This window comes from Hyposmocoma kahamanoa, unplaced genomic scaffold (assembly GCF_003589595.1).
Source record: "Hyposmocoma kahamanoa isolate Upper Pololo Valley unplaced genomic scaffold, ASM358959v1 99702, whole genome shotgun sequence".
NCBI classification, from domain to species: Eukaryota; Metazoa; Arthropoda; class Insecta; order Lepidoptera; family Cosmopterigidae; genus Hyposmocoma; species Hyposmocoma kahamanoa.
The window spans coordinates 1967110-2111288 of NW_020656001.1; the positions used below are offsets into that span (position 1 = coordinate 1967110).

Below are 144179 nucleotides of genomic sequence, written 5' to 3' on the forward strand. Positions count from 1 at the left end.
CCCTCGCTCTATCAATAAACGCCTTCATCACAGAAATAATAAAACTCGCAATCGGACGACCGCGGCCTGATTTCTTCTACCGCTGTTTCCCAGATGGTAAAATGACCGAGAAATTGACCTGTGCTAAAGTGACTAAAGATGTTATCGACGGCAGGAAGTCGTTTCCTAGCGGACATAGTAGTTTTTCGTTTTGTTCGATGGGGTTCCTAAGTTTGTGGCTATACGGGCGGCTGGGAGCACTGAAAAGTGGGCATGAGCGGGTGCTGGCGGTGCTGGCGTGTAGCGTGCCCCTGATGTTGGCGGCGATGGTGTCCATCAGCAGGTGCTTCGACAATCACCACCATTGGGAAGACGTTGCTGCTGGCTCCCTGATTGGTTTCGTCTCCTCCTATACGTGTTACGCTCTATATTACTACCCTCTGCGTTCGGACTTATCTGGATACCCCTGCATTGTCCATGAGGAGGACATTACCCAAGAAACTCGCAATTCGTCGACTAGACAAGACTCTGTGGAATATGAAAACGGAAGAATCCAAATCAAAGAAATAAAAGCATAAACTTTATACTAGCGACATTTTTTGTTTATTAAAATATTTATTACGAAAGATGTTCCTGTGATATTTTTTTCTTTGCAAGTGACGCCTGGTATTAAGCAACGCGCCTGTTCATAACAGTTGCAGTTCCACTCAAGAGCTTTAAATCGCGAAGATTTGAGATTTGACAAGTCCCACGTGCCTGTAATTTCACCAACACCCTTACCCTTTAAAACTGGAATGCAGTAGCGGTCACGTTACCGCTTGGCGGTAGAAATAGGTAAGGTTGCCACCTACTACTACCCTGGATGAACTGTTTCACAAGGAGCTCTATTGCTAGTAAATGTTTTCGATATGCTACGATACTGACGAACACATTTGCTTTTAAGGTATAATTAAAGGGTATCTTGCGGTCTTCTTCGTTTCCGCTTGTGATGTCACCGGCGTGTCGCTTTTGATCGGTCTTCTATCAACCGTGCGGCACCCTGTTTTTTCCTTTTGGACTTTTTACATATTTGTAGGTCAATGACAGTGTTTTCCGTTGGCTAGATTGATGGTAGGACTAGTCTGGCAAATTGGATTTTTTCCATTGTCCAGATCAGCTAGCGATTTATTAAAGTATTGTTGATGATATCACAAAAAAAAATTATAAAAATTTTTCACAGATCTGACGAAATTTTTAAAAAGCCACCTAAAGCCACCTGTAACAAGCAAAAAGAAAAAGAAGAATTTTACACATTTTCTTAAGACTCATTTAATTTTTTTTATTATTTTATTTTACAATTTTAGGGAAACTAACAGCTAGGTATATAACTAGTTACAGATATAAATATACATGACCAATTATAAGTTTCCACAGATAAGTGAACAGTTCAATTTTACGTTAAAACTGTACACAAACACTGAGAACAAGAAAGAAGGAAAAGAATCCCTTACAACAGGGCTTCCATATTTGAGAGGCGTATTCTAAATGACATAGGCACAGTAAAGCATTTTAAAGATTTTTATACAGTTGCATTCCTGTGACATACGTATTATAAAACCGAGCGCTTTAGATGCTCTATTAACCATTTCATTACTATGTACGTGAAAAAGTAATTTATTATACCGAGGTCTCGTATGATACTTACTCTAGTGATGTTAATAAAACATGAAGGGGCCCAGCAACGAGCCTTGAGGAATGCCGGAAGGTATTGGCATAGAGGAGGAGATGTAGCCATTCAATACAACAGTCTGGCATCTCTCTTTCACAGGAGAAGAGAACCATCTAAACAGGTTTCCCTTTATACCAATATTTTGAAGTTTACGCAGACGTACAGTCTGATCAATACGATCAAAGCATTTGCTGTAATCGGTATAGTTTACATCCACTTGAGATGGTTCGGACATGTGTTTAGCCAGAAAGTCGCTATACAAAATAAGGTTAGATGTAGTTGATCTGCTCCTCACGAAACCATGCTGCTCTGGACACAGTGCATGCTTAATAGACGCGTAAACCTGATTGTACACCATCTTCTCCAAAATTTTAGCAAATAAACATAATTTTGAAATGGGTCTGTAATTATCTACTACGTCCTTTGGACCTTTCTTATGTATGGGCATAATGTACGCGGATTTCCAGATTTTGGGTACAATACCTTCAGTTAGTGATCGACTAAATAGTCTACAAAGAGGGATGGAAAGAGATTTAGAGCATCTAGAAATAAATATGGCGGGGATGTTATCTGGGCCGGCAGACTTGTTCAAGTCAAGAGACTTCAACAGCCTATATACTTCTAATGCGTTTGACTTCTATGTAGCCTATTTCACACAAGAAGTTTACAGTGTCACTAGGTGCGCAGTTAGTTTGAGCGCTATGCGAGAAAGTTGAATGAAAGTAATCACTGAACATATTACCTACGACTTCTCCGTTACCAGATGTGCGCTGCGCATGTTGAAGTATATGTATTATTATTAATTTTTTAATTTCACATAGGACCAGAACGCTTCGGGATTAGTAGTGTTATTTTCCTCAACATTCGCGATGTAGTTTTCAGCCATTGCTTTTTCTAGAATCTTTGCACAAAGGATTGAAAGTCATGCCGGTTACCGTATTTATTATACTTCGAATGATATTTATCTTTTCTTTTAACTTTTATAAGAGGTCTCCCAAACCATGGGGGACAGTTAGACGACGAAGTAACTAATTTAGAAGGTACACATTTAGTACCTTCTAAATTAGTTACAGGTCATTAGGCACAGGTCTTTCAGCACACCATAGAAATAAGAGACAGCATCATTCAGTGATCCGCGATTCTATTCGATATTCCAGTGAAACGCATTGAGTTTAGAATTGATAGAATCATAATCCCCGGACTTGTAAAAATATTTTGTATAGGGCCGCGACTTATGAGGATGGAGTTGTACAAAGTTCGTGGAAACACATAAAGCAGAATGATATGGATCCTCTGGGACTAAAGGATTTGAACAACGAATTACTGAGACTTCACTATTAGAAAATACCAAATCTAAAATTTTACTTTTACTATTAGACGTATAAAATTGTATTGCGATAAATTACTTAAATTGATCAAATTAAAGAAATGTATCTGAACAGAACCCCTAATACCCCGTCTCGTCAGACACCCACGACAAGTTGGGCATATTAAAGTCTCCAATAATTACAAACTTATCGCAAGGATTATTTAGAACAACATCAGAAATACGTGTACTAGGTTTTGTTTCCCTATTCCACATTGGACACAAGTCACACCTTTTTTATCGCTGGGAAATGCGTTACGCATACCGCTAGGCTCGGGGGAGCATGGATCGGTTATGTGGGGCTCCCGGGATTACCCGTACTATTGGGACGTCCCGGCGGATGGCTCGCATGGAGCGGGTGCTTTGGAGCATGCCCCGGGTACCCTTAGGCTTGGTGGAAGGGGTCCCCCGAACCCAGTCTACGGCGGTGGAAGAAGGTACTACCTCCTTGGTCTCCCCAGCCTACGTCTACGAAGCGGGTCAGAGACGGGAGTCGTCCTCTCTGAAGCGCTTAACTACCTCATGCGATGTTAACTAATGGTTAGTATACTTAAAATAGAAGCCCGTTGCTAATTATATTTTGCTTCTTTATTATTTTGGGTAATAAAGATCACGCAATCACCATAATGTAGGACAACAAAATATTTTCATCCATGCGTGTTAAACACGCATGTCACCTCGGATGCCCTCGACACAGAAAGAAACCGCTGTGGTTTTAGAGGTAGCTTTAATGTAACTTGGAACTAAAATAATTTAAATTGGTCACTTTTCATTCTCAAAGCGCATTTATTTAAAATAAAAAAACTCCAATATATGAAGTATTGCTATAATGATATTCAATTATTTTTATGTGTAATTACTCCACTAGTTTGTTATTATTGTTAATACAAATAACGAACACTGAGAAAAATTCATTTGATCGATTCAAACCAGCGTCTTCAGCATATCAGGCCGACGCTGTCCCAACTACGCTACAAAACGAACGAGCTGCGCAACGAATTTTTCTGTGCTTGTTGTGTGCCTTATTACAGCGTGACCATGGTCGAGTTTTTGATATTTGACTAGCCAGAAAAAGTCGCTATTTAATCAGTTCTAGTTGCAAAAAAAAGTTTTAATCGGTCGGCCTTTCAAAAGTTATAGGGTGTTTTTTTTTTTTTTTTTTTATACCTGACAGGCAAATGACTCCACTCCACCTGATGTTAAGTGGAAAGTGGTATCCAAACGCGAAGGAACCTAGTGCAGCGATGGAATCCTCACTGCACTAGCCGCCTCCACCCTGCCTGCCTACAATATGCCTCTTCACGCCTCGTTTGAAGGACCCCATATCATAAGAGGGAGGGAAGACATGTGCCGGAAGGGAGTTCCATTTGTCAACCGTGCGGCAGAGAAAGGAGCCACCGAACCTTTTAGTACGCGATGGAATGCGGCAGGTAGTGAAACGGTGACTACGAAGGCCAGCACGCGTGCTTCTGAGCAGGAACGGGGAAGGGGGGAAGAGGTTGAACAGCTCCTCAGAGAGTTTTACTGGCCACCCTGGAATAAGCTTATTCCAGCGGCATCATTTCTCAATCTCGAGAACCACAACACCTAGCTTAGATCTAATTACACCAAAAAAGTCGTGATTTAGTCGGTTCTAGTCGTAAAAAACTAGATTTAGTCTGTCCACCGTTCAAAAGTTGTAATGGTATTTTACTGTCCACGCTGAAATAAGCTTATTCCAGCAGATTTCCCAATCTCTAGATCCACAACACCTAGCTCAGATCTGATTACACTAAAAAAAGTTGTGATTTAGTCGGTTCTAGTCGTAAAAAACTATATTTAGTTGGTACACCGTTTTGAAGTTGTTAAGGTGTTTTACTGTACACGCTAGAATGAACTTATTCCGGCGGCACCATTTTTGAACCCTGAGAACCAGAGCTCCTGGCTTACATCTGATTGCACCCAGAAAAAGTCGTGAATTAGTCGCTCAATACCGAATTTTAGCTGTCAGTCAAATTTTAAAAACTCGACCATGGTTACGCTGGAATAAAGCCGGGTACTCACTAGCTAGCTGTAACTGTAACAGTTGCATGTTAAGTAACCAAAAACCATAGTGTTTACGTGGTTCGCGAGCTTGTCGCGAGCGGAACGTGTGCGGTTCGTAGTGAGCCGTCTGATTGAAGACTGCTTCAAGCGTACACACTAGAACCTCATTACTGTATCTGTCCCGTTACGTTAAAAAAATATACATACCCGGCTTAAGGCATGTGCATTTTTTCGCCTGTTCCGTTTTTATTTTGTTTTTTGTTTGTTTACTTTTCCACAAAATTGGTTTTTATTTCGAATTTTGTTTTTTATTTCACAAAATTCGGGGAGCATAATATTAGTAAATAAATATGGCTTGTTTACAAAAATTTTCTTGCTCTTAAAGTTCATGTTTGTGCTGGGTGTAAGGCTGCATAAAATAGGGTTTTATGCCCTAGTGCATAAAATAAAAAACCGTCACATTAAATATGTCTAATTGTTGTAATTTTACATTCAATTTTAATTAAATAATCGTTTATTTGTAATATTGCAGTTTAATTTCTTCGCAATCGAAGTGTAAAGCAGAGTGTATAAACTCATTCATAAAACCCATTTTACCCTCGACTTAAGTATCCACCCTCATCTCGGGTAAAGTGACGCGTTTTATGCACTTGTTGCACAATCTACTTTACAATAATCTCTATTTCTGATTATATACTCGAAGCACACAACTTAATAGTCTTCAACTTAAAAATACTATTTTGGACGAAAAATTACACACAATACCCAACTTACAATCCTGTGGACTCTCACTTACCATTAGGGATGAACATTACGATCCGATTTTCAATAGATTTATTTCGAGTATTTGTATAGATTTATTTCAATGAGATTTTCAAACGAATCAATTCAAAAGAAAGGCGAAATATGTGAGCAAAGCCATAAACATTTTGTGATAATAACATTTGAATTTGAACAAAATTCGATATACAAATATTTAGTTCTAAGTAATTTTTGCCCTCGATTTCGGGCGTTAAAGGGTTTTAACACGATTAAACCCGGGCGCTAGCCCGTCTAATCATATAAAATCAATATCTTTATTTCGTAGGTAAGCATTACTACACTTGAACTGCATTCAATATTTACAATATATATTTTTTTTGCTTTCAAACATCAGAGATCGTGATTACCTCGATGAGCTAAACGGGTTACTACCACGGATTTTTGTCATCCAAGTACGCAGAAGTTGTATAATAACCTTTAGTATAAAGTTTTTGTTTCACTATAGTTTTAAACCTCGTGAATGGCAAATTTTGTATATCAACCGGAATCTTGTTATAGAAGCGTATAATACATTAATGAATTTGTCACTTTGTGAAGGAGACTATCAAGAACAGCCAGTTTATTTATATTCCTCGTATTAATGTTATGTCCGTCACTATTTTTCATAACGAGATTGCAATTCCTCTTAACATAAATTACATTTTCATAGATATACTGTGAGGCTAGTGTAAGAATATTAATTTCCTTCAATTTGTCTCTCAAAGATACTCTGGGGCCCAGATTGTAAATTGCCCTAACTGCACGTTTCTGCAGGACAAAGATTCTATTGATATTGGCGGCATTACCCCAAAGCAAAATGCCATGTCATTAGACTGTGAAAGTAGCTGAAGTAAACCAATCTAGCGGTTTCGATGTCCGATAGTTTCCGTATTTTTTAATCGCGTACACTCCGCGCAATGACAGAGCGGAGTCGTTTTGAAAAATGTGGACCTCATTGCAATTTATCATCTAACGTTATACAACTGTATCCACAAGATTATGCAACGAGGCGTGAAGAGGCATATTGTAGGCAGGCAGGTGGCTAGTGCAGTGAGGGTTTCATCGCTGCACTAGGTTCCTTCGCGTTTGGATATTACTTTCCACTTAACATCAGGTGGAGTGGAGTCATTTGCCTGTCATGTATAATAAAAAATTAAAATTTTCCTTTCTAACTACAATATTTGTAACCGTCTCTCTAACATTGGGTAATGTAAATTTCACACAATTTGTTTTTTTTCTCATTAAGGAGAAAATATCTCCAATTGACCCGTACAAAACAGTATGAGGAAAGATGGCTGTTGAAATAACAAATGCATGACCAGAATCGTTTCCTTTATTTGTTGCATAATACATGTGTATAAGTTCTCTAGTAGTTGTGTATTAGGAGTTTTTTACAGTACACTTTTAATTGGATATGCACATATAAAGCGATCTCCCACAGACAGACCCGGCCCGCAGTGTTCGCCTTAAAACTATGTTCACAAGGTCGAATCTGCGACGTCTAATTAAATATATCCATTGTCAAATGTATGTTAATGGCAGGCTAGTAAAGACCATGAAGCAAAAATAAATCAAAGACCACTACAGCAGGCCACGACGGACTGTGAGGTTTGATTGAGCCTGTACTCTAGAACGACTAACATAGTTTCCCAAAGTTGTCCCTTCCTCCCCCCAGATGCTGTCCAGGGGCGCTACCGCATTTGAAAAAACCTGCATATCTACTTATACTACACTGTATTTAACTGGGTGATAAAACTTTCATAGACTTCTCATAGATGGCGCTACGACTAAAAAGTCGTTGAAAAAACCAAATGCAAAGATACGACAACAAACACATAGAATTCGTGAGGTCTGCAGATTCGTTCCGTGGCTCAGTTGACAAAGAGTCTGACACGGTTTGCTAGGAGGCGTCGGTTCGAATCCGACCGGAACGACGGTTTTTTTTCTGAGTGTTCGATCTTTGCATTAATAATCATAACAGACTAGTGGAGTAATTTCAGAAAAAAATAATTGAATATCAATTCAATAAAAATTTTAAAACTACAGTACATTTGTTTTTCTTGTGATTTTTGTGTTATTATAGAAATACATGTTTTCAATTATTTTTTGTGGTGGTGGGCGCTGAATTTTTTTTATCTTGCTTAAGCGGGAGGCGAGACAAAATCTTTGGGAATCTATGTTCTATAACGGCGAAAATTGAAGTCCTGTAGGGTTAGCACGGCTGAGCAAGATATGCGCTAGAGCAACATCAAGCGCGAGATCTTTATGAGAGAATAGCTTTATCTCTCTCGCGCAAGTCGCGCATTGTCATGCTAGCGCTCCTGATGGACTGATTGCCGATCAAGGGCATTAATAAACAGGGAAGGGTTTTTATAAATTTCATAGAACCCTGTCCTTCCAGAATACTAAAAGGACTATATATGACAATACACAAACCCCTCTCGAAAGAAACTACACGGCATATTGAAAACGTATGAATATAGAAAACATTATTTTTATAATATTAATAAATACATGGTAAAAATTCAAAATGTTCACTAAAAAAATTGCTATTTTATTATGCGTCGTATATAAGATTAAAAACTATAATTATAAAACCAATTCGTACGCATGAATGCATTCACATAGTAAAATAATTCATTGGTTGCTTTAAACCTGTGTAAACAAAATATACAATGATCTACAATAGGGTATTTGACTTAAAATTTTCTGCTACGGCCTGCAGTGCTTCGGCCCCTTGTAGCAAAATGATAATTCGTACGTAGCTTGTATGGCGTCATTAACGTTGTAAAGCAGTTAATTTCTAATAGCAGTATCTCGAGATTTATGTCGCTCTCGCGCAAGTCCGCGACCTGTCCTGCTAACATTAACAATCTCTTAAAGCATGTACGTTTACTATACGTTTTTTTTACTTTTAATTTAAGTCCATTAGTTTGTCTATTTTACAATATATTCAATAGCAATGGCATTATTTTTAGATAATAGTCAAACACCCTATTGTTTACAAGACAGTAAGTAAAACAAAAATAAGATCTTTTATTAATTGCAAAGATTATAATATACAAATTGTATAATTAATCGCTATACTATTGTATAATGACTCTTACGTAACTGTTTTCATACAAAATATACATATTTCCTTATCTACATCTTAACGTTGGCTCTTGGGTCGACTGTACATACATATAAAATGTGATTTCAGGTTCTTATGTGATTTTGCTGTTTAAACAATTCACGTTAGTAAATGTAGCTTGTACAATCTGCTCGAGCGCGTTCCTCAAGGGATGTTCTATCCGTCTCAATATGCATAAGTTTATACGCTAAGTAGAGATGGGATAAATATGTAACTACAGCTTATATTCACACAGCTTGAACGCAGCAATAAAAATACCTGTTTTCAGACACTATATACATTATGCAGGATATTTTATTTTTGTATTAAAAATGGCCTACATGAGTTATTCACAAAAAAAATGGCATATAAACAATGAATCGAGATATAGTGTAAGCTGCTAACAGATTGACTGCATGTATGTGACATGTGAGCTGCACGCAGTCTATCTCAACTTCATGCAGTTAATGCGCTAAGTCGCTCTCTGACAACTCGACTGCATAAAGTTGATAACGACTTTACGCATTAACTGAAACCGACTTCATGCAGTTAATGCGTAGTTGAGCATGGTAGTACTTCTCTGCAGTAAGAATCAAGTGCAAAATATCGTCATCTTCATAAAAGTCTGTCACCTAACTCCTTGTTTTGCTTTCGCTTAGCAGTTTATTATATTATATTATATTAATATTATACAAATTAACACTATTTGTTTTTGTAACTTATATGGTTAAATTAATATTTTTCAGGTCCTCACGAGGTCCAGGCTGCATGAAGTTGATTACGACTTCACGCATTAACTGCACACATGCAGCCAATCTGTTAGCAAATTAGTATGGGCTTTGTCGTCAATAAATGATAATGAAAAGGAACACCATTAGACAACTATGGTGCAGTGTACAGCCATATCGAGCTCCATACTTAATAATAAAAACAATTTTTAGCAAAAATCACAAACCGATTACATTTGCTAACACACCAGACACAATATAAATGACACCGTTGCTAATGATAAGGTGTCTTTGTCGTGACTACCGCACGTAGGTACTGCCAATTACGTTAATCTCGTGCGTTTTCGCTGCAAATCCGAGACTAAACTAATCTAGAAAACTTACTAACTTCGGATGTCGCTAGTGCACTTAGTCCGATACGAAATCGAGAAAATAAGTCGCTAGTACACCTAGAGATTAAACGTTTCTTGCGACATTTCGGACCGTCATTTCCCGGATTCGGAACGTAAACTCTGTAACAGTTCGCAAATGTTGATTCATACCTCTATCTCTTTCTCAATCGCATGTCTTTTAAAAAGAGAAGCGAAAGAGGTTAGCCCTAGGTCAGGTCTGTTAGCTGCTGCAAGGTTGTAGGCACTGCTCCAATTGCATATTGGCGTGATGGCGTGTTAACTCATTAGATCAGCCCATTATAACTCATAATTTAATAATATCATAAATATAAAACTACCGACGAGACGTATTAACTAAACTGATGGTTAGCTCACTAGCTCACGTATTTAATAGTCGATACTACTTTTGCTCGAATTCAATTTTTGTCCCGTACTGAATAGGTTCTATTACGCGAGTCGAGCGGGAGGGACACTGGCCGTATTTCAGACTTTATATCTTTACGTATGAAATTAAAACAATTAGAAAAATGTACATGGTATACTATATGTGTTCTACTTAATTCAGTTGATATGAAAAAATAATTGGTATATATATGTAAAGTAACGACTGACTACAGCGGTTTTCTTGTAAAATTTCGAGGTAAGTTTGTTTTTTTTTCTATCGTGAAAAGTTTTAGGAATAGTTCTATCACATCGTATACTAATCAATATATGGTCTGCTTAAAGGTAAAACCAAATAAGTGACTCCACAAAAAACCTCCAAATTATGCACCAGTTGTAAGAAATTCACCATCTTTCTGCAGATAAAACTCTTATTAAGCTTTTTTGTTGTTGAGCTTCGCGTGCCATTTAAATTAAAATGACTTCGTGGAAAATGCCACTTACGTGGTTTTATCTTTAAACAGGCGATATATCCTCAAATTTACTATATATTCTTTTCCTTTTTCCTCCTGTAAAATTTTCCAAGTATTTTTGTTCTATTTTGCTATTTACATAAACAATGAGATTAAAATGTATGGGAAGAAATGTTTCTGTATTCTGTATCTTTGAATACGCTTTTACACCAATTAGAGGTTTTAAATTTGCAATGACGATATGTCTGCTGAAATTGCATTTCAATTATTAGTTGTGTGTTATACCTTCAATATAATATAAAACACTTCACACATCTATACATCGTTCAGAATACGTCAGAAAAATAAAAGTATAAGCATTGACTTACAATTATATGGACGTCGGGTCTGCGCTAAAAAGTGTCCGAACTTATAGGGCGTTAAAATCGTATACAGAGCGTCATTCACGCTCTAGTCTTCGTTTGTTCCACTGACAGCGAAGCAAGCAAAATTAGACAGTACTGCGATGACATTACAATTTAAATTCAACGTTTTAGCTATTTCATATTTCTTGAAATGTCACTAAATAGGTTGACTTAGGACATTTTTTCGTGGTTTTTGTATTAGACCCGTCGTCCATTTATTTGTAAGTCAATGAGTATAAGAGAGAATATGTGCTTCAAAAATCAAATACTTTAAAAAATCGATCAATCCCTATGATCCCTATCACAAACGTCAAATGAAGTGTCACAGTGATCACACTAGTTTGTGTTTTGGAAAGTGGCATACTTATTACTGGATGCTCATTGATGAGGGGAAAATTCAAATTGGAAAAATTCGTAAGGTCCGTTGGTTCCTTCCGTGGTTTACTTGGAGCGTCTTGCACGGTTTGCTAGGAAACATTGATTCGAATCTAGCCGGATTGAAGTGACTTTTTTCTTAGTGTTCGATACTTGTTTAATAATTATAATAAAAAAGTTATTTCAAATTTAACGACACTTAAAATGCCGATCATTGGTACCATCACCTGCGCAAGTTTGCACACTACACTAACAGACGTCGCATTCCAAAGTCTCATCTTATCAAGTCTGAATCATGATTAAGGACCATATCGACCAAAAATACTGGATTGAAACATATTGAGCAAAAATAGCACTTAGATAAAGTTATCCATTAGTTTAGTTAATAATATCATAAATATTAGTAACCCGTTTGAACAGAGCTAAAACGACAAATTATGTTGTTTGATAGCTGCAACGCGGAAAGTCTTAATCAAAGTTAGTGTTACGTTGATTTCTGATAATAAAGACTACCTTTTTAGGGTTACTAGTAAAATACCAACAACCTCATAGGACGATATTACTAACATCATAAACAACATTGCATCAATTTTAATAATTCATCACACTTTACTTTCCAACAAATAACTCTGTGCAAAACAAAGGAACGCGGGTGGGGGTCATCGAGACGGACGTTTGCACGTTTGAACTTACAACCCAATACAGAAAAAATGTCAGACAGTACATATTACAACAAAAATTTGAAAGTTTATTTTTGGCACTTTTTACGTATTGTAAAAAGTCATGGTGCAAAATATTTATGGTGTTAGTAACGTAGTTCTGCAAAAATGTTAGTTTTTTACAAGTAACACTGTCTATTGATTTACTACAACACACATAGATGTATAATTGAAAAATAGCATTATTATCATTGACTTACAATTACATGGACGTCGGGTCCGCGCTCAAAAGTGTCCGAACTTATAGGGCGTTAAAATCGTATACAGAGCGTCATTCACGCTTTAGTCTTCGTTTGTTCGACTGACAGCGAAGTAAGCAAAATTAGACAGTACTGCGATGACATTACAATTTAAATTCAACGTTTTAGCTTTTACATGTTCCTTTACACGTTTAAATAGGTTGACTTAGGACATTTTTTTCGTGGTTTTTGTATTAGACCCGTCGTCCATTTATTTGTAAGTCAATGATTATTATCGACTTTTTCATTACGACACGTGACTTGCTCCAGGTCGATAACAGACAGGGAACCTTTTTTCCACAAAAATAACAGTACGATAGACCCGGAATTGCAACAGAAAACAATCAGAAATTTACAAGCGGATATAAGTGACATTTACGTCTATATGTGTTTAAATGTTATGAATTTCACTAAAGTATAATAAAGGTTCAGTTTAAATTACCTATTTATAATTATATAATATGTATGCTATGATTTTTAATTGAACAGTACTGAGTTTGGGTCTTCGTTATCCATTTGCTTCACATGTCGCAGGACATCTTTCTTCGTTATAACTCCAAGCAAGCGGCTGTAATGGAAAAAATACAAATAAACCGGCGGTCATAATGGTCAAGTCAAATTTTATTTTATTTTTTTGCTATTGCAACACGTTGGAAATAGAAAATTTTAAAAAGTGTTATAAAAAGTATGCCCTTGTAGCGATTAAATTCCATTTGGAAGTTTTGTGAAGATAATAAATTATACACACGTTGAAGTAGATATTCTTAGAAATTACTTTTTCAACAAAATTTATTTTCATGATACATACAACATCATAAAATAAATATAATGTTGATTCAGAACTAAAAAGAGCGCCTTTGTGATACGGTTTATAATTGTCAGAATTATTATCTGTGGTACTCGCTTCTTGACTTTGACTTAATTGAAAAATATTGTCTATAGTACTCGCTATTTGAGTTTGACTTACTGAAGAAATTTAAAAAAGAAATAACCTCGTATTTTTGCTAATTTAAAAAGTCCACTTAAACGCGTTACTGTGTTTCTGAACAGAATAACGTCACTGTATTTGTAAAACTATTAAAATTCAAATTATTTTATTAAATAATTTCTCAAAGGTTGGTGCAAAAAATTCATAATTTTAGCTCTAGTTTGCCTTTGAGTGACTTCACCACGTGTTTTAAAATACTGAGGATGCGTGTTGACAAATGCACAGATACCTATAATGTACAAACGATAGCACATCAAGCTACACGTTAACGAATCTTGTTCCGTTCACTGGAGGAGATATTTGAACAAAAATATATATATAGCTTAGCACTCTGCATACCCATGTATGTGCCATCAAAAGCAGTAGTAATTTTCAAGTTACTTTCCTCTACATAATTTCGGTGGCAATTTTTATTATTTAAGTAGTCGTGTACGTAATCCCTAAATATTAAATAATATTTCAGGAAACCACACTCGAATATTAAATAATACTTCATGATAATATTCTAGAATATTTAAATTAAAAAAATGCCAGCGAAACTAAGTGTAGAAAACTAACCTTAAAATTATTCATTTAGCGTTTTGAACGAGTTTGCAGTTATCATCGTACCACGCACCACAATTCGCCCCAACACACTCCCTTCTGAACCTTAAACGCTCTTTCTAAAAGTAGACTAACAGCAGTGTAATTACTTACCCATTATGCGTGACGAGGGTCTGCCTGAGTCCAAGTTTACGGAACATGTCCACGACGGTCTCCATGGGCGTCTGGTCTGTGACAGTAATGGGTGCCATGTCTAGGATGCGGTTCAGCGGTAGGTGGGTGGGCGGTCCAGGGGGAGGGCTAGAGGCGCCCGCGAAGTACACTATGGACTGACCGGTGATTCCGTCCATGGTGCGACGAGCATTTGCTGCAGAAAACGTTTTATACAATGGTTACTCTGGGATGTACAATATCGCTCACACAGTGCAACAAGTAAATAATTGTACTGTTTCGAAATAATCATGAATCGATAAAATAAAGTGTGTATAATTTTCCCCTTTCAATTTTGTTCAAATGCTACAAACATTATAACGACTCTATTATAATCGTTAAGGTCTTGAAAGTAATGTCTTCGTTTCCCTATGTATACTTTGGGATAATTATATGTCACAACTATCTTAGTTTTGTACGTATTATCGCATTTTACGTAATTGGGGGAGTTAATGTACTATGGACATATCCGTTTCGTTTTTATTATTGTTTATAAGCGGTCCAAAGTATAGGTTTTCTTTTGTTTATTTTTTAAATGGCTAAATTTTTTAAATACGTAAGTACTTATAGAAACACAACAACAATATAATTTTTGGGACATTTTGTCGCAAATGTACTTAAATTTCAATAAATAATACGCATATTCAAATATAATCAGTTCCGAAAAGTCCCGAGAAGTAAGGTTTTAGAAGGGAATGTCCACGTTATTGTTTAATTCAGATAAATTAATTATCTCCCTCAATTCCTTTCACTGATAATAACTTACGTAGTAAATATGATAAATATAATATATTTATAATCTAAATAGAATATTATTCTATTTGTAATAAAAAAAAGAATTATTAGTGTTTTTTGTACTTTTTTGTCTGCTTTCCAAGAACTTCGAATTAAGTCACTTTGTTATTAAGGGTGCAATATTATCCTTTGTTGCCCGTGGTACTACCAGCTGAACTACTAGTAGTAACACGGGCAATAATAATCTCCCGTGTACTACCGACAGGATCCCTTAACTCTGTATTTTGTTTTGTAATATCGTGACATTGATAATAATTATACAAAAAATACAAGTTTTGTCGCAAAATTTTCGCGACAAAACTTGTATTAATACGTGATAGATGAAAAATTAATTTAAAATCAAGTTTATAATGGTATCCTTTGAGTCTCAATAAAAATATAAATAAACAGGTCATTGATGACATACATGGTGCTGCTGAGCCCGTCGATTGGTGGCCAGAGAAAATTACTAAAAGTTTGTGAGAATTATGCACTTTTGCATACACAACAACAATGAAAAGAAAAGTGAATTTATGTTATTTAAAGGTAACAGTAAATATTCAGCACTCTATTTATAAATAAATAAATAAATAAAACAATTTAAATACCCTGGGCACATAGTCACAGAAAACTTGTATGACAACTTGGACATAGAAAGGGAATGCAGGGCTTTGTCAGTTCGGGATAATATGCTGGCTCATAGGTTTACTCATTGTACGGCTGAAGTCCAAATAACGTTTTTTAAAGCCTACTGCCAGACATTCTACACGAGCAGCCTATGGGTCGATTTCACTCAGAAGGCCTATAACTCCCTACATGCATTATGTATAATAATGTGTTCAGGGCACTGTTTGGGCTTCCTCGATGCTGCAGTGCGTCAGGCATGTTTGCCGACCCTAGTGTTCAGGATTTTTACGCACTAATGCGTAAAAAGGTGGCATCCTGTCTGCGCAGAGTGCGAGAGAGCTCAAACAGATTTCTTAAAATGATAGGATATATAGGTGGGACTCCGACTTGCTTGCTAGGTTCACCGAACTTCACGTCCTCGTCACGGAGCTCGGTGAACTTACTAAGTATCACACATCATGTAATCATTTCATTACGTAATCAATTCAGTTCATTTTATTCATTCATTCATTCATTTTATTTTATTTTTATTTTGTAATTTTTGTACGTTTTAGTGATGGTCAATTGTACTGCCAATTAGAAATCAATTAATTAATCGAATTATTCGATTTGTTTAAATGAATAAGTTAGAATAACAAGTTTTTTTGAAATTACAAACAAAAATATATTATGTGGATCGATACTGAGTGATGATATTTTAGATGGACACGATTAAAAAGTTATAATCTGTGGGTGTTGTAGTGAACTTCGCATGGACCGTCATGAAGATAAGTGATACAAGATAAGAAGAGGATATAAAAAAAATATGGATTGTAAAAAGTATGTTTATTATGTAAGTAAAGATCAACTGAGACGGTAAATATAATAAATAAATTGTTAGATACTTGTTTGTTTGTGACTTAAATGAATAATGATTTACTAATCGTTTAATAAAAGCTTAGTTGATGAAACGAATTGGTTTTTTTGTCGTACAGCACTATTTTTTTTGCATTCAGGTAACAAAGAACCATAAATACATATAGACTAACATATATAATAATACATTAAAAACACTACTGAATAATTATTATTTACACGTATTGTCTGCGACGTGTGACGCAACGTGGATGTCCGATAGCCGTTCTGGGAAACGTCGTACATGACACCCTTCGACCAAAACTCATCTTTCATGAAGGTCGACAGATGTTGAGTTGGTACTTTCACTACAAAATTAAAATTTACATAGTGGCGGGATACCAACAGCTCGACCCTCAGGGTAGCATTGGCTTTCATCCGTGTGTACTCCACAATATCGGCAGACTTTGTGGAGTAATGAAGCCGTCACACGTATAACAACGTCGTCGGTATCGCTGGACGCGGTAAATGATTAGGGCCAGACGGGGCGGTGCCACTAAGGTTACCGCTGGTGTACTTTCTTTCCACCTTTTTGAAACCGTCCTCGTCGCACTGTTCAGCTCTTCCCGGTAGTACTGATGATACATCTCCAGAGATAAGTATCCGTTTCATTTTTGGTAACTACCTGGGTGCTGGTTGTGGAGCACTGGATCGGTTAGCAGCTGCAACGCGTGACCTCTCCGCCGGGGCGGAAGACCGAGGGCCGGGGAGCGGGGAAACGCACGTGGTGACAGTGGTAGGCGACGTATGGGCAGACTCAAAACTGCCGATAGATGCGTTTTGCGCCCCGTAACAAGTATTCAAGTTACAAGCCTCGGGTGACCTCCTTACCGAAGCCGCACTACTCAATAACGCAACTTGGGCACGCAACTCACTGATGGTATTGTCCTTCAGCAGCCTGGTGACGTCCACAGCTTGTGCAGCTCCTTCGCCACGAAAGCAGGCACGCTTTCTGGGTCGGTCTCCTTTAACAACGTGATGACGTCCTGGAGACTTCGCTCCTCCATCCCTCCGGCGAAGTGGCATCTGCTCAGACTTGCCAAGCATACGGAAAAGCAGCGCCTTGCCACTGCAAATCTGCTCTTCCTTGAAATTTGATTTGCAGGCCTGCATGATGCTGATCTCGTCTATAGTATCGACAGCGTGTTGGATGAACGCCAGCAGTTCATTGGCTAGGAGTTGCTGGGAACCCACAGTCATTTACGCGCAGCGGCTATTGCCGCGCGGGTCGCGAATTATTATAATTCTTACTGTGTATTGGAGCACGTCCGAATCTGACCGTGCACCGATGCAACACTTGATAAATAACCAGACTTTTATAAACTTTATAAACTTTGATAATGACTAACATTTATCAAACACGATTTTAAAATGAAATTCAAAATGAATTTTATTGGAAAAAGTGGTGAGATATTATGCTGAAAATTTCAAAATATATTCGTGAAGGTGTTACTTATTCCATTTATTGAGTGAATGCTTAGAAATTTTAACCAAAATGGTTTGTTTACCTTTTTTTTGCAAAATGAATTGAAACAGACTACATCTTGGCGTTAGTTGTTGCCTTTTGTGTCAGGAGAACAAACGAAATTATTTCGTAAAAAAAATTGTACATTCTGTATACTTACGAATGGCCAAATTAAGGTCCCTGCGCAGAACGAATCCAACCAAATACTGTGACTCCTTGGAAACTACGACAGGGTACCCGTTGTGTTCGGTATCCTTCAGCAACGTTTCCACGTCGTCCACCGTCATGGAGTCTTGTGTGATGACAGCCAGCGTTTCGTTGCGTCTGCAAACAAAGTAGACACTATTGGTGTCACATCTGCGATGTTATCGGACGTTGCCCTTGCAGCTTTATAAAATACATATTTATTTATGGCATAGCTACGAGATATAAAACGTATCTATTAATGTAATTTAGTAGCAGTAGAGCTTCTGTTGAAGGTCTTCTGTGAAGGTCCAGGAAAGTACTGTCATTATACCTTCCGGTTTAGAAGGGTGCTGGTGAAATTACAGGCACATGGAAGTTGTCAACTTATGTCTTAATGCACCTCAGATCTTTATGATTTAACGCTCTAAGTAGCGCTGCAACTGTTATATGGATACGCGAGTCGCTTATCACCAGGAGCACAACTTGTTCGTTCCGTTACTTCAAGCAATCACAATAGAAGTAAAGTGGTACTTTACGTGACATGGTGTCATGCGCAACTACGCGCATGATTTGCGAAATAAATAAACGTTGTAATAAAAATACGCTTTACGGGACGATTACGCCAACGTCAGGGTTGGAAGACTGGAGTGCTATGATGAGACAATGGGAGAATGATTTTTTTTATATTACTCTCAATATTTTTTTTTTTTTTTTTACATGACAGGCAAATGATTCCACTCCACCTGATGTTAAGTGGAAAGTGGTATCCAAACGCGAAGGAACCTAGTGCAGCGATGAAACCCTCACTGCACTAGCCACCTCCACCCTGCCTGCCTACAATATGCCTCTTCACGCCTCGTTTGAAGGACCCCATATCATAAGAGGGAGGGAAGACATGTGCCGGAAGGGAGTTCCATTTGTCAACCGTGCGGCAGAGAAAGGAGCCACCAAACCTTTTAGTACGCGATGGAATGCGGCAGGTAGTGAAACGGTGACTACGAAGGCCAGCACGCGTGCTTCTAAGCAGGAGCGGGGAAGGGGGGATGAGGTTGAACAGCTCTTCAGAGCACTCACCTCATGCTTATTACCTCTAATATTTCGACAGTAGGACTGATTCATTCTTTAATTTTTCATGCGTCAATTTGCGCTACGTGCTGTAGCCAGATTTGCAATATTTAATTCAAGCGGGTTTGTTAATACACTTTTGATGCATATATTCGCTTTGGCTGAACCACAGATGGATAGATTTGTTTTATAATTAATATGTAAACTGGTTTCTTGCTGCATAGCATATCATGGTAGGGGCGATACGCCTGTCCATGACAGTTGCAGCGTCACTAAGAGCTTTAAATCACAAATATCTGAGGTGCATTGAGATAATAATAATAATAATAACGCTCACAATCAACATAGCCCCGCACTAGGGAAACCCTGTGTCGCGGGTGCCATGGACACACACATAGACAACCACAAATTACACCCAAACTCACGAGAGAAATAAATGTAGGCCATACAAATATTTCTCCCGGCCCGGGAATCGAACCTGGGACCTCTGCGTGGCAGTCCGGCATGGTAACCGTTCGGCCACGGAGGCAGTTTATATAAGTTAACACATTCTTTGTGCCTGTAATTTCACCAGCACCCTTCTAAGCCGGAAGGTAAAGTGACAGTACTTCCTTGGACGAACTTCTTCATAAGGAGCTCTGCTTATTAAAGCATTTGTTGTTTTGTATTCTTTGTTTCTTCATTCATCACTTTTACCAAATTACTTTACGAATCAATCGATAGTATCTTAATTATTATCATTAGCAAGGAACAGACCGATTCTAAATATTCCATAGCACTGTCACTACTTTGCAACCGTGTTCATCGAAAATGTTAGAATTAATTTTAAATCGTGAAGCTCAGCGCGCTAAAATGCCAGTAGTAAGGGACAATTTGGTTTTATGCTAAGTGATGGGGACGAACAAGTCGTGCGCCTGTTAGTAAGTCAAAACAGTTGCAGTGCCACTCAGAGCTTTAAATTCCAAAGATCTGAGGAGCACTGCCACTGCGCCCATCACCCTGAGACATAAGTTGAAAAGTCCCACGTGCCTGTAATTTCACCAGCACCCTTCAAAACCGGAACGCATTATTGCTTGGCGGTAGAAATAGGTAAGGTAGCAGTACTTCCCTGGAGGAACTCTTTCACAATGAGCTCTACTGCTACTTATTCCGTACTGTTCTTTAATCGAATAACTTTATTGATTAATTTGTTATATTCTTCATCTACACACATTCATAAATACTCTATGATGTGTTCAAAAACTGCACATTACGACCAGCATAAAGATAAACTGTTTTGTTAGAACAAACTTCTTATCTGTGAAAATGTTATTATTGCTTAATAATAACATCAAATTCGATTTTACTATTACATTAATATTTCGAACATCTCTAAAAAACAAAACAATTTCATTCGACCTCAATTCTAATATCAGTCGACATTAAGTTTTATTCGAAATGAAATGTCAATCAATAGCCATTGACTTACAAATAAATGGACGACGGGTCTAATACAAAAACCACGAAAAAAATGTCCCAAGTCAACCTATTTAATAGTAGTGACATGTCAAAGAATATGAAAAAGCTAAAACGTTGAATTTAAATTGTAATGTCATCGCAGTACTGTCTAGTTTTGCTTGCTTCTCTGTCAGTCGAAGAAACGAAGACTAGAGCGTTAATGACACTCTGTATACGAATTTAACGCCCTATAAGTTCGGACAATTTTTAGCGCGGACCCGACGTCCATATAATTGTAAGTCAATGTTATTGCTTAATAATAACATCAAATTCGATTTTATTATTACATTAATATTTCGAACATCTCTAAAAAAACAAAACAATTTTATTCGACCCAATTCTAGTATCAGTCGAAATTAAGTTTTATTCGAAATGAAATGTCAATCAATAGCAAAACAATTTTGACAAATTTCAGACGTTACTTGATATCGAACGATATGATAGTCGGGGCCGACTCTGTCTATGAATTAAATAAAAACTACGGTTGTGTGACGTGAGTGAGATATTTGCCGCCATTTCGCCAGTCGTAACATGCGGTTCCTGAACACATCATAGAGCTTATTAAGTGTATAGATAAAGCAGTGTATGATACTTCTTTTTTTTTAGTTTATGAAACGAGCCGACAGGTGAGTTTCATAATAGAGTTTCATAAATTCTACCAGTCACCACTACTATTAATGTTTTAAAAAAATCGCTTATTTTTGTTTTAATCCTTATTGAGTGTAAATGCAAATTTCGAATTAATATCCTTAGCAGTTAAATTGATATTCGCTTTAGCGTTAAATATCTAAAAGCTCTAATAGCATGCGTGTATCCGGCAAGCCGTCCATAAATAACGCTTCAGTCTTATTATCAAAGGACAATTCATTGGACTCGCAAAATTGCGGGGTTGAAAAATTATATCCATCTTGAAATACGTTATCAAATAATATTATTTCATTCAAAACACTTTCGAGGTAAGTTGGAGAATCGAAATTATTTTAAAAAAATTGGCAAGGCAAAATATATATATAATGAATTAGAAATACTCGTTTTTGAACAAAACCCATGTTACTTTGACATTTTATTTCAAGTCTTGTTTAGGCTTATTATTATTTCCTTAATGGCGGTCACCAGGCTTGAGCCAGTATCAATTGCGATGAATTTAACGCTAACGTTAAGGCAGCAGGAAGGTATTTTTGGGAGAACGTCCGTGATTACTCCGACGACGATTGGACAAAGACATGACATATTCAAATGAAAATGACAGTTAGTTGCCGCAACTTTTTTTTTATTATGTGCTTATTAAGCATTGGGTACAAAGTCATCAGGTTAATTAAGAAATTCAATATTGATTCAAATTTAGATCTGATAATCAGGCGCTTATTCGTGAAGACAAAATTGAAGACTTGCCTACTTCACGAAAATATAATGTGGATGTACCTTTCTGAATAAAAATATAATTATAAAAATCAATTTGATCAATCCCAGGTCCTTGGAACGAGTAATTATTATTTATATTTTATTAATATATAACTATAAATTAATTAAAGAACATTTTAACAATTGTTTAGTAAGGAATACAGAAAAAATGTACATCGAAAGCCGACCGACACGCGTGACGTGATTTGGAAAGAATGGAGATGTTCTGATGAATGGTACTGAGGTACCGGGTATTATAGCTCGTATAAATACTTATTACGTACATCTCAAGCCATTATAACAGAATTTCTATAAGGACAACAATTTAGGAACAGTGCATATACCATCTGAATACATTACATATTCAATGAGAAAAACATTATTACGTGAAATGTTATGAAATTGTGTGCAAAAATATTATTTTGCGATAACAGGATTAAAATTATAGGAGTGCATACATTTATCCAGAAAGGCATGTCCAAACTAATTCTTCATGGGCAGTAAAAACCAAAAAGTCTAGGTAAATAAGCGCCCGAATATCCGATCACTAGTTATCACACAATTTCTTTACTATTCTGATGTTATTATACAATTTTTTTGTTGTCCTGATGGGACTGAACAATTTTGAAAAAATTTACCCCACAAAGCACGGTATTCGCTATTTTACTTAGGTACACATTTATACTTAATTATTACTTATAAATACTATTCGCAATAAGGCAGTAAAAAAAATTTGCAATAAATAATTCACATAGGCAGCTACGCAGCTAACTTCGCATCTCGTTTAAATAAAGCTCGCTTTACTTTGCAACAGTCTTTGCGTAGTATCGTAACGCCAAGTTATAAAAGATCGTAGATAATAAAAAGCACCAGAAGATGAGCGTTGAAAAATAAAAATTCTGCCATTGTCATGCCACTTTCACGGTCATACTCCTCTTGGATCACAAGACCAAGATATTCACGCCCAGTTTTAAAATGTTACTTAGAAACAAAGCACTGCACATACTGAAACGTTCATCGCGTTTCATTAAAGTAATAATAACGCACACACTCAACATAGCCCCGTAGTAGGGAAACCCTGTGTCGCGGGTGCCATGGACACACACATAGACAACCACAAATTACACCCAAACTCACGAGAGAAATAAATGTAGGTCATACAAATATTTCTCCCGGCCCGGGAATCGAACCTGGGACCTCTGCGTGGCAGTCCGGCATGGTAACCGTTCTGCCGCAGAAGCAGTTTCATTAAAGTATTACTTTGTTCGTGAAAATTACAATTGTAGCAAATAATAATAGCGCACATACTCAACACAGCCCTACACTAGGGAAACCCTATGTCGCGGGTGCAAATTACACCTAAACTCACGAGAGAAATAAATGTAGGCAACACAAATATTTCTCCCGGCCCGGGAATCGAACCTAGAACCTCTGTGTGGCAGTCCGCCACGGAGCCAGTTCAATGGGTTGTTGAAGCAGAATACTTACTTCGGTTGCATGACGTCAGCTGCTAATGAGGTGTGCTGGAACTCGTCCTTGCTATCCAAGAAGGGATAGCCGTTGAGTGCAATGTGGGCGTCGTAAATGCCCTGTCGGCCCAGCGCGTCGCCCACCCATTTCGACGCCATCGCGGCTGCCATCAGCGGCACGATGAAGCGGACGACGCCGGTCAGCTCGAACATTATTACCACCAGGGACACTATAATAATAACAACATGATTGGAAACCATTAAAATATAATAAAAGCACGAACTCGCCGCGGCAGCATTGATTTCTGAGGTGGGGCCCAAAGATGTACCTGAAGTATTATTACATACACATAAGTACTATTACATATTTTTGAATAATTATTAAAAACTAATTACGGCGAATTCATAAAAAAATATAGAATTTATTAACCACTTGTACCACACAAAATTATCGTTCGAACATATAAAAGACAGGTAACACAATAATTATACATGGCAATGCCTATACCTTAAGTTCATATACCTCGGAAAACATAAACGGAAATAATACCTGTCATTCTAGTGACCCCTCCTAGCACAGCGGCTGCGCCGACCATTGCGTAGAGACCTGGAGTGATACAATCTTCGCCCGTAGGACACTCGCCCGAGAAGAGCCAAATCTTCGGATAACGATTTACCAGTTGCTCCACACCTACAAATGATATAACAATATGATTATAGTGACAAATAATGAAAATATTATGAAGACAGACCAAAACTCTGTTGCAACAGCTCGTCCACAGTGTAGAAATAGAAATAAACTAGGTAACAAAGTCTTTGCAGACTTTATTGTATTGCTACAATCACTGCCGATTATCTAGAGTGCAGGAATTAAGCTCGAATTAAATTTTTTCCTGTACTAATATGGTTCATTTTGCATGGGTTAAGCAAATTGTTTTTTTACAGAAATAGAAGCCATTTCAAAAATGTACATCGTTTATGTACAGTATCTATTTAGTTCAGCTGATATAAAAAAATAATCGGTAATGTCAAGTACCCATTGAATGTGACTAACTGTCACATTCAGAGGACGACCTCCGAGATCGAGTGGCTTGCACACCGGTTTTTCTGGTGTAGTTGAGGACCCGGGTTCGATTCCCAGCCGGGTCAATGTAGAAAATAAGTTTTCTATATTTTCTCGCGTGTAAGTGTTTGTGATACCATCGTTTTTTATTAACGGTGACGTTTGAGATTTGAAATTTCTAGAGTTGTAGTGATGTAAAATCTAATAAAAAAAAATCAATTTATATATCTTATCGAGATAGTTTGTAACGAAGGGAAAATCGATTTAGAGATTATAAGTCTAAGAACAAATAATGAACAAAATAATAAGGAGTCAATTATTATGTTGTTAAGTTACTAAAAAACTACAGAACAAATAAAAAAAATCAACAACAACCAAACAAATAGGCATTAAAAAAGTATAAAATCAACAGCAGTGAAACGAAATTTGAACAAATATTCCAAAAATATTACGCAAGGCTCAAAACAAAACGATCCGCGTACGGGTATTATACGATACACAACAGCCGATTCAATTTATCGATTTTATGGTATAAATTTCTAAGGATAAATATTCCGTTTTACGCATTGAGTAGTTGGGGTAATTTATTTTTATCTTGACAGTTTCTATCTACTTTATATAGTGTAATTTTTACTTAAAATTACAATTGAAACATTTTTTTTGTTTTTGGTATATCATAGCACATTTACTATATATTTTTGCAACTTGATGATGATGAAAACGTAACAACTTTTTATGCCGCAGTACGCACATAGGATTATTTGAAATGGACTATAGTCCTAAAAAAACTCACCAATGCCCACGATCCTGCCAGCGATGGCTCCGAGAGCGAGACTGGGGATGAAGAGTCCACAAGGGACCTTGATGCCGAAAGTGAATATCGTCATAACGAGCTTCAGCACCAAAGCTAAGAACAGGAGCCACATGGCGCGATAGACGCCTGGACCGGCAGTGGCTCGTTCGATTGCCATGTTCACGTCAGTGAAATTGCGGTTGTAGTCACTGTAACAGTAGGGTTTTTGAAATGTAGATATAGGTTTACTGATCTATAGTAGTCTGTCTTATTTGCAGATGGAGTAAAATGATGGTTCATTGCGCAGCAGCTCGCAGCATAAATTTTCTATCGACTAACGACGGAATTTTGGTTGCTTCATTTGTATCGTCATCGGCACATTATATGAATTGTCAATATTTGTAACTTCATACAATATATACACTGTATTAAGAACTACCTAATAATTGTCTATTAAAAACAAAGAGATGTAATTTCAAGATTTCATTTTAATCCAATATAGATAATCAAATACGCCTGTTCTTATTAAAACTTGAATAAAAATTGATTTCGATATATAACCAGAAATAGAGACGAAATGTCATTAAATTTGTTTGAAAACTATTCTGCCAAATCATTACGGTGACAACTGTGATCCGATTGGCCAACCCGAATTCGAAACAATAGACGGGTGTCGTCATTTGTTTCACTTCAAATCGACCTGTTTAACTTGAGCTTTGCTATAATGGACGAAAATTGAAAAATTACATATTTAATACTTAATTACCGATGAAATGTGATTCCGTTTCTTTGTAATTAGATGTTATTTGGCTGTTTTTGCCACAACACCGAAAGGAACAGGCCCCCATAGTTAGAGATATTATCTTAATTACAATAAATAAAGAATAGTTTCGTACACCCCGGTCAGTTGTTGACGCTGTACTATTTCAGCTTTCTAATTTGTGATTTCAGTGCAAACGAGATTTAATATTTAAAAGTGATATAAGGCCAATTTGCCTGATGAGTTGCCAGGAATGGCTGGCCCATATTTCGTCTCCATTTCTGATTATATACTCGCTGTAATAGGCTAACTGTCTAAATAAAACTAAATAAGGCAATAACGTAATTACGACAACAACCGCATCACTGTCTAAAATTGTATGAGAAATGGCAACCCTGAAAATGTCATTTTATTTAAGTCTTCAAAAAGATAGGTTATAGCTATAGGTTATTTTTTAGTTTTAGTAAGTAGGTTAGGTTATACATATAGGTATAGGTTATACTTACCATAGAGGATCTGAGTTGGAAATTCCACACTGATTGAAGAGGAGATAAATCAATTGGCTCGTATTCATGCGAGTATACGGGTTGGGGTAAGCAATGATAGCAGTCACTAGGGTCACCACAAGCACTTCTGTGACGGGATACTGGCCCAGTTTCGAGTACTTGCGGTACCGGCACCAGTATATGTTGCCCTTTATAAATATTGTAGCTATACAGCCCTGTGAAAACAAAAAATACTTAATGATCGTCAGATTTTTATTTATCAAAATATGATATGGAGAGCTCAACAATAAACTGACATAACTTAAAAACTCATAAAATAATCAATATCATATATATATAATCAATATAATATCATATCAATTCAATAAAAATGTAATTAATGCAGTGAATAGCGACATCTCTCGCCAGGACTGGTAGCTGTAAAGGTACTAACTGGGTGATAAATCTGTTAAAGATTTCTCATAGATGGCGCTACGACTAAAAAGTCGTTGAAAGACCAAGTACAAAGACACGACGCAAGCACATAGAAAAATTCGTGAGGTCCGTTGGTTCGTTCCGTGGCTTAGTTGGTATAGCGTCTGGCACGGTATGCAAGAAGACGTCGGTTCGAATCCGACCGGATCGAAGGAATTTTTTCTGAGTGTTCGATCTTTGTATTAATAATTATAACAAACTCATAAAATATTTAAAAATCTCTGTTTTTGTATCGTTTTTTATATTAAACATGACTTAATAATTTTTGGCACCAGGCTATTTACATTTCGACCCCTCCTACGTAAAATATCGTTGTCGAAATTGCCAAGTTTACAGGGCAGTGTTTTAAAGTTTTCAATTCACTGAAATGAGCACAGCACGTGACTTTAGCATTTGTCACTTTTATTCGGCAATGCTCGCTACTTTAAAACTCGTTCTCGAATAAAACAGAAATGCTAAAGTCACGTGTTGCGCTTATTTCAGTGAATTCAGAACTTTAAAACGCTCCCCTGTAAACTTGGCAATTTCGACATACGATACTTTACGCCCCCTACGTAAAGTATCGTATCAATTTCTGATACAATGGCAGCAGTAGAGCTCCTTGTGAAAGAGTTAGTCCAGGGAAATACTGCCTTACCTATTCCTGCCGCCAAGCCGTAATGTGAGCATTACTGCGTTCCGGTTTGAAATAGTAATGGTGCTGGTGAAATTACAGGAACATGGGACTTATCAACTTACACCTCAGGGTGCTGGCGCAGTGGCAGTGCCCCTAAGATCTTTGTGATATAAACATTGACTTACAAATAAATTGGACGACGGGTCTAATACAAAAACCACGAAAAAAATGTCCCAAGTCAACCTATTTAAACGTAGTCAAGGAATATGAAAACGCTAACACGTTGAATTTAAATTGTAATGTCATCGCAGTACTGTCTAATTTTGCTGGCTTCGCTGTCAGTCGAACAAACGAAGACTAAAGCGTGAATGACGCTCTGTATACGATTTTAACGCCCTATAAGTTCGGACACTTTTTAGCGCGGACCCGACGTCCATATAATTGTAAGTCAATGGATTTAAAGCTCTGAGTGGCACTGCAACTGATATGGATAAGCGAAAAAGTTTAAAACTCCATATTACAAGTTCAAGCTGCAGTCAGAAAATCTAGAAAGGGTTGTTTAATTAATTAGGTACTTACCCCAATAATTCCAAGACCGACGAAGGGTATAAGTTCAAAAAATATCCACGGCTTGTTGTATTCAACGTAGAATAATACCGAGTGCTCATTTCCGAACGGATTTATCGACCTCAGGATGAAAGCCGCGATCAGAGCGCAGAAGAACGAACGCCATAGCGTTTTCAGTGGGAAGTAATAAGACACCTGAAAACAAGGATAACATATAGGTTAACGAACTGTTCAAATAAAATTTGTATTGTCAATGACGGCGCAAAAAAAAAATCATTCGAGTCACACATCTTTGATCTATACGCTTTTTATAGTAAATAAACAGTGAAACAAATACAGTACCTCCTCCAAACTGAATAGAACACCGCCAATGGGAGCCCCGAAAGCCACTGAGACCCCAGCCGCTGCGGCTGCAGAGAGAATCTCACGTTTCTTTGCCTCATTGCGACCATATTTCGGGAAAAGATAGGATAAAATGTTCCCTGCAAAATTAATACCATATTTTAAAAAAGGCCACCAAAAACCGAACCAGAAGAGCTTTACACAAAAGCAAAAATAACGAGCACATTACATATTTACATCTAAGTAAAATCCGCACTTACCTAAGCAACTAGCGATGTGAACCATTGGTCCTTCTTTGCCGAGTGACAGGCCAGAAGACACTGACAATATCAAACCCACAACTTTGATGATTAGAGTCCATTTTCCAAGATAACCTCTGATGATAAATCCACTCAGAATCGTCTTAATTTCGGGGATACCTAACATGTACAGGAACGATTAGTACAAATAACTACTATTGGGACACCTCGGGTATAAATTTTAAGCATTTTCTAAACACCATTTGTTGAGGCACCAGTACCACATCAATGTCTATATAATATTGTTTCTTATGAACTTTTTATGTACTACATATTCTTTAATTACGTATCTACTGCCCATAATACGATTGCCGTAGTAGGATATATTTCCCTTACTCTAATAGTCGATAGTCAAACAACTTCTATTTTCCGTATTATATTTTTCGAATTTTTATAGTATATAAAGAATAATTGGTATGTGTTTTTCATTTTGTATTAAAATTTTTTTTAATAAATTTGACCAACTTCTACTGTCCCAATTTTTTTCTTCCGATACAATAAAGTCATCCCTATAAGAAACTAAACCTATTCGCATAAAAAAAAATTGTTAATTTTATTCATTTTGTATAAAAAAATATTTTATGAAATTTGAAAAACTTCTGCTGACCCAATTTTTTTTCGTCCTTTTCTCTTCAAAGTGAGTCGATAAGTACGAAAAAAAAATTTTGGACATTTCATAATTTTTTTTACACTTGACTAAAAAATTGACTATACCAAAATTGTTTTCACAAAAAAAGACTTGACTGTTCTTACAGATGGTTTCGGACTTCCCCATACTGTCCCATTTAGGAAAAAACACTGTATATCTCTTCACTCAAAATTATGGAACTTATTACAACCGATGGTTATATATAGATATAATCAAAGTAATTTTATAGTAATTAGATTAGTCTCGTAGTGACTTAGCATGTATATGGAGCGGTTATAAGGGAATTATACATACCTGATCCACAAGCATAGGGAGCAAACATGCGAACCAGTGATGCAGATAGTGCGGCAAATATCAGTGCCCAAACAATGTAGAATAGATAGCTAATGATATACGCGCCAGGCCCGTCGCGTTTTTCTCCAAACACTTGCGGCCAAGTTAACCACTGGAATATTAGTTTTCATCAATTGCTGTCTGATTAGGTGTTGCCAGCGTGACAAAATGCTTCATAATTCATAACATTTTTTATTGATTGTAGCAAAATTTAAGATATTATGTGACATGAATTCGCCAGACAAATTACTCGCGTTTGTTATTAACTACAATAACTCTGACTAAAATTAATTCGAACAAACCTGTGAACAATTTCCATGATCAAAAGTGGTCTCATTGCTAGACCAGCAGCACTGTTCTCTATTGAACCAGAAAGCTTGTGGGCAGATACCAAATTTGAGATCAGTCATCCATGATGCTCCAATGTCTATGACACCGGCGACTACACCAGTGCATACTCCAACTAGAAGCACACACACCCACCCAGACCACGCATCATGTGCTCCCTGGGAAAGAGTACATTGGTTAAGTAATCACACAACTTTTGTAACAAACATCAAAAGATCATCAAAAATTGTTGTCACAACTGCTTGAAACAAATAAATAAATATGTAACAATGTTATGTTGGGACTTGAACTACTGGCAAACTTACTTTAATCAAGTCCCATATAGAGTCCTGTCGCTTTTTTATAATGTATCTGTGGCGCATGCGGTCACGTGCGATGTCACGTTGCCAGTCAATAGTGTGAAAATCATCGTATTGCCCGATTCCGGGTATATCATCATCTCCTGTAAACAGTAAACATATTAATACAAAACTTGTTTATCAGAATTTAGAGGTAAGGGTATGTTATGTAGAAATACTTGAAATGTTTAATATTGTGTGTCACTATTAGGTATGTAAATTTATTTATACATTTACGAAGGTAGATATGATGTACTATAAGAATGCGTACAGATCTGGCGAATGCGCCGCAAATGCGCCTGTTCTCTGTACGCGTGACACATATATTTTATTGAATTGAATTGAATTGATATTTAATTATTTTTTATGTGAATTTACTCCACTAGTTTGTAGTCTTAGAATAATAACGCATAGAATGATAGTTTCATATCAAACGAACTGTCACAAGTGAGGCAAAAATCAAATACATGTAGGCTAGTTTTAGTAGTAGGTTAATTTTCGGTTTTATTGAATATTTATATAAAAATATAAGTTGAAACGCGTTACTTCCTTGTGGAATGTGATGTTAGTATCTATTTTGTTTGTCTCACGTATTTTTACACTCATTTACCGCACATTTCGTCATTTTTAGATGAAATTCTGGAGCTGTTCGCGGTGCAAGTTGACCCTGAGCACTGTAGGCTCGCCCGCTCGTGTAGGCCCTTTGGGAGCGCTTCAATTTGCCTCACTTAGCGTGTGCGGGCTAGGTTTCTATGCGTCATTATTCTAAGTTTGTAGTATCATCCACTAGTATGTATTTAACTGCACCCATGCACGTTTGCAACGGGTTCGCGGTGCATTCGCCAGATCTGTACGTACCTTTATGTTTCAAAATTGTATGCCCACCCAACATATAGACTTGAGGAAAATATATGAAATGCTAATAACAAACAATGTCAACGGAGCTTACTTGTTTAATTTACTAAGAATACAAAGAAACGACTCAACTTGACACCCTTAAAAAAGGCCAGATCAAAAGTGCCAAGAATAAATGGATGTGTACAAAATATTTTCAATTATTTCATATTCAAATACATTTCAAATGTTTAAATATCATATTTCATGTTCATAGTTGCCATCTCCTGATTAGCCGTTGTAACTAACATCGCGCCACTTAGTAAACAACACTGCTCACGTCATTTTGAGTAATTTTAAAGGGGAGTAAAAAAACTGCATGTATTATTTAATAACTGCTTTTGTGGCAGAACGGTTACCATGCTGGTCTGCCACGCAGAAGCGGAGTTCGATTCCCGGGCCGGGAGAAATAATTGTATGGCCTAAATTTATTTCTCACATGAGTTTGGGTGTAGTTTGTGATTGTCTATATACATGGCCATTGCACCCGTGATACAGTGTTTCATACTGCGAGGCTATTAGTCTGATACGTTAATTATTGTTATTATATATTTCGACGGTCTCCATGGTCGAGTGGCTTGCACGCCGGTTTTCATGGTGACGCCATCTCTGAAGTCCAGGGTTCCATTCCCAGCCAGATTCATATAGAAAAACTATGTATCTTTTCTACATTATGTCAGGCCTGGGTGTTTGTGGTACCGTCGTTGTTTGCGATTGTGTAGAAAGTGCATTAGTTACTTACTTTGGGATCAGAGCAATGTATGAGATGTTTGTGTAATATCACATAATTATACATTCTTTATTGTAAGCAAACATTTTTTGCTATTGTTTGTAATATATGCTCTATTTATAAATAACAAATAATTGAATGTGTGTCAATTTCATAAATTTCAGTGATATTCACATTTTATTTTAACTTAAGCTTCGTTCAGAAGTAAAAACTGCCAAGAGTGGCGTTGTTTGCTATTGCTATTTGCTATTGCGATAATAAGACTAATTTCTCTAGGAATCATATTTGCAATTTAACACTTTACATCTTAAACTATTAGTCTTGTCAACAATGTCTATCAATAAGTTGTATTCACACATAAAAAAATTTAACAATTAGTAGAGGATGATCGCTTTAGAAAGTTGATTAAAAATATACCGACTGCCCTGCCAAAGAAACAGGTACAACATGTAATAAACGTACAAACGATACACATTTGTTCAGTGTATCATCAACACGTCTAAATCAGTTATGACAAAATGTCAGATACAGCAGCTAGTGAGGATACAGACGACGTGTAGAATGTGGGCGTGAGTATATTGTATATATCTGTATCAATAAATAGAACAAATGAATCTACCAGATGGTCACATCAACTACTTATGTAACTAATACCTAACAAGAAAAATAACAAAACCTGTTTGTAGTTTAAAATATACATCACTTTTTCTAACATTTCTCACATTATGAGTTCACTCTGTAATAATCTCGAGATATCTGCCTAATTATCCCTAAATATTTATTATATATTTATACATTTGAATGTTGTGGCACAAACATTTTGCTAACACTCATGTTGATTCCATACTTATTCCAGCTACAAAGGCGTGTCGTGATTTGTGTGTCAAAATTTCAGTAATGAAATTCTATTACAAAAACATTTACAATAAGAATATAGATAAGATGACTAGAGATGGAAAAAACTGATTATTAATTGTTAATAAGTTGTATTTTTTTAAGCGTACCTATAAAAGTGCTGTTCTCTAAAAACAATTTTAAATGTCAAGCTTACAAAATCATTTATATTTATAAATGTTGTTTTGCTGTTTTGTTTTACATTCTCAACTGAGTACTCCCGTAGTCCAACTTACCAACACTGGTTAATGTCCTATTAGAGCTTAGCGAAAATTTTTTTTTTTGTTTCGTTTTTTTTCTTTCGACTGTGACATTGGCAAAATCATCAGTTCTCATATTGATGGAGCCATAAAAATAAAAAGTGAAGTGAATATTTAAGCCTGTAGACTTTATGTTGAAAAAAAAAAAGGTTGCAACATAGTGTTGGCAGCAAAAAGTGAGAGTAGACTATTAAAGGTTTTAAGATAGGTAAGTTTATTTTCAAAATGCTAGCTTTATTTTTATTTATGACATTATTATACACATTGACAAATTAATTTGTTTAGGAAACACAGATGGTGGGATTTGACACTTATACTCTAGCCAAATTCGATGTAGAATAAATGTCAACATACAAAAACATATGATTTTTAGGGTTTTCATCTCAATCTCTTTCACAGTTACCACAATTTCAATATATTCTTACAAAATTCAAGTACATTATGGATAATACTAAATCTTGAAGCCATGTTTGTAATGAATATTGTTCAACAGAAGTTTCAAATCACCTAAAAATGACATAAAAATGACCAGTAATTAATTATTTGTGAAACTGTGTCATCCCTATTGACATTTTGATTTGAAGGGATAGATTGCAAACATTCGAGTTCTGTAGTAATACAAGTTCAGAATCGGAAATAGATGCTGGATGATATAATATGTGGTAAATTAATATCACATAAAATCCTACAATTTTGTTTCTTTTCATCTACCATTACCAACCATATAGCAATAAATATTAATAGGATGCAAACACTTATTTTTATTCTTAAATCATACATATCAATAGGTATTTCATAAACATAATAATAATGGCTAGGTAAGTATTACTTCTACATAACTGACATAACCCAACTATCTATTTAAATTCCAATTAAGGGAGCAGGCCGTGGGCAGACAGAGCCTTAATACTGAGAATTGAAAAAAATGTTTTTCTTCTATGTCATCATTCGTTACTCAGCAACATTTTGTTATTAAACATTCTACATCGAATTTAGCTAGAGTATAGGTATGTTGTAAAAGAAGAAATAGTTAAATATTGAGCTGAGCAACACTCACATACTTAAAATTATATGTGTGCATGTATGCTTGTATTAAAAAGCAAACTTTTTATTATGCTTTTTGCTAAATGCTCACCTATGATGATGACACATGACCAGTGCAGGGAAAGAACAAACAAAGGCACCTATGAACATGTTTTGAGTTAGTGAAAAAATCTAATTCGCTAAACGCTAAGCGCATAAAAATGCTTGAGACAGGGTTACACATTATGTCAACATTCACTTTTATAGTTATGCAAACTAGAACCAATCCACAAAATGGCACTTTCAAGATAATTAGATTTTTGTAAAAACAGCCTGAAGAAATAAATAGGTAAGTTATTTGAGACAAACAACGTGAATTATGTGCAGCATTGAGAACTATATAGGGAAACTATTATATTATTCAGCAATAAATAGAAAACATTGTTTTGTGTGTTCTTTTTATTTTGTTAACAAGAACCATGTTCTAATTTTCGTAATGAAAACACTAAAGATCTGCAGTACCAGTACATGTGACATGGATCTATTTAGCATATTTAAAAAAATACATTATATAGTTAAGCAGCATGGTTCTTTTTAACTATTAAAAAGTTACTTATTTAGGGTTGGTACCCTGAAGGACTTTTATTTTCTCCGTTTTGGCTTGGTTTATTGTCAGGATCTTTTGTGAGCGGGTAAAGGACATGTCTGATGTTCTACCTAACCTATCTACATACCTAACTCAATTTCACTCGAGATGTGAGTTGCTTATTGTTTGCATAACTCATACATATATATATGTATATACATACACATATGTCCATTTCAGGTAGCATTTTTGCTTAACTTTTCCACCAACATTGAACAGTTTTCTAAATTAAAAATTCTTTTTTCGAAGAAATAAATGATTTGATTTTTCCTAAAGTTCTCCTCAAGTGACTTTGATCATTCTTTTCCTGGACTCTCCATCTTGCTTACGGTAGTACTATGGTACATACAGTAGGTGCCTAGCTAACTAGCTATGTTTACAAAATAGTTTCGTGAGATGCTTTAACCTTGTAAATAAACGTAATAGAAACAGCTACTCACCTTGCATTCCGGAGAATATAATAGCGTCGCCTGAAAATCAATTAATCGTGATTATTAACTGGCAAACACGTAGATTTTGACTCAATACACTTTAGTGATTCATGTTTTTTAAATGACTGCAACCTAAAGGTAATAAAATATTGTTTAACTAATTAACTACATCGCTTTTATCATTTTAGGTTGCGATATTACAAGAAAACAAAAGAACATTCAAAGCATCGGTATAGAGAAATTTCAATAGCAGCTGGCACTTGCCACAACGAAGAAACGTCAAACCACAATAGGGTTGCCATATTCAAGCACAGAACTACTGCAATCAAATTTGCAGGATTTGCCAACATGGGGCAATTTGTTCTACACGTAAATAAGGTGTACCTGTTCTTTATCAAGTACTTAGTTAACTATGAGAAAAAATGTCAATGAGGATACGGAACTAGGAAGCCAGGAATTAATTTCTGCGGACAATGACCAGAAGGGCTAGGCTAAACGAGTTGAGCCATAAAATTGATCTTAATAACTATCACAGTGACCGTATATGGACCCTGTTCGGGCATTGCAATTTAGTATTTGAATTTACAGTAATTTATATAATTAAGAAAACATAGTACATGATTTAAAAATTAAAATAAATAGATACGAACAATTCAACATTAATTCTAGATCATTATACTTAATTACGAATTTCATTTTCATCTATGTAAGATTAGATCGTAAAATAGCCGTTAACAATTTAAATTGATGTCTTTATCATTAAAAAATTCATTTACTGAGTAATAACAATTTTTCAATTAGGAATTTTTTTAGTTTAGTAATGAAAAAATTTTCTTTTTGTTCATCTCTAATGCGCAGAGGTATTTGATATACATTTTAACTACTCTATAATATGGGCTATTTCTAAATAATTCCAATCTTGATTTCGGAAGTACCAATACGTTGTTGCGGCGAGAACTTGGTGTAAATTTAAAATCGGCTAAATTACGTCGTCGCACAAACTTTACAACGTCGAATATATACAAGTAGGGAACGGTCAAGAGTTTGTTCTTTTTGAAAGATGGTTTGCAACTGATTCTTGGGCCTATATTAACCAGAATACGCAGATACTTCTTTTGCAAGATAAATACATCGTTTGCCTCCGCGCTATGGCCCCACAGCATAACACCGTACCGCAACCATGAGTGTGCGTATGCGTAGTAGGCGGTCAGTGCTGCTTTAAAGTCAGAATTAGGTTTTAGAACAGCTAGTGCATTCATATGCGAATTGTTTTAAGTTTTTCAATGTGATTTTTCCAGTTGAAGTGTGAGTCTATCGTTCTAATCGGTCGGTTCCTAATAGGTCAAATTTACTAACTCCTTCAAGATTTAAGCGTGTTGTTACTAATTTTAGGTCAAGGTTTTCCTTTTGGTAAGGTCGGAATTGTATAATTCTAGTTATTTTGAGATTAACTTCGAGATTATGTTCAGTCAGCCAACTATTCACCGATTTAAAATTATCTATTGTCGCCCCCCATCTCTGGCTATTATTTTGACATTTAAACAGTAATAATATGTCATCGGCGAACATAACACATAAAGATTCAACGTATACGGCAAGTCGTTTACGTATATCAAAATGAGCACACATCCCAGCACGCTACCCTGCGAAATCGAACAGTTTGTGATGCGCATAGTAGAACTCACTATTTGAGTTTTTTTGGGAATTTATTTCATGCAATAAATCATCTCTGAAAGTGCGTAAATCTGCCGTGCTCACAATGTTAACAGTAAATATGTTTGAAATACATTATAGACTTACTATTCTTACCGTAAACACAGCAGAAATCTACGCAGGTAAAGTCTGTCTCATATTGTCCGTATGTAATATTCGTAATAAACTTTTAAATGTAGTATTTTTAAGAAATAGGTGAAGTTAAATTACATATCACGGTGTTTTATGGAACATCAGTCGTTTGCATAAAGGTGTGGATTAACGTTTAGATAAAGCGATAGGAACCGTTTATCTATTAAGTCGTATGAATATTGACACATACTCGTAATTATTGTAAATTAAATTATTCGTTATTTTGAGCAGAAAACGAGGAAATTCGTTTTGAACAGAAAATAAAAACGAGTTGTACGAAGCATCACCTTGAACCTGCAAGCAACGTAATCGCTTGTGACGACAACATCACGTGCTTTCGTGCGAAATATGTCACTCGAAATTAGTAGAGGTCATCTGAGGCGTCGACGTGACACTTTTTTATGTACCACATCCCTAGGGGCCTAGTGCAATGAAATTTAGGAGCTGAAGATCTGCGTGTGAAAGATTTCGTACTGCCACCATCCTTTTTTCTGCCGCCAAGCAGTACCAGTGCCCCTACACAGGTCCTTGCGATATAACGATTTAAATGGCACTGTAACTCTGCCCTCGTCATATCTAACGCATTTACATTTCGGTAAAAATCGAGATTATCACTTTGTCACTTAAAAAAAATCTCAATTACGCTAATTTTAATAAGATATTACAAAAACTGCTTATAAGTTGTAGATCTCGTTTCGCTGCTTCCAGATTGTATGGTGGAATATTTAAATGTCGCCCGGGACATTGCGTCGGAAGGGGAAATGTCGCTTCAGACTATTTAAATTTCCATCGTCGATATAAGGGTAACAATTTTGCTGATGTATCGAATTTTGAAATGAAAAATGTCCCTTGCAACAAAATGTCCCTTACGACCTTTCAAATTCCCACCTTTGTATGTTAATGACTTGATAAGGAGTCTCGAACTATTGTGGCTACACCGCAAAACGTTAGTTTCCCATTCTCTTATAAAGCAATATCACTAGAAAGTTTACAAAAAACAAGTTATACCTACATCTACCGTAGGCACAAGCGGTTCGGATTCGTTGTTCTCTACAACAGCCGCCATAATTAAAAATGTTCTGGTAAAATAATTTTGAGCACAAACTACCACCAAACTTGCGACCTCTTGAAAGTCCAGACACTCACTGAAGGATATCTAATCAATCGAAAACTGTACAACAAGATAACGCTTTTGATCGATAGTGCATATTTGTGCGTTGTACGATATTTAATTTTTGATAATCATTGCAAATACAAATTATTTTATTATCATCAATCACAGTCTCATTTCATCTAGAACTTCGACGATCTGCATGACTAACGTGACCTATATATGTCACGCTTTGAGCGGGACACTCACACTATTAGGCTTCGTGTCCCGCTGCCCCTAAAATGCTTAAAAGTGTTCCGCTATCACAAAATAGAACACACATAACAATAAACAAGATTAGTTATTTTTTTAAATTTTGATTCATAAAACAATTTTGGTTATTTTTGTATATTTTTTGTCATTAATTGTTTCGGAACTATATTTTATTAGTCCCGCTCTGAGAGAAAAACACTCTTCACAACAAATAGTCACGTTATGCGTGACGCAATTTAAAACCAGTCATCAGTGGCGAATATTGAATACTCTCAAGGGAGAAGTTGGATTGGAGAAGATTTGACCAGAAAATTCGTCAAAGAGTCTATGCTATTAAAGCCATAATATGATATATGATATTAGCGCGTGCACACGAGAGACGAGACAATCTAATTTGCTTACTTGCACCTATGATTGACTAATTACTTTTATCTCCCTCATAACTCAATCTCAACCGACTTGATTTGCCATTTTTTCCATAAGAGTAAATGAGATAATAGCGCAGTCGGCAGTATTTTACAGTGGCAAGGGAACTTGGCGGTGGTCTGCTTACTTCGTCGGACAAAACAGTCAGGCATTTTGTATGAGAAACTACGCATTGTCGCAATAAAAAGCGCTGGCGTTCCTTTTGTTAAAAACAAATGAAAGCGTTGTTGATGTAAATTAGTGCAAGTTATGATATGCTAGGCTGATGGGAGTTGCGACATGTGGACTAATCACAACTGGTCAAAAACAAATGCATTCCGAGAAGCGCCCTTTGAGAAGTTACACTGCAATCACTTGTAAGCTACCGGATAAATAAATCAAATGTAGGAAAACCTTATCAATTCACTGTAGGAATCTTTTCTCTAATAATGTGAATATTTTTTTTATTACTTTTTATTGATGTTCATCAGCAATTGTTACATCGATACATATACATTTTATATTGGTAAGGGTGTTTACCTAGATGCACCGCTGTTTAAAGGTGAAACACAGCTTGCTTTAAATTATACAGAAGTCTTAATATTACAACGTAAATATACAGGGAGAAAAGAACAAATTGAATGTAACGATAAAATAATAATTAGGATGTAAGTGTTAAGTGTAGATATCAATGTACTTCCACTGTACTATTGAAGGTAATTTTTTTTTAATCCTAGGAATCCAAAAAGCTAATATACTGTAACTCCATCCACCCATTTATTTAACTTTTGACAGCTCGAATTCTATAATATAATCAATTAGTGAAGTCATAATGCGTTTCTGATTCGATTTTTTTATAACAATCGATTTTATTTATGAAGAAGTTTTAATAGTGAATGTGACCGGAATCAAAAAAGAAATAATTCCTGTTTGAGATTGTGATGTAGCGTTTGACAATTTGTGTACCTACTCAAGAATTAATAATTAATGTTAATAAGGATCAAATGATGATTCCCGTTCATATGGAGAATAATCCGATGATTCATTATAATAAACAAGACTTTATTAGTATTATTTATAATTTATAAGACAGGTATGTACGAAAATTTATCAACTTGAATAAACTTTGTTACGTTATATGTTGACTCGATAAATATCGGACCTAAAGAGCTCATCCCTCCACTAAAATTAAAAATAAAAGAGTCCAGGAGGTATTGGATTTTTTTTGTCTATCCCAATTTTATTTTTAACTTCTTTTTATAACCATGTACAACCAAAATTCATTAATTTATCTAAAATATTTACTAACAACCCTGATTTACTTAGGCTATTTGTGTTGTCCTGTGATGTTGCAACGGTGTGCTTTGTTTTAGATAAACCCGCTTCGAGACTCACAGACAGCAGTAAGTGTCAAAATTATATTAAAAATAAATCCACTCTTCCCGTGTAGAGGCAACCTACGTGACATTGGCGGAATTGTGCGACACAGAACAAGCCACTAATAAATAAAAAAGAAGAACATACGTCAAACGTTAAATAAATAGTAGGACGGAGTATAACTATGCGGTATGTACGTATTTCAAGTATACACAAATTAGAAACATATGAGCGGTTAGGGAATCATGTACACAGAGAATGGAAACGCTATCAAATAATTCCTGACCCTTACCGGTGGAAGAACTGAAGTATTGAGCGATGTATGCTTGAAAAAAAAAACAATAAGTATCATTATAATTTAGGTGTAATGTCCGGGTCTAGTTTTGGAACGTAATCTTAACATTTGCTAGAATTATAAACATGTAAAAAAAAGCCTTGAGGTGAATTCAGAACTTTATTTGAAAAGTGTAATTAAAATAAATGTGTACTTACAATTGGCACTGGCAGCTGAGTTTCGGCCACTATGTTCATAGAGTTGAAATGTGCCGTGGTGCGTGGGGGTGCTGTCTCCAGCCTGCTGTAGCGCGGCCACTGGAGTTATGTCCACCATATCATCTTCGCTTGTAGAGTGCACCCCTCGCCCATTACTGGAATTCGTCCCCTGTGAGAAAAAAATAATTTATTTTTAATGAGACAGGGAAATAATTAGCCTCGTAGCAATTTCTTATTTCCTGCGTTTATAATTCGTATATCTTTATTATAACTACTTATCAGTTAATATTCCTTCAATTCGTCCTTACGTTTCATGTGGATATCATGCTGTACACGCATAGAATAAGTGCAATTTCAAGGCATGCAATATGGAACCCAATTACGTGGAACATACAGTAGATAACATAGGTAAAAAGTTTGATGACAGCAACTCGTTCATTGAAATAAGTGTAATTATTTTAATAAATTTCGTTTTTTTTTTAATCCCATGGACTTTGCCGTTTGTGCTGTAAGTTAAGTTTCAAAGACTGTCGTAAAGATAAACTAAGATAAGGTTACGCGGGGCCATTAAATTTATATTAATATACGCGGTGTCATTGGAAGCAGGTGGCACACACAACGTGAACACATTCACGTGATGTATGTAATTTCTTTACACAATACTTGCATTCACAAATTGAACCACGTCTAAAGCAACACTTTAATTTTTTAACAATAATATTTTCATTCGCGATATCACAAAATGTAACAAAGCACACCTAGTTTATACTTCACTGGGACCATAAAGGTGATTCACAAATACACGATCTTTATCGATAGGTTTGTGTGAGCAATATGATAATGGAATACGAATTTAAAACACCACTTGGAACTTGAGAGAGAGTAGTGATACACTAACTGAAAACGGCTCGGCGTATTGCAATGAAACAAAGATGGAGGCGAGGGGGTAGCAAAAATCAATACTATAGAGTATCGTGGCCGACACGGTGTGCTCGGCACATTACAGTTATCGTCTATCATTTTGCAAGCACTGGGTGGCGGGCTTATGAATTGTTTTCTAAATTATATGATTTTGTTTGAGGATTGACCCCCTGGGGCGAAATCAAAACCCCGATCTTATTATTATATTACTATGACTTAAGTATCTACACATCGAAATTTTAGCCTGACAGATAAATGTCCTGACAATAGTAAACAAGATAAAAAACATCTTGAAATATTCCAACTGTCGCATAACGAAGACCATATCATGGAAGGAGACTTACGAATCCAAGACTTGGATAAATTGGGGTTAAGTTATTAGGAAAGTTGTTGTGCGTGAGCAGCCGCAGCATATCCTTTTTGATATAATCCTATTATACTTTTCATTCAGCACGAAATTCGTAATTACCGCCGTTTTCCCACTATGTATGACCTAAAGACTTGAGTTTCGATCTGAGCTAGAACTAGGAATGCATGACAAGGTGATTTAAGTTTCGAATGGGACCGTCTTTTCGTTGATGGCATTCGAGATTAGTTCCGTAGGTCATTAACAGATTTCGTGCTTCAAGAGGGCCCCGGGTTTAGAGCGTCAACGGCAAATCGGCTAAGAGACCCCCACACTAGCGTCTTTTGAGAGTTAGCGTCTTGCCAACGCACGTACAGCGGCCACAGCGTATACCCAAAGTTCGGCACTATTCCGCAGTCGCCCAATGCTGACGCTTGAAATACGCTAGTGTGGAGGGTCTCTTATTGCGACAAGGGTGGTTAAACACGATCGTATCAAAGCGATTCCGCTTTAATAAGTTTGATGACTCCCTAAGGGTGCTGTCACATGGGACTTTGCAACTTATATTTCAGGGTGATGAGCGCAGTGACAGTGCCCCTCAGATCTTAGCGGCACAGCCACATTTATGGATAGGTGTGTCGCTTACCACCAGGCGCACGACAAGTTCGTCCCGTCCAGTCACTTGTTGTTATCATAAAAAAAAACTTCCTTTTTTCCTGCTTGCCACGTCAAGAAAACCCTTAACCGCCGAATCCAAACTCGAAAGTGTCAACCTTAATGTGCTCTAACTTGTACAATATTGGAAATGTCGGGACATTCAATTCTGTAACTAGTTATTGATTTGTTACAGATTAAGTTTCCCCGTTTTTGGAATACAAAACTACATCACGAAGTGCCAGGAAAAAAAATGTATATCATATCCGGCATCTATTTTGAAAATTCTGCTGGTAGAATTCACGGACCGTTTTAAACAAATGAAATCTACTCAACCTCTACAGGGTGTGATCGTATAGTTATTTGATAACTTCAAATGAATATTACATTAAAGTTATTTTTTTTCAAATCAACGCATGTTTTACGAAAGGAACGAGAGCCGATCGATCGAGCATCGACAATTACTCGATTTCAAAAAAACAGCCAACCTACTTGCGCGAGAGTGACATAAAGCGTGCGATATATTGCAATTCTCTATGCGGAAATAGTGGTATCTCGCGCAAATCGCCCCCTGTCATGCTAACCCTACAGAGCTCGCAAACCGTTTAAAATTTATGAAATAGTTTAAGGTCTACCTCAAACAAAATAATTGGGGTTCAGATTGTGAAAATCGATATATCAATTTTTATAAGACCAACTTTTTACAAGTTTCTTTTGCTACAAACAATATAAATCGGTTAATTTGAGTTTCTCTCATCACTCACGTTCGGTAACATTAGATTGAGTAGGTAACTTATAAGTCGTGGTGTTGTGATCGTATGTAAAACTTGTGGATTTTCGCTTGATTTATGTATGCACTTCATAGTGGATCGTTAAGTCACACGTCTGTGGCTGATGTGACACATGCGGCGGCAACAGGCTTAACAAACAGGATTCAATTCTTGGACTACTTGTTAACAGACTTACGACTCCGTGTTTCTTTTATTTAAGAGTCGATACTACCAGCGCGAAACCAAATTTTAAGCATTATTAATACGGTTCATATTGCTTGGGTCGAGCGGCAGGAGCGACACTCGCTTTATTTCAGAATCAATTTTTTTACAAACGAAACCATATCAAAAACCATCACTAAATATTAATTTTTCATATAATCAAACAAAAATAGAAACCGTCAATGCATTTAATTTACTCGGAGTACGGAATACGGCATCATTATGTGAGGAAATAGTGCAACTGTAAACGACCTCTTTATTAAACAAAAAAACTGCATTAGTATACTAGCAAATATTCCGAGAACAGAGAGCTGTGAACCATTCTTTAGAAAATACAAAATCTTAACTCTAACATCAATTTACATTTTGGAAATTTGCAATTTGTAAAAAGTACTCACAATTTTACACTAAATTGAAAGATGAACCCCGACGCCATACAACAAGATACGGAAATAATCTTGTAGTACCGGTATCAAAATTGGAATTGCATAACTCGAGCCCATATACAATGTCAATAAAAATATACAACAAACTGCTTGAGCACATAGAACAAGAAAATAAAACAAACATATTCATTAATAATTTAAAAAAGATTCTTACTAATAAAAACTACTATACATTGCAGCAATATCTAGACGATAAATTTCTGTAGCGTGGTTCTGCCTCATTCCTATATTGCCGTGCCCTGCAGGGTCCATACGTTTTTCTATGTACCTATGCTTGATGTAGCGTTTGCAACCGTGCAGTTAATAAGTGAATAAATAAAATGAAATGGATAAGAAATTGTTATTGTCATCTAAATAATTGTTACCATCTAATTAAAATTGCTGTAACACATAAATGTACAATTATTAATGTGTAGGTATATATGTATAATAATAAATTTTGAAATTGAGAAATTAAATGAAATTATAAAATTCTAAATAACTTGACGATAAACTACTATAATGAGCTTGCTACTGTAGACGATTAGTAATAATTTGTATTTTGTGTAATTGTTTATTTTATCGAATAAATTTAAATTCAAATTTAGATTTATTTAGAATTTAGGATTGACGTTGCTATGCCCTTACAGCGTTCATGTTTGATCTATCTAACGTAAACTTTAGAGGTAACTTTGTAATTTTATGTATCATGATTTTTTTTTTTAGGAATCGTAACCGTATGGTAATGAGTGTCTATCCCCAATTTTACTACCTATATATTTTTTCGTTGTTACGCGGGATCAACTAAAGCCATTTGAAGTTGCATACTCTTAATATTGAGTGTACTTCATTTTAGTTTGTCAATTATCGACAGTCATTCTGATTTAAAATATCTTAAAAGCGTTAGAGGGTATTTTTTTTATGACGGAAGAACAATTGTGTGTCAGGCGGTAAGATCCCATAACAATTGCCGTGCCACTAAGAGCTTCAAATCGCAAAGTTCTGAGAAGTTCTGTGGGGGAATGTCGTTGAGCCCGTCACCCTGAGACTTGACAAGTCTCATTGTTTTGTAATTCCACCAGCACCCTTACCCTTCAAAACCGGAACGCAGTAATGCTCCCGTTAGTGCTCGCCAGGATTTCCCTGGACCTCTTTCACAAAGAGCTCTTATGCTAATAAAATCGGTATAAAACGCGACCGTAGCTTAGTTCTACTCATATAGATTTCTTAGGTTTTCACTATTGTTACAAATAGGAAATGAAACTACGTTTTCGGGTCTAAATCATGGTTGTATTTATTTACGTCACAGCCGACAGTCAGCCGTGACTATGGTACTTCTAAAGGTTCCGAAACCTTTGTTTGTTTGAAAAAACAAATACACGCGATTCAGATCTGAAAAAATAGTTATAGGTTCTCATAATATTAAGGTCAACAAGTGCCTTGAGAATAATGAATGGTAAACCGAGTAAAGTACTGCACATCGCACTCCCAATGGCGTGGTTACACGGCGACGAAAACTACTCTAAAATTGAACTTCGACACACGCTACTCCGACAATATATTACTTCGACATTACTTACTTAGACACTACGCCACTCTGACAGTACGTTACATCGACATGAATTTACTCGGAGACTACGCTACTTCGACAACACACGACTCGTCTGATCGATATATAATAAGAAACCATTTCCAATATGGGTTTGTAATAATGATTTTTCTTATCAGAGTTCTCAAGGTTTATTTAAGAAACATCTCGTCTGTGATGTCGGAGTAGCGTAGTGTCTGAGTAAAGTAATGTCGAAGTAATATATTGTCGGAGTATCGTAATGTCTGAGTAAAATCATGTCGATGTAACATAATTGTCGGAGTAGCGTGTGTCGAAGTTCAATTTTAGAGTCGACGAAAACACTCTTTCAATCTGTTAATGAAATCAACAGTTGCGCGCTATAATATAAACCTTCGTGCGACTTTACATTTTTCTCTCTCTCTCGTTACATGTCTTCATGTGACTTGCCTGAGAAAGGAGCGAGAGTGCGGCCGCAAAAAATGTAAAGGTGCCATCTTGTGACAATCGACATTTACTCGATTTTGTCTGATCACATAATATGTTGACCGACAAAAAATACGATATTTATCGTCTGTTGTTACAAATTTACTTGTTTTGTTTCATCCCACGTGTCGATTGTCAAGGAGGAAATTAAAGCGCCCCCTGTTTTATGCTCTTTCTTAATCAAACACAGCATATATGAGAGTGAATGAAAGAAAATAGATTCAACGGCGTCCGTGAGGCTCGAGATAAACTGGTTTATTTAGGTTCAGTACTGGTTCGCGCGCTTTAAAAATTGTCGTCCAAATAACTGGTAAATTAACATATACATGATCAAAACTTGGTTTTTTTTAAAGGAGGTTTCAAGCTCTGCTAAATAATGGTGAGTCAGTTAGCAGAAAACGTCACTAAAATGTGTAATTACAACAATCTTTATAAATTGTTGTTATAAATTATCAATAGAGAAACAAAATCTTTTTATCAAATGTATTCAAAACTTTACTGGGCTGTAAAGTTTTTTTATTACAATAACTGACTGTAATGAAGTGCATCATTGTGGTATTTCATTGTCAAAATGATGTACTTGTGAAAAGTCAAATTTTCATAAATACAATAACATTATATAGAAGAAGGTCATTTTGACACACATCTTCGTGTGAATATACCCTTAATAAATGAGAATTGTAAAACAGTAATGAATACTGACTCTGGCAATGATCGCCATAATTTTTATATTATTCTTATAAATCTGATGCTGGCACAAACCTAGTGGCCACCATAAACAAGATAATAATAATAACCTTGATCATATATTTTCTTTGAATGTCCTAAGTTGACTTCCTCCTTGTATGACCTCCTCCCTTCCTGTGCTCCCTGTCCTATTACCATTAAATCCCTTCTTCTTTATGTGTTGCCTCCCTTTACTAACATTTCGTGTGATTTTATATGCTCTAATAATATTACGCTTTAGTCTATTGTTTTTTTCACTTCAGGTATATTCTCCACAACAACAATTCTTTGATGAGGTTCATCCAAAATGAAATACCTGGGTGCTGCCTTAACATTTGCATTCTTGATCAACATTAACTAACTGCATTCATCGAAACTGACACTGTTCCATGCCTAGTGGCCGCCATTAATGAAATAATAATAATTAAGTCAAAGTTATGTAAACATGTTACTGCACACAACTCAGTGCACAATTATCTCAGTATCTATTGCATGCATCTACTCATTCCACACTTTGAGAGCTAGCTTATGTCTCTATCATTCTATCATAAAATACAGAAGTTAACTAAAAAAATTTGCACTCAACACCTTCCATGTTTTACAATGATTCTTTGCTGTGACAATTTGTCTTTTATAATTCTATTCAGGAGTGATGCCATTATGCAATTACTCATTTATATAATGAAGTTTTATTATTTTCTATTGATATGCCTTAAAATGACTGTTATTACTGAGAACTGACAACTTTTATCCCTTGAAAATGGCTTAGTTATTAGTAAAAGTAGTACTGCTTTAGTTCTTCACCTGTTGATATACCATGATAATAATAATAAAAAGATATAAAATTAAATGGAACAATGGTAAATAAAGTACATAATGCATGTGTGTGAGATAATAAACACCTACTTACCATTTTATACACAGACTGATAAGTAGTATTCATTTTAGACCCAGAAGACTTCAATGGGAAGCGCTCCATGTTGATCACTGACGTAAAAAGATTAAGTAAGGATACGAAGAATCAACTAACTACGTTTAATTACCATAAATATACTTTGTTAACAAGTTTCCATACAAGGAGTCTGAAATACATCAATATTATGACCATAATGTATGAATACTGTAAATGACAAGCAATATTAATAGAAAAGATAGTGCACCAGATTAATATGAAGTATTAAGTTCGTGTAACGCCCCTCGTTTTTACCAATTGATGAGTGTTAAGCGACGTGAATAAAATTCCCCGTTTCAGTGCAATATAATGCCACCGAGTTATGAACAACAGAATTGCATACACACCTCTAAATTAAGAGACATTATTACGTTTTTGCAACGACAACATACGATGCAATCTCGTTTTTCTAATCACCAATAATAGATTCGCATTCCAAAACTTTAACTCGCACAATACGTAAAATAATAACAAACACTGTGTTCCATAAATGGTCAGTGCATATTTTATGTAATTACAAAATACTGATCACAATAAAATTAATAATATCAATCCACAAATACGCTTTCGACCTATTTTTTAATTAAATGGAAAACGTAAGCTAACATATTCAATAATTAGACAATGACAGACGAAGAACGGATGGCATCTATTGCAATTTTTTGACATTTATCGGCTGTCATTCAAGATGACTTTGGTAATTTTTTTAGCGGCCCGGATACATAGTGATTGTATATCATGAGATGCAGGAGGGATTCTGTAACCTTGCTGCAGGTGCTGAGCTGATAGACTGACGGATCCAATGAGCATAAATATGGGCCATTCACATTTATCCTTTTTTTGATGGAAGTCAATTGTTGAATCATTCATTCTAGCGTTCATCATTAAGTAAGTAATGCTGGGTTATGGAAAAATTTCGATTTTGATAATTTTACCAGAAAAATAAATATTTTTCGGAATATTTTTCCTGTATTTTTTTACCTATCATTACTTTTTCTGTTTTTCAATCATTTTAAATCTCGATTTTCAAGATTTTCTCTAACTTGCTTTGAGCTATTGCTTTTTAATTCATGCTAAATAAAAATTCAAAAAATATTTTTAGATGAAGAACATTCTAATATAAACCTTCGAATTATATTTTCCAATTTTTTCCAATTCTTTCCATTTTTCTGAAAAAAATTCACATCTATCTATCTACTATCTATTTAAAATTTTTCGGAAAATTACGATGCAAGAGTTTTCTTAACTTTGTATTGCATTGTATTTGTATAACTAACTACATACCACAAACTAGATCGTTACAAAGTATAAGTACAATCAGAACCAATATTAATGACCTATAAAAAAACTTGCTAACGAAGCAATAAAAATAAAAACAAAGATTTTAAACGTATAACTGCAAATTCCGTTAACAACCAACCATTTCAGCAACTGCCGCAATGTCGGTTTTAAAACTTTTAGGACTGCTTCTCCTGGTTCAATTTGAACATGTCCACACTAAATCTCTGGTTAGAACGCTAAAATGTTATTTTTTCAATATTATCTCATAAGAGCAATTGGCGGGTAACTGTAACAGTACGGATCAGCAAGAACTACAAGAATCCCTGTTTGTATAGTATTTTGTATTTACTCTATATTCGAAAACCTTTATACGTTTGTTTCAGCATCCAATTTTGGTTACACGCTCATCACTGGATTGGATGCCGAGTAGAGTAAATTCTTTGTATTCTGATGTGGGAGCATGGAGTGGGAAATTTGTAAGTATTTATATGATATATTGATCGTTACTTAATTGCATTACACAAATTTAATTGCTTTTATGACAATAATAATAATAACGCACACACTCAACATAGCCCCGCACTGGGGAAACCCTGTGTCGCGGGTGCCATGGAAACACATAGACGACCACAAATTGAACTGAAACTCACGACAGAAATAGATGTAGGCTACACAAATGTCTCCCGGCCTGGGAATCGAACCTGGGGCCTTTGCGTGGCAGTCCGGCATGGTAACCGTTCGACCACGGAGGCAGTTAAATGACAGCCCTCTAGCTTTAATTATTTCATTTACTCATCTAAAGTTGGTCAACAGAGACCCGTTATGGACGAAATGGAATCTGACGAGGCTTTAAGATTTTATCAATTCTTGAACTACCTCGATGGTGGCTCCTTTGGGACAGGTAAAATTTACTTAATTTTCATTATTCAGTCGTACATTGATTATAAGATTTTTTTAAATGTTTTTGTAATTTTAGGACCCATCGACGAGTTTGTCAATGCAATGTACAGATTAGCAGATCACATGAAGCAACTGAACAGTAGAGAAACCCAGACCAGAGGATTAAGAGAGCTAGAAGCCATAAATGGTGAAAAGGGCAATAGTATCAAAACAGTGTTGGAAATAAGTACAGTCATCGTGAGAAAAAAGAGGAAGTTCTTCTGCACGGGTGAAGTTAAGGAACCAATTGTTAATAACAAGATCTTGTGTAAGGTACGTAGTTAATAAAAAATCGGACTTTTTTGGTGCGACAGATAGCAGGGTGGTAAATAAAAATTACTATCGAGAGTTTGTTAGAAGCCCGAAGCCGGAAGCTGAGGGCTTTATGTTTCGAGATTTGTAATGTTGACCTCCCGTGCTACATACAATGTTTTTCATCACATTTGTGTGGAAATAGATACAACGATACTTTTGTTTCTTGTATGCATTGACTTACAAATCTTGTATGAATAAATATTCCTACACATTTTATTAATAACTTTGGCTTGGATACAAGTCCTTTGAGCCATGTCTTCGTTTAATTATGTTTCTGTAAATATGGCCGCCACAAAGAGGATAGGCAATTTGAGGCGGCGTGATTGGTTTGACTCAGGATTCCTTAAAACAGGCTGATACAGGTATTTTAATTCGAGATTCGTATAATTTCGCGTTTTAATCTTCGATTAAGGCACAATAGCACTATCCTATTCCACTTTAAACTAGATTTCACAAAATAATTGAAAGTCAAAATTAAACGACACTTTTCCCTCCAAAAGGCCCAGAGCGAATCCGCTTCACATCGTTCACAACACAACATTTACGGATTTTGCAAATGGCGGGTTTTTTGTTTTTTTGGTTTTTTCCATTGGAAAAGGCAAAGGCACTAACGCGCCAGCCATAACTGAAAGTACTTTCTTTCGTGGATTTAATTACAAAATGTCTTCGATAGTGCTTCTTACGAAATGATATAAAATTGAATAACTTTAAATTAAAATTCGCAACATAAATTTAATAAAACCGTGAAATAATTGAAGAATAATTGCAAATTTCATACTTAAATTTTTGCGAAAGTATTTATATGTATGTCGTTGAAAATATACGGTCACATTCGTCGATCATAGAAACTTTTTGCTTAAACTTGATGCAAAAAACCATAATATGAGTAAAAGAAGCCTGTGGGCATAATTTAGGACATTACGGTCGTCTTTGCCTGCATGTCATAGCACTGTTTACGATGACGTGTGATGAAAAAATTAATTATTTTAACAGGATAGAATTCTACTCCCTATCGCTGGAACGTCTTGCAGGGATGCTATTATGTATTGGCATCCTGACCTGACTGAAGAACATTATTGCGTTGGCGCCCTAGAATCAAGAAAACCTGTTCAAGTCATGGACATAGAGGGTATGAGTATAGTGTATAGTACAATATTGACATTTGTTGTAAACCTGCTTTCTGCTGAAATTTTAACTGTATCTACCCACTCATTTCAGGTGACATGTTCTGTAAAGGAGACGACTATTCCAAACGAGAGTATTTGTTGGCTTGTGATTTTTATGAAGATCAAGAGGCACCAGTAGCAGATTTGCTGCAGTACTATCCTGATCCTGACCCAGAAACCACTCCAAAATTGTCATAGCACACTTACTTACTTTAATAAAGTCAGCAGATTTTGATTACAAATTGTCGTAAAACAGAACATAAGTTTGTAACGCTGTGTGATAGGGTACACACGAACCTTTAATATACTCCCAGACACAATTCGAGCCATCTTGAATTGTTGTCCTATATTCCACTTAGTACAACTATAAGTTCAATCAGTTGGACTAATCGGACACAAATATTCCAATTAGTTCAACTAGGTACAACTTTTCAAAAAGTTGTTATTGTACGATAGAATTTTTTTTTCAAATTATTTCTGGCCATGGAAACAAAGACCTTCAGCCGAAAACATAAACGTTTAATTATATTTCTGTAAATATGGCCACCACAAAGAGGATAGGCAATTTGAGGCGGCGTGATTGGATTGACTCGGGATTCCTTAGAACGGGCCGATACGGGTATTTTAGCTCGAGATTCGTATAATTTCGCGTTTTAATCTTCGATTAAGGCACAATAGCGCTATCCTATTCCACTTTAAACTAGATTTCACAAAATAATTGAAAGTCAAAATAAAAACGACACTTTTCCCTCTAAAAGGCCTAGAGCGAATCCGGACGATAGAATACAAAAATAGTGTTATCATCGAAGAAAACGTTTCCCCCGGTTTTGTAAATCGAAATTCCCAACAAGGTCTGGAAAAGACGTTTAGTTTTCGGGAAATATTTAAGTGCTTAACAGAAAAATTATGTTCATTATTCAAATAATTTTGACATCTAAAAAAATATTTCGCTACAATGTAGGTCAATGGCTACTATTAAAACAACTGTCTAACAAAACTAGTGTCAAAATAATTTAAAAACAAGTGTCAAAACTAGACCTCTGCTAATTTCTCAGTGTACACTGTTCATTTATTAACACAAATATGGTATACATAATTATCATTATTATTATTAATTAACATAGTTGTAAGTACCCAATGTTACTAACAATAATATGGATGCAATTATCTGAAATAAATGTTTATTATTATTATTATAACAAAAATACTGATTGCACATCAATTTAAATGACCTCTAACAATAAAAGTTTTTATTTAATTATTAATATTAACCCATTAAGTCCCACTGCTGGGCAAAGGTTAATAAAAGTTATTTTCATTTTTTTAAATTATTTTCTGCTTTTTATTTTGAACTTTGGAGCTGATTTTCCTGTAAGCAATTCATAATAATGGAACTAAATTGAACCTTTACTTGCAAATACAAAAAAAATATTACGATTTTCAAGCATTAGACTTTGTTGCAATGTTTGTGTGCAATTTTAATTTTCTTTGTTGATCTTATTGTTTTGGGCAAATTGTACAATTAGACCATTATGTCAAATAAAATGGTGTTTCATTCCTATAGACTTGATACCTTTTAGTGAAATAGGTGTGCTTTTTCTCATAAATTTGTGGTCATACGTTTGTTGTATGCCAGAAATATTAGATATGTATTTAGATGTTAGATATACATTGTGATAAAATGTTATGCACTAATTTTAGTACATAATACTAAATTAATTTTCTTTTGATGTGCAATCAGTACTTTTGTTGGGGAAGTGGCATATTTGGTTGTGAAAAAACTTGCTTTTTTATCGAGCGGTGATACTACTTTTTTTTCTAGTTTCGAAATTGCGTAATTGTTTTTGATCAATCAAACATTGTTTAAGCTTAGGGCACTTAATACCGAAAATGCGTGGTGGCTCGAATTATGTGTCCGAAAGTGTGTAAGCGGGTTTACATTGCATTTCATTTCAATGTTTCTTGTATTGAGTTGGTTGAACGAGAAAACTTATTATAATATATTGGTGACTCCTTTTTAAAATATTCCTTGGTTGATCATTCATCTTCACGTAAATTCGTAGAGGATGGAGCAAAATGAAAATTGGATTAATTCGTATAAATAACCTTAGAGCTTAGAGGATGGAAAAAAATAAAATAGTCTAAGCCTTAGAGGAAGGAAAAAGTTTCCATAGTCTAAATAAATAATAGACGAACATTTAAACCATTGCTAAAAGAATAATGTAAATAGATAAAAATAGTAAAAGCAACAATTTGTCTATAAGGAAATATTAAAAAAGAAAAAACCGTTAATGAATAGTGTGACAAGTTTTAGTTTTTCAAAGAACTTAATAATTTATAAAATACTTGATCCAGAGAACAATGCCCGAAGAAAGCTTATCTCAAGAACTCAGCCTACTAGAAGGAGTGGCCGTTATAATGGGAGTAATTTTTGGATGTGGCATATTCATCACTCCGAAAGAAGTATTAGTTAATACAGGATCGTTTTGGGGATCAATCATCATATGGGCACTATGCGGAATGTTAGCTGCTCTAGGAGCTTTCTGTTATGCGGAATTAGGTAGCAATTTTATATAGCCTCTTATCGCCTGGATTTTAGCAACACACCAATAATATAGGCACATGATTTCCCTTACCCTGTATAAGGTGGATAAAGACATTGATTGTTAATGAAAGATTTCATTTTATAGAAGTAGTAAATCTAGATCAACATCTGAGTTTCCATGAGACTACACCAAGAATTCAATAGATCACGAAACTAGATACGATTTTTAGGTTAAAAACAGCCTAGATAATAAATGCTGTTTCTGTGCAGTCGTAAAATGTCACAAACTTTATTTATGCATCGCGCAACTTGGCTCTCTCGCACAGGCACGACTCTCGCCCGCGGCGGAGGAGATTATGATTACATATACGAAGCGTACGGGACACTTCCTGCGTTCTTGTACCTCTGGGATGCTGTCTTTGTCATTATGTACGTGTTGCATTTTGTATTGACCATTGACCATAACCTTTTGTAATTATAAGCTTAGATTTATTTAAAACTATACTTGTCAATTCTTCACTGCCTAAGTTGTGGTATGGGCGAGCTCGGGCCGAAGCGCGTGGTGCTGATATAAGCCACGCGTGCTCTCGCTCCGAACGTGTGGAGTTCAACAGGAGGGACGCACGATATTTTGCATCGATGCAATCGATTTTTTGGATCGTAATTTATCATATGCCTCTGAATTGATCCTCACGTCGGATCGTATGCTCTTGAATAGATCTCAAATCGTTTCAACATTAATTTCGATAAAAATAATAATTTTACAGCCTTTTTGGCTTCAGTCGTTTACGAACAATACGACTTTCATTTAGAACGATATAATGTCCAGTGAGAAAAGACGTTCTTGTCTGTGATGGCACAGAAGTTGCACAATCGCCAAATATTGTAGACTTACTTAAATGGTGCCAAACTGCTTTTCTAACAGGCCAATATGAAATAGGGGTTCAGAAAGAGATTGTTTTGTTTAAATTAAGATTACGATCTAGACTATTCGATTCGCCTTAATGTTGAATCGATTTATTTAAAAACTACATTGAAATGAATCGATACAAAAAATTGCTACCAAAATGAATCGATACCAAGAAACGAGTGGCGCAGGCCGCGAAACGTGTCACGGGCCGTGAGAAGCCGCTTTTACACACAGGATAGTATAGTGCATGTATGTAGTCCTTGTGGGGTCACTATGACTATTTATTTGCACATTTTGTTCAATTTCAGACCTAGTACAAATGCAATCATGGCATTATCATTTGCAAATACAGTCCTGCAACCATTATACCTCACTTGCCCTATAGACCCCTTATGTAAAAAGCTTGTGGCTGCTATAAGTATTTGTAAGTAATCCGGGACAGCCATATCCGTAAGAGAAAATTCAAAATGTATAGTTTCTTAGTTGTTTGTGTTGGTTGAAGATAGACATTACAATAGATACAATTTGTCTGGTTGTAAGTACGTGCATCAATGTAGGTTGGTCCCAATCATAGATTCCTTTCACAGTAGAATTATTCAATTACTGCCCCGCTGCTTGCACATTGTTGCACGCCGCGTAGATTTTATGTTTTGAAGTATTTTAGAGAAGCTATAAATTATTAAATACGTACGTAAACATTTTCAGGTTTTCTGACATTTGTAAATGCGTATAATGCGAAGCACACGACACGTTTTCAAAACATTCTTATTATTATGTTATTTGTTGTGCTCGTCTGCATTATTCTTGCAGGAATTGTGTGGATTGCTTTAGGTATCTAACTATTATAGTGAAAGTATTATAATACTATTAGTGTAAAAGTGTTTATTGCAAGTATTTATGATTTGTAGTATTACAGGAAAGTCCAAATTCTTAACGGATGGTTGGGTTGGAACGAAAGCCTCGGTCAGTGAATGGGCTGTAGCGTTTTTCGCCGGAGTTTTCTCTTATGTTGGATGGTAAAATTTATTTTAATAGTAGATACATTGTGTGATACGAATGAGACTCTATTAGAATAGAATTAAAATAGAATTAGCTTTCGGATTCGAGTTTGTGATTCCTGTGCCGTCCGCGAAACATACAATGTTTTTCATGCACGCTAACTTGACTATAATACCCCAAATAAAATCTTAAGGCCTCTTTTCTTCTCATTACCGTAACGAGGAGAAAAAAGGCCCGAAGGTTTTATTATTACCGATTACACGATTTGCGTGCAAGTGCGATGAAAAACTGATTAATTTAGTAATGAACCTTGAATTACCTTGTTACGATTGCTCATTCATCGTTTTTTTTTTCACAGGAGCTATTTGAACTTCTTGATTAAAGAACTGAAGAATCCATATCGTAATTTACCTCGAGCGATTTTTATAGCTTTTGTCGTGGTGACTAGTGTATACGTATTAGTCAATGTTTCATATATTGCTGTTCTTGGGCCGCATGTCATCTACACTTCAAATTCAGTTGTTTTAGTATGGTTGAGCAATTATTTGAAAAATCGTGCGATTTTTAAGGCGTAGAACTACACCCCTTTTCTATTTTTAGGATTTTACAGCAACAACCCTGAGGTTCATGAACTGGATAATGCCTTTTATAGTTGGTGTTTCTCTTTTGGGTGCTCTCTCTATACATATCATGATGTCATCGCGAATATGCTTCTCTGGTGCCCGCGTCGGTCACATGCCTGAATTATTTGCGCATATTAACATGAAGTGTTTTTCTCCAATACCTGCTCTCTCATTTCTGGTAAGATTTGTAAACTGTTTGTTACACGAGATGAGTATAATATATGGAAGATCGGATATGATACTGTGGCAGACCACGATGAAAAAGAACTTAAAACGAATTAGTACCTAATCTAATACTAAAACTAATATTGTATTAATAACGTAATTTAAACTAAATACTCACACATATGTATACATACTTTATTTACATCTAACAAATAAAATTAATAAGAAAAATCACAGTACAGAGTATTAAAAAACCGACCTCAAAAGTCATTCATCCCCTGGTTCGCCATCCTTAGTGGTGGAATATTTTCTTCAAATTTAAATGGTATCACTCCTGAGCTATCCTCTTTGCAACAAAAAAAGAAAAGGTAAGTTTTCTAGTTATCATAATTTTTTTACGCTTGTAATAATCGCTAGATGCACTATTCATATTTATGTGATTAGTACATCTTTCCCGTTTTGATTAAAAATCAATGAGTCATTTACATTTATCTGAAACTTTGGTCCTGGGGCAGAATGGGCGGGGCAGATTGAGCTCCTGTTGGGGTAGAATGGGTTAGGGGCCATTCTGCCCCATTCCATATTCCAAATTATTCTAGAAAAGCTAATCTTACACAACTTATTCCCCACGCTTGTTTTAGATCGTGCGAAATTACGTAAGAAAAACCAACAGGCAATGCTGGTCGACCAAACAGATGGAGCTTGCTGTGGATGCTGTCATAAAAAAACAAAATGGAGTACAAAAAAGCCAACGCTTCCTATTCCGTACCTAGCGCTAATGTATGCTAAGAAAAAGCTTCGGAATGAGTCTGCAGTTGTAGACAAATCTATTGGAAAAAATCACCTGGTTTTTACTGCAGACCAAGAATCAACAATTGTTTCACAATATATTAATGATAGAAATTGAAAGACGTCTAATTAGAGTTATAATGAATGAACTATGCTTGTTATTCCAACTTGCTGTAAAAATAACAGCAAACATCCCTTTAATACAGAAATTCAAATGGCAGGCGAACTTCATCGCGAGTAAAACACATTTTTACTTTTTTGATTTGGTGGCTCATTCTGCCCCATGGTACTGGGCAGAAATAGAAATTTCCACTTGTTTTTAAACATTTTTTAATATGATATTACGGTTGTTCTTATTGATTGTGCAATTATCATGTTCCTAAAACAATTAATATTTGATTCTATGACTTTATTTGTTTTGTTTTCTTTTACAGAGCCCTTAATTTGATGTTAAGAATTAGGGGGCTCATTCTGCCCTGGTTTTCTTTAACAGTCAAGAGAGTCTTTATTTGCTAGTGTATTTCAGCCAAGAATGAAGTTATTTACGAAACTACATCTCAACCCCATATTTATCTTTTCAGATGTTATTATCACTTGTAATGTTATTGCCAAACAGTTTGGCTCATCTTATTACATACAGTGTCGTTGTAGCGACGTTATTCACAACCATAACCTGCAGCATTGTAATTTATCTAAGATACAAGAGGCCAGAGTTGGAAAGACCTATAAAGGTGGTACATAATTAGCAATTTTTGTTTAAAGGGATCAGAAGTACTTAGTTATATTAAAATTAATTAATTTTATTAATAATCAACGAGCATTACTATAGTATTTATAAGAAGTAAGACCACTCGATTGATCCAGAGCAAAACCAAGTAACAAATTCCTGGAAAAGAATTTTTAACAGAATACTATTCTTATAGTAAATACTAGTAATATAATAAATTTACGGTTATAGTAAAATATAATTTAAGGTTATTTCAGTATACCTACTGAAACAATCGTAAATTATATTTTTTACCCTTCTGTGGGGGTGTGGGGTATGTTTGCGTTCATTGCTACTTAACATTTTTGTAAGTGCACTTGCGATACACTAATTGGAAACTACTTCAATACACAGTCAAATTAAATTGTAATTCTAATCGCCAGGTCATTTTGTGTTGGCCGATAATCTTCGTGGTGGTCAATGGTGGTATGCTACTTGTTCCTATAGTCAGCCAACCCGTAGCTATTGTCTCTGGTATCTTCGTCACTCTATGCGGATTGCCTGTCTATCATGTCTTCGTAAAACGTAGACCAAAGGTCGTGAGGAAATTTGCAGGTCAGTTATAGTACCTACCAAAGTTGTTGCGAACATTAGCATCCGTATCCGCGGATAATCTACGGGTGAATTTCACTTTCCGAATTTCAATGGCACTATTTGAGTGATTTTTGTAAAACCCTTTTTCTTTTCGTTTTGAGGTCTTAAACGTATGTACAAACAAGTTTAAGCAATGTCAATAATTATACTCACAGAAGTATTTAAGTGAAATACAACAAAAACTATGTATTATGTCCATCGAATGAGATTGCAGTAACACGAATGATTTTGTCATAAACATAAATGAGAAAGACGGCACAGTAATGAGAAATTATTATTACAACACACGTTTTATCGTTCACAAAAGAACATTTAACAACATTTAACATGTAACAAATATTTTAATATAACTTCTTGTATTAAAATTCTTCTCATCCGTGTAAGACCATCTATTTGTCTTTAAGTAATAAATAAATAAATCTAAATAAGTATTTTGTTAATGTCATTGTTTTCATGAAGATTGATTAGTTTGTTATAAATGTCACAAAATCATTGAAATAATATTTTATTACAATACCAAAGAAAATAGGAAGCTTTTGCATGTGAATACATTCAGTAAGGATGTAAGTAGGTTTTTTTTTAAATACGTAAAATCAGTAACCCCGCATCACATCCGCTAAGGTGTAAAAAAACTGTATCAGCATCAACCCTTTTACCTACGTACTACTAGTGATGGGAATAATAATAATAATTAAGGACGTTTCATGTGCGCAGGCTGATTAGCTAGTCCACGGACGGATTTGGAAACGGGTGGTGTAGCTTTTGCTACACCACCCGTTTTTAACGTTTTAAATGATTTTTCTTATTAATTTTTACAATGAAGACATTAAACATGTCATTAGCCACAAACTAGTTACAAGGTCAGGCTGCACGGTCGAGCAGATACGCTCACAAAGACTGTATTCCAGAACTCTACTCAATGGTCAAACCTGGACTTGAGTATGATTTCAAGGTCCTGACTTGAGCATTGAGTAGAGTTCTGGAATACGACTCTTATTGTACATGCATACGCGTACTTGCTTTGAAACTTGACCAAGTTGAGTAGACGAACCTTTATAATAATATACATATAGTCATATAATCATTTAAATTGTATTCTATATACTTTGTTAATTTTATTATAATAATTGTGTGTGTTTCTGCTGTTGGTTGTTCAAGTTATTATGGTGTAGGTTAATGTAAGTCCCTATTATATAAGTGTGGTGTTTTTATCGAGACTACATTTACGTTTATGACTAATACTTCCTTTTATTTAAACTTTTAAATTACTATTTCCTACAGAGGTGTAAATATCCTTTTTATTTTGTTTCAGTAATGGTCACACACATTGGTCAAAAATTATTTGTAACTTCCATTGAGGAAAGTTTCTAGTATTTTTTCTAATAAATACCGTGAAGATATGCTTTTCTATTAAAGTTAGCCCCTCAAATATATAAAAAACATCTTTCCAGTGAGCTTGTTTCCATGTATAATATCATTGTACCTTTGCATATTTCAACTCTTCTTCTACATCGATACAGTAGCTTATGTTGAATAATTATGTACGAAAAATCTGTTTATACGCAATATTTTGTTTTTTAATTGTAAATTTAAAAGTGAAATTAATAAATACATTAAATAAATAAATTAGTTAATTAATTTAAAACGTGCATCGCGTTTACGTCGTGTTTGCCTCGCGTTTGCATCGCATTTGCAAAGTCGCCGTGTGCAACCGCTCTTAGTGAAGTTAAATGACAAACACTTATTGTATAACTAGCACCTTAACAATGCATTGAGTTAAAAACCATGGTGATTTGATTATCATTTATTACAACTACACTACTTCAAGACAACTATTCTGATTCAATCACAATTAAATTACGTTACTTAGCGCGGGTATACACGTTCGATTTCGTGTCTGATGATCGGATCTAACTATCGGATCGGATTCACTCAATACCACGTCCGACAGGCGTCCGATTCTTTATTCTTTCGTCAGACTTTTTCTGAACTATTTTTTTTTTTTTTTTTTTTTATTGCGACTCGACAAAATGACTGCACCGCGCCTGATGGAAAGTGCGAATACAGTCCAGAGATGAGAGTAACGGATGGAAAACACAAATATCTTCACTCCGTCACTATCAATTTGCCGGTCTGGCCAAATGCACTGGATGTACACCAACTGATCCCTGAACGCGATTCGCAAAAGCGTTTCACTGTGGAGGGTTTTCCGCCGTGTGTACTGTGGTCGCTATCCAGTCGGCACAGAGCCTACCACAATGCTAAGCAGATGGACACTTGTGACGCCCTCGGTCGCCTCTTACGACCCCCACGGGCATGTATGGGGAGGCGACAATGTATTCTTAAGCCGTCGCCCCACGGCTAGAAAACTAACAGCAGTGTTGCCAATTTATGAAGAATTCCCCAAATGCAGGGAATTTTAACTCAACAACTCGTTTGGGGATTTTGAGTGGATTACGCTATGTAGGGAAAATGCCCTCGTATTCTAGAATTTTGTAATATTTTTGTTACATTGATAAAAAGATTATTTATTTCTTTGTTTATGAATGATATTGATATTTTTATATAGCAACGTTTATAATAGATTTATTAACAAACCGCCTATATGTATAAAATTATTCAGCAGATTTAGAATCACTTTATCTTGTATTGTAAAATTACTACTATTATCAGTCACCGACAAGAGCCTGGCTCTTCAATAGGATGACGATGATCAGTCGGTGCGTGTTGACCGTGCGACTCTTGCTCGCGTTTTGACCGGTCCCCGGTGTGAAAAAAAAAAAAAGCTATTGCCAAACAAAGCCTAGCAGTAGGTATTTTCAAGGACTATCCACACACATCAGGGCCGTGCCCGAGACGTGGACGGGGCGTGCTAGTTTGTGTGAACTGCGTGCCCGTACCGGCGCTGGCCTTGGCCTGGACACGGACGAGTTCTTATACACAACGGAAAGAATTTAGAGACAACTACTATTAAAAACAACTATTATAATTAGTAATCTTAGTAAATTCTGGAATATTCGACAATATCAACTATCACATACTTTTCTCTGATTACAATGTAAGTAACTAAAGCACTTGTGTTATGGAAATCTGAAACAACGAGCTTGACAGTTTGGACTTTGTACCGTTCTTATTGCAAGCGGCATAGAGTTAAATTTAAACCTTTAATGTCAAGCTTCCTGCTATTGACACTGTACTAACAGTAATAGCTTTCCGTGGCTATTTTAGAAAATGGCTGATTGGTCAAATGAGACTATTTTATTCTTTCTGGAGTGCTACCAAGCAGAACCCTGCATTTGGAATCCGAAGCATAAGGACTAGGATAAAGACGATGGTCGTTTCCTTCCATCTTGCTTCTTTTTGTAATAAAAATAGGTCAAGCTGAACTTAATAACAGATACAAATTTCGACGTCTGTAGTGCTCGCTTCTCTGGAGATATAAAGTACCCTGTGCTCTGGAGGACACTAGTGCGCTTGCCAGCTTTTGGATGACGACGTATGTCTCATATAATTTGCCAAGAGTTTGTAGTTTGGGGCTTGCGCTTGCGGCAAATGGTAAGCGTGTGGAGCCGGTACACAGACATTATGTCTGTGAACCGGCATGATATAAATTGCTTACCGCGAGGCCGTGAGGGGCGAGGGGTAAATAAAAAAAAAAGAACCAACCACAAACCGCGAAAAATTCATGCTTTTTGTATAAAGTTTACATTAAATACAATTACTTTTATTAAATTAAACTTCTAACTAAGACAGTGAACGTATATTCCTAATTACGTTCTTTAATTAATTTACAAGGCTGTTATAATTAGAAATGTGGCAGGTCAATTAATTTTAAATTGCCATATAGGTTAGGAGTCTGGTGGTGCGTTCTCGAGTGCAGTCGACTGAATAGTTAAATTGGTTACAAATAAAAACGATGGCTGAGGAACGAGTGAAGATGCGAAAGCAGCTGGGGCTGCTGGAAGGGGTAGCTATAATCTTAGGCATTATATTCGGCAGCGGTATTTTCATATCGCCCAAAGAAGTATTACTGTACACAGGGTCAGTTTGGGGTGCACTGTCTGTATGGGCAATTTGTGGTGTTCTCGCGACACTTGGAGCTCTATGTTATGCAGAACTGGGTAAGTGTGTTCTCATAATACTTACGTATGTTTGTTTATAAAAGGGACATTTTTGTTAAAAAAAATATACGAGCTTGACTCCGGCTTCCTCGCATTCACAGTGATGTCAACATACGTGCATTGTATTTGGCAATTGAACTTTTTTGAGTGTTAATAATATTAGATTTACAGAAAATAACTTTTAATTTTATTTTCTTTTCTGGCCTGTCCCCGGGCCACATCAAATCCACAAAATTTTGTGCAAAGTTTTTTTAGTAGCTTCTTGGTTATTTTATTCAAATAACAGATATTTATATAGTAATATAGTAATTTTGGTTCAGAATGAAATTTGTAAACCTCGCAACCTCAATTCATATGAATTTTTGAGAAGGCACAAAATACAAAATAAAGCTGTGTTTTCACAATATACACACTCAGATAACTACTTGGATGCCACTCATTATGTATTGATTGGGTTCTGACATCCGAGTGCGCTTGGATCACGCGTTTACATGTCACAAGTGGCATCCCAGTAGTCATCTAGGTTAACTTGATTCAAGTGTAGTGGTACAGTGAAAAGTTGATTATATTTGTATACTAATATTATATTAATTATAATATAATTTGACCCGAAAACATGTTCGGAATCGCAAACAAATTGACTTCCGCCACTACTGTGACATGCTCACTTCACTCACTCGGCTTGTGCTGCTTTTTCATATACTAACCTACTACATTAACTAAAATGGAGGGCACAACCAGGCAGCCAAGATTTATTAGGGAGATGAACAGTGACGTACAAATAAATGGACGACGGGTCTAATACAAAAACCACGAAAAAAATGTCCCAAGTCAACCTATTTAAACGTAGTGACATGTAAAGGAATATGAAAAAGCTAAAACATTGAATTTAAATTGTAATGTCATCGCAGTACTGTATAATTTTGCTTGCTTCGCTGTCAGTCGAACAAACGAAGACTAAAGCGTGAATGACGCTCTGTATACGATTTTAACGCCCTATAAGTTCGGACACTTTTTAGCGCGGACCCGACGTCCATATAATTGTAAGTCAATGGAGATGAATATCAAAAGATATATTGGTTATAAAGGTCATCAATTGTTAAAAGAAAGGACCAGTAATAAAAAAAGGGTGATTATTTTTCAATACCAAATATTAATTTAGTTTGCTTAAACATAATAGTGTTATCCTGAATGGAGTTCATTTATAATTTATCCATAGACCAACTAATAATATATGGAACAATTAATATATATATCAAACAAAAAAATGGTTTATTTAAAAAAGTGCACATTGCAATAAGACCAGTCATTTCTTTGAGGATCAAATAATATTATCCCTATTATTAAAAATGTAATATTTTAGTTTCAATGTCTTTGATGCTTAGTTTTTACAGAACACCAGGTTTGTGGGAATTAAATAGAATCAATAACAAATTTATTACAATTGTAGTGCTTGGGGAATGTCTCTTCAGTTTTTGTACTGCACTGTAACAATTACTCAAACTTCAAAGTATCAAAACTGATAGTATAAAACACGGTTCAAGTCGCAACATTATTTTTTTGATCATTATTTTAATTTTTTTAATGTTATTATTTGGGTTGTAAATGCGCTTAAGAATTATTTTTTATGTCAACTGTTTAGTGTAAATGTGAATGGAAAGTTGTATCTACACATATCTGACTTCTTTAATTATGACCCTTGTGTTTTGTTCATTTCTTTTACTATTTAGAGAAAATATTCAAATATGAAAAGATGATATGGTGGCTCTTAAATTTTAAATTTTTCAAAACAAAAACGTAAATAAAAACGTATTATACAAGTGGTGTGATAGAAATATATGCGAAATTTTTATTTTTATCGAAAAATCTTTACTTATTCATTGATTACAGTCTTGGCCTCTTAAAAATATTGCTTTTCAGATATAATACATTTCCGCCAGCACTTCTTTTAATCGGCCGAAGTATTTCTGTAACGCAATTTTTGTCTTTCTCTTCAACGTTGCCGAAGCGCGTTCTTCCATGGTGTTTTTTTCAGTATCGGGAAGAAATCACAGGGGACGTCGAATTCACGAACAATCAGAGTTCTATGAGCTGGTGCAGAAAAAAAATCGGGGAATACTTTGTTCCCACCCGTTTCATATCCAAAACGTCATCAACCATCTCTCTGATAATGATTCGACGATTGTCCAGAATCTTTTTCTTCACTCCTTTGACGTTCGCGTCGGTTTAGATGCGCAGTGACAATCAAAGCGATCCTATTCTTCGTCTATTCCCTATTCAGCGACTCGACCGTCTTGAAACCATTTATACCACTTGTAGACACTTGTTTTTATTATATGTGGCATACGTCAAAAACGCTGGACATATACGATATATCTATAAATATATTAATGTCGGTGTGGCCAGTGATTGGAGACATACTCGTTATTTTAATAAATGAAATGTTTAGAGAAGGTATATATCCTGATATTTTAAAAAGTACTCGTGTATGTCCAGTGTTTAAAGGGAAGGGGGACGTGACCCATGTTGAAAGCCACAGACCGATAACCATAGTTCCGAATATATCAAAAATAATAGAATCTATTATATCAACAAGTATTATGGATCATTTCGAAATGAACGATTTGTTATCAGATAGACAATATGCTTATAGGAAAGGTAAATCCACCGTAGTTGCAGCACAAAATATAGTAGATTCTATTATTACCAGTATAGATGATAAGTATAAAACTGCAGGCATTTTTTGTGACCTAACAAAGGCGTTCGATGAAATTGAAAATGATTTATTAATTCAAAAGTTAGCTGTGTATGGCGTCAACGGAGTCGCCCATAACCTATTAAAGTCTTTTTTATCTAACAGACGGCAAACGGTTCAGGTTAGTACAAACGGTACAACACGTAGGTCAGCGGCTGGTGACGTCACCATTGGCATCCCACAGGGATCTGCCCTAGGTAATACACTATTCCTGGCATTCATCAATGATCTGCCATACTTTATATCAGGGGGTCTTGTGGTTCTATTTGCGGACGATACAACCGTTATAGTGTGTGCTAAAACCTACAACGAGTTGGAAGAAAAATTAGCCTGCACGTATGAGCAGCTGTGTGAGTGGTTCTCTGCGAATGGACTTATTCTTAACGAATCGAAGTCAAACCTTATATTGTTCTCAGGAAGAAATTCTATAACAAAGCCAATTATCACCTCCATTGTTCCATTATGTAACACCTGTAAATTCTTGGGTTTAACGCTAGACTCGAATCTGAACTGGAAGTCACATATACAAACTCTATGTCAAAAACTTGGAAGTGCTGCATACGCACGGAGGAAACTGCGTCCTCTTGTCTCCAATGTGGTATTGAGGCAGACGTATTATGCATATTTTCATTCGTTGATGTCTTATGGCATCACACTATGGGGTAATTCAACTGAGTCGATTAGGGTATTTATTCTTCAAAAAGGTGCACTAAGAACAATAGTAGGCATAAAAAAGGGTCAGACCTGCAGAAACCTTTTTAAGAAATACAATATAATGACCATGTACTCACAATATATTTATGATATAATAGTTTATACGCGTCAAAACTTGGCTACTTATGAGCGACGAAACGCGGGAACACTAAAATCCGTTGCCCACCGTACCGAACTTGCAACTAGAAATCCGCGGGTAATAGGTCCCCGATTCTACGAACATCTACCCACAGACCTGAAAAGTGTTAGAAACGATGAAGCGTTTTGTACCCGACTAAAAAACCTTTTATTGGATATTGAATTGTACAGTGTCGATGAGTTTCTTTTGAAACAATTTTAATTTTATTTTATTCGACAATCAGTAGTTATACTACTTTATTTTATATTCATTATTATTATAATTTTATTACTGACGATCATAGTTATCCCTTGACATTGTATTTCCAATTGTAATATTGTGACATTGATAACATGAAATAAACGATTCTATTCTATTCTATTCTATTCATGGAGCACTCACCATAATTAACATTTAACATTTCCGATGTGGCCCCGCACTTTATGAAAATTCGTTTTGATGTGCACCAAAAATAAAAAAAATCCGATTGCAGTTAATTAAATGTAACTTTTACCACTGCCAGCAACAAATTCGCATTTGGTATTCCTGCTTTGGCCAACTTACGTTAGTGATGCATGTGCACGCATATGTATAAAGAAAAAAAATCACAAGTTTATGTAGGACTTGTTAGTCCCGTCACTTGATATTATAAATTATACGAGCCCAGGAAATGAAAAAATTCGCATATTTTTTTATTGCACCCCGTACATAGGAGACACCAGTAGCGTATTTCAACTGAAGCATGCTTATTTTGCGTTATGTAAACTCAGCTGTGCTATTTTGGTTACTGTCGTTGTAGTACAGCTCTGCGAATCTTCCGATGTTTACTAAACGTATGCGACCTATCTATGCCTTACTTTAATATAAATAAATTTTCTTTCTGAGCAGATTTTTATCAGCTGGCACACAGCAGTGAGTAAAGTAACAAACCTGAAATAAAACAAATATATTTTGGAGTAAATAATAACCAAGAAGAATATTCTTGCAATATCACGTATAAGTCTGTTTTAAGTTCTTTTAGTTACACTTTGATTATATCTTCAATAGGGACACAATTTCATGATTATTAAAAAAAAAAAAACAAGAAAGAAATGAAACCCAGAAAGTGTGAACTAGTCACACTTTCTGGGTTTCGTTGGAAATAGCATTTTAATTATAAACTGTAGTCTTTTTATTAATTTATTTTATATTTAGATTATTTTTCAATTGATAAATAACTAACGTCACATTTACGCACAGGAACGACGCTAGCGCAGAGTGGCGGAGATTATCACTACATTCATGAGGCGTATGGACCTCTTCCAGCCTTCCTATATCTGTGGGATGCCAATTTAGTATTCGTGTACGTATGCTTCTTATTGTAATACGCGCTTTATTAGTTACACAACACAAACCCCTTTGTACGTTCTATATTACGACAATGGGCTGAATGATGTAACAGTCAATCAATTAGTACTACAGAAGGACTCGGACACAATTTACAGTTGAACTAATTCAACAAAGATTGTATTCAAACTTGACAGTTGTACATGAGTTAATCATGATATATAGCTTACATGGGGGCCTTAGTGTAGTTTTGGAATCTGTAAACTGAACTATCGCGTTTGTGTTAAGATTTTAATTTAAATTGTATAAATAAGTATATAATTAAGATCTAGATAAAAATCATAACGCAAACGCGGTAGTTAAGTAAGTAAGTGATCTGGTAAATGCACTTGAAATTATTATGACTCTGTTAGAGAATTCCCAGCTACGAGACGTTTGAAGTGCCGATTATCTGGCACAATAATCTACTTATTTATAGTAATAAGTAAGAGACTGCCAACATTTTTTTTTGCATTAATGGACTTTGAACAGTGACACCTTATTTATAACAGTGACATGAGTTGAAAATGTATAATATCTTTTCTTTTTCTAGGCCCAGCACAAACGCTATCATGTCTTTGACGTTTGCCAATAACATTCTACAGCCAATCTTTCCTAATTGCCCAATAGATCCACTGTGCCGTAAACTAATTGCAGCGGTTACTATTTGTAAGTAATTTGTTTATTAAAGCGTGAAACACACAGAAAGCGGGTGAGAGTCGGGTCGGGACCGCGACAGGACTATATCCGTGTATTTATATGGACGACAACACACCGAGCGCGGGAGCGTGACGAGCACACGCGCACACGGAATGTGACCCGCCGTCGTCACGACCCGACACGCGCCCGACCCACACCCGTTCTCTGTCTGTTTCACGCTTTATTAATTCCTAGATGTCCCATTGGGCATTTGCAGACGAAGGTTTACGTTGCTTTGATACCAAGAATTTGTTTGTACGAAAATTTGGTCACAAGATAAAATCGCTCAACTCTTAGGGTCGTATTCCGGAACTCTACTCAATGCTCTAGTCAGGACTTGAGCAGACTTGAGTATGATTTCAAGCACTGGAAATACGACCCTAATGGCAAGGACTTGAGTATGATTTTCAGTGCTCACTGCAATACTTAAGTCAGGATTGCACTGGAAATATAAGCATTGGAAATACGACCCTAATGGCAGGGACTTGAGTGTGATTTCGGGTGCTTTAAAACCATACACAAATCCTGACTTGAGCATTGAGTAGAGATCTAGAATACGACTCTTGAGTGGTTACACACTACGACTTTTAGCAGCGATACAAACGCGCGTTGCGATTTATAGGCGGTTGTATCGATGCAAACATGCTACTGCATCGATGCCAACGCAGTCTACTTATGTTGAATGATTATGTGCGAAAAATCTGTATAGGTTTATGGACATTGTGTTTTTTATATCAATATATAAAATATCAAGTGACGGGGCGAACAAGTAGTCGTGCGCCTGATGATAAGCTAGACGCCTGTTCATAACAGTTGCAGTGGTCACTTAAAGCTTCTAATCGCAAACATAAGAGATATAAGTTTACAAGTCCCGTGTGCCTGTAATTTCACCAGCACCCTTACCCTTCAAAACCGGAACATAGTAATGCTGCTCACGTTACAGCTTGGCAGCAGACTTAGGTAAGGTGGTAGTACTTCCCTGGCCGAACTCTTTCACAAGGAGCTCTACCGCTACTACTGTTTTGTTCATTGTAAATTTAATAGTGACATAAATTTGCATCGCGTTTACATCGTAATTGAATCGCTGCAGACGCGCTGCTAAAAAACGCCGTGTGTAACCGCTTTTAAGAATGAATGAAATTGAATATAAATATCATGCCAAGTAACTTGGGCGACGTAAAGTAGCTCCATCGAGTATATAACCAAAAATAGAGACGAAATAAGGGCCATGTATTCCTGGTAACACATTAGCAATACAGCTCTTATAAATATCAACGCTCGTTAGCACTTAGCTTTATTGTAATAAAGATAATATCTCTAACAACGCCGTGCTGTTCTATTCGGTGGTGTGGGAAAAACAGCAAAACATCTAATTACAAAGCAAACGGAATCACATTTCATCGGTAATTAAATATTAAATATGTAATTTTACAATTTTCGTCCATTATAGCAAAGCTCAAGTTAACTTGGTCGATTTGAAGTGAAACCGTTGACGACACCCATTGACGACACCCGTCAATTGTTTCGAACTTCGGGCTAGCCAATCGGAACGCAGTTGTCACAGTAATGATATGGCAGAATAGATTTCAAACAAATTAAATGACATTTCCCTCTATTACAGGTTATATACTCGATGAGTAGCTCTCAGACTAAGATATGATTACATATGAACTAAAATAACGGATAACTCACGCATTTAAGTCGAATTTTTTTTCAAACCAATTCGTGGTTCTTAATCATGAGATTCGGCGGCGGTGACGCGACGGAAACTTCGCGCCGAAGCCCTAGTAGTATATAGGTAGTGGAGAGGCTGCCGACATACTTCCCTTGCCTTAAGGGAGTAACGGATAAGATCGGACACTTGTTACGCCGAAGATGTAGCATCAAGACGATTTTCCGCTCTCACATGCAGCTTAGACAGTTGGTGCGTTCATTGAAGGATAAGGTGCCATAGAATGTGCCCGGGGTATATAAGCTTCCCTGCCCCTGTGGCAAGAGTTACATAGGAGAGACCGACCTTAACACATCCACACGACTGACATACGTTGTATGAAAAACCGGGACAATCGGGGCTCTGTAGTGACGGAACACTCATTGGATTCGGATTCGACGCTATATATTCGTTTTGATAAGGTGCGGACACATTACGGAAAGTGTGTAAAGCTATCGAGATTGGTCGTCATTCGAATTTCAATCGTGATAGCGGATGGTCGCTACCCCCCAGCTGGAAAACAGTGTGTAGCGTGTGACTTTAATAAGAATTAAGCAAACGAGGGTAGTTTGCCCTACTCCCTTAGCCGCACTGAGTGATCGGGCTGCCAGGGCATTGGCGCGCAGTTTCCGTCGAGTCACCGCGGCGGAATATCATGATTAAGGCCCACGAATTGATTTGAAACATGTCGAGCAAAAATTCGACCTAAATACGTGAGTTATCCGTTATTTTAGTTAATAGGTCTCGAGTCTCACGGTGGTTTTCTGTTTAAAAGAGATCATTACAATTCACATTACCTAGTAGTAGGCACACGACATGTGCTTGTAATTTCACCAACACCGTAGCAGTAGATAGTCTAACCTTTCACCAAAGTAAACACTTTCTTTTTATTAGCGGGTATTGTGGATGCTTTAAATACCCTATTCCGAAAATTGTTCATTACATCATTAAATTTAGTTTTTTTTTGTTTCAGGCTTCTTAACTTTCATCAATACTTATGACGTGAAATTCACGACGCGAGTGCAGAATGTATTCATGTTTACAAAGATATCCGCACTCGTTATTATTATTATTGGAGGGCTTGTTTGGATGGCTAAAGGTAAGTGACCATTGTACATTTTCCATTATGCCCAGGCTGCGCTGTGTCTAAGTTTAAGAGGGAGCATGCCAAAAAAGTTTTAACGTTGGCTCCGCCCAAATTTGTGAAACAAATATATGCCTGAAGTTCGCGTGACATGCGACAGGAGATGTTGAATTTTGCGCATTAAAAGTACCAAATTCGTTTTAGCGGAATAACTCTAAAAGTAAAGGGATTAAAAAAAATCCGTAGTGACAGTTCTCGATCATGCATTTGTCCTAGTAACCTGTAGCATTTCGAGGATGAATCGAAAAAATGTGAAATTAGAGGTCATGTCGTGATTTTTATCTATCGAGGAAACTTTATTGTTTTATGTTTTTGATTAATGTCTATGCTTGAATATATCGTGTGGTTACTCATACAATATTTTATTTTTAACTTTAAAGTGGATATACCCCTCTAAAATCAAATCGAAGATTAGGAATTTTTCCTCTGCTTCCTCCTGTCGTTATGCAAAGTTTATTATTTTTTAGCTAATAGTTTCATGATAACAGTCAGCTTTAAATTATTTAATGAAAGACAATTTAAATTTAATTGGATATGTAAATACATCTTCTGTATTGTCCACAAGTTTAAATGGTCTGACGCATGCTCAGTTAGCACTCGTCTTGTAAAGGGTGTTTGTTAATAGACTAATATCGATTGATTAAACAATCATTCTAAAGTCAACCGATGATGGATTTAGTAATTCGTAGAATGGGCACTTCAGCAACTTTTAAAACGTAAATATGTAATGTAAATGTAATGGGGCGGAAGCAGCTTTTCAGTAATTTTTAGTTCACTAATTGTGACTGCAAAAATGGCGCGCGCGTGTCACGATAGTAGCGCTACAACTGCGCTTCTAAATATAAAATAGCTATGTCCGGACATTGTCGCAGGATACTGCGACCGACACCTTCGGCACTAGCCCGGAGAACTAGTAGAAGATGTGTTCTGCGGTCCCTCCAGTCGCGAAAGTTTCTGGGAACTGTCGAGACGCCTCGGCGTTGCAGGTTCCATCACTATGTTTTCCTTTATTAAATTTCGCATATAAATTCCGAGAAACTCATAGGTGTGAGCACGCCTCTGCTTGAGAGGCGGTAAGTGACTACAGAGCTTTTTATATTCTATATTCATATATTCAGACTCTAAATACTTGTCCCGACATCCCTTACAACCCGGTTTCGGCAATAATGTACTATTACTTTCGCAGGAAGAATTGGTTATTTCGAGGATGGTTGGGCAGGAACACAATTGTCTGTCAGTGATTGGTCTGTTGCTTTTTACTCAGGCATATTCTCGTATTCAGGCTGGTAAGTCTACATTTGTTTAACTCTGTGGGTCTTGTTTGCTGCGTACTAATATAATCCTTCAACGTACGTTCTAAGCGCAGGCAACACCGCGCACGAATCTAAGCTAACTTAGATTAGCTCACGTTACCGGGGCGTCTATTCATATTTCAGTTCACACCGCGAACTTAGCTAACCGAGCTAACTAAACTAACCCAATGATCCCGCTAGGCAAGGATCCAGTTATGACTATAACTGGTTGATGACTCTACCACCTCAGTTAACCGTGACCATGGGACCTGTAAAGGGCCCGAAACGTTGCTTTGTTTGAAAAAACAAATATACGCGGTTTAAATCCGGAAAAATAGTTTCCTTTCCTTTGTGTAACAATCGCGAAAACCTAAGAATTCGATATATAAAATATGTCGCCCTTCTGCCGCTCTTCACCCCCCCACATATTCACAGTGTAGCACGTTTGTAAAACAACAATCTCATATAACCTAACCTCAGTACAGAGTACTAAAAAAACCGACCTCAAAAGTCATTAATCCCCTAGTTTACCAACCTCAGAGGTCGAATATTTTCTTCAAATTTAAATGGGACCACTTCTGGGGTACCCTCTTTCCAACAAAAAAAGAATCATCAAAATCGGTGCACAAATGGCGGAGTTGTCGTGTAACATACATACAAAAAAAAATATACAATCGAATTGAGAACCTCCTCCTTTTTTTGAAGTTGGTTAAAAATTAAACGCACATAATGGTAGTGTGTGTTTTGTGGACACCGGTTCTGATAATAATCGGAGCTTACGGCCCTTCCATTGTTTTTTCTTCCGTGTTTCGTCCGCGATTATCGTCAATAGGTACATTGACGGTAATAATAATTCATTACTTTTACAGGAGTTACCTGAATTTCATGACAGAAGAGCTCAAAGATCCATTTGTAAATCTGCCCCGTGCTATTTACGTGTCATTGCCTTTAGTGACCGCTATATACGTGCTGGCCAATGTATCTTATCTCGCAGTGTTGGGCCCCAACGGTGTTAGAGCAACTGAAGCTATAGCTGTCGTGAGTATGAACGAATTCCATATAGAAATTCAAGTACGTTCAATTTCAGTATGCGATTTGGCTACGCGTTCGAACATCAAACCGAAAGTACAACTTCGTTTTTGTTAGCATTAGAAAGACACTATGAAACACCTAATGAAGGGTGGCCTACCGATTTTACTTAAACGTAGGCTCATGGTTATGTGCATACCTCTAATTCCCGCTTATGGCGCTCATGGTCTTTGACAGAAGCCCAAACTCGTGGTTTGCCAGCGAGCTATGGAGCGCAGCATACTGGGTGTAAAATTAGTCGATCGTGTTAGGACAGAAATGTGGATCAGAAGGCGGCCAAGTTAGCCTGGGACTGGCCAGGATAATCACAGACTGGGAGCCCCACAACTACAGGAAGGAAATTTATGCTTGTCGCTTATATTTAACAGGACTTTGCAGTGGAGGCACTAGGTTTTATGCAATGGGCAATGCCAACACTGGTTGCCGCAGCCGTGCTTGGCGGTCTCTCCGTACACATCATGGCCTCATCACGAATGTGCTTCGCTGGAGCTCGCAACGGGCATATGCCAGAACTTTTGGCCCATATCAACATGAAGTGCATGTCTCCTATGCCGTCTTTGCTGTTTCTGGTAAGCATATGACATTGGTATAAACAAAAAATTCTATAAACAAGTTGTGTATAAGAAAGTTGTCCTGAGGGTGTTACCATATCGCACTGCTACTACAATATTGTTGTAACTCAAAATATGTGAAATTTAATATTATATCATTACTGAACTTTAAATTTGATTCTCTACACGTCAAAAAAACCGTCGGTAGAATATAGTAAGAAACAATCAAAAGATGCCTACTTAACTCAAAATGAGACACACTTTATGTGAGCTAGTTCTGGCCAAAATAATCCTTATTCAAAAACGGTAAATTATTTTTTCCATGTTATTTTTAAACATATTTGATAAATTGCTTAAGTGTCTATAATAAACTATAACATATACATTTCAGTGATATTTTTTTGCGGGAAGTGAGTAATTCGTTTTTCATCGATTCTGAGAAAGTCCTCTTTTTGGGTTAATACACTATTATATTAACGATATTTGAAGAAAAAAAAATAGGTTAATAGAAAAAAATACTCGTTGTCAATTATTTTTTGTGTATGTGGGCGTTGAAATTCTCTAGAGGCAGGAAGGCGGTGAGCTAAAAAATCTGGGAACCTATGGCATGAGTGGTACAAAAATTAAACCCTTTGCAAGAAATTACCGCGATCGTTTGTCGCGCCCCTGGTGGATCGTCTGGATACTCAATAATTTGTATTACAAAACAAAAATCTTTTCCAGATGCTGATGTCCATAGTAATGCTTATTCCCGACAGCCTGACGGCGCTGATCACGTACTGCACGGTGGTAGAATCATTCTTCACCACGTTAAGCTGCAGCGCCGTCCTGTGGCTCAGATATAAGAAACCAGATCTTCCAAGGCCTATAAAGGTGAGTTTATGTTCTACAAGTTTTAGAACTCGGTAATTTTGTAGATAGTTAAAAGTCCAAAGGCTGTGACACACAGAGGGAAAGTACCTTAAATACCGTAGATAGAAAATTTTATTCAAAGAATACTTCATGATTTTAAAAGCAATTCGAACTTCATTCATAGATTTTTAAATAATCGCCTGTGTAAACCGGTCATCGAACCTGCCAAATAGAAAAAAAACCTGTAATTTTACTGTACTGATCGAAAGCCTCAATCATAACCATTGTTTTCATCTAAATAACATTGCATCTTATATAAAAGGAAGACCCGAAATTGAACATTTGATTAAAATAATTAGGTACTTTTGCTGAAAACGTGTAGTAATTCTATAGTATACAAATTCTCACTCCTTTGATTTATTTATTTTTTTTAAGTTAATAGTGTTATACTCAAAAATATGTAATCATGACATTGTTGTATTGATAATGGATATGGATAAGATTATTTTTTATTGTTTTTGTTTGTTTGGAGATCTGTCACACACTTTAATTCCTAGTATGGACTCCAGTCTCTTACAAAGGTATTTTTGATACTTAAGCATTTGACGTAAGTTACTTTATAAAACTTTCTAACCTTTGTAAAGAGAAAATAAAGATAATTATTATTGTTATAGTGGCTATTCGAAAAGTGATTTTCTTTTTGTTATAGGTTAGTCTATGGATGCCCATAGTGTTCGTGACGGTGTGCGCTGTCCTGCTCGTAGTGCCAATAATGAGCCAGCCATTTGCAGTTGTGGCGGGCGCGCTCATTACTGTCGCCGGGGTGCCTGTTTACTACGCTCTTATCAAAAACAAACCAGAGATCATCGGCGATTTGTCTGGTAAGTCGATTTTCTATATCTTTAGAGCATGTTCACATGACGAGCGTTCAACGGGCGTTTCGTTAACGCGTGCTTATAATGGGCTGCTAACAGATTGTCTGCATGTTTGCAGTTTATGCGCGAAGTCTTAATCAACTTCATGCAACCGAGGCCACGATTGGATGAAGTTGATAACGACTTCACGCATTAACTGCGTGCAGTCGAGGTCGCGGATAACGACTACACGCATATTAAATCTCTGCTGTGTGAAGTCGGTTTCGACTGCAAGCAATTAATGCGTGAAGTCGCTATCAACTTCATGAAGTCGAGGTCTCGGATAACGACTACACGCGTTAACTGCGTGCAGTTGTAACCGACTTCATGCAGCTGAGATCGACTGCGTGCAGTTAATGCGTGTAGTGGTTATCAACTTCATGCAGTCGAGGTCTCGGGTAACGAGTACACGCATTTACTGCATGCAGTCGAAACCGACTGCACTGCAGATCAGGTCCACCTTGTGTATGAAACACATTTTAGTAGAAATGGCTTAACTACGTAGACGACTAATACGGATTTATTCATAGGCAAAGTTGAGAAACGTCCTGCAATACGGGATATGACAAGTAGGGATTATTCCAATAGGATTTTAAGGCGACGGGCTTGAGAAGAACTTGTCCTTATATTCTGTAAAGAAGAAGATGATGACGACAAAAGAAAATGTTGAGTAAATAGGTGAAACAGCTTATGCGCGATCAACGCCAGAAAAGTGCGTAACATATGTATACTACACAAAAACCCAATGTCCGTTGAACGCTCGCCAAACGTTAGTTACTCATATAGACCCCTGTCATATAAAGAAGTAGGTATGTATACAGTGTGTTTTTTAAATGGGACAGTAGTGGGGAAATCCGAAACTATAGGAGATGTAGGGAAACTGTCTTAAGAATCATTAAGTCTATTTTTACCGACTTAAAAAAAAGGAGGAGGTTCTCAATTCGACTGTATGTATGGGATAGCAGGAGTTGATCAAATAATATACCTTTTTTCATACAAAATGAATAATATTGATTATTATTTTTAATGCTGATAGACTTCATGTGAGAATCATTTTACTTGTATTAAAAGAAAAAATCGGGAGAATAGAAATTGGTAAAATTTATACAAAAAAAAAAATAATAACATTTTATTCAATTTTCTGCTGTCCTGATTTTTTTTCTTCCTACACAATAAAGTTATCCCTTTAAAAGTCAGAGTCTGTCAGCATTAAAAAAAAGTTGGCAATTTCATTAATTTTGTTTGAAAAAATATTTTATTAACTTTGACCAACTTCTGCTGTTCCGATTTCTTTCAATACTATGAAATGATCCTTACACTAAGTCTATCGTCACTAAAAAAAATCTATCATATATGTTCATTATTATGGACAAGACACGATTATCCAAAAAATTACTATATCACAATTTTTTTCACAGTAAAATACTGCATGGTTCCTAAGACAGTTTCTCTGTATCTTCTATAGTTTCGGTTTTTCCCATTCTGTCCCATTAAAAAAACACACTATATACTCACCAGTGAAGTAGTTCGCGAGGTGCTTTCTCATAGCAAGTGAAGACGGTTTCACGCGTACACACTCACCTCGTTAGTAACGTTTATACTCGGTTTATACCAAGAAAGTCTCGCCGTCCAGTTTGCTTTTAGCGAAACTGTTTCTTATAGCAGTGATGCAAACGCTCGTAAGTCTGAGGCCAGACGAGCGTAATTTTGTGAGTTGTAAGTCGCGCCGTTTGCGCTGCATTCGGTTTCATATAAAAGTACGGTTTGTTTCACACGACGACGCAAAATGAGTTATCTGCCAACTCATGGGCGTAAACACGACTGACTTTCGGTCGCATCGTGTGACTGGCTGACGCGGGTGGAGGCAGGGGTGAGGGGGGGTCACTTTGGTATAGTATGCGCGTGAGTACAGACGTTTCTTGCGAAAATGTTCGATACGGAGATTAAAATATAAATAATTGAACAACTTACTTGATTGTTATTATTAGTCTTTCCTCTGGACTGATGGCTCGTCTCATATTTGTATCTGACCTAGTAGTAAAGGGTTTTACTACGCTTAATGATTCTTGAAAAACATTTATTGGCATGTGGTAGTACTTAAGAAATTCATCTGGATGTTCACATAAACTTGTCTATGATATATGAAACTGGCCACACTTTAATCGTTTCATATTGAGTGGATGTACCCAGTTTCTTTTTCTACCATCGTCTTCTAATGCTTCATAAATGCATACTATTTTTGATGGATCCATTACACTATTACGACACATACACCCCGTATAAACGCTTAAAAGTAACTTAATAAAATACGTTCGTCTGGCGCTCCAACCCAATTTCGGTCGAGGGCAAACTGCGCAACTCAAAAAACGCAACTCACGACTCACAAAGTTACGCTAGTCCGGCCTCACCTTTAGTATCGACGCAGTCACGCGCTTGCATCGCGTTTGCGTCGCTGCTTAAAATGGCGCGTGTGTGTAAAGGTAGACCATTAGCGACTGCACTGCTACTGCATCGCGTTTGCGATGCGGTGCTGCTAAAAGCCGCTCTAGGGCGTTATTAAAAATGTAGTGTAATTTTACATTTTTATTGAATTGATATTCAACTATTTTTTGTGAAATTATTCCACTAGTTTGTTATAATCATTAATACAAAGATCGAACACTCAGAAAAAATTCCTTCGATCCGGCCGGATTCGAACCGACGTCTTCTAGCTTACCGTGCCAGACGATATACCAACTAAACCACGGAACGAACCAGCGGAGCTCACGAATTTTTCTACCTGCTTGCGTCGTATCTTTTGTATTTGGTTTTTTCAACGACTTTTTAGTCGTAGCGCCATGTATGACGCGAAATTCGTGAGGTCCGCTGGTTCATAGCGTGGCTTAGTAATTAGTAAATAAAATTGCGTAAAAAAAAAATAATTGCGAATAATTATTTTCAGTAAAATTCACTCATACTTGTCAGAAGTTATTTCTATCAGCGGTTGAAGACAAGGAGGAATAACATGCCGCTACTCATTCTAACTTCGTGCAGATTTTTTTTTAATTACTCGAAAACTCATCAGGGAAATAATCTTTTATATAAAGTCGTGTAACAAAAGCTGTTACTTTTTAATTATAGGAATTTCGTGTTATTAATTATAGGAATTCTGTGTTATTATTAATTGTAGGAATTCCGTGTTTGTTAATTGTAGGAATTCCGTGTTTATTATTCGTAGGAATTCCGCGTAGTCAAGTTTACGGTTAATTTTTAAATGAGGCTCTAGCATTTTAATACCTACAGTATTCCTTATGTGAACCAAGAAATCTCTTAAAACTCTCAAGTACGTATTAATTGACTTTTATAAAATAGCTTAGCTATGACATTTATAGTGAAGTTGTTTCCTTGAATATGTAATGGACGCAATGGCGTCGGTTCCGGGAAAACTGAAGTTATTTTAGTCTCTTTCTTTATAGAACGTACATACAATTTTAGTTTTTGTCAAATTCTAACAGTTCCTTATAAATGTGATCGTCATACATGCCATAGAAACTATGGAGACTACTCCATAAAAGCAGATGGCATTAAAGACCTGCCCGAATCGACGCCAATGTAAGGAAGTCTGTTTTTTACAGTACTTTTTGTATTAAGTTTATTTTGCTTGGCGTGTTTTTTTTTTATTATTATTATTTTGTTACCTTTTGCATTGCTCTTGCTGAGCAATATTGTTTGCATATAAGTGGTTAAATATGTACAGTCGCGTGCAATGAAATGTATACGTTCATTTATATGTAAATGCATAGTATTAAATATTTATGAAAATGATATGGATACATATATTTAAAACCAGGAGTGTATACTTTTAACAGGTTGTAGTTTGTTTACTTTTCTTTGAAATAAAAGTTTACAATTTTTAAAACGATGTCGTGATATTTTTGAAAACAGCACAAGGTTACATATTTTTGAAATATGTAATGTTTACGTATTTTCGAAAATAAGTGAACGTATACATTTCATTGCACGCGACTGCACCTTTTTTTTTCTACCAATATAATTTAAGATTGTGGTATTTTGGTACATTATACATACCTGTATTCTGTTGTGCACATTCTATACCAAACTCGTCAATATAGGATACCATCAATAATAAAGTGTAAAAAAAATCAATTTGGAAAACTAACAAAGTAAAATAAAAGTCAAAAAGTACGTAGCACCAGGCAGCCACACTGCTAGGATGCGGATATGCAATAACGTATAAAACAACAGGCCAAAGCAAAGGTACTTACAGCTTGTTAATTTATTAGAAAAACCGTATCTATAAAAGCAAAACTGTAGCCGGTTGTATTACCATGTGGCAATGCTTCATAATGAAGGTGATTTGAAAAAGATAAAAAACATCTTCTAACACGAATAAAATGTATAAGCACTTTTCTTATTTTTATTATGACTAACAAATTGTAGAACTCGTTGTCTGCAATATGAGAATTTTATTTTATTTTTATTTAAAACAGAAACACAAGCCAAGAAAAAGTCGCCAAAAACAATTACATTTAAATTTAGTATTTATACATACAATTGAAACTTAAAGAGACTATAAAATATATACAAAAGAGATTTGTAGCGATTGCTGCGAATCGCTACGGGCACCTAAATATTTATGTCGTTGTTTTTTGTAAAATTAAAACTTTTGCTGATGTTTCAAGTAAATTTTAGAACAAGCTATCAAAAACAGCCATTTTCGCAAAACAATTATTATGTTGGCTGACACGTTATTGTTTATCAGCATCTTTGTGCTCATCACATGAACTAAAATAAATGCAAAAGCATACTTTAATTTTGTTTCGTCGGATTCTTTTAACTTATTTTCTCAGTTGGTAACATCGAGTATATTTAAACCGTTTAAACCATTTAAACCATTTATTTTCACACACAATAATAATAATAATAAAAAAAAACTTTATAAGTAATAATAATAATAATTTACAGAAATGAGGATAAACAATGTATAATTACGCAATTTACTGAATTAATGAATTATTTAAAAAAAAAATAATGTAAAATAAAAATTAAAATTAAAATATGTGTGTGACGGACACGAGCTCAGGGAAATGCTGAAATCACTTTGTAGTGATTTCAGCCCTGATTTTCAGCTCGACCGCGACCCGACCATGGCAGCTCTACGTTGTCGATCACACACACAAATCGCAAACAAACATCAAATATTATTTATCTAATAATAATAATAAAAATAATAATAATAAAATGAAATAATAATAACAATGACAATAAACCAATAATAGTATTAACAAATCTAAAATTATGAATTATCTTAATCTATATAACCAGAAACAGAGACGAAATAAGGGCCATCCATCCCTGGCAACTCATCAGACAAATGGGCCTTATATCACTTTTAAATATTAACTGCCGTCTGCGCTGAAATCACAAATTAGAAAGCTGAAATAGTACAGCGCCAACAACTGACCTGTGTGTATTTTTCCGTATATTCCAAATATATTCTGTATTTATTGTAATAAGGATAATATCTCCAACAATGGGGGCTGTTCCATTCGGTGATGTGGGAAAAACATCGGTAATTAAGTATGTAATTTTGCAACGCTTAAGTTAACGTGGTCGATTTGAAGTGAAACAATTGACGACACCCGTCAATGTTTCGACTTCGGGCTGGCCAATCGGAGCGCAATTGTCACCGTAATGATTTGGCAGAATAGTTATCAAACAAATTAAATGACATTTCTTCTCTATTTCTGGTTATATACTCGATGGTTGTAATTAGGATTCAGTTGTCTTTTTTTATGATATCAAGTAATGAAACTTCATAGTCCCTTACATTTGTTCACATTTTTGTTCACACTCTCGTTCGGAACAGCGCTACTTTCAATCTTATCAAACGATAATTAGGTATAGAATGTGCACGACAGTATGAACAACACTGCAGCTTGTTTACATATTAAAGCTGACTATATTTTACAATAATGTTTGTTTCTTTCCATCAAAAGTGTGCATGCATGTTTTCGTCATGCAATTTTTATTGTACTATTTTCGAAAGTAGTCGACACCAGTTTATATTACATACTTGTAGTGGAACTTCAAATGTAACTTAAAGTAATACCTAATACCTAAAAATATATTAGTGTGTTTTTTGTATGCCGCTATGGCCAATTCTACCGTGTCAAACCAATACACTGTAATACGGTTGTTGCTGGTGCAGGTTATTTCACATCAGTGAGTGCTGATTTTGCTGATATCAAAAATAGCTGATGTCTTTTAAAAAGAAATTCAAAAATGTACATCTTTAATGAATCTGTCTACATGAAAAAGCTTTCTATTTTCTTTGGCATTGTAATAAAATATTGATTCAATGATTTTGTGACATTTATTAATAAAAAAAATCACTCTACATAAAGTCAATAGGTAAATCTGCCTAGCTTAAATATTAGTCGAATTTTACCCAAATTATACCTTAAAAACAACAGCTGAGCTGCTTTTTCGGCTTGCAGTCTTTTTCTGGAAGGATGTAAATTATTCCAGCCTACCTTTTAAGTCATGTCACGACTCGAACATCCGCAGTGAATGTCAGCATCATTCAATACAGGGGCTGATACGGACGTCGATATTTTAATTTATGCAGATTATTCGCGGATGCAGATGCTGATATTCGCAACAAGCCTGCATTGTAATATCAAAAACAGCATTTTGAGAAAATGCAACAAAATTATGTTTCTAATTTTCGCAATGTTTCATATACATAAGTTATTAAAGAATTCTATCTAGCCTTTAAAATTGACTTTGCAAAAACAAATAAATATGTTTTGCCCTGATAACAGCCTAAAGATTCTAGTTGTTTTGAAATTACAAAACACTATACTGGGCCTTCTCGCAGTGTTTTGATTTGACACGATAGAATTACTTTCATATATTGCTGCGCCACAGTATGATGATGACACAAGTACGGTAACTCCATACAAACATAGCAGCGTGGCTTGTATGCCCTGCGCTGGGCAACGCGAATACACTGTGAGATTATATGCGAATGTGTGCGTCCGTAAACGGCAGGCGACAGGCGCGCTCACATGCAAACCGCGCCGCTACGATTATATGGAGTTACCGTACTTGTATTATTATCCTACAGCTGTACTCTCAATAACAAAATGTTCTAATTCGAAAAGTAAAATATTTAAAATGATAATGTACGATATAAAACTAAAATACTTTTTTATATCAGATTGGCACGTACTTTTTTTAAATATATTTTTGTAAGTTTCTCAATGATCTTATGTACGTAAAGAAGACTGATAATTATGTTACTAGTAGTAGTGTACGATCTTGCAGTCAGTCGTCGAGCAAAAAGACGAATCTGACATTTGTTAAATTGCGTCATTTTATTCCAATTTCGAGAAAAATGCAGTCGCGACGTGTCAATGAATAAATAACAGTTGCTAATTGAAGATAGGGATAGTGAATTATTTCTGTAGCAAGTGCGATAAGAACGCATGAACTCCAGTCATAGACCACAGGTGCAGCTACGAACATTGTAGGCAGCAAAGTCATTTTTTGGTATTTTTTTGGTAGATGAGTGACTGTATGGTAGTCGGGAAACTTGTTTATTATACATATTTGTAACGTTTGTCTTTATGCTATTTTACACTATACAATAATGTCTTGTTTGTATGTAAAAAAAGCACACAGAATTTGAAAAACATAATTTTTTAAATATATTTATATATATCGGATCGACAGCGTTTTGAGTGCCATCTTTAAACATCAGGAGGCCGGTGCGTAGGTATTCGAGCAATGAGAAAAGAGAAGAACTTTGTTTCAAAGTTATTTAATTTTACGAAAAGATAGCCGTTCTCTGGTTGGATTGAATTAGCGCAGCACTACCAAACGAAACGGATGACAGTTCCTGGGCAGGTGGCACTTCTTGTTTCTTCGACGGCTCGATGAAGAAAAAGTGGTTTCCCTATATGCCACCTGCTTTCATAGTCTCTGTCGTAGCGTGCGAACCCACTTTCCGCGTTGACAGTTGATACCCGCGCGCCGCGCCTTGTTCAGCGTTCGTAATCATGACCGTCTTCGACATATATATTGCAAATATACTTCCGGACACACAATTCGAGCCACCTCGCATTTTTGTCGTAAAGGGCCAGAATACAAAAATAGTGCTGCTGTCCAGTAACTGAAACGCGGCCTAGTGATAAATGGTCAAATGTCCGTTTTAATCAGAAAAAAGTAAAGCACAAAATTCTCTATCGAAAACAGGGGGTCTACTCTCGATCTCACAAAACAATTACTGCCAAATAAGCAATACTTGACCAAATGAAAAGACGCGTATTGCGAATGAAGCTTCATACTTGATGCTTGACTTTTAAGTTTGTTGAATATTACCTATTTGACTGTAATTGTTTCGGACGGAGATCTAGAGTAGACCCCCAGTTAAAAATATTTTAGCTTTCGGACGGCAGTGTTATCATCGAAGAAAAAGTTTTCCCCCGGTTTTCCAAATCCAAATTCCCAACAAGTTTAGTATGCTAGTTTCAAAATTGCATAATAGTTTTTGACCAATCAAACATTGTTTAAGCTAAGGCACTTAATACTGAAAATGCGGGGTGGTAAGCGTCCGGAAGTATAATTCGACTTATCCGAAGAATAAAGTCCGATGTGATTATATAGCGAAAAGAGAATAAGTACGTTACGAGAATAATTACGTTATTCAAACTAAGGCCTATGTAAAGGTGTTTTGAGAATTTATATATCTTATTTCATTTCGGAAATATAAAATCAAACAACGGTCGATCCAACATCCACAGCGAAGAAGAACGAACGAAATGTACTATGTCCTGAGAACAAGTAGTCTTGCACATGGATCTTTGTTCTACGGATGAGTCGTTATATTTGCTTTTTTAAAAGCCTAAAACATCAACTAAAAGTAATGCTGGGCGGCAAAATTAGGTAAGGTGGCAGTACTTCTTTGGACGAACTCTTTAACAAGGTGCTCTACTGCTACAGTATACAGGATGCTGTTGGGACTACCAAAATGGTGCTGTGCATCAGGCATGTTCGCAGAGGCGCACAATGACGGCTTAAAAGCGATAATGCGGAAAATAATAGTATCGCTTATGATTCGTGTCAGAAGTAGCCACAACAGAATCCTGAAAACGATTGCAGGTAGATTCGATTGTCCATTTCTAATGAAATGGTTGGGCAAATGAAATGTGTTTTTATATTATTAAATAAATATTTTATATCGTGTAATAATACTAACCTACTCTAAGTGAGAATGTTACTAACAGTTTGTATGGGTCTATGCCTGAAATAAAGAATTCTATTGTATTCCATTCTCACACTAGTTTCATAACACAATACTCTTTTATTTTCAAATTGGTTTAATAACAAATTTTTGTTTTTGATTGTATTTTACTTCTTACCTACTTTTGGGAATGTTCATTCTGTTGAACAGAATCGTATTTATATTCGTCTATGCCCCGGCAATTTTTAAAAAAAAGCTTAGATGGATTGTGCGATATATTTCGAATGTCGATTACTATCAACGTATGTTATATATATGTATGTTATAGTATGTGTATTATGTTGTATATAAGATCATTGAAGTTTCTCAAAAAATACTTTTCTAATTATGTTATTTCATTATTGAGGGTACAATATTATGTAAGTGTAATGGATCAGCAGAATATTTTTACCTAAACTTGGAAGCAATACACATAGAGTGGATAATACCTCCTTATGAAATTTTGAGACTATTTTGATATTACTATGATATTATTGTATTTTTTTTCTATATTTTTATGTATATCTAGTATAGTACCTACGGTAGTGTATTTAGAAGAAAATGTTTGTAATTGTGATGTAAAAACGTAACCATTTAGTTTTAATAATTACACTTTTATTTTTAATCATTCCGGAATTTCAGAAGGTACTATCGACACTGTATTATTTTTAGCATAGTAAATACATAAGACAAGTATGGTACCTCTACCCAAACGTAGCAACGCGGCTTGCATATATCGACCCCTCCTACGTAAAGTATCGTATGTCGAAATTGCCAAGTTTACAGGGGAGCGTTTTAAAGTTCTGAATTCACTGAAAGAGTGATCACCATAGATCATCTAACCGATATCTAGGATTTTATAATACTCTATGTGAGTAATGAGCTTTGCCGAATAAAACTGAGAAATGCTAAAGTCACGTGTTATGTTCGTTTCAGTGAATTCAGAACTTTAAAACGCTTCCCTGTAAACTTGGCAATTTCGACATACGATACTTTACGTCGGAGGGGTCGATATGTACGCGCCCAACGCGCGCTGTGTACGAACGAACGCACACATTCGCATAATCTCGCAGTGCACTCGCGTTGCATAGCGCGGGATCGTCTCACGCGTCATAAATTATAGAATTAAAGCCGTAGCTCGGGCTTAAAAAAATGACATCTAATAATAGACGTGTTTATTGTTGCGTTTGTAGTAGTTTGAACAAGACTGTCACAAATTGAGAATTGTTCAGCATTTCATTTTTGTTTCGTAATCAAGAAACCAATCCGCGGTATCCTGGTATAAAAATATCAATACGTATTAAGTACCTACTGCATTTTGACAAAGGTTATTTCAATACGAGATTACTGTAACCGAAAACCTAATTTTCTCAATAACCATTTTGCTACGTCATATAACCACAACAGTGCCTTAACAAAAGTGTAACTGAGTCATGTACTGATAGACAGGCAACTTTAGCTTTTAATTAGGAAAATTGGATCTTATCATACACATTGTTACGACAAATAAGTCATGTTACATCATATGAATAGTCTAATCGTGGTCTATAGAGCTCATTATCCATAATTGTTATTTTAGCCAGCATGGCAGCAACTTCACAGATTTTAAGATTAATTAATAATACCTAAGTATGCAGGTAATGAATTAAGTTGTCGTATTATTGTAATAAATGTAACAAGGTACCTACATACACATGATACGTTAGTATTATTAGTTATATGTATTTTTCTTTTAATTTCATATTTAAATTTGTTATCATATACAATTTGCAGCGGCTGCTTAAGCACATTAAATAACATTAAGGTTGCGATTCCACCATAGTTGTGCGAGGTAGCTAGGGGGTGAGAGGTTGTAGCGAAACTGTGAAACGGTATGAAGGATGGGTAGCGGACTATTCTCAACTGTGCACTGGGCGTACGTTCCACGCATTCCTAGCTCGCAGCCCTCGCACACATCTCTCGCTGTTTAACCGACTTGAAAAAAGGATATGTATGTTACCCGATTACTCCGGCGTTTGTGAACCGATCTTGAGGATTCTTTTTTTGTTGGAAATTATTCAACCTCTTAGGCGGCAAACTAGTCAATGAATCCGGTTACGCGAACCCATTGACTTTGTAAGTCAATGACGCGAACCGATCGAAATAAAGCTTGGCAAATAGATTTAATTCCAATAAAAAAACCCATAAACGAACTTTAGAAGTCGGTCTTTTTTTATAAAAAAGTTATGATTATAGCCTTTTCCAGCTCTGGAGCTGCTCTAAGCGAGGCTAGGAAAATGAAGTAATCCTATTGGTGAATTTTTTTCTTGCACACTGCCTAGCTACCTCGCTTATGTCTGGTGGAAACGCAGCCTAAATAGGTACTCAACTAGTCACAGAAAACACACTCATCCATAGACTCACAAATCCACAAACATTCACCACTCATAGCCACCGATCAACTTGCATAAACATCACAATCTGGTGCATAAATGAGAAGCGCATTAAGACAATGCACATAACAAAATGAACTGGCCAAGTTACTTCACTCTGTGTCTTGGTCATCTATAAAAACGCAGCTATGCTTCTGTCAGTATTGTATTTATTAATGACGATAAATGGATGCTGGTAAGCAATAACGTGTCAACCCACAAAAACTCGAATGTCGGTATTTTAATGATAAATTGTATCTTGTCGTCACATCTACATTTTTGCAAACATAAACTATAACTCTAGCCAAATTTGATGTAGAATGTTTAATAACAAAACGTTGCTACGCAACCAATGATGGCTTCGGGAAAGAACATTTTTTTCAATGCTCATTATTAAGGCTTGCTCTGCCCACGATCTGCTACCTTAATTTGAATTTAAATAGGTAAGTAGGTAATTAGGTTACGTAGAAGTAATACTTACCTAGCTAATTATTATAAAGTTTACAAAATACAAATTGATACGTATGATTTAGGAATAAAAATAAGTGTTTGCATACCATTAATATTTACTGCTATATGGTTTTAAGAATTTATTTGATATTAATTTACTACATATTATATCATCCAGCATCTATTTCCGATTTTGAACTTGAATTACCACCAGAACTCGAATGTTTGCAATCTCTACCTTCAAATCAAAAAGTTATTAGGGATGACACATTTTACAAATAATTAATTACTGGTCATTTTTATATCATTTTTAGTGATTTGAAACTTCTGTTGAATAATATTCATTATAAACATGGCATCAAGATTTAGTATCATCCATAATCTAGTCGAATTTCGTAGGAGAATTTTGAAATTATGGTAACTGTAAAGAGTCTGAGATGGAAACCCTAAAAATCATATGTTTTTGTTTGTTAACGTTTATTCTACATCGAATTTGGCTAGAGTATAATTGATAATATGAAACCTCCAAATATTCATCAACAAAGTCCATAAAAATTTTTATTGATGCTATTTTCTCGAAAGTATGATAATGTTGGTTGACATGTTATTGCTTCATTATCATGCCAATCATCAGCCTATAGCAATCCACTTCTGGATATGGGCCTCTCCCAATGGACGCCATTTCGCCCGGTCCTCGCCTTGTCGCATCCATCTGCTGACAGCAGCATTTCGCAAATTGTCACTCCATCTGGGCGTCCTACTCCAGGACGTTTGACGAGCCGTGGTCTTCACTCAAGAAATCGCTTCCCCCATAGGTTATCGGTTCTTCGACAGATATGGCAAGCTCGTCGACGACATTAGTTCTCTGTCGGATAACCTCATTCCATACCTTGCCCTCGTCTTTCCATTGCGTGAGTATCCACGTCTCTGCTCTATTTGTCATAAACAACGGAGAGAACGCCCTGATTGAAAACCTTTGTTTTTCAAACTTTGCAGTATTAATGGTTACGTTATTGCTTATAAGCATCCAAATAGCCTATGTACCAAAGTCACTTGAGTTCAAATGTATGAAGAACAATGATCTTATATATGTTAATGAAAAATGTAAAATAACTTAACCTACAGAATTTGGCTTATTTTTTTTCATGGCCAGCAGAACTCTGGATTTCATACTTTGAACTTAGAGCCGTCTTAGTCATAGAGTCGAATTTAAGTCATAAAAGTATAAGACGTGCCTTTGTTATTTCGAAAGTTTCATGTTAATTATTTGTTTGCCACAAATGTATGAAATAAATATGTTTTTAATGCCAAATATATACAGATTTATTTAAAATGTTGTTCCTTAATTTATCAAATACCTAGTGTATATTCCCCCATTTTCCCCATAGCTCAGGTCATGACGTTCCTAGAACTCTACCCTCCTCATAGAGGAGGGTAGAGTTCTCTCCTTGTCATAGAGGTCGTTTATTGGTGGTCATATTAGCATATCATACTGACATAGATAATAAGAATTATTTATATTGGTGGCGTCGAATGTTCCTATAGCCAGAAATAGAGACGAAATGTCATTTAATTTGTTTGAAAACTAAACGCACACACTCAACACTATTCTGCCAAATCATTACGGTGACAACCGCGCTCCGATTGGCCAGTCCGAATTCGAAACAATCGACAGGTGTCGTGAGTTTCGTCAATTGTTTCACTTCAAATCGACCACTTTAACTTGAGCATTGCTATAATGGACGAAAGTTGAAAAATTACATTTTTAATTACCGATGAAATGTGGTTCCGTTGGTTTTGTAATTGATATTTTGCTGTTTTTCCCCACACCACCGAATGGAACAGCCCCCATTGTTAGAGATATTATCTTTACAGAATATAATTGGAATATACGGAGACCTACACACAGGTCAGTTGTTGGGACTGTACTATTTCAGCTTTCAAATTTGTGGTTTCAGCGCAAAAAAGAGTTGATATTTAAAAGTGATATAAGGCCCATTTGCCTAATGTGTTGCCAGGGATATATTTTGGTTATATACTCGATGATTGGTGGTCAAATTTAGTCAGCATTAACAACCTGTAGGGTTTGTTTCACTTAAATTGAAGTGCACACGTGCACCGGTACAGTTTATTGTCACACATAAAAAAGTCAATTACGCTGTTTAACTTAACAATAAAACTGAAACTAAACAAGATATAAAAAATCTAAGGGGGTTCGTAGATCCCGTTCGCTGATCCTAGATATGTTATTAATTATATTATAACGCTTAAATTGCCTTAGTTATGATAAGGACGGCAGAACTGGAAGCTTATTAAGAACGAAGACAAACAAAGAGAGATAAATATGAGAAACGAGAGACGATACCCAAACTCGAAGCAAACAGCGGCATCCCATATAGTATGCTTTCAGCCATGGAACCAGAGACAGGCGGTGGGTTAAAACACAGTCAACCCGCCCGGGTTTTTAACCAAAAACCCATTTCTGCACTAAATATCATAGGCAGAAACGGCGAATACGCAATTCTTTTTTAAACGAAAAAGAGGCAACTCCATACAATAGGTACCCGCCTTGCTATCCTGTGGATTCTCACTATCACGGATGCCATAACAATTCGATTTGTATAAAGGTCGAACTTACGATCTAATATTTTTTTTGTATCGATTTATTTTAATACGATTTTAAAGCGAATCTATTCCTTAGAAAGGTAAGTCGAATCGTCTAGATCAGAAGACAATGAACATTTTGAAATAATATCATAAATTTCAACAGAACTCTATTTAAAATAATTATTTAGTTGCAAATTTAATTTACCGATTTAAATCCGGTGTTAACAAAGCTTTAAATTATAATTTATTAAAGATTAAAACCCGGACGCTTGCCCACCTCTGGACACAACATCGATTGAACAGCTTTATCTTCGTTAATTCTGAACTACATACATTGTTGATGCAGGTTTTTTACAAAGCGGGTGCCGATCCGGTTGATGATTTATAAAAAAATCAGCAACCGGATCGGCATATACGGATCCGGCATATACGGATTATAAAAAATGTAGGTATTTGTAAAAACGCGAAAAATGTACGTCTATTGCTGAATCTATCTACTTCATCTATGTACATGCGTTATTATTCTAAGCTTGTACATAAAAAGGCTTACTTTGGTATTGTAATAAAATATTATTTCATATGGTTTTTGTGACATTTCAATACCTATAACAAAAGAATAAATTTTCACGAAAAGAATTAATCTGTTTAGCTTTATCGTTGTAGAATTTTAGCAAAGTTATATACTCCGTCGTAAAGGGTTAGAATACAAAAATAGTGTTATCATAAAGAAAAAGGCTTCCACCGGTTTTGCAAATCCAAATTCCCAGCAAGGACTTATGGAAAAGAAGTTTAGTATAGGTACTAGTTTCAAATTTGTTTAAGCTTAGGGTACTTAATACTAAAAATGCGTGGTGGCTCGAATTATGTGTCCGGAAGTGTATTTTAAAAACAACAGCTGAGCTCTTTTTCGGCTTACAGTTTGTTTTTGGAAGGTTTGTAAATTATTCCAGCGTGCCTTCTCACGACTCGAACATCGGCAACGAATATCAGCGTCATTCATTACAGAGGCTAATACGGATGCAGATATTTTAATTTAACCAAATTATCCGCGGATGCAGATGCTGATATTCGCAACAACCCTGCACTGTAATATCAAAAGCAGCACTTTGAAAAAGTGCTACAAAATTATATTTCTAATTTTTGCAATATTTCAGATTAACAACATGCTTTGTGCATTAGATATTAAAGAATTCTATGTAGCCGTTAAAATTGACTTTGCAAACTAAGCTATGTCTATCGAAAAACAAATAAATCTGTTTTGAACCGAATGTGGTTGAATGTGGTTGCGGATATTTTAAGTGACGCAGATTATCCGCGGATGCTGATATTCGTAACAACCTTGATACAGACGTATTATGATAGTCTAACAAATAGATACTTAGCGATTAAACGACGGTAAGGTAAATCATAACGTAACGATATAATCTTAGATATACTAGTCTGGAGAGAAGTCGGAATTTACGTGCGAAATGTAATTTGAATGAGAATCCAAAGATCGAATACTAATAAAAAGGAAAAGAATAATTTCATCGACCCGATGGGTCTTGAACCCATGACCACGCTGATGCTGATATTCAGAACAACCCTGCTACATACCTATGTACTTATATGATATCAAGTTTAATAGCTTATAAATAACAATTTTGCGATTTTATAGCCAATTAACCTTATTGGCATAGAAAGTTGGCAGTTAAACGACTCTATACGCGTAGTTACTACTGTGAGCATCATGTGGCGGGTGACATTTTTGTTTTTGGTGTTAATAATCAATGGAGTAAGAAATTACTTGTAGCTTACACAAAATCGCAATCGGAAAACGTAACACGACCACAGAATAATATTAATCCGCGGAAAACATGATTACTCCCGGACGCAGCGAGTTGGCTGTGTGCATTGTTTGGGGCACAAGTCTGGGATACGAATGGTGTTGCATTATGTTGTTTTTAGTTTCGTTGTTGTACCTATTGTATGTTGCATAATTGTATCATTTTGCCGGGTTGTCTTTTAAGGGCTGTTTTGTTTAAAGTATATTTAGGGGACTTATAGGCTTAGATATTGTTAAAATAAAAAAAATATTTTTTAAAAAGAAAACGTTGCACAAGAGCTTTTCGGTCGATACCATCTAAAATCGTGCTACAGTATCCATTCAGCCTTTTGATTAATTATGAACGCAATATAATAATCTCCTTTTAGGTTTTAGGTGCTACTGAACCAACCAAAATGTCGGCACACGCGTTTACTACACCACCGGATGATATCGTACCTATGATGCCGGATGAGAACTTCCAACAAACCACAGTCATCGCTGGCTTGATGCCAGATTCATTAGGAGAAATGTTCAACTTCCTCGACGGAGACAGCTTTGGGATAGGTATATTCAAATTAGTACAATGAAAATAAATTACGACAACCGCCCACCGTAAGTTAATGAAAACTATACAAGGCAGTCAGTTACGGGGCGAAATATAGTACATTATTGCAGAGGCCGGGAAGTAAGGGATTGTTTACGAGTCCAGCAATCCCCGTTCCCGCCGAGGCTTATATAGTGGTTTTGTCAAACAATGTGAGAAAATAATAGGAGAAAATGTATAATAGAAAAAGTAAAAAATATGTTAATCAAAATTAATATTTTACATAGTATTTGCAGGCATTTTGAGTTATCGCTCTTCTCACTAGAACTTAATTTCGCGACAAACATGGAAAAAAGGCAAAAAAAAAAACGAAATTAGTTTATTTCACCGCCTTTTTTTAAAAATTATTAAAAAATTATTACGAACACTTTCAGTTGTGTGTATGAGTTTTTCTGTAGCCCGTTTACATACTTCATTATTAGTACGTAGATTTAAAACTCTAGAAAAGTGGACAATAAGGTTCAACACACACTGGCGCAGAGTCGAAACGTCGCGATGCGTCATGTTTTTTGCCTATAGCATATTCATCTCTATTTTGCCATTATTAAGGTACAAATTTGTGTTTTGCAAATCCACACTGTGATCCCGGCACACTAATGCGAGGGTCGTCACGCGTCGACGCGCGTCGCCAGGCGGTGTAGTTGAGAAACAGGACGCGACGCGACTCTTCGACTCTGCGCCAGTGTGTGTTAAACCTTATGGATTGTCATACGTACTTTGCAGGCCTTGGGCGGAAAGAAGTTACACTGTCCATAAATGACTATCCACACACATCAGGGCAGGTGCTAGTTTGTATGAACTGCGGGCCCGTCCCGGCGCCGGCCTGGACACGGACATGTGTGAACGAGTACATACAAAATATACGCAACGATATTTTTTTGAGCCTCTGACGTGGCACAGCCCATCCACGTCCCGGGCACGGCCCGGATATGTGTGGATAGACCTTTAATGTCCCTTCCGTGTTCGTTTTTTGAAAGTAATGCAAACATTTCAAAGCATGTTTGAGAAAAGTTTTTAAAGGAAATGAAATTATTTTATCGCGTATATTTGTTTTTCAAAGAAGCCAACGTTTAGGGAGCATTTATTTGACAAGAATTTGATCGCGCTCACCCCGCGCGGTCGAACATCGGAGTCCGCCTTGCCGCCGCGCAGCGACCGCGTGCATCTAACTGTCATGGCAAAATACGCTCTATTTGTGTAACTTTTACGTTTTAATTTAAATGAGCGTTCCGGGCACGCGGGCTAGCCTGGCATGAATTTGGTCTACGCGACGAACGCGTGGCGGCCGCTCTGTAATTTTATTGGGAGATTCGGCATTCATGTACATGAAGGCGTGGTAACTGGGCGGTCGCCGCGCGGCGGCCTCGCGAAAACTTTCTTCTCATGTAACTGGGCGCGAACAGGTCCCACTGTCACGACTGACTGAGATGGTAAAGTTATCAACCATTTATGTCTAATATATGGGCCCGAAACGTTGGTTTGTCAAAAGTCCGTCTAATTACATCTATTTGTCGGAAAGTGCGCGAAACTGGATCCATTCTCTAATTTACCACCCTTAGAGGTGGAATATTTTGTTCAAATTTAAATGGGACCAATACTGAGGTTAGTCTCTTTCCAACAAAAAATAATCATCAAAATCGGCTCAGAAATGTGTAATCGCGTGGTATCCTTCGTGCAAAAAATTACAGTCGAATTGAGCACCTCCTCCTTCTATAAAGTCGCTTAAAAATAGTTTCATTTCCTATTATATTCTTACCCAATCATTCGCTTTTTTACTTTGTTTAACATGTTCACAGCCCATGCCTCCACCTGGAGTCACATATTGCTTCAACCCTATACGCATACACATAAAATCGCAACTACAAACAAATATATTCTAATAATATGGATATCTTTTTGTGGTTGCAGTGCCACTCGGAGCTTTAAATCACAAAGATCTGAGCACTATCAATGACTGCACCCGTCGCCCTAAGACATAAGTTGACAAGTCCCACGTGAAACGCATAATGCTCACACTACTGTTTGGCGGCAGAAATAAGTGACAGCACTTCCCTGGACAAACTTTTTCACAAGGAGCGCTACTGCGACTGTACAGTCAAGATCACGTCAAGCTTGACACTTTGTACTTTGGACCGTTCTTATCGTAAGCATAGAGTTGGATTTAAATCTTAAGTGTCAAGCTTGACGTGCTCTTGACTTGTACTTATAGGGTTATTTTGTAAAATGCTAAAAACCTCGCTTGTCTATGTTACCAACATCATAAACAACAACTCTTGCTCCATGATTATTATTAATTCATAAATTTTGCTTTCATACAAAAATGAATAGATCGCTCTAAACGTAATAACTCTGTGCAGCACGGGGGTGGCAGTTGTCGCGGAGGACGCTTGCGCGTTTGAACTTATACTACCAAATATTCATATAAAAAATGTCAGATAGTAGTAGTCATTTCCAACAAAAGTTGTTGTTTTTTTTTTATTATTTATTTAGGACAACCAACAAGTACATAGAATTTTGATTATACAATTCAAATGGAGTAGGTATTGTTAAAGTGTTGTACCACAATATGCAACAGTGAAACACCGGCAGTTAATTGGCCGTCCGTTGGAAATAAGTCCGCCTCGGATCCGCGACTACCGCAAATTAAGAGTTAATTATTTACATACATAATATATACTTTTTTCACACTTTTAATTTATATAACATGTATACAATATATATTTCAAATACCAATTATAGAAAGATATGATAAACATTACAAATAGGAAGACAGTAAGATGTTAACAAACATACCTAAATAAAAATTACTTGTGCAACTATATTTATACTGCATTACAATTAAGGCATGAAGTTGCAACTATTATAAGTCACGTAAAATAAAGCTGCCTGGTAACAGACTAGTGATGCACCAAATATAACCAAATATAACACACTGCAGTCGCTGTACAGTCTGCATAGTCTAGGTATAGACGAATAAAGGAAGGCATCCACAGATCTGCAGCGCACGCATGAGACGGATCGAATCAAACGGCTCCGTTTGTGGCAGTGCGTCCACTGTATCCGCAGCAATCGGATTGCCGACGCCACTTCTCGTAGCGAGCGGACGAGTGTAACTTGTGTGTGTGAGATAATGGATTTTGATGATTTGGATTTTGGAACAATTTGTTGTGGTGGCTTGTTTGTAGGCAGAAGAAGAAAGAAGAGAAGAAAAAAAAGGAAACATGATATCTGGATACTTAATACGCAATCCGAATGACGTAGTCGGCACGCATCCGAAAAGTCCGAGCATCTGTGTGGGCATTACCGGCAGGCCGGTGCGTACGGTCCGTACGATGCGGATCAGTGAACGCAGCTGTATGAACTTCTATACAAAAAATACTAAAATCCGTATAATGCGATCCGTCCGATGCGTGTGCTGCGGATCTGTGGACGCCTACCTTTAAGCCCCAACAGGGTACTACGTCTAGGTGGGTGGAGGAGCTTGTTTAAAATGTTAGTAATATAGTTCTGCAGGGTTGTTACTAGTTTTCAAATAACATATACATTTTGAGAGTAAAAGACAGAACCTACACTATTTCACACATATTCTTACGGGGATGCGGGGAGTTGATTTCAGCCTTTGGTGGACTATGAACGTGTTAAAGTTAACTATTCAAGTTTTAGTTAGAGTTGCGAATTTAACCCGATCATTATGACAGGTGTTTATTACGAAATTTATTACGATACGATGAGCTAAAATCCAATTTTTACACGCGAATTTTAATTTAACTCAGGACCGATGCACGAATTCGTATATGGGTGGCAAGCGATAGTTAATACGATGAGCATGAAGAACAACGTGGAAGTTCGCAAACGTGCGGGCCTTCAGCGTTTTGCTCTTGCTGGAATTAACGGCATAACTCTTATCTCTCACATCGGTGCAACGGAAATTATGATCAACGGTACCAGAACGTATTGCTTTGGAGGTGTTTCAAGGCCTCCTGGTAGACGAAGCGTCATATGTAAGGTATCGTGATCTACATATTGTACGAATTTTTCAGGATCATTGTCGTGCTAAAAACTCGGAAGTTTGTTAATATCTAGGTACCATTTAGATCAGCTATAGGCACTGAATCTTTTCTTGCTACGTTGTCATACGGGCCGATGTATTGATTTAGGTGGTGGATTACCTTTTTTGTAAGTGATTCATATAACATGTGTAATGGGAGACCCTCCCCATATAATGAATAAAACACAAAACCTAAATATATCCGCTCAATACCTATTTCAAAAACTTCCAAATTTTAAAAAGCTTATAAGCTTAGCGTGATGTGGCGGGACGCATGCGGCCCGCGGGCTGCAGGGTTGAGTATAACTGATTTAGATCATTATTAAACTCGAAAATAATTCGATATTAAAAATATTTTCCTGCATTTAACAATTTTTATACCAAATTTTCTCATTTATTAAGACTAGACTAAAGTGGCTGACACCTATTAATTTATTATTATTCTATAAGATAATATTTTAAAATTTATTTAGAATTATTTTAGAGCTGCCACAATAACTGCTTTTCCCAATTTGTGGGTAGAATAAATAATTAGCGCTCACTTTTGTTTTTTACGGCATTCCACAATCTCTTTTCAACATCATCGTCAATCAACATGTTTTTTCATAACCCAAGAGATGAATAAAATTATATGAAGGAAATTATTAGCAAAATACTTAAAGATCTAATTTATTTTGTTTCATTATATTGATGCACAATTTTCAGGGCGCTATGTACCAAGAAGGACGATTTTCTTGTAGAGTGCCATACCTTCGTTTTCCAAGTGTGCTAGGATATCGTTACTGTATTGATAAGTATGCGACAGTAAATTCACTTGATGGAACATACAAAAGTTAGTATTTATTACTGACACGTTTGCAAGCTATTTATCAAATGGTTCTATTGTGTTTTATTGATAAACTTACAGCCGCTTATTGTGCACGTGGAGAAAGTATCCCTAAGTTTCACTACGATTACATTTGCGAGCGAAGAGACGTCAAGATCAAGCACGTCAATCTCTCGGATCCTAACGAAAGGTTTAACATTAGAAATCCTGTGGTGCGGAGAGCTGAATATTATAGAGCTCCATACGATATACTGAAGGCATGTCCAGACTGGTAAGATCGCATAAGACAAAGACGAGAACGATTTTATGTGTACTATCTTGTTTGTCCATGGATTAAATTTATAGGTATGGTTGCAATCTTCATATTTCACCAGAAACTTTACATCAAAACTTACCAAGTGGTTTGATGGATGCCAATGAGACAGCTTTTGTGGGTCATGGAGGAGCATACTGGCTTTCCCTTTATTACACTCAGGTAGGATATTAAAAGTGCACAAGTTTCTTAAAAGTCACATTAAATAACCGCAATTAATTATGTCGGCCTGCTTATTTCAGCTTTCTACATACTCAATTTACTTTCAAGCACATGGCGAGTATCCGTGGCAATCTAATAGACCTGTGGTCAATGTCGAGAGAGGTATATTATGAATGTTTAATGACATCACTTAAAAATATTTTAAGTGCATAAGTTACAAATATATATATCACTTTACATTTACAGGTGGTATTTGGGAGCAGTTACTCAAGGCCAACATTGGTCCGGACATGAATTTACATTACAATCTCAATGGCATTTACAACAGATATCCAGCTTCTGCTGCTCTACCTGATTTGATGCGAAACGATGGACAGGTTTGATACGCTATGAAATTATATTTATTTTCAATGCAATGTGTTTTCGAACGTCTTGGCCATAGCAGAGTAAAAAAGAGTGCCGAAAATATTTGTGATATTCGTTTGGCGAGACTTGTGTATCAAGACGAACAAAGTCATCGTGTTATTTCTTTCTTAACTCGTGGTTAGTATTTATCATACACAACTGATAAAAAAGTTTATTGTTGTGCCCTTTTACCAGGTTCAACCAGCGAATTTCAGAACTGAGAACCGAGAACCAGCTTCAGAAGATATTATTGTAGGAGCTTCCGGCCATGTGCCTATAGACGGTGGACAAGGTATATATAATTGCGAAGAGTTTATATATTGATTTAATTGCTATCATTCGGTATTATTTATTTTCGACTTTTCGTTGCAGGTAAAATGGATGTGGGTTCTTACAAGTTAATTCATGATTCTCAGATACAAGCCAGTTTCGAACATAATAAAAATTACTCATAATTGTTTTCAAGTTAATTTTTTCCCCTAATCAAATAATTCGTTTATTGTATATTGGTAGTTTAATTATTCTTATCGTATATACAATTCTTTCCAAGAAGAAATGCCTAGTTACAGCCATTACTCTGTTACTTTTGTCTAAGTCAGAATTATGTTATATTCTTACAATCCCAGGTACGCGATGGGTGGGCTAGCAATAAATTTATGTATACCTTACATCGAAATTTCATTGCCTGCCAATCCAAGCACCTTATTACTTGCTTTATGTTTAAACGCATGCTCTGAAAAAGCTAAATAAAGAAGTGACTAGAGCAGAGTTGTGGTTTAAGTAGAGAATGGACTATTATTACCCTGATCCTATACGTAATAACTATCCTTCATTTTTTTACTGATACGAGGAGCTTTACTGCCATTCAAAGTATTGAAATAAAGATGGAGTACATAAATATATTTAAGATCGAAGTAACTATTTGAATAGAAAATTGGAGTTTTATGTAAACGATCTTAATTAGTAAAATAAATTTTTAGTTACATTATATAATATAGTACTAAAAAAATAATGACTATTTTTGGAAAAAGTAAAACACTTGAAAGGCGTGACTAATGATACCCAGGTATCCATAAAAATAAGAGCTAGAGCTTACTCTGTCTATGGGTCGTATTCCAGAACTCTACTCAATACTCAAGTCAGGACTTGAGTATTGCAGTGAGCACTGAAAATCATACTCAAGTATTTGCCATTAGGGTCGTATTTCCCGTGCTTGAAATCATACTCAAGTCTGCTCAAATCCTGACTTGAGCATTGAATAGAGTTCTGGAATACGAACTTATGTAGGTATGTATAATTATTATTAAAATTGCACCACTTATTACGTTCCCATAATGATTTTACCATTTCTGTGTATATGGTAGCATGCTTCATACAGGTGTATAGAATTTAAGTACTTCGGTGAAATCGAACACCAGTGTTAGGTAATAAAATATTATAAACAAAGTAAGTAATTCTTCAATAATTCATGACTACGCCCCCGTGAATTACTGGATAGTTTACTAAATAATAATAACATTTTTATTTAAAAAATCGACCTCAAAAACTTGCTTATCGGCTTTTTTATTGGAATTACACCTAATTGCCAAGTTTTCTTGAAATCTGTTAACGGAAAGTGTGTGAAACAGGCTTCATCCCCTAATATGCCGCCTTTAGAGGTGGAATATTTTCCTATAATTCAAATAAGACCAATACTGAGATACTCTCTTTCCAATAAAATAAGAATAATTAAAATCGGTTCTCAAATTTATTGCGTAACTCACACATAAAAAACAAAATACAATCGATTTGAGAACCTCGTCCTTTTCCGAAGTCGGTTAAAAATACAGATGAATTGAGAACCTCCTCCCTTTTTTACAGTCGGTTAAGAACAATATCCTTTCTGACTACAGTCAACGAAAGAAAAATAGGTATGTAAATGGCAAATACAATCCTTGGACAAACTCTTCCGATGGCAACATTGAATTACTTTTTAATTTTATTATCTGTGGTTTTGCTTAGCTCGTTGGAGGTTGGTTTCTATTCTACGAACTGACAGACATTTTCCTTTGTGCAATTTCTTTCGGGTCGCTCACGAAAAATCCCGTTACTTCGCTTTTGTAGTTCATCTGTATAACACAGTCTTTGAGTTTATGCGACGCCGACCTTCGCTTAGTGGTACGATTGAAAAGTTTTCTCTGAGTCAAGTAAAACGCACGTAAAATTAATTTGATCGGTTTAAAAATTATCGATTTCGTTGTGAATATTATATTGTTTATATGCTGTGTACTTGTTAAAGTGTGTGAAAGCAGTTGGCAAACAAATAACAAAATTTTCGTCCCACAGTACAAACTAAGGTAAGTGCCGTTTAAACTTACACCAAGCGCGAAAGTAGTTTCGTGGTGGTTCAGTCTTATGACGCCACTTGACGCAAATAATTCTACATCTTACGCCTCGCTAGTTTCCTCTCTAGTGGAATTATATTAGTACCTAGGTTCATGTCCTATTTATAGATCGTGGAAATGAATTGACAGAATATTGGTTTAGTGTTGATGAAGCCAATCATGTCAGGGATTGCATTGACAGTCCATTTTGTTTGTGTGATTAAGGAGCACCTGTTTTTTGACTCGTAATCGTATCGCCACTCCTCTGTATGATATCCTCCCACCTAAAATCCCCTGTCCCGTTAATATCAACTTCCTCCTAACATTAATCCACTCTCCCTTTGTGAATGTGGGTGTAAATTTATTTTAAAAAAACAATTTGTTTCTCTAATAGTCTGTGGTAGGTTCTCTGTCGTTGTGGATTCTCCTCTCATGAATTCTGTTGAAATTCACCAGTAAATTTTTTGAGTAAAAACGCATGTGTTCCTCAACTTGACATTGGTGATATCATCGATTACTTCAATGGGGCCATTGACTTACAAATAAATGGACGACGGGTCTAATACAAAAACCACGAAAAAAATGTCCCAAGTCAACCTATTTAAACATAGTGACATGTAAAGGAATATGAAAAAGCTAAAACGTTGAATTTAAATTGTAATGTCATCGCAGTACTGTCTAATTTTGCTTGCTTCGCTGTCAGTCGAACAAACGAAGACTAAAGCGTGAATGACGCTCTGTATACGATTTTAACACCCTATACGTTTGGACACTTTTTAGCACGGACCCGACGTCCATATAATTGTAAGTCAATGGATGGGGCCATAACATTTAAAAGAGGAAGAGTAATTTGAGAACTTTATTCCAGTCTGCTATGTGTACAAGCCAATACTGAAGTAAGGGCAAGTGTGAGAATTTAAGTTCCATAAGATCACTAAAACAAACGCATTTTAAATTTTGTGTCTTCTTTTTTTTTGGGGTTCCTATCCCATTGGAGGTTGGATAACATCATGGCCATCTTGACTTTAGAGACTGAACCTTTCCCTCAAATTTTTCAACCAGGTATGCTGCTTTCTACCAACACTTGGTTTTCAGTCATTTTGTCTTATATGGATAGGCTGGAGAAATTTACACTTATTGTTCATCGGGAGGTGCCCAAGTACGACATCTTGTGATGGTGTGACCTCCTTACATCGTCATCCCACCTTTTTATTGCTTTTCTACGGTTCCAGGCCACTCATATTTAAATTTAAATTTTGAATTGTCAGCAAACACGTCTTCTCTTTAATTTTTTGAACCCTTTATGAGTTACCCAAAATTTCTTGTGCAATAAACATTTTAAAGATCATAAACATTAATAAAACGGGGCTAACATTTATAAAACTGGATTTATTACCACTATTTCTTTACCTTTTTTGAATTTTGAACCTTAAATGTAGAAAGCAAGATGTATGGAGGCTGCGGAGGCTGTAAGGGTTACTACACCCCCTGGTTACATAATAATCCTCAGAACATTCAGCACCAGCAGCGCTCTCACAATCTTCCTGCACTTAATGGTGTTCATTACCTCCACTCTGACTTTTATTGAGTACTTCTACATTTGTAACTTAGTCACACCACGAGATTCTCAAATTATGGTTGTTATAAATATAAAATATAAATTGTTGTGACTTGGACTTCCACACAGAAGTGTGGAAGTCCAAGTTTCTACTAGGTCCAAGTTTTATTTTGTACGATTTCAAAATGTTTTGGTGACCAAAACTTTTTAAACACATTTTAGACTTTGTGCATGTGAGTTTTGACTTTTGTAAGGATATTCTTGAAGATATTAAAGCAACTTTCCGATTTCCACATTTCGTCTGTTGTTGATCCTCTCAGCATTGTCTATCAACAAAATTCACCTGCCGAATTCTGTAGAGTAAAATAAATGTGTGGCTTAATTTGAATAAGTACATGTCAAATATTGGGCAGAGAGAAAACAGAGAACGTAGATTCCGGCATGAGGTAGATGAAACTCCTATGCATCTCCTAACCCAGTGCTCTCTAATGGGAGTAAGAAGTTCCAAACTGGGTAGGCACAGGCCACACTCAGAGGACATAAAAACTGTTGGAGCCGTGAAAGTCAGTTTTTTAATGCTGATCATGCTGGTCAATGTTGGCCATGGGTCTGAAATGTAACTAGTGGTGATCACAATAGATCAGTTAATGGTCGCAGTGATGAGGAGCTGCATAGGCTCCAAATAATACAAATAATAATAACTTGACATTGGCGGAATCATGGATTATTTCAATGGGGATATTTTGATTTCACAGTAACTAAAACACTTGAGTTACGGACATTTGAAATAATGCCATTACCACTAACACTTAGATCCGTGACAATATGGAAAGATTTCTATAATAACCTAAATTGCCCGGGACCCCAGAGATGTTGACACCATAAAACAGGCATGCAAGCCACTCGACCACGGATGTCGTCAAAATAAATATAATTATGAATATCAATTACCACAACTGAATTGATAACATCTTGAAGAAAGGCCAGAGTATGCTTTGCACAATGAGTTAGTGTGAAAGTATTGCAACGTGTTGATGAGGCAAAACATGTATGTGAGGATCGTAGTAAGTGGAAAGCTATATGCTAACTGTGATGAGGAAAAAGCATGAAGTGAACATGTGTAAAAAATGTGTTTTGGAACACATAACGTCTATTTAAAAATAATTTTAGTAACTTGCTTTGTAGCCTTATTGTATTGTAACATTATTATTATTATGGTGGCTTCTTTCAAGGCCTACGCGGTTCCTCGTCACTGCGACAGTCAAATGAATTGTGATGGCCTCTAATTACAGTTCAGAGCGAAAGCTAACAACATTAAAGAAGTGAAGGACTTTACTTGCTCTGACAGTTTTTATTTCCACTGGTTGTGGCCTGTGTCTTACCAGTATGGAACTTCGCAGGGCCATCAGGGGTAGCACTGAGAGAGTATCATCTGCCTCGTGACAGAATCTAAACCCTCTATTTTCTCTCTGCTCAATATTTGTTCAAGCCTCAACATCATGTTAAGGCTCTAGTCAGCATTCGGATTCATCACATTGTAGAGATAGCTACCGTCTTATTATAGGTAATAGCATCTCAAGATAAGTATTTCAACGGTTTTCGCTCTACTAGATTTGAACTTGAAAAATTTGGTTCCCTGATATCCCGCAATATGTATTTTTCTTATCATTATTATGATCATTTATCAACTTGAATGAATGTTAAATGGACACTGTATAACAGGTTCACTTTGAACATCTCTTAATTCTAAAATTAAGAGATTATCAAAGTGAACCTTTTATACGTAGCTGTATGAATAGTTTAGTAAAAAAAAATTAAAGTATCTCCACTTTTGTCGGCAATCTGAATACTGATGGAGTGAATGAGCTATTTTTAGACATGGCAACATGATCATGATGGACATGATCATGTCGCCATTTTTATAAACAGCTCAAATAAATTTCTAAGTAAAATGTATGTAATTTATCAAGTTTTAACAGGTAGCAACATATCTTAATAATAATAATAAGAATAGCCGTTATTGCTGATACATTTCTCAAATGTTATAAAATAATTCATTAATAAAAAATACAGTACAATTCATTAACAAAATCTAAAAAATAACCATTAATAAATTAATACTAAAAATAAAAATAATAGACATAAGCTCCGCACCAGGGAAACCATGTGGCTTGTGTGCCATGGACACACATAGAGACAGCCACAAATTACACCCAAACTCACGAGAGAAATAAATGTAGTCCATACAAATATTTCTCCTGGCCCGGGAATTGAACCTAGGACATCAGCGTGGCAGTCCGGCATGGTAACCGTTCGGCCACCGAGGCAGTTAATTGAAAATTAAATAGTTTATATATAGTTTAAATAGTTTCAAGATTAATAATTCATTATAAATCTGTGTGCCACATTTTTCTATATTTAAATTACCTCCACATCATATATCCGTTCGTAATATCCGATTTTGTTTAAATTAAAAATAAGGTCGCATGTGACGTCCATCATCTCATCTCATCTGATGGAAAGTGACGATGAAGTCGACGATGGACCACACACTAAATAATGCCTATTCACTCTCGCCTTGAAAAGGTCCAAGTTATAACAATCAGGGAACAGGTCTGCAGGCAGGGAATTCCACTCCATAGCCGTTCGCCATGTAAATGTGGAAGCGAATTACTATGACATTAGTAACATTAGTGTTACTTGCAAATAACATTGGTTTTTTAAAACTCTGAGTGACACGGTAACTGTTATAGACAGGTGTGTCGCTTACCATCAGGTGCACGACTTGTTTGTCCAGTCACTGTATCATTAAAAAAAAATGGAAATGTATAGTGTTTCACTGTCTTCCACAGCTGGATGGATGTTAGCATGCATATTGAGTAGTAAATTTTGTTAATAATTTATATATATTGTTGCAGAGTGAGCCGTGTCTTGGGGCAAAAGCACCCCGGGCACTACGGTGGCCCCAGATACACCGGAACCAACGCCCCAGCCTCCGGGTGAGTTTGCGATAATAGTAAATTCATAATAACAAACAGGATAAAAAACCTATATAACCAGGGATCAGAATAAGTACGGTTTTTTTACCTAAACTTCGAGGAACATTGACAGAAAATGGATATTGCCTTACGACAATATTTTTTAGGTCCTGGACCTGTTCGGGATTCGAAAATCAGTTACATATATTAATCACTTAAACACATTTTCTGACACGTATAAGTGTGAATAGGCAGGTTTGGGCGCGCGTTTGGTGTGCCAATTTATAGAAGATGACGTCTGTAGTGATTCCGAGACTGGATCGACTAAGACTTTGTAACGATTGGGCACTAAAGATATGGGTCCCATACAAAAAAAGCACTTTTTTTCTACTAAACGATTAGATTTATGGCAAAATGTTATATGACAATATTTAATAAGGACAATGGGATCTCTATATTGGCATTTTTTTTAGAGAGTGAGCGTGAAAAAAATAATGTCCGCATTATTGCTGATCCGACCCACTGTGTCGCAAAGATAAATATAGTGTAACTGTCCTGTCCTCAATTACGTAAATTTTTAATGTTCTTAAATGATATCCCGGAAAGGTCCAGGACCTAAAAAATATTGTCGCAAGACAGTCTCCATTTTCTGTCTATGTTCCTCGAAGTTTAGTTAAAAAAACTCTACCTATTCCGATCCCTGTTAATAACATTTCCCATATCATTATACAATTTATTAGTATTTAACGCATAATACAGATTTGTTGGATTGTTCATTAGTTTTTTTTTATTGCATCGTATAAAGAATGAGTCATTGTACAAAAAATTCCTTGTGTTTTCTAAAGTTTGTCATTTAGGTATATTGTTTTATAATTTTATTGACAGCATTATTAGGTCTTGTTGTGTTAGATTTGAGATTAATGCGCGTTATAGAGTGAGTTACTCATGTTTCTATTATGTTGTTTATATTTTTGCAACCGGCTACAAACAAAGTTTGCTAAGCTTCAATAATTTACATATTATTGTTATTTAAATTTTGTCTATGACTAAATCAACTTCAAAACACGTTAAGGGGCTACCTCAAGGCAGCGTACCATCAAGACGTGGCGTACTATAAGACTTTCAAAGAAACATGCTATAACGCTTATCGGTGTTTATTTTCGACACCTTGCAGCTCGTCATAGTCGATGGTGTAACTCATATTAGCGAGAACGCTTTGCTTCCTTGAACATTTCGTTAAAAATATCGCTTAAGATATGTTTTGTACACACGTAGTGTTGATAGCTGTGTTGGAAACGCTGATATCTATTAGTTCTATTTGCAGATTATAATTTTTAGGTACTGTTTTGTATCTAATGGACTAGATTAAATAATAAAAAAATGAAACATGCGAAAATGTGCGACGCCTTCGTTAATGTCACAAAGAATGTACTGAGGAATTAATTTAGCACTGTGACATCTAAATATACACGAGAACATTGCACCTTACGTCATTTACATACCGTACAAATTTGCAATTTTAAAAACTGATTGTGTAGCTTCACTTTGACTCAGTACATTAAGTAATGCGGCATTGTTTGCGTGACACATAGATGACAATTTTGTTTGTTCTTCTACTATGTTGTACTGTTTGTTTTGTATTATTTCTATGTTTATTATCTCTGATATAATATTTATCAGGTCATGAAATAAATTTAAAAAAAACCTTGAAATTATGAATCTTTGCCACCAATGTAATTCTTATTGTCAGTATTTAAAGTTGTAATTTATTTGTGTATTGGATGTGTCTTGGATCGAGGTGTTAGCGTATAAATATCTTTTTATTTTCTAGCTATATCAGAGGGGCCCCTTTAGTTAAAGTGCTTTCGTTTAATTTACCCATCGAGTATATAACTAGACACAGAGACGAATAAGGGTCATCCACCCCTGGCAACTCATCAGTCAAATAGGCCTTATATCACTTGTAAATATCAACTCTCGTTAGCGTTGAAATCACAAATTAGAAAGCTGAAATAGTGCAGCGCCCACAACTGACCTGTGTGTATTTTTCCGTATATTCCAAAAATATTATGTATTTATTGTAGTAAAGATAATATCTGTAACTATGAGTGCGGTTCCATTTGGCGTTATGGGAATAACAGCAAAACATCTAATTACAAAACAAACGGAATCACATTTCATCGGTAATTAAATATTAAATATCGGATCGCAATTGTCACCGTAATGATTTGGCAGAATAGTTTTCGAACAAATTAAATGACATTTCGTCTCTATCGAACATTCACATACTAAAATAATGTTATTTAATAAATAAGGGCCTTGTAATGTTTTCCTGTCAAATAGAATACGATAGGTAACATTTTTGAATTTTGAATATTAGTCGGACTCTTTCAAAATTTATTAAACTCGGTCTTAATAATCTCAGTACAGAGTACTAAAAAAACCGACCTCAAAAGTACGTGGAATTACGTCTATTTGCTAAGTTTCATTGAAATATCCCCTAGTTCGTCACTATACAGGACTTGATACTGGAGATAATAAAAATTGGTTCTCACTACGACACTACTCAAAGTATATCGAGGGAAAAACGCCTTAAATTGATGAAATAGCAAAATCAACTAAATAATTGCTAAAAGTAATTGCTCCTAAATTAAAGTTAGGCGCTATTTATAAAAATGAATCTTCATGCGTGAACAGCCACCCTTTGAGGTGGATGATTTCCTTCAAAATGAAATGGGACCACTATGGAAGTACCCCCTTTCCAACAAAAAAAGAATCATGAAAATCGGTATACAAATACCGGAGTTATCGCGTAACATACATACAAAAAAAAAGAAACAAAAAAAAAACATACAGTCGAATTGAGAACCTCCTCCTTTTTTGAAGTCGGTTAATAAATCCATCTCGTGTAGGATTTTTTAACCCTGCATGCTGGTGCCACACTCACGAGAGAAACAAATGTATGCCAGTGGTTCATTATTAATATCTTACTTGAAACAACTTTTTATTAACAACTATGACTTAAGTGCACATCAACAATTATTCGTCGATGAAGGGAGTAATCAAAAATGTTCTTTAACATAGCTCGGCATTACGGCTCTGGAGGATTATTAACGCCAAGGATACGGTCATTGGAGATGGTATCATCCCATGATTATAGCCTATTAATACAGGAACGTGACATCTCAGACCACAGATATATATCTAGATAGACGCCGCAAGTGTAAGTACTTCGCGTGTCCAAAGTAAGTGAAATTCACTTCCTTGCCGCTGCTACACTTCAGAACGCGCTCGACCGTTATCGTAGATAGTAGAAACACTAGTAGAAAACGCGAAAAATGCATTATTGTGCCATTATAAACTGCAATAGCACCATAACTGTGGGTAAACGGGTAAACAGGGACATTTCCTTCCACGGACAAGTGATTTTGTAATCAGAAGATGCAAAATTTATTTTAAAAACCATTATTTTGGTTTTGTATGAATTTCGAGAAAACAAATATTCAACTCATGATTTGTAATACATCGCGGCTTTTAATTGATGCGATATATTTGTGATCCTTTGTTAATACGCCATGAATATCGAACGAACGCATTTTTGCATAATGCATTCAGTTTCTGTGGTACGGCTGCTTGTACATTTTTTTTGGCCAAATTTAGCATTTAGTGATGTATACGTTAGGCAACACTGTTCTCGATTCTTATCAATTTTGAAAACAAAGGGACGAAAATTATTATGACCTTAGCAATATTATAAAAATATTCTATAATTCTTTTGTTTTGTATAACGTTAGTAAAGTTTCGTATTTTTTTTCAGTTTTGTAGTATCTATTATCAGTAGTATCTGTCATTTCGATAATTTTTGCAGCACGTTGCCTCGAATGTCCGAATATAGTGAGCAAATAATTAATTATTACTTTTATTTAATTATTACGAGTAATACAAAAAAATACAAAACGCATAGAAATAAAAAGGTGCGCTGTCTTTACAAAAACCTGGAGTTGGTCATACGTATGAATTCGTTGCTTTCGAGGACGGTCCTCCGTTTATCCCACCTAAGATGCTATCCAAGTATGCAGAGCAGCAGAGTTAGGAATCCGAGAAATCATGATCAAATCACAAAAACTTTGCACGAGGCCGACATTAAGTAAACCTTAAGTTACTTTAGTAAGATTTTAGATATTTTGTCAGCAGTAAGTAACATTTTCAGTTGTCTTGCCATTCAATAACTTGATCAATCACCGAACGGAAAACTATCTATTAAATTTAATTAAGGCAGTTGTAAGTTCAATATTGACGTGCGTTTTCATTATTTAAGTCAATTGATAAGATCTTCCATTACAAAAAGACAGTTATATAATAAGCTTATATTATTTCAAGGACAATAATTTTAATATTTGAAGTTGATTAAAAATTAAAGTTTAAATTATTAAGTAATTAATTTTTTTTAAAACAACTTCTAATAAAGGACATAGCTATCTTGTTTTGGTATTTTTCTACTGTGTTAAAATTTCACGACTAACTTGTACGAGTAATCAACGAATACTTGAGTCGATTAATACTAATACGTGTATTACGTTCAATCAATCGATTTAGCGCGGAAGGAGGTTTCCCATCACTAAATAGTTCTTGTGACGTCATGGTGGATACATAAAATGTGACACGCCCGGTTTTCATACAAATTGCTGTACTTGCGGCGTCTATCTAGATATAGGTATGTCTGTGTCTCAGAGGATACTCACTTAATATCGATCTAGAAGTTGTTTATTTAGCAGCAGTAAAGCTCCTTGTGAAAGATTCCGTCCAGGGACGTATGCATCGTTGAAATTATAGGCACATGGGAGTTGTCCACTTACCACACGAAAACCAAATATTGTCGTAACCCAAAATTGTGAAATTGAGAAAACACGATTTAAATATTTGAAGAAAAAAAACGTACTGAATGGATCTTATTGGGAATAATGTAATAATAACAATTTTTTTCAACGCGCGATTGCATCGATGCAAACACTTATAAATCACAACTGTAGCGATACAATCGCATGTTAAAGCCGCGCGTCTGTGTAAGGTAGACAATTAGCTACGACATTGCGTTTGGATCGCTTCTAACAGTAGTCGTGCGTAATCGCTTTTAGGGCGACGGGCGCAGCGGCAGTGTCCCTCAGGTCTTTGTGATTTAAAGCTCTAAGTGGCACTGCAACTGTTATGGACAGGCGTGTCGCTTACCACCAGGCGCACGACTTGTTCGTCCCGCCACTTGATATCATAAAAACATATTACGTAATTTAATGTTGGTTACACTGCATATTGATAGACTATAAAACATGATTATCAAAGTCAATAGCTTTACGTGTGTCGTAGTGTAGTTAGAAGATGGACAACATTATGTCATTTCAAGGCCGTGATGCTACTCAAGGTACATACCTCGTGCTGTAGTTAGTTGTAACACGTGTCACGACGACACAATCCCTTTACACAATTAATGACAAAATTTGTTCTACAGTATTTCGTTAGTTATATGTTACGAAAATTAAGTTCTTTTGTAATAATACCGCGAATGACTCCATCAACTACTATAGGTGTTAACACTCGTAAATAAATAGACACCGTGTCACATTTAATGTTGAAAAAACAGAATAAATTATTGTCTTTGTGGCATCCCGATTAATAACTGTTCGCGACTCATGTTTGTTTGTTTCGATTGATCTATTGCTTATATAAATATTTAATTTTTTTGCTAAATGGCGTTGGAAAATTATGATAAATTGCCATTGTATACATGCAAAGCGCCGCGCATTAAATTCTTATAGCCTGACATAAACGTAGACTTCGTTCTTCCTGTTAACTAAGTTTAATTAGTCAACGGATGTCTTATTGCACGTTGTGCTCACTACGAGCTGCTCGACTGGATTCGGGGAGATACATACGAATTTTCACCGATATGTGCTGTGGTGCCGAAAAGTCAGGTATAAAAAATAAACTTTTTTTTTATCCTTTTTCGAAAATAATCGCAAACAAGAGCTGAGTTCAAATAACCATCGATTGGAAAGCAATCTTATCGTATCCCGAAAAATAGAACTTTTATAGAACTTCTTTTTACAGCATTTTTCTTGTGTGTTTCGTCAAATATCGACGTCGTATAATATTTTTTTTTGTAATATCAAGTGACGGGACGAACAAGCTGTGCGCCTGTTAGTACGCTATACGTCTGTCCAAAACAGTTGCAACGCCACTCAGAGAAGAATTGAGGGGCACTGCCACTGCGCCGGTGACTCGTCACACACGTCACACATTATTACTTGGCGGCAGAAATAGGCAAGTTCTCTGGACGAACTCTTTCACAAGGAGGTGCTACTAAAATCGGATCGTCGTAGCATCACGACTCTTAGACCAAAAATTGCGCACTTTTCTTCTGATTTCAATTACGTAAAAAAGTAATTTTCCAAATTTTCCGAGATACGACAAGATTGCTTTCCAACTTCGATATGTATTAAGGACAGCGGGCATTTTAACGTTGAAAATCCTATCGAGATAGCGAGAAGCGAACGGGCATTGTTCCACTTACCCTTGATTGCAAAACATTGAATAATGTATGCTTTAGTTTTGTTGCGCTCGTGTCCAGTGAACAACAAAAATAATGACAATTACACCATTACATGACGTTTGTATTATCGGCGCTCAGGTTACATTCACGAATATCGTTGCTAATATTGCATAATTTTTACTGTCATATCTTTATGTATTTTATGGTGTTAATGTTTTAACAACAAGACAAAGGAATGAACTTAGAGGAATGAGATACTTATTCACTTACAGCAATTAGGTTGAATGGATGAAAATGGTTCCTCGCCACGGGGCACCGGGAATTTTGACAGAACGTTCTCAAACTATCTGCCAGCTTGTCGGTTTCTCATTTAAATAAATAAATATTAGACAACATCACATGCGAAATCGGAAACAACGACGGTACCACAAGCACCCATACCCGAGACAATATAGAAAAGTTAGTTTTCTATACTGACCCGGCCGGGGATCGAACCCGGGACCTCAGAGATGGCGACACCATGGAAACCGGTGTGCAAGCTATTCGACCACGGAGGCCGTCATTTTACTATGGTCTGGCTTTTTCAAAGACGGAGTAAAGTGTATTTGTAGGGTTGCCTATATATATATTTAATTGTCGACACTTTTATCGATAGATTGTGCTAAAGTCAAAGGCAAAGTTTTGCCAAACATTTCTGAATTGTGAATGTTACGACGTTCTAATTATTACTAATTATATGATTGCCTTCTTAATTCTTATTTTGACAGTTAGCCTACTAGTATCGATATCAATTTTTATTCGTATACATTTTAAAAAGAACAGGCGAATTTCATTATCTGTCGAGTTCTTAGGTTTTCGCGATTGTTAAACATAGGAAATGAAACTATTTTTCCGTATTTAAATCGCGTATATTTGTTTTTTCAAACAAACCGACGTTTCGGGCCCTTTACAGGTCCCAAGGTCACGGTTGACTGATGACATGGGACATGGGACCTGTAAAGGGAAAAATAGTTTCATTATCTGTATTGAATTAAAATGAAAATCTTTAGAATATGTCTTCTATTTGTATTTTCCTATGCCCAACAGTTGGACGAAACAAGGTCGGCTATTTATTGCAAGAACGTGATAGATGTGACCTACATTCAGTCAACAGAATCGATATCGGCAGCAATCGTTTTTAATGAACTGTCATTTTACTCCATCTTCAAAAAATACAGACTACTACTCCGCTGGCTCAGCGACCCAAAGTGGGCCTTAGTTTATGATACGACTTGGCATCAGCGCGCCCAGTCTTGTGTGATCCCTGCGTGCAGGGCGCGGAGATGTTTCTTCGCTTCCTCCCTCCATCGGTATTTGTCGGTCCGGTCGCCGACCACTAGGACGTCACATGTAGGCCCTTAATGGAGGGGCGGAGAGGTTTTTATTTTAGTGTCTTTTTTTAATAACTAAGCCACGGGGCGAATAAGTCGTGCGCCTGATGGTAAGCGACACGCCCGTCCATAACAGCTGCAGTACCACTCAGAGCTTTAAATCACAAAGACCTGAGACCTAAGTTGACAAGTCTCATGTGCCTGTAATTTCACCAGTTCCTTTACCCTACGAAACCGGAACACTGTAATGCTGACGTTACTGCTTGGCGGCAGAAATAGGTAAAGGTGGCAGTACTACCCTGGACGAACTCATTCACGAGGAACTCTACTGCTACAAAAACAATATTTTTTATTACTACGGGTCAACAACATGCTAATATTGGAAGTTGTTATGATACACAGATATTTTTGTTGCAGGGGTGTTGGAAATGACGGGTACGGACAACATACGATTTAGCGGGCACACGCTGGACAAAGCCACCAAGGCCAAAGTGACCCTAGAGAACTTTTACACGAATCTCATAACCCAACATTATGAGAGGAAGCAGAGGTTTGTATTGCACACATCCTTTACTAATTAGCACATTCCTATGTCGGCTGAGTACATTTACCCAAACTTCAAGGAAGTAGTAATTATTAATATAATATTCACAAATAGTATATAAAAAAACACATAATGTGCAATTATATCCAGAGATGGGTAGTGTGTTTAAACGCAGTCAACACGCGCGGGTATTTAACCGGGTGTGGGCAGAAATAGGTTTTAAATCATTTCTTTCCAAAATCGTGGGCGCAAACGGCAAATACGGTATTTGATATAATTCCCCACTTTTTTTTCAATTAACTTGTTATAATATCGTCAGAAAAATCTGGTTGAAATGATCCCGTGTGCAGCGCTATATATATCGACTCATCCGAAGAACAGAGTCCGATGTGATTATATAGCGAAAAGAGAATAAGTACGTTACGAGAACAATTTCGTTATTCAAACTGGGTCCTATGTAAAAGTATTTTGAGAATTTATATATCTTACTTCGTTTCGGAAATATAAAATCGAACAACGGTCAATCTGACATCCACAGCGAAGAAGAACGAACGAAATGTACTATGTCCTGAGAACAAGTAGTCTTACACATAGACCTTTGTTCTACGGATGTGTCGATATAACCGTTACGTAAAATATCACTCCTCCCGCCCCGCGCATCTACCTCAGGAACCGACTCACTTAAGCGGTAGGCATGTACATAAATGCAACTTTAGATGATTTTATTTAAGGCCACATTGTTGTTATATTATTGTAAAATAAATAAAGCTCTTTATTGTTATTAGTGTGTTGGGCGATGACCTAAGCCCTCTCATTAGAGCGGTTACAAACGGCAACTTATCAGCGATAGGTACGCGCGTTTGTATCGCGACGCATGCGATTTGTAGGAAGTTGCATCGATTCAAAAGCACGACTACGTCGATACAATCGCTTATGTCAAATCATTGAAAATTGCGTCACTTTCTATTGCGATTGTACCGTTGCTTAAGAGTCTATACTGCCTCGAATGGTTTTGGTTGATACCGTATAACAGTGCAAATGTTGAATCAATTTCTTTGGAAAAAATGTATAGTAAAATTGAGGATATATACTGATTACTATACGGTATGAAAGCACGATTCCTAAAAGGTTTCACGATAGAAAAAAAAAGACAAACACCACGAAATTTTACTAGAAAACCCATTGACTTACAAATAAATGGACGACGGGTCTAATACAAAAACCACGAAAAAAATGTCCCAAGTCAACCTATTCGAAATTTAAATTGTTATGTCATCGCAGTATCGCGCTGTCCGTAGAACAAATGAAGACTAAAGCGGAGTGTCGCGCTCTGTATACGATTTTAGCGCCTTACAAGTGCGGACACTTTTTAGCGCGGACCCGACGTCCATATAATTGTAAGTCAATGAGACAACCGCTGAAAATTGTAAATAGCTACTTTACATATACCAATGTTTTTTTTTAAATCAACTGAACTAGATAGAACACGTATAGTATACGATATAAATTTTTCAGATGGTTTTAATATCGTTTGTAAAAAAAAGAATTCTGAAATACAGCCAGTGTCCGTTGAACCGTATTAGTACGGGACAAAATTGGACTCGAGCTGAGGCAGTATCGACTCTTCAGTGTGTGTAATGGCAGACGATTAGCGACTGCCCCGCAGACAGACAGACTCGACAGACGCCGTGTGTAACCGCTCTTAGAGACGAGAATGATGAATGATGACAAGAAATTTTCATCGAATGTCCAAACACATTATAATTTCATAACACATTTGATATTTGTCACTCTAAGGTTGGACAAACTGGAGGAGTCGCTCAAAGATGAAAGCTTGACGGAGAGTCAGAAGCAAGAGAAGAGGCAACAGCACGCACAGAAGGAGACGGAATTCCTTAGGCTGAAAAGATCGAGGCTTGGCGTCGAGGATTTTGAGCCGTTGAAGGTAGACAGATTATTTATTAAGGTAGATAATATAAATACTTTGTGACGGTGCGACCTCTTCCATCGTCATCCCACATTTTTATCGCCATTTTCTCTGGTTCCTGGCCACTTACTTTTAAAATTTTGAATCGTTCTCTAAATCTTTTTCTTCGTTATACTTACTTTGCTTCTTTTCGTCGTCACTACCATCAAAATTTTTATAAAGGAGCAATATATATAGAAATACTGAACCTTTTGAGACATCGAGTATATAACCAGAAATAGAGACGAAATGTCATTTAATTTGTTTGAAAACTATTCTGCGATATCATTACCGTGACAACTGCGCTCCGATTGGCTAGCCCGAGTTCGAAACAATTGGCGGGTGTCGTCAACTGTTTTACTTCAAATCGACCAGTTAACTTGAGCTTTGCTATAATGGATGAAAATTGCAAAATTACATAGGTATTTAATATTTAATTACTGATGGAATGTGATTCCGTTTGTTTTGTAATTAGATGTTTTGCTGTTTTTCCCACGCCACCTAATAGAACATCACGGCATTGTTAGAGATATTTTCTTTATTACAATAAATACAGAATATTTTTTGGAATATACGGAGACGTACACACAGGTCATTAGTTGGCCTGTTTATATTTCAGTGCAAACGAGAGTTGATATTTATAAGAGCTATATCGCTAATGTGTTAACAGGAATATATGGCCCTTATTTCGTCTCTATTTCTGGTTATATACTCGATGTTTTGAGGTAAGTGTCTACTTTATATTCGTCCATAAGCATATATATTATAATTTCAGTTAGGGTATGTTTTATAGTATTATACTTGTGATTTTATACCAATGGTTTTTGTTACAGCATCTCCTCCTTTCCTTACTTTTTCTTTGTTTTTACCTCTACAATAAAAATTTTACAATAGAGATTATGCGGTGCGAGTCTTCTCTATAAATTCGCCAAGACTGGGCTTGTAGCCTTTATTCACTACTATGGCACAAACCTAGATTAATTGCAAAAGGAAAAATAAAACATTTTTATCATAGTATTTTACTCTGACTCACCATATTTTTCAGTCAGATTCAACACTAGACCAAAAACGAAGATGTCGTCTGCTGGTTCGTTCCGTAATATGTAGCTCAGTTGGGCCTCGGGGCATCGGCTACGGTATGGTAAATGCGCTGTTTCGAATGCAGCCGGATCGAACTAATTTTACTTTGTGTTCGATCTTTGTGTTAATAATTTACGTATTAATACAAAGCAGTTATTCAAATTAAAAAAAATAATTAAATCAGTGCAATATTTGTATTAAATACACATACACTGTTGCGCCCTAAATTAATTATTATTTTGTAGTTTTCCGGCAATAAAGCCGCCAGCTGCACCTGTCTTTTTTTTTGTATTATTATATTTACAAAATATATATATATATGTATATATATTCAGTGTGCAATAAAGAATATTTGTATTGTATTATAGAAGCGAATTTAATTATTTATTTTTCAAAATTATTTACAGGTCATAGGGAGAGGGGCCTTCGGGGAAGTTCGGCTTGTACAGAAAAAGGACACTGGCCACGTGTACGCTATGAAAATACTTAGAAAAGCAGATATGCTTGAAAAAGAACAGGTATTCATTATTTATTATTGTATTTGTCATATTTTTATTGTTGACTTATTGTTCAAACAACATCATACTTTACATTACAAGTGGTGGCATGTACATAACGAACCCCTCATGGAAGAATGGCATACGTAGAGTTACGTCAAAAACGTTATTGCTCCATTAGATACAAAAAAATATAATCCACATCTCCTCCAGTTCTTGTAACTCTGTCTACAATATTAGTGGCGGCTGACTGAATCACTTTAACTTCTCATTAAAGTTCAGACTCTACCACATCAAGCTACACATTGATGGATCTTGTTCCGTTGCACTGGAGGCTATATTTGAATAAACAGTATATAGCTTAATGAATGTTTAGAAGCAATACGTCTAACTAAAGGTGGATTCATAACGCAAAAATTCTGGCAACATATTGAAGCAATTTATCGCGTTGCGCGATACGACCTTGAGTTGATCAATCAAGAGCTGCGATATTTTAACGCGCGATGCAATTTAAAAGCTTGTATCATGTAAGCTTTTTATCGCAAAACGCGGTAATATGAGCGATGACGAACCGTCGCTTCGTCTGTATGACGGGACTCTTTTATCATTATAATTTGAAGTGTTTTTTGTGGATGGAATTTTAAGTTTCTTAAGTGGATTTAGCGGATTATGCATTCTAGCTGCTTTATAGTAAAATTATATATATAAAATTGACGGTGAGTGCTTTGTATTGTAAAAACTAGTATGTTTATGATTATAAGATAGTTAACAGGACATGTTTTTTAACGCTTTTCTTCTTTTTAATAAATACAATGCCAGAAATTAGATATATTCACTAATAAGGAACAAAAACTATTATATACGTATTGCTAACCTATGAACACATCAACTAAAGTCACAAACGTTCTAAAATACGAGGTCTCTCAACAACTATTGTGCCTTCGCGATCAAATCGCACATTGCGATTGTGCGTCATTTTTGTATTGTGAATCCACCTTAACAGTGATAGAAAACATCTCGGTAATACGTCGCAGAAGGTTCACTACCTTTGACAAACGTGTGAAGTCCTGAACCCTCTCTTTGGAGGAGACCCGTGCCCAACGGTGGAACTACTTTAATACAAGTAGGCCATGATGACCTTATTGATCTCACACATTGACATGTTATCTGTGAAGTAAATGAGAAACTGTTTATCAATAAAACATGGAGTTACGTCAAACATGTTTATTGCTCCATTTGATACAGAAAAATATAACCCACATGACGATGTGAGTTATACTTTTCCAGGGGAGGTCCATTTCTTGTAGCTCCATTTACAATATTAGTCGCTAGAGTTACAAGAATTGGAGAGGATGTGGGTTATATTTTTCTGTATCTAATGGAGCAATAAAAGTTTTGACGTAACTCCACTTACGCCATTCTTCCATGGGGGTGCGTAATTGGTTTTATTCGACTGTAGGTGGCTCATGTTCGAGCTGAACGCGACATTCTGGTGGAAGCTGATCATCAGTGGGTAGTGAAAATGTACTACAGCTTCCAAGATCCTATGAACCTTTACCTCATCATGGAGTTCCTGCCTGGAGGCGACATGATGACGCTGCTCATGAAGAAAGACACTTTAAGCGAAGAGTGCGCTCAGTTTTATGTGGCCGAAACAGCCTTGGCTATAGACAGCATACATAAACTCGGTTTTATTCATAGGTACGTGAGATGCAAATAAACACTTACGCACTTGTTAACAAGATTTATTATTCCATTAAATAACTCTAATAACACGTGCAATATACTAGAAAATCCAAACTGACGAAGCATACGGCGTTAAATAGAGTTATTTGACAATATTGCGTTCTTAACTCTGAATGTGCTAAAATCATCGAGTATATAATTTATTTGTGTATTGTGTTTTGGATCGGGAAGGTGTTAGCATATACATATCCTTTTTTTTTCTAGCTATATCAGAGGGGCCCCTTTAGTTAAAGTGCTTTCGTTTAATTTACCCATCGAATATATAACCAGAAATAGAGACGAAATAAGCGCCATCCATCCCTGACAACTCATCAGGCAAATGGGTCTTATATCACTTGTAAAATATCAATTCTCGTTTACACTGAAATTACAATTAGAAAGCTGAAATATTACAGCGCCAACTACTGACCTGTGTGTACGTCTCCGTATATTCTAAAAATATTCTGTATTTATTGTAATAAGGATAATATCTCTATCAATGGGGCCTGTTCCATTCGGTGGTGTGGGAAAAACAGCAAAACAATCTAATTAGAAGACAAACGTAACCACATCTCATCGGTAATTAAATATTTAATATGTAATTTTTCAATTTTCGTCCATTATAGCAAAGCTCAAGTTAAATTGGTCGATTTGAAGTGAAGCAATTGACGACTTGTTTCGAATTCGGGCTGGCCTATCGGTGCGCAGTTTGATTTGGCAGAATAGTTTTCAAACAAATTTAATGATATTTGTTTCTATTTCTGATGATTTCTGGTTATATACTCGATGGCTAAAATATACTTCGTCATAATTTAGTCGCATCTCCAGTGTTTGTGCTTATGGGCTTATTTTGCTTTGGGATAATGCCGCCGATGTTAATAGAACCTTTGCTCTGCAGAAACATGCGGCTATAAATATTCTTTTATAATTTATTAAAAATGTCTATATTATGTATTTATATTATATGGATAGCCTTTGTAATATAGCATATAGCACTAAATTTGAATGCTATAACTTCATAATAAAATGTAGACTGATCGTTTACGTGATCATAGGTATAATACTACTTGTGTTTGAATCATTTCTCATATTATTTTTATAAATAAATAACCCTTGTTCTACTATCTCTTCAACCAGGGATATAAAACCAGATAATTTGCTGCTGGATGCGCGTGGGCATATCAAACTGAGCGACTTCGGCCTCTGCACCGGCCTCAAGAAGAGCCATCGCACCGATTTCTACCGCGATCTCTCACGCGCTACTCCTTCTGATTTCAGTAAGTATTATATTGACTTATACCACAGATAATATAATACTGTACAATTACAGATACCCAATCTCATACAAAGTAATGTCGCACTTGTAACGCTGATCAGTAGATGGTACCAAGTAAACTCGCTAAGCTGTTGTAATATTATTCGAAAAGGCCAACAGATGGCGGTTATTACATTATTGTGAAGGTTATTGCGGTGATTATATTATACAATAACATATTATAATAAAATAGTAAAGATGTTGATGCAGTTACTTTTAATATTTCGAATAAAACATTACTTAGTTTCGAGAATAAGTTCAAAAAGTGCCATCTATGCAATTGATTGCAAACTAATAAAACAAAACCGCCTCTGTGGCCGAACAGTTACTCTGCTGGACTGCCACGCAGAGGTCCCGGGTGCGATTCCCGGGCCGGGAGAAATATTTGTGTGGCCTACATTTATTTATCTCGTGCGTTTGAGTGTAATTTGTGGTTGCCTATGTGTGTGTCCATGGCACCCGTGATACAGGGTTTCCCTAGTGCGGGGGATGAGTGTGTGCGTAAAAAAAAAGAAAAAAAAGGACGCCATTATGAAATCTTTGATTTGTTACCTGTTCAAAATTGCTTTTCAACGACCCAGTTAAATATTTTGACCAATTTTATGAAATGTAAATGAATTTTAATTTCAACATTCCTATAATGTTGTTTAAAAAGCTTTGAATTTCTTTTTTAAATTTGGAAAATTTTAAAAATCCATCCTGTATCCAATACTTACAGTTTGCGTTAAACATTGACAATCTCTGTGCAATGCGTTGACGACCTCCATAGTTTTCATGGTGTCGCTATCTCTGAGGAGCCGGGTTCGATCCCCGGTCGGGTCAATGTAGGAAACTAACATTTCTACTTTATCTCGGGTCTTGGTGCCTGTGGTACAGTCGCTTTAGCTATTTACTTTTTTATACATGCGTCAATATCATCGTATGATTTGCATTCCCTAATGTTTAGTTACGATCTATTTCTAACTTTGATCTCGTTTCACATCAATTAAAATTATATTCGAATAGATTCCAACCTATGTTCTACTATGCGCCTTCAATTACAGACCGAATCACAAATTATATAGTACAAGACGTGACAAGAGATGGTAGGGCAAAATTTCTTTTTCACAGTATCTACGTCGTCGTCGGCGATGGACTCAAAGCGACGGGCGGAATCGTGGAAGCGTAACCGGCGGGCTTTGGCGTACTCCACTGTGGGCACACCGGATTACATCGCGCCCGAAGTGTTCCTACAGACCGGCTACGGACCGCAGGCTGACTGGTGGAGTCTCGGCGTTATCATGTGAGTTTGATTAGTGCCTAGAGACTTGCTCGATTTTTCGCTGATCGATATATGTGTTCGAGTCAATGCCAAAACCCTATATTCTCTAAAAAAAATAATGTAAACAATGGCTCATGTCTGTGCCGAAATCGAGTAGCAATTAGTCGGTTTTTTTTAAAACTGTTTTTTTTCTAAGTTAAACACATTTATGTTACATAGCTCTGAAATAGTGAATCTTTACATTTCGACTCATCCGAAGAACAAAGTCCGATGTGATTATTAGCAAAAAGAGAGTAAGTACGTTACGAGAATAATTTCGTTATTCAAACTAAGGCCTATGCAAAGGCGTTTTGAGAATTTATATATCTTATTCTGTTTCGGAAATATAAAATCGAACAACCGTCGATCTGACATCCACAGAGAAGAAGAGCTAACGAAATGTACTATGTCATGAAAACAAGTAGTCTTGCACATAGATCGTTGTTCTACGGATGAGTCGATTTTAAGATTATATCAACTCCCGAATGGGACGTTCAAGGCGCGTGACAATGCCATTGCAGTACAATAAAGCAAATACGTTCTTAGCATTTAAAAGAATATATAGGTTAAATTTTCTTGTTTATTGTTTTTTCAATTTTTATACATTTTACATATAGTGCAACAAAGACGGCCTCTATTAATTGCTTTGTGTTTAGTATACACTTCGCTTGCCGGTCTGATGCAGCAAACGAATAAGTGAAGCATGAAAAGTTTTCATCCTTTCTGTCCACATTACTGTTCTTTTGCTTTAATTAAATAAATAAAAATAAAATTGTTTATTCAGTAACATAACGTACAGAGAAAACTAAAGACTACTTATGCGATTTAATGTAAAAATAACACATGTACCTGAACTAGGAAATTCCTGTTTTTCAGGTAAAAAGTACTACTAATTATAAACGTGAATACTATTAATATTATAAATACTTTTTAGGAGAAACTTATGAAATAAAATTAAACAATTAAACAATAAATTGCCAATAAAAAAAACACTTAAAGACAACATTTATTTTACGATAAATTAAAATAAATTGTTCGCATATATATTTGTTTGCGTGTTTTATGGATAAATAAATGTCTTTTTACTTTTATTTATTTAAACATGTCGTGTCATCAAACGCGTCGATCGTTAAAAAACCTATCTTATAAATCTGCAGACATCATAACTACAATTTGTTTCCTAATTTTCATTTATATATTTTTTTTATAAAATCAAGTGACGGGACGAACAAGTCATGTGCCCGGTAGTAAGCTACGCGCCTGTCCATAACAGTTGCAGTGCCACTGACGAACTCTTTTACAAGGAGCTCTACTGCTATTTAAATATATAACTACCAACACCCGCCCCTTCCTCCGCAACCGCTCGTGTTGCCATTGTACTTATCGATTCTTCTATAATCAAATAGTTCTAGTCATGTAAATATTTTGAAATTAGAATTAAACAATATATGAATTGCTGGTGCTAACACTAGTGTTACATCGAAACTTCAATACCGGCACGCTAATGATGACCGTTTTCACAGATTGCAATAATGAGGTCAGTCAATTCATTGTCGAAAAAAATATAATCAAATGCGAGTCGCATCTATACGTTTTTAGATTTATAACTAGTATTGCTGAATAAAAAATTTTAATAAAACGAAAATAAAAATGTTTACTTAATATATCGTCAATTCAAAACTGCTTTGTTGCATTGAACATTGACGCGAGTTTGCCGGAGGTAGTAATTGTGCTGGAAAATGCTATAAGTAACGATCGTATTAGATTTTGTGCTGGAAAATGCTATAAGTAACGATCGTATTAGATTTAATTTTTTTTTTATTTCGAATTTTGAAAAACAAATGCCGAGTTGTGTCATTAAATTATACCTTCCATAATGTTTATTGTAAATTATTTACAACAATTTGCTCCTTCAACGTAGTTATGAATTAATACGAAACTAGATGATCGGACAAACGTCAAAACGACCATCATAGCGTGCCGGTATTATAATTGCTGTAACATTTAGGCATTAATACATAAGCGATGCGTTATGTTGTTTATCACTAAAAATACTCTGTGACACTAGCTTGACCAAAAGACCGAAAACCAAGCTCATGAGGGATTGACGTCTTCCTTGGTCGAGTAATTGCAAACCGGTTTTCATGGTGTCGCTGTCTCTCCGGGTTCGATCCCCGGCCGGATCAATGTAGAAAAAAGCAAATTTTCTATGTTATCTCGGGTCTGCGTGTTTGTGGTAGCCGTAGTTTCCGATTTCCCATAATATACTAAAATGTTCAGCAGTTCTTTAGTTACTTACTTTGGGATCAGAGCATGTTTGTTGTCTTATATTTATAAAATTATTTATTTATCTTGTAAACTTATTAAGTTTAAACCGTCATTTGTGACTCCGGTTCTTGAACTGCCAATTGAAATAACTACTTCCCGGTCTACATAGAAATTTACCAATTAGATATTTTATTACTAATGGAAATTGATAAATATAAAGGCAAAGAAAAAATAAAATACACTTGATCGAAGTGGTTCCGGGTTAGATTCCCGGTTAATTAATTATACGAAACGAGATTTTCTGAATTCAATTGCATTATCGACTTATATGTCGCATATGATAACTAGCATTGTATTATCTCTCAAATTGCGATATGGAGTCAATTGTATACGATTTAAAAAAGCCTAGTGGCTTGAAAAGCCGTCTCCCAAGTAGAGGTCATGGGTTCAAATCCGGCCTCGCACCACTTGAGTTTTCGGAATTTGTGTGCGAAATTTGATTTGACGGGCTTTTCGGTGAACCTGCACGTCGAAGAAGGTTCATAAGCCACGGAGAGCGTGTGAAGTTCCCAACCCACATTGGGCCGGACTATGGCCTCATACCCTCGCCTGAGAGGAGACCTGTGCACAGAAGTGGGAGGTATAAATGGGTTGCTAACTATGTTATTTCTCATGTGCGATATGTCGTAGGTTCTTTTAACTAGAATGGATATTCTCTATCAAATAATTCTATATACAGCTCTCCTTGGTCATTAAAGCTACTCATTTGTTTTCTTTTTTATTATACTTGCAATATTTTCTGTGAAAACATTTGAAGAGTTGATGATGAATACATTTCATTATCTCGCATTGTTTCTAATGTCTTTGTGTGCTAAGCGAACGATAATTTCTATATCATGTTTCTTTTTAAAAAAATTTTAACATTGTTATATAACTTAGCATACCGTTTCTTTGTTGAAAACTATGCCTTTGTACAGCTTCTTCACCTGCGACTGAGTGTACAATATGATATGATTACGTTGTAAATTAATCATTAATAATATACCGCCTGCTTTGTGAACATTACTTACTTATAGCATTAACTTGGAAGGCAATTCTATAAAAACATGATCATGGTAAAGATTTGTTGATTATTAATATATTTACATGGCGTTAATATATATATATATATATACACACACATATATATATACATATATATAATACTAAGTGAAAGTATACTATTAGACAATTTTGTATTGTATCCCAGAAGCTGGCAACATTTGTCGCTTGTCATCTGTCCAGGTGCCAAATGATTACGATACATATTGTCACGTCTGTTTCCGTAAAATTCGGTTAATTAGTACATGGTGCATTAAGGGCAGTAAATAAGGAATTACGAACGAGACTGTTAGAAACCTGAAGTCGAAGACTGAGGGCCTTCGGAGTCGAGGTTAAGTTGCCTATAATGCCCCAAATAAAACCAAACCATCACCAAAACCGTAATCAAAATAGTCGTGAGAAGAAAACGGGCCCTAAGGTTTTATTTGGGACTTTATAGTCAACTTGGCCTGCATGCAATCATACTATTTACGTGCAAGTATGATGAAAAGAATATTAATGTATAAGTTGCAATATTTACACAGCCATGGTAATATCGACTGTGAACTGGCAACCGGTACTATCTCAATTTTGACAATTTTACATTAACTTTATAGGCGAAGAAAAAAATCATTTGCGTCATATATATAGCATCTGATTTATTAAATAAAAATATGTACTTTTTAAATATTTTTATTACTCATACACTACGTATTTTTATTTCATAAACCAGATGGTATATAAATGACGCAAACAATTTTTCTCTACACCTGTAAAGTTGTCAAAATTGAGATAGTACCGGTTTGCCAGTTCACAGTCGGTATGCTGGCAACAAGTAATAAAATACATTGTGCCCGGGTTTCAGGTACGAAATGCTAATCGGGTACCCCCCATTCTGCTCGGAGTCACCACAAGAGACGTACCGCAAAGTGATGTCGTGGCGGGAGTCGCTCACTTTTCCCCCTGAAATCCCTATTAGCGAGGAAGCAAGAGAAACGATAATGCGGTTCTGCTCAGAGCCTGATCGCAGGTATGTTATTTGCTAGGCTATTTGTTTAACATGAACTTACTAAAGGAGATGTTCCTTTAGTGGTACTAAAATAAATGGAAAATTTGACCAGGCTATTAGTTGGTTTTTTGAAAAGAGCTCTCAAAATTTAGAAAGTCTGGATTAAAAACAAATTATTTTTGACCTGCAATTTCCAGAAAATTGTTAGGGATTTTGAATGTGTAAAGTGAAAAGGAACGCAATCCCACGAAACGGAACGGATTTTATGTAATTTTTGGGCTAATGGGCCAGTGGCCAATGCCATAAAAACATTGACAGATCAGATGTCAAAGTAATTCTTGTTGCAATTATGTTGCAATTTAATTAGCCAATTAGAATTATGATATTGAATATTTTTGCATTTAAGTGTTGCTGCTTTTTGGACTTTTTGTAGTATCGCAGTATTGCTGGAATTAATTTAACATGTCTACCACACTTTTGTTTTAAAATAAATAAAAAATGCAGGTCATAATAATTTTTGTAATTATTTTGCTAACCTCTTTATTTCAAGCTTATATCTAGCAAAAAATTGAGGTTGGTTAAATTTTTCTGGAAATAAAGTACCAAGCTCCACACTAATTCGGTACAAGCCCTTTATTTATTATCTTGGCTCCTATTGTTGGAACCGAACGTATTTGGACCGCGCCTTGTAGCACACGATAAACGATCCTAGGACCTGACATTGTAGCACCCTTCCCTGTGTCCCAAGACCGTGCATTCCCATTATGTCGTGACGACATATAGTCGTGCAGTATAAGATGACACTGTCGTGACTGTGGGAAGAGCTAGAACGACAGTCGCCCGACGATAAATAAAACGTCATGATAAAAATGTGACGACAGATAATCGCAGCTTTAAGCAATTCTATCGTGCAAACGACAAGGCGGCTACCGTGAACCGATAAATTGTCGTCACGGTCTAGTGGGAACAGGTAGATACGACAATCGTTCAACGTAAAAATAGACGTCCACGACACAGCGACGACAGACAGTCATGATAAAGGATCAGGCTAGACGCGACTGCCCTTCAACGACAAATAAATTCAAATTAATTTATTCTCAGACCAATTAGTCCATATTTGTTGCTAACAATCTTGTAAGCTAAGTTAGTAGAAACAAGGAGAACAATTACAATACATTAAATTAAATTTCATTATTATTATAAATACATTATTATATAGGAAATGAAACTATTTTTCCGGATTTAAATCGCGTATATTTGTTTTTTGCAAACCGTGACCAACGTGATCAACCGTGACCATGGGACCTGTAAAGGGCCCGAAACGTCGGTTTGTTTGAAAAAACAAATATGCGCCATTTAAATCCGGAAAAATAGTGTCATTTCCTATGTGTAACAATCGCGAAAACCTAAGAACTCGTTACATTATTATATGTTCACGTGTAACTCGGTGAACTTACGGAAAACAGCCGAGTCCATTCTTCCTGATATCATCCTTAGGATACCAGTGGTGCTCCCATGCAATGCAACATCTGGGACGCACTTTTTTTTGCGCATGATTGCGTAAAAATTATCAACACACGCATGCGCAAACATGCCATAGGCGCTACAAAAGCGAGGAAGCCTCAACAGAACCCTAAAGATGTTATTGTACATTACACGTAAGGCGTTGTACGCTCGCTGTTTGAAGTTGGTCCACAGTCCACCTGTATAAAAATTCTGGCAGTAAGCTCTGAAAAGAATTATCTTTACAGTAACAGAGCACCTATGAAACCTCAGGGCTAACATGTTACCGCGTACCGGCAACGCCCTGCGCTTCTCTCAACATCATCATCGTCTACAAGATTTTCACTAATAAATATAACATTACGACATAATGGAAAGGCGCCCTTACGGCATACTTAACGTGACCATCGTTTTTTTCCTTCAAGGCGGGACCCGTGTAAATTTATTATTGTTTTAAAAGTGAAATACATGTTTGTGACAGAAATATATATTGATAAAAAAAAATTCAAAAAATATTTTCAAATATCTAGTGATGAAACATTAAAATAAGAACTAATCTTGTGTAGTCTGGCGGGCTGGCTTTATATATATTTCGGACGAGCAAACTTGCTTTAATTTGTCAGGTTTCGTTTATAAATACGTTCCACGGGCCGAGAAGGCACCGTCACTGATTCATTCCGGCCAAAGACACAACTATGTAAAAGGCGCGAGCGACTTGGCTTACTTGCTGCTACGCTTTCGTGCCATTCTTTTAAATTTATTGTCACGCGTGTCCTGTTTAGTCAAAGCGGGACAATTTTAAGCATTTTGGAGAAAGCGGGACGTATGGTCACGTTGGGTATACTATAATTAGTTTCAAGACCATTACTTGTACCACACTTTTGTTTGTCCCAAAGATAACAGGTTCCAGGACCGAATCTTGCAGTCTCAGTACCGTTACTTGTCGCATACTGACACTTTTGGTGTACCGCGTCTTGTGGCGCATGAGAATCGGTCCACAGACGTTTCCTTCTAGCATATTTTGGCAACCCAAAAAACAGCACCTTGTGTGACTCGCTAATCTCGCGTCTGGCAATTTTTGTTATAAGAATATGTTGTGTCATGCAGATTGGGCTCGCAGCGTGGTATTGAGGATGTCAAGTCAGTGCCATTCTTCCGTGGTGTGGATTGGTCACACGTGCGCGAACGTCCCGCCGCCATCACCGTCGAGGTGCGCTCCATCGATGATACTTCCAACTTCGACGAGTTCCCAGACGTCAAGCTTGAAATTCGTGAGTATACACTACTATAGTCGTCTCGTTTTTGAAGATGGAGTAAAATGACAGTTCATGGCGTTAAGTGTTGCCCACTTACATGCAGCTAGTGATTGTAGTCGATAAATATTCTATCGACTATCGAGTAAATATTGGTCACGCTCATGGAATAAATAGCCGAACTTCTTTCATTTGAATCATCGTCGACCCAATATTCATCCAATTACAGAGCACAAGTTCATTTGAATTGTTAATTTTTGTAAGTTCATACATATATACACTCTATTCAGAACTAAAAATACACAGAGGAGACATATGTTTTAAAATTTTTAATTTTAATTCAATATAGATATTCAAGTCTGGCTATTCTTGTTAAAATGTCATTGACCTACCAACAAATGGACGACGACGAATACAAAAACCGCGAAAAAATGTCCGAAGTTACATGTAACGAAATATAAGAAAACTAAAACATTTAATTTAAATTGTAACGTCATTGCAGTACTGCCTAATTTTGTTTGCAACCATTTAAAGGGCCCAAAAACACCATATTCAGCTTCTAATGGAAACTTAAGAAAATGTACTATATTTAGATTCGACTGAAAATTGCTTCAACACATAAGAAATGGGGCAGCCTTTATTGTAAATATCAATTCATTTTTATATATATTATTATGTCGAATTTTGTACAAATTCAGTTAAAGAAATAATAAATAGTTGGGCAGATACATACATACGAATATTAGAAATGTGAATGTACCGATATTCCAACTAAACGTAGGGTCATATTCCAGAACTCTACTCAATGCTCAAGTCAGGACTTGAGTATTGCAGTGAGCACTGAAAAGCATACTCAAGTCCTTGCCATTAGGTTCGTATTTCCAGTGCTTGAAACCATACTCAAGTCTGCTCAAATCCTGACTTGAGCATTGAGTACAGTTCTGGAATACGACCCGTAAACTCAAATTTTGATGCTTTTTAACAGACTCAAAATTTGCTTTTGTTTTGTAATATTCCTAAAAAATACATTTGTCGTTATGAAAATTCGAGCTAACGTTATTTGCGGCAAATCTATTAATATCATATTGTCTAGATTTTGATAGGTTTGAATCCCAAGCTGTAAAAAGAGTACTACAATTTTTGTTAACAATTGCTAACGTTTAATAAAAAATAATTTTGATATGAATAAGATTAAAATCAAAGCGACTCTATAGTTTCTTTGTTCTAAATATTTCAATCGCTTGTGGTTCGAACAATTGAAAATGACCAAGAAGTTTATATTATAAGCTTCTTGAAATTGACGTAATGGGGCTCTCTCCATCTTTTGCACATGCAATGTTTAGAAAAAGGACAGTTAATTATTTGATTATTTTGTTTGCTTTTGTAATTTATATTTACGACTCATTTACATATAAATTAAAATTAAATACTATACAACTGTAAATTACACTTTTTAAATAATAACTAAGATAACACAATGTATTTATTTAGTGAAAATATGGTGGAAAATCTTGGTTTTACACTTTACTGCAGTAATTTTTTTCAAGTTTGATGAACAACCGCGCTGTTAGTAGAACAAACGAAGACTATTGCCAGATTGACGCTCTGTATGCGATTTTAACACCCTATAGGTGCGGACACTTTTTAACGCGAACCCGACGTCCATTTGTTGGTAGGTCAGTGTATAATGTATATGAATAAAAATGAATTTCTATACTAGTAGGTCAACTGTCAAAATAGGAATAAAGAAGGTAATAACGGAATTAGTAATCATTAGACGTCGCAACATTCACAATTCAGTCATTTTTGGCAAAATTTTATCTTTCACAATCTATCGATAAAACTATCGACAACAACTACATAACTATTTAAAATTTTATGAGAACCGGCGATCTACAAATATCATTTTACTTTCTCTTCAAAAAAGACAGATTATAGACACACCATTCATTCTTAAGCAACTACATTTTAGTTGCTTCAAAAGTACAAATCCCTTTACGTGATTAACGTTATTAAAGTAGCTCTGCGCGACTTCGACAGTTAATGCTAATCATTCGAATGGCAAATCATTCGCGTAAGTCGAATCCAAGAACAGTCATTCGACTCGAGTTGAATGCCCCTGCCGTTCGCTCGGGTGCAAAATCGAATGATTATTATGTCGGAACTACTCGGAATTGGACTTCACCAGATCATTCACCATGTCCATATCAAAATTCACGATATTTACGATATTTACCATATGTCAGAGATGGCTAGGTGGTCATGGGTATCGTTGTGTTCCATGGAATCTATGGATTAGTAAAGACTGGTCATTCGAATACAAAAATTAGTAGGTTAGTAATTTGTCATTCGAGTGACAGGGTTTGTGACGAGTCGAATATCGAAATCATTTGCGAGCGTGCATCTCTATATTAAAGATCTCTTTGATTTGTCAAGTAGCTCTTCTAAATCAGATCTGTCGATACGACATTCGTGTATAATGAAAGAAAATCACGTGTCCGATGAATTATAACTCCTTATTTCCAACTCATAATTTTTGGTTCGATTCCTGGGCCAGGAGAAATATTTGTGAGGCCTACATTTTATTTCTCGCGTGAGTTTGGGTGTAATTTGTGGTTGTCTATGTATGTGTCCATGGCACACGCGCCACAGGCTTTCCCTAATGCGGGGCTATGAGAGTCGTATCTTCTAATGAGGATCGGCGATCAAGATGGCAACCCGAACTTTGGACACTGCAGCTCTGAATAATGATCGGGTGCTCCTATTGAACCACTGGCGCGAATCTGTGAGCCAGGATATTCTCCTTCTTCCTACACCTCCCTTACAGCACCCAGATACTCCATTTTTTTCTTTTGATGTTATTTAACACTCTTGGTATTACCAACACGTTGCAGCACCCTTTCGTTTCTTTTTTTGCGCATAATTCATCAATCATTACAGATTCTAAGAGTGTCCAAGCTTCTGCTCCGTGCAAAAGAAACTGAATGTTCTATTTCGTATCAATAGTATATGTATTTCTACCAAAATCCTACAAATTGGTGACAAACAAAAAGAAAGAATTAATAATTTATGAATGTTGTGTCGTCCTTAATGTACCTTATTAAATAAATAGAAATGTGTACTTTTGCAGGTTTTAGTTAACAGGCCAGTATGTAAATACCAGGATTGTTGCTGATGCAGGTTTTTTACACATCAGCGGATGCTTATTTTATGTATAAAAAAAAACACGAAACATAATTACATCCTCACTTAATATATCTACCTGAAAAAGCTTTCAATTTTTGTTTATGTTGTAATAAAATAGTTTTAAGTTATATTCTAAAAACAACAGCTGAGCTCACGCTGCTTTTTCGGCTACCAGTCTGTTTCCAGAACGTTTACGTTTTAGGACATGTCACGACTCGAACATCCGCATTGAATATCAGCATCATCGATGAATGCGGTTACGGATATTTTAATTTATGCAGATTAATAGCGGATGTGGATGCGGATGCTGATATTCGCAACAACCCTAGTAAATACCAAGACAAAACCAAAGTTTCAGGGCTATAGGTGCTCTTTTCTACGCACAGAAACCAATACTGTCAAGCCAGAAACAGAACCCTTTCGATAATTTGTCACGTAATCAATAACGTTATATGATATTTTCTCTATTTGATATTTTTGTTATTTTTAAGAAGTCTATAATGCTTCCAATATAAATAACACTTGTCTCGTTATGAATTGCAGCGTCAGCCCCCATCACACAAGAAGGCGATGTGGCGTATAAAGATTGGGTGTTCATCAACTACACGTTCAAGAGGTTCGAGGGTCTCACCCAGCGCGGCACACCCACCAAGAAGTGAAACTTGACTCGGCTCTCGCAGCCCTACTAGCATTCACTGTATATTAACATAGGAAAGAGGTGAAATTAATTTTGCTTCATAACTTTCGCTTTATACGTGACAGTTATAAATATATTGACAAGAGAGATTGGGTTAAAACTATTTTCATTTCACATATAAACGAATAGGTCTTAAATACTGTAGGGAATGGATTCAAAGTCGCTGTGTCGACTTGGGATGTTTATAACTTCATATTGTTACAAGCCTACCCCTTAAGTGAGTCGATTCCTGGGGCAGGTGTGCAGGAGGAGTGACAGTTTACGTAACAGTTATGTCGCGCTCCACACGGCATAGTTTCACCAAGATTTTTCTGACGATATGCAATAACAAGTTGATTGAAAAAAGTGCCAAATGGCTTGTCTATTCATTTCAATTATCATTGAAATGGCTTTTTTATTATGGTTTCACATAACAAACAACAATTGACTAATTTGGTATACTCCGTCCAATCATTTATTACTGACGTGAAGTGACGTACTCTTTAGCTCCGATATTTATCAAGCCAACAGATATTCAAGTTGATAAATTTTGTAACCTGTCTAATAAATTATGATGGAATGAAATAAATTACAAACAATTATAATAAATTCTTATTGTTTATTATAATGAATCGTCGGATTCTTCATCTGAACGGAAATTATAACTTGAATCCTCATTATTAATTCTTGAGTACACAAATTGTCAGACAACAAACTTCTTTTTTGACCCCTCTCACATTCACGATTAAAACTTCTTCATAAATAAAATCGATTGTTATGGAAAATCGATCGGAAACACATTAGGACATTACTAATTGATTAGAATTCGTTAAAAAAATCTTGTTGAAATTATTTCATATGGAGCGCGACATAACTTTTACGTAAACTGTCACTCCTCCAACCACGCAGCTATCTCAGGAACCGATTCATTGCGGTAGGTCTGTAATTAAATGCGTCGTTGAACTTTTAAACTATAACCGGGTCAGCCGCTTGCACGCTGTAGAACTCGAGAATACACTATTTTTAGTAATACGAACAGACACAAAGACTTGAAACAAATTTCTTGATTCTTTTATAACAAAAATTTTGATCGCCAAATGTGTTGTCTAATATGCTACTTTTGTAGTTGTGAGATATACAATAGCTGTATAAATGAATATTAAAGACATCACTGACGTCACTCAGCAGAAAAGGACAAAAGTAATGTTTTAAAGGGTAAAACCGATCTGCGAGCGTTTTACTACATCGGACTCTTATAACGAAGCTAAGCTATTCTGCCCTCGGAACGAAAAAGGGCACGACTAACATTTTTATCGAAATTTAGTTACATACATACTCTATACATCCATACATCTGACTTAAATAATCAGACTTTTAATTATAGAAAGTAATATTTGACGTTTATTGCGTTAAAAACATTCATATCAAAGGATTTTACTTAAGAGGGAGCAGAGGAAAAATTTCTAATCTTCGATTTGATTTTACAGGGGTATATCCACTTTAAAGTAAAAATAAAATATTGTATGAGTAACTACACGATATATTCAAGCATAGACATTAATCAGAAATATAAAACAATAAAAGTTTCCTCGATAGATAAAAATCACGAAATGACCTCTAATTCCCACATTTATTCGATTTATCCTGGAAATGCTACAGGTTATTAGGACAAAAATTAGATAATTAATTATATTTATGCATGACCGACAACTGTCACTACGGATTTTTGTTTCATCACTATAGTTTAAGAGTTATTCCGCTAAAACGAATTGGGTACTTTTAATGCGCAAAATTCAACATCTTCTGTCGCATGTCACGCGAACTTCAGGCGTATATTTGTTTCACAAATTTGGGCGGAGCCAACGTCAAAACTTTTGTGGCATGAGAACTCTTAATAATGTTCGGACTGTGCCCTTATTATGGTAGTACGATTACATTATAATATAATAACACAAAAAAGGTACAACTGAATATAATTGTACGCTTTAGTTTACGATTCACTTCACTTATTCGTTATTATAAAAAAAAAACAAATAAAACCAATTTTTTTTCTTGTAAATTAAAAGAGAAATTTAAGGTATTTTTAAAAACGGCCGATTAAAATTTTATAAAAGTTTCTGTATAAAACATGTGATATGCATTTATAACAGAAATAACCTACTTAATATCAAAAGTATATTTTAATTATTCTTTTTGTCACAACAACCTGTAAAATATCTAAACATTAATTATTTGCTGCGTGTAACTTTTTTTCTTCCGAAGGCAGTATTATGACTTGTACAAATAAGGCTGCTTGAGTTCTTCTTGATAGTATGAAACGCTAGACTTTTAGCGTGTTTTACAACAGTATTTTAAAAATCGACGTCTACTTTTCGTTCTATGACATAAATATAATTATTAATGCCAAGATCGATCACTTACAAAAAATCCTTCGATCCCGCTGGATTCGAACCAACGTCTTCCAGCAAACCGTGCTAAGCAGCTAAGATTTCTCACAGATGGCGCTAAAGCAAAGAAGTCGTTAAAATCCAAAAAACAAAGATCTGCAACAAATCGTAAGATTCACTAGCTCATTCCGTAGCCAATTTAATAAAATTAAAAATAAATATTTTTTGCTATACTGTTACACAGATAATATTAAGTTAAACTATGTCACAAGTATCAAAATGAATAGAGATGTACAAAATACCAATATTGTAAACTAAAATTATGTTTTAAATATAATGACGTGTAAGTAATATAAGGTATAAACGTGTCGCAAAGCGGTTGACGAACATGTCCACTTAGCGGTTTTGAATCAATTCACTTAGTTTTAGTGCCCTTTTTGTGTCGTCGTCGCATTAAGCTACGCTTGCGTATCTATTATGTATTATTTGTGCCACGCATGACAATAAAAAAATTCTATAAAAACCGTTTATGCGGTCAATGCGCAAGCGCAGCATTTGCCGAGACAAATCTACTAGATAGAGTAAAGAAACCCGTTAGACTCAATGACATATTTACGACCTTTTCAGAAAGAACTCGATTGCGGCGACATTACATTTATTGAATTCTTCATTTTCATTGTCATTATTCAACCAATTTCTATCGAAGTATCTCCTCTTCAACCGTATCTTCTCGCATTAACTTTGATACTCCAACTCTCTCTTATTACGCTGTTCTTCATTCATGTGTATGTTTAGGTGTTATTTGTCCTTTTGCAATAAACTTAAGTACGTATTAAACCAATACTTAAATTAATAAGACACTCTTAAAACAATGTATTGAATACACAGTACCGGCATGCTAAGATGGCCGTTTTGACAGATTACAATAGTGCGGTCAAATCTCAATTCAGTATCGAAAAAAATATAACCAAATGCGAGTCATTCATACGTTTTTAGATTTAAAACAAGTATTGCAAAGGGTAACTGATTAAAAAGTTTTAATAAAACGAAAATAAAAATGTTCACTTAATATATCGTCAATTCGAAACTGCTTTGTTTCGAAATGCTCAAAGCATTGACGCGAGTTTGCTGGAGGTAGAAGTTGTGTTGGACAGCGAACCTATAAGTGACGATTGTATCAGATTTCACTTTTAAAAATTTCTAATTTGGAAATGCCGAGTTGTATCGTAAAATTAATAAATATACATCCATAAATTTTACTGCACGTCACTATTGACAACAATGTTCAGCAATTAGCTCCTTCAACGTAGTTATAAATTAATACGAAACTTGATGAGCGGTCAAACGTCAAAACGGCCATCATAGCGTGCCGGTACCATAAGTTAAGAGCTAGTGGACAATTGTTTTTTTGACTTATCACTCGCCACATCTGAAAATTTGTGCTGGTACGCGTACGTAGCCAAACTCCGTAAAGTAAGGAAAAGTTTTAAATTACATTCTTCAGCTAGTCTTCCGTCATTCCTTGGAAGTACATTAGGCAGCCGACGAAAAATTATATTTAAAAAGATCTTGCTTCTTATAATAGGTCGTTAATAATCTTTCTGAAAAGGTTGAAGTGTAGTTAGTAATAGACTGTATTTTAGTAATCTGTTGTGTTCAGTATCACTCGACAAATGCAATGACCAACCTAATACGTATGAGGAAAAGATGTATATTTAATGTTATAGTGCATAACAGTTGCGTTTAGAGCTGTTGGAACGAATTCCGGTGTTAAAGGTACATCCTTCCACTGTGTTCATTACCGCGTATTAGAGGGGCCCTTGTATGCCTATAGAAGCAGTTTAAATTGTCAAATAAAGTTGTTATATTGTATTAGAATATGGTATCCGCCAACCAAAATATTAGACAGTGCCTTGTTCCCAAGTCTCGAAGTAATCATCCAGATGCAATAAAGCTAAGACTTATTGTTCGAAAATTTTATCAAATGTAATTAATTACTGCATGCCGATTAGTTTCTCGGAGTGTGCTTATTGTTTTTTATAAACATTATAGAGATGTTTGTCGTTTTGTCTTCAAAATATTTCTAGAACAAAATGTACCGTAAGTAATAGATTTGTAATTTGAATATGTATGTATTAACATTGATATATTATGTTCCCAATCTTTGACATTCAATAATTAAGGTCATAATAATAATTTGTTCGGCGTGATTGTTAGCTGGATGTGTGACTGCAGTATCTTCACTGAATGTGGAAATAATTTGCGAAAGAACCTTGCCTTTAGTATTTTCTATCCTTTAAGCCAGATGTTGCATTAATAGAGTTGCTGATCAATAGATGTTTTTGTCGATAATTAATTGTCCTCATAACTTGAGTCAATGTGTATACACATCGAGTATATAACCGGAAATAGAGACGAAATGTCATTAAATTTGTTGAAAAAGCATTCTGCCAAATGATTACTGTGACAGCTGCGCTCCGATAGGCCAGCCCGGATACGAAACATTGACGGGTGCCGTCAAATGTTTGACTTCAAATCTACCAGTTTAATTTGAGCTTTGCTAGATTGGACGAAAATTGAAAAATTACATACGTATATTACAATAACAGTTCGAAATTTGGTTAAAATATCTGGTGACCTCAGTGGTCTAGTGGCTTGCACACCGATTTTCACTCTGAGGTCCATGGTTCGATCCCCAACCGGGTCAATGTAGTAAAGCCAAATTTTTCTATATCGTCTCGGGTCTAAGTGTTTGCGGTACCGTCGTTGTTTCCGATTTCTATAACACAAGTACTTTTGTTACTAGCTTTGGAATCAGACCGACAGAGACGATGTCTACTATTTATTTATTTATTTCGCAAATAGCTAAATAAAGTAATATGACGCACTGTCAACACAATGGTGTATTAACTAAAATAATGTGCTTTTTCAGAATCGATGAAAAACTAATGACTCACTTCCCATGAAATATTATTATAATAATTATAATTTTTATATAGGTGAAAGTTTGTTACAGACATCTGAACAATTTCCTACTTGCCAAATACGCTTAAAAATGAATGGGAAGAAATAATTTCATATTTTTAACTAAGGACTGTTTTGTCCAGAACTAACTCAAAAAAAGTTTGTCTCATTTTGATTTAACTAGACATCTTTAATTTATTTTTCACAATATTTTAAAGACGGTTCTTTGACGTGTAAGAGCGCGTTCCCATTATGAGGTAACATTTTATTTATTGTTGGTTGACTGTCGCGTCTAGCCTACTCTCATATCACGACTATCTGTCGTTACTGCGTCGTGGACATTTATTTTATCGTTGAAACTGCAATTATCTGTTGTCACATTTTTATTATGACATTTTATTTATCGCGGACGACTGTCGTTCTAGCTCTTCCCATTGTTACGTTATTCTGGCGTCGTGACGTAAAAAAGTCGTGAATGACTGTTAATCGGGTAGTTCTATGTGTGAGCAACATCATTTAAATGTACAAGCCCACGACACTTTGAACTGTACGACTATCTGTCGTCACGACATAACAGGAACGCGCCCTAAAGATTCAAATTTTACGTAATCGTGAATGTCACATATTTTGAGTTACAACAGTGTTGTAACAGCAGTACAAATCCGTGGACCGAAGAGCACTTTTTAGCTGTAATATTATTTAGAAGACAAAGTTGAAATGCACGTGCCTTCACTATAACCAGTGTTTGAGGCCATGATATTATCGATGAAGACTTGTTTACCCCTGCAACTCATAACAAATTTATGACATAAGTATTTTAAAGCAATATTTATTGAATGTTAAGGATAAGATAAAAGTTATTTTGAAGCAAAGCATCCACGAGCATTCCGTCCAATATTATATTACTGCGGTTTATTTACTATTGACTACCTCCACATACAGGGTTATTTGTACAATGCTAACAATCTTCCAGGACTATATTACTAAAAACATAACTTTCGTTTCATGCCAGTGTTCGGAATTGAGCGAGTTCATTTAGCTCAACTAAAGAATAACGTGGACATTCCCTTCTAAAAACCCTGGAACTTCTCGGAACAGGACCCCGAATCAGAACTCTTCGTTATTTTAGCCGAATCGTGCGATTGGATGTTGTTCTCGAATCGAATGGCGCTTTCCGAGCTATTCAGAACTTTCGATTCGGATACGATATCGTTATCCAACAACGTTTACGGAGTTAGTCGGTGAAATAAATAAGGAAAATAAAAACCCTTTAATTTACATTTTTATGATTTTAAATGCCTAAAATATAGACATGCATTATCTTGCATTAAAATAAATTATTATTGTTGAACAAAATCCAGACGAAGAAAACCAAAAGTATGAGAGATTTCCATATTATATTTTTGCTTTGTAAACAATGACTTACAAATAAATGGACGACGGGTCTAATACACAAACCACGAAAAATGTCCCAAGTCAACCTATTTAAACGTAGTGACATGTCAAGGAATATGAAAAAGCTAAAACGTTGAATTTAAATTGTAATGTCATCGCAGTACTGTCTAATTTTGCTTGCTTCGCTGTCAGTCGAACAAACGAAGACTAAAGCGTGAATGACGCTCTGTATACGATTTTAACGCCCTATAAGTTCGGACACTTTTTAGCGCGGACCCGACGTCCATATAATTGTAAGTCAATGTTTGTAAATAATACAACGTTCAGCAACTTTCATTCGATAATTGTTCTGGCTAACGTTTGCCGGTCGAGAAGTTCGAGTAATCGTACGGGTGTGACGACATCGAATCGGTCGACAACTGAGTTATCGTAATCCGACATAGCTTTGTGCGGTACAGTGAAAAATCGCTTCGGGGATGACTCATGCACATTTGACCTTATAGCCTTAAAAGTGTCAAGACTTAAAAGTTTGTATTATTATATTGTTATGTTTTGTAAAAGTCAAGGAACAAAAATTCTTGTTACGATGTTAATAATATAGTCCTACGAGGTTGTTAGCATTTTACAAGTAACCCTGTATAAACAGAATTTATAAATATAATATTTATGTGAACGCTGCTGATCACCGAAATACGCGAACTGTCAATTTTCGATGTTGTTCAAATTTCTGGCCAGTACTTAGAAACGTACGCTTAGAAATACTCTCAAAGGAATTGTCTATATTAACAACAGCTATATCTATTTTGCTTTCGTACATGTAGTATTGTTTTTCTCACAGAAATTTGATAGAAGATGCAACTTATCGTTTGCCAGTTGAAACGGTATGTCGAAAATGAACATGCGACAGTTTGCGTAAATCTGTGGTGTTTTGTAACTAAAGAAACTTTGATTGGACTTTATTATGCAAAGGACGATTGCAAATTTACCGCTACATTTGTCAGCATGATATATGAGTGAATGTATTATGCAGTTAAGACATTATCCTGCTTCGTCTTGGCTAAAACGTTGTTAAGAGCGTTTACGCGCTATTGGGAGCGTGGACTGTTGTTTGATGTTGAATTTAAAGATATTTATACTTATTTTAATAACGTACGGAGCACACACATTACACGGTACAAGGTGTAGAAGAAGTGGTCGGGTTACCATATTTTAACATTACATGTGTTGGCGACACGAAATTGTCATAAATTGTAATGTTATACAGAGTACTAAAAAACCGATCTCAAAAGTAAGTGGAATTACATCTATTTGCAAAGTTATTTTGAAATCGTTTGCCGGAAAGTGCGCAAACCCAGAGCCGGAGATAATAATAATCGGTTCTTACTACTCAAAGTATATTGAGAGAAAAACGCCCTGAATAAGAGAATAGCAAACTGAACCATTAAAATAATTGCTCCTTATAATAAAATTTAGGCGCTGTTTATAAAAATGAATCTTCATGCGTGAAAAGCCACTCTTAGAGGTGGATGATTTTCTTCAAAATTAAATGACCACTATGAAGGTACCGCTTTCCAACAAAAAAAAAGTATCATGAAAATCGGTGCACTAATACCGATGTTATCGCGTAACAAAAAAAAACAGTCGAATTGAGAATCTCCTCCTTTTGAAGTCGGTTAAAAATTGATAACCCGACCACTTCTTCTACACCTTGTACACATGTAGTGTGTGTGCTCCGTACATTTTTAAAATATTTAAATCTGTATAAATATCTTTAAATTCAACATCAAACTACAGTCCACGCTCCCAATACGCACTACGTCCGATTACTATCAGGGGCGTCTACTCTCGTCCTCCATCCGACATCTGTCCGAAGCAATTACTGTCAAATATGTAATACACGACCAAAACAAAAGACTGTTAAGTATGAAGCTTCATTCGCGTCTTGCCTTTTTTAATTTGATCGAATATTACTTATTTCACAGTAACTATTTCGGACGGATAACGGAAAACGAGACTGCAGGACTAGTTCCGAATCCGAGAAATAACGGTCCGAAATATCACAGGCGTCATTTTATCTGTAGGTGTACAAGCGAATTTCTTATTTTCACCAATTAGAATCGGACTTAGTCCACAAGAGACGTCCGAAGTGGGTCCGACATTTCTAAATTTGTATAGTCTCGGATTTACAACGAAAACGAATGGAGGCAGGGGGCAAGCGCGCTAATATGCGGTGTGACTATTTCTTTGAATAACCGTGGCAGTAAATGTTGCAGAAAGCGTGTTGAAAAATTAGTCATTGTCATTTGGTATTATTCTAGAGTGACACGGGTTGGTTAGGACTAAGAAATAAGTCTTAGTACCTACGCTAAAGAGCCGACAATTGTAACAACACCACAACAGGTCGTGGTGCTTTGTTAATGAAACTGTTAAACAGGTTTTGTGCGAGAAACCTTATTAATACTGTAACGCTAATCGATACCTTCAATGAACACTAAGCCAACTTAATTTTTGGACCTGCTCTGTTTTTATTTTGTTTTTTTGTTTCTTTTTTTTTACAAAATTAGTTTTTTTTTGTTCTTGTTTCTTTTTTTCACAAAATTCGGGGAGCACAATTAAGATTATATTTATATTAAGCAGCCATACTTACTAAGGCAAATAAATATGGCTGTTTACAAAAATAACAGAAGATGACCAAAAAATAAAGATGGCGCAGTGTTCATTGGAGATATCGGCTTGTGGAATTGGTGGGGCGCTAACGTGTTGAAAAATACATTATGTGTTTATATGATAACAGTGGTAGTTCTTGCCGGTAGTTAAGTACAAATTTGTGTAGAGTTTTAATATTGGACGGTGGTGATTGTGTAGTTATCGATTAGGTAACATACGTGAGAATTCGCTGGAGGAAGTCTGTGGTTCTGATACGTACGATCAAGTGGATCGTTCGACCGGGGGCGGAATTATATTCAGGGTTTGCGCGATGTTATTTATATCCTTTAAAACTTTACGAAAGACAAAAAGACAACGATCACACGGCCAGGGCTCTGATTATAATTACGCTCTTACAATTGAATTCAAATTTAAACTTTTTGACTATTAGAATAATAATTATATAGAAATACTATAATATTTTTGCACTAGAGTTAGGGCACACCGCAATACTTTTACGTAAGTAATTATATGAACTTGTACAAACGATCTACTTTGTTTCTAATTAGTACATGTTTAGTTGTACTTCGTGCTTAGCGTATTGAAAGCGGAAATAATATTGAGTAACATGCGAAAATTTATTTAATATAAGCTATGTAGACATATTGTGACGTTATTTTGACTAAATGAAATAATTTTTGTGTTGTATATTTCTGTATTTATTACCTACATTGTTTTGTTCGTGTTTACACGTGTTTAAAGCTGATATGCGGAGGCAAATTTTGACGAGTGGCTTTATTCAGACGCTCAACTGTTAATTGAAACGACGTGAGCAATAAAGATTTTGTTATTTTTAAACTCTGATACATAGCATGACAATGGATGTTTTATAGCT

At 35.9% G+C, this 144179-nt stretch overlaps 7 protein-coding genes across 11 annotated transcripts in view; 6 read left to right on the plus strand and 1 right to left on the minus strand.

Annotated features, from left to right (window-relative positions):
• Positions 1-571, plus strand: part of LOC113239220 (phospholipid phosphatase 5-like) — a 966-nt gene extending 395 nt beyond the window's left edge. The window contains exon 1 of the mRNA XM_026476124.1: positions 1-571. This exon is cut by the window's left edge and continues 395 nt beyond it. Coding sequence (XP_026331909.1) covers positions 1-557 — 557 coding nt within the window. The 3' untranslated portion in view covers positions 558-571.
• A 12391-nt stretch (positions 572-12962) lies between these two features.
• Positions 12963-48365, minus strand: LOC113239205 (H(+)/Cl(-) exchange transporter 5). Of its 3 annotated transcripts, none has more exons than XM_026476097.1 (17): positions 48297-48365; positions 41270-41438; positions 41070-41102; positions 35797-35826; positions 30877-31013; positions 30526-30729; positions 30185-30335; positions 29203-29361; positions 28943-29082; positions 28613-28795; positions 26944-27158; positions 25678-25886; positions 24372-24512; positions 23841-24051; positions 18364-18527; positions 14387-14600; positions 12963-13270 (listed from the first exon to the last, which is right to left on the minus strand). In XM_026476097.1, the coding sequence occupies exons 1-17, from the start codon at positions 48363-48365 to the stop codon at positions 13180-13182; spliced, it is 2520 nt and encodes an 839-aa protein (XP_026331882.1). In that variant the 3' UTR covers positions 12963-13179. The 3 variants fall into 3 exon arrangements, with proteins under 3 accessions (XP_026331882.1, XP_026331884.1, XP_026331883.1); XM_026476099.1 differs by lacking the exon at positions 48297-48365 and adding an exon at positions 42028-42051; XM_026476098.1 differs by lacking the exon at positions 41070-41102 and having other exon boundaries at positions 48297-48352.
• Positions 48366-49743: 1378 nt separating this feature from the next.
• Positions 49744-52544, plus strand: LOC113239229. The gene is made up of 6 exons (XM_026476139.1): positions 49744-49846; positions 50003-50095; positions 50433-50520; positions 50596-50831; positions 51867-52002; positions 52092-52544. The coding sequence occupies exons 1-6, from the start codon at positions 49778-49780 to the stop codon at positions 52235-52237; spliced, it is 768 nt and encodes a 255-aa protein (XP_026331924.1). The 5' UTR covers positions 49744-49777; the 3' UTR covers positions 52238-52544.
• Positions 52545-54400: 1856 nt separating this feature from the next.
• LOC113239167 (large neutral amino acids transporter small subunit 1-like) lies at positions 54401-59339 on the plus strand (the record flags this gene model as incomplete). Its single annotated transcript, XM_026476038.1, has 9 exons — positions 54401-54599; positions 54911-55013; positions 55803-55918; positions 56200-56325; positions 56411-56510; positions 56852-57020; positions 57094-57294; positions 58652-58801; positions 59220-59339. Coding segments are annotated over exons 1-9 (1284 nt in total), but the record flags the coding sequence as incomplete, so codon positions are not given.
• A 3915-nt stretch (positions 59340-63254) lies between these two features.
• Positions 63255-80040, plus strand: LOC113239207 (Y+L amino acid transporter 2-like). Its single transcript, XM_026476100.1, has 10 exons — positions 63255-63551; positions 68378-68480; positions 69057-69172; positions 71887-72012; positions 73244-73343; positions 74219-74387; positions 74807-75007; positions 75713-75862; positions 76551-76722; positions 79697-80040. The coding sequence occupies exons 1-10, from the start codon at positions 63347-63349 to the stop codon at positions 79756-79758; spliced, it is 1404 nt and encodes a 467-aa protein (XP_026331885.1). The 5' UTR covers positions 63255-63346; the 3' UTR covers positions 79759-80040.
• A 13211-nt stretch (positions 80041-93251) lies between these two features.
• On the plus strand, positions 93252-100408 carry LOC113239214. 2 transcript variants are annotated; one of them, XM_026476111.1, is made up of 10 exons: positions 93252-93286; positions 93706-93883; positions 97697-97929; positions 98677-98803; positions 98879-99068; positions 99143-99272; positions 99353-99434; positions 99519-99649; positions 99873-99969; positions 100050-100408. In XM_026476111.1, the coding sequence occupies exons 2-10, from the start codon at positions 93733-93735 to the stop codon at positions 100130-100132; spliced, it is 1224 nt and encodes a 407-aa protein (XP_026331896.1). In that variant the 5' UTR covers positions 93252-93286; positions 93706-93732; the 3' UTR covers positions 100133-100408. The 2 variants fall into 2 exon arrangements, with proteins under 2 accessions (XP_026331896.1, XP_026331895.1); XM_026476110.1 differs by lacking the exon at positions 93252-93286 and adding an exon at positions 93343-93436.
• Positions 100409-101819: 1411 nt separating this feature from the next.
• LOC113239211 (serine/threonine-protein kinase tricorner) lies at positions 101820-134240 on the plus strand. Of its 2 annotated transcripts, none has more exons than XM_026476104.1 (11): positions 101820-102013; positions 106517-106597; positions 114908-115040; positions 116832-116979; positions 118488-118598; positions 120037-120278; positions 121440-121579; positions 122707-122899; positions 127131-127295; positions 129885-130048; positions 133760-134240. In XM_026476104.1, exons 3-11 carry the CDS (start codon positions 114919-114921, stop codon positions 133873-133875), a joined length of 1401 nt encoding a protein of 466 aa, XP_026331889.1. In that variant the 5' UTR covers positions 101820-102013; positions 106517-106597; positions 114908-114918; the 3' UTR covers positions 133876-134240. The 2 variants fall into 2 exon arrangements, with proteins under 2 accessions (XP_026331889.1, XP_026331890.1); XM_026476105.1 differs by having other exon boundaries at positions 122728-122899.
• The last annotated feature ends 9939 nt before the right edge of the window (positions 134241-144179 follow it).

Excerpts from the sequence above, each read along its gene's own strand:
- LOC113239205 (XM_026476097.1), bottom strand. The coding sequence starts at position 48,365 with ATGGAGCGCTTCCCATTGAAGTCTTCTGGGTCTAAAATGAATACTACT. Across the intron at positions 24,513-25,677 it reads TGGCAGGATCGTGGGCATTG|GTGTGGAGCAACTGGTAAAT; the intron begins GTGAGTTTTTTT and ends TATCATTTGTAG. Across the intron at positions 13,271-14,386 it reads ACCCTCGTCACGCATAATGG|CCGCTTGCTTGGAGTTATAA; the intron begins GTAAGTAATTAC and ends TTTCCATTACAG.
- LOC113239207 (XM_026476100.1), top strand. The coding sequence starts at position 63,347 with ATGGCTGAGGAACGAGTGAAGATGCGAAAGCAGCTGGGGCTGCTGGAA. Across the intron at positions 68,481-69,056 it reads GATGCCAATTTAGTATTCGT|GCCCAGCACAAACGCTATCA; the intron begins GTACGTATGCTT and ends TTCTTTTTCTAG. Across the intron at positions 75,863-76,550 it reads ATCTTCCAAGGCCTATAAAG|GTTAGTCTATGGATGCCCAT; the intron begins GTGAGTTTATGT and ends TTTTTGTTATAG.
- LOC113239214 (XM_026476110.1), top strand. Across the intron at positions 97,930-98,676 it reads GACGAAGCGTCATATGTAAG|GGCGCTATGTACCAAGAAGG; the intron begins GTATCGTGATCT and ends CACAATTTTCAG. Across the intron at positions 99,273-99,352 it reads TTTCCCTTTATTACACTCAG|CTTTCTACATACTCAATTTA; the intron begins GTAGGATATTAA and ends TGCTTATTTCAG.
- LOC113239229 (XM_026476139.1), top strand. The coding sequence starts at position 49,778 with ATGTCGGTTTTAAAACTTTTAGGACTGCTTCTCCTGGTTCAATTTGAA. Across the intron at positions 50,096-50,432 it reads GAGCATGGAGTGGGAAATTT|AGACCCGTTATGGACGAAAT; the intron begins GTAAGTATTTAT and ends GTTGGTCAACAG. Across the intron at positions 52,003-52,091 it reads TCAAGTCATGGACATAGAGG|GTGACATGTTCTGTAAAGGA; the intron begins GTATGAGTATAG and ends CACTCATTTCAG.
- LOC113239211 (XM_026476104.1), top strand. The coding sequence starts at position 114,919 with ATGACGGGTACGGACAACATACGATTTAGCGGGCACACGCTGGACAAA. Across the intron at positions 121,580-122,706 it reads CGCTACTCCTTCTGATTTCA|GGCAAAATTTCTTTTTCACA; the intron begins GTAAGTATTATA and ends AAGAGATGGTAG. Across the intron at positions 127,296-129,884 it reads TGCTCAGAGCCTGATCGCAG|ATTGGGCTCGCAGCGTGGTA; the intron begins GTATGTTATTTG and ends TGTGTCATGCAG.